This window comes from Bombina bombina, chromosome 5 (assembly GCF_027579735.1).
Source record: "Bombina bombina isolate aBomBom1 chromosome 5, aBomBom1.pri, whole genome shotgun sequence".
NCBI lineage: Eukaryota > Metazoa > Chordata > Amphibia > Anura > Bombinatoridae > Bombina > Bombina bombina.
The window spans coordinates 119310341-119454519 of record NC_069503.1 but is presented as its reverse complement, the minus strand read 5'-3'; the positions used below and the strand labels follow the sequence as shown (position 1 = coordinate 119454519).

Below are 144179 nucleotides of genomic sequence, written 5' to 3'. Positions count from 1 at the left end.
GTATACAGAGGCAGATTACAACTAATGATAAACTACTGGAACCACTGCTTCAAATTACACTAGTCAGGTCATGTTATTGACTAAGGTCACCTTAATTATACACACTATGCAATTCACTGTGCTAGAGAAGGATTAATACACACTGTACTAGTGTAGAGTTAATACACACCGTGCTGCTCTCTGTGCTAGTGAAGAGGCTAATACACACTGTACTAGTGTAGAGTTAATACACACTGTGCTGCTCTCTGTACTAGTGTAGAGTTAATACACACTGTGCTGCTCTCTGTACTAGTGTAGAGTTAATACACACTGTGCTGCTCTCTGTACTAGTGTAGAGTTAATACACACTGTGCTGCTCTCTGTACTAGTGAAGAGGCTAATACACACTGTACTGCTCTCTGCGCTAGTAAAGGGCTAATACACACTGTACTAGTGTAGAGTTAATACACACCGTGCTGCTCTCGTGAAGAGGCTAATACACACTGTGCTGCTCTCTGTGCTATGGAAGGGTTAAAGGGACAGTCTACACCAGAATTTTTATTGTTTTAAAAGATAGATAATCCCTTTATTACCCATTTCCCAGTTTTGCATAACTAACACATTTATAATAATATACTTTTAACCTCTGTGATTATCTTGTATCTAAGCCTCTGCAAACTGCCCCTTTTTTCAGTTCTTTTGACAGACTTGCAGTCTAGCCAATCAGTGCCTGCTCCCAGATAACTTCTCGTGCACGAGCACAGTGTTATCTATATGAAATACGTGAACTAACACCCTCTAGTGGTGAAAAACTGTTAAAATGCAATCTGAAAGAGGTGGGCTTCAAGGTCTAAGAAATTATGAACCTCCTAGGTTAAGCTTTCAACTAAGAATACCAAGAGAACAAAGCAAAATTGGTGATAAAAGTAAATTGGAAAATTGTTTAAAATGACATGCTCTATCTGAATCATGAAAGTTTATTTTGGCCTAGACTGTCCCTTTAATAATACACACTGTGCAGTACTCTGTGCTAGTGAAGAGGTTAATACACACTGTGCAGCTCTCTGTGCTAATGAAGGGTTAATACACATACTGTGCTGCTCCCTGTGTTAGTGAATGGTTAATACACATTGTGCTGCTCTCTGTGCTAGTGAATGGTTAATACACACTGTGCTGCTCTCTGTGCTAGTGAAGGGTTAATACTCACTGTGCAGTTCTCTGTGCTATTAAAGGGGTTAATAAACACTGTGCAGCTCCCTGTGCTAGTGAAGAGGTTATACACACTGCAGCTCTCTGTGTTAGTGAAGGATTAATACACACTGTGCTAGTGAAGGGGTTAATAAACATTGTACAGCTCTCTGTACTAGTGAAGGGGTTAATACACACTGTGCTACTCTCTGAGCTAGTGAAGGGGTTAATACACACTGCAGCTTTCTGTGCTAGTAAAAGTTTAATACACACTATGCAGCTCTCTGTGCTAGGGAAGTGTTAATAAGCATTATGCTGCTCTCTAAGCTAGTGAACGGGCTAATACAGAACGGGCTAATAATGGCAGAGTTCTTCAAAATCTTTGAAGAACTTAGCCTCTCTAAAATAATAAGATGTTTGTTTAAGGCGAAGACGATCAATCTCAGGGTGCAGGGTCATATTGAAATCACCCGCCACTATCATGTATTTCTCCTAGATAATTGGCTAATTTTTTTTTTAGTCTGTTCCAGAACTCTGCATCAAAGATATTTGGCCCATACATGTTACAAAGAGTCCAGACCTTCTTGTTAATTTCTATTTGTACAATTATATATCTACTGAATGGGTCTAATTCTTGTTTCATAATAGTGAATACCAATCTGTTTATTAAAGAGTATCACAACTCCACATTTACGCTTTCTGGAGGGAGTAGCTATAACCTCTGTAAGCCAGTTTGTTTTTAATTTGGGTATCTCAGAGTCCTTTAGATGTAATTTCTGCAAAAAGACCACATCAGGAAAATATTTTTTCACTTCATCAGCGAGGTTATCCCCCCACATTCCATGAAACTAGATTAAGAGATAAATCAATATTATTATTATAATTATTAAATTATGATTCTTACCAATAGAGACCATCATACTATTGAATACAAACCATAATTCTCAAGAGAGGTGGAGAGAAGGGGAAGGGAGAGAAAAAAAAAACAAAGAAAAGAACCCCCCCCCCCAAAAAAAAAAAACCCCTGCAATGATATAGTTTTATAATTATACTTGGCAATAAGCCTGCCCAGAGGGCAGTATATTTAAAAAAAACTACAACCCCCAAAGCTAAAGTTATAAAAAATCTAAAATTACAGAAAAAAATAAACAAAGCTATCCAAAATAAAAAATGTTAACCTAAACTAATACCCCAATAAAAAATCCCCCCAAAATAAAAACATCCCCTAATCTTATACTAAACTACCAATCGCCTTTAAAAGGGCTTTTGTTGGTCATGGCAGCTAGAGACAGCTCTTTTACCTAAACAAATGACCAATTAGCCCCTAACAGTAAAAAAACCCCATACAACAAACCCCCAAAATGAAAAATAACTAACACTAAAAAATAACTAAACTACCCATTGCCCCTAATGGGCTCCGGATGAAGATAGAAGATGATGGAGCCGCCTGCAAAAAGACCGTCTCCGCTGGACTTCAGGAACACTGAGTACCTATTTGGGGCTTAGTGTTAGGATTTTTTTTATTTATTTTTTTATTATTTTTTTTAAGATTAGGGATTTGGGCGCTGTTAAATAGCTGAATGCCCCTTTAAGGGCAATGCCTATACAAATGCCCCTTTAGGACCCTATGGATAAGAAATTAGAGGGTCTCCTTAAGAAGCTTTATGTTCATCAGGGGTTGCTTTTACAACCGGCAGCCTGCATTATCACGGTTACGACTGCGGCTGCTTATTGGTTTGATGCCCTGGAAGAATCTCTTAGGACTGAGACTTATTTGGAAGAGATACAGGACAGAATTAAGCTCTTAAATTGGTTAATTCCTTTGTTACGGATGCTTCTCTGCAGATTACCAAATTGGCGGCTAAGAGTTCAGGATTTTACATCTTAGCGCCCAGAGCCTTATGGTTGAAATCTTGGTCTGCGGATGTGTCATCTAAATCTAAGCTTTTGGCTATTCCTTACAAAGGGAAGACCCTGTTTGGGCCTGACCTGAAGATTATTTCTGACATCACGGGAGGTAATGGTCATTCCCTCCCTCAGGATAAAAGATCCAAACAGAGAGGTCGACAGAGTAATTTTCGTGCCTTTCGAAACTTTAAGGGAACCCCCCTTCCTCTTCTTCTAAACAGGAAGGTATCTATTCGCCAGCCAAATCTACCTGGAGACTAAACCAATCTTGGAACAAGGGTAAACAATTCAATAAGCCTGCTGCTGCTCCCAAGTCAGCATGAAGGGTTGGCCCCCGATCTGGGACCGGATCTAGTAGGGGGCAGACTGTCTTTCTTCATCCAGGCTTGGATAAGAGATGTTCCGGATCCCTGGGCATTAGAGATAGTGTCTCGGGATACAAGCTGGAATTCAGAAATTCTTCCCCCAGAGGAAGGTTTCTTCTTTCTTGATTGTCTGTAGACCAGCTAAAGAGAGAGGCGTTCTTACGCTGTGTAAGAGACCTATCATTCATGGGAGTGATTTGTCCCGTTCCAATTTCGGGAATCAGGGACAGGGGTTTTATTCAAATCTGTTTGTAGTTCCCAAAATAGAGGGAACTTTCAGACCTATCTTAGATCTCAAGAGCCTAAACAAGTTTCTCAGAGTTCCATCTTTCAAGATGGAAACTATTCGTACCATTCTTCCATTGATCCAGGAGGGTCAATTTATGACTACCGTGGATCTAAAGGATGCATATCTTCATGTTCCTATCCACAGAGATCATCACAAGTTCCTGAGGTTTGCCTTTCTGGACAAACATTTTCAGTTCGTGGCTCTTCCTTTCAGGCCTGGCCATGGCACCCAGAATTTTCACAAAGGTTCTAGGGTCTCTGCTGGCAGTTCTAAGACCGCGGGGAATTGCAGTGGCGCCTTATCTGGATGATATTCTGATCCAGGAGTCGTCTTATCAACTAGCAAAGTCTCATACCGTCATTGTTCTATCCTTCCTGAGGACTCATGGGTGGAAGGTAAATCTGGAAAAGAGTTCGCTAGTTCCACAAACAAGGGTTCCTTTCTTGGGAACTCTAATTGACTCTCTATCCATGAATTTTTTTTTGATGGAGGTCAGAAAATTAAAGATTCTGAACACATGCCGAGCTCTTCAGACAAATCCTCGGCCGTCAGTGGCTCAGTGCATGGAGGTAATTGGTTTGATGGTAGCGGCAATGGACATCATTCAGTTTGCTCGGTTTCATCTCAGACCATGCTCCGACAGTGGAATGGAGATTATACAAATTTGTCTCCTCAAATAAATCTAGACCAGAGGACAAGGGACTCTCTTCTATGGTGGTTGTCGCTGGATCATCTATCCCAGGGGACATGCTTCCGCAGACCCTCATGGGTGATAGTGACAACGGATGCCAGCCTGATCGGATGGGGTGCAGTCTGGAACTCCCTGAGGGCTCAGGGTGTATGGACTCGAACGGAGTCTCTACTTCCCATCAATATCCTAGAATTGAGAGCAATATTCAATGCGCTTCTGGCTTGGCCTCAGTTGGCTTCGGCCAAGTTCATCAGGTTCCAGTCGGACAACATTGCGACGGTAGCTTACATCAATCATCAGGGAGGAACAAGGAGTTCCTTAGCGATGACAGAAGTAACCAAGATAATTCAGTGGGCGGAGGCTCACTCTTGTTATCTGTCGGCGATCCACATCCCAGGTGTGGAAAACTGGGAAGCGGATTTTCTAAGCAGACAGACATTTAATCCGGGAGAATGGGAACTTCATCCGGAGGTATTTGCCAACCTGATTCTCAGATGGGGCAGGCCGGAGTTGGATCTTATGGCATCTTGTCAGAATGCCAAGCTTCCGAGATACGGGTCCAGGTCCAGGGATCCCCAGGCCGAGCTAATAGATGCCTTGGCAGTACCTTGGTCTTTCAGCCTAGCTTATGTGTTCCCTCCATTTGCTCTACTTCCCCGGGTGATTGCTCGAGTCAAACAGGAAGGGGCTTCGGTGATCCTCATTGCTCCTGCGTGGCCTCGCAGGACTTGGTATGCTGATCTGGTGGACATGTAATCTCAGCCACCATGGAAGCTTCCATTGAGGAAAGACCTTCTCATTCAGGGACCCTTCCATCATCCGAATCTAGTTTCTCTGCAGCTAACTGCTTGGAGATTGAACGCTTAATTTTATCTAAGCGAGGGTTTTCTGATTTGGTCATAGATACCTTGATTCAGGCACGTAAGCCTGTTACTAGAAACATTTACCATAAGATATGGTGTAAATATCTTTATTGGTGCGAATCCAAGTACTCATGGAGTAGGGTTAGGATTCCCAGGATTTTGTCTTTTCTCCAAGATGGATTGGAGAAAGGGTTGTCAGCAAGTTCCTTAAAGGGACAGATTTCTGCTTTGTCTATTTTGTTACACAAGCATCTGGCAGATGTTCCAGATGTTCAATCTTTCTGTCAGGCTCTGACTAGAATCAGGCCTGTGTTTTGACCAATTGCTCCTCCTTAGAGTTTGAATTTAGTTCTTACAGTTCTTCAAGGGGTTCCGTTTGAACCTATGCATTCCATAGATATTTAGTTACTGTCTTTGAAAGTTTTATTTTTGGTTGCTATTTCTTCTGCTCGCAGAGTATCTGAGCTTTCAGCATTATAATGTGATTCTCCTTATCTTATTTTTCATTTGGATAAGGTGGTGTTACGTACCAAACCTGTTTTTCTTCCTAAGGTTATTTCAAATAAAAATATTAATCAGGAAATTGTTGTTCCTTCCTTGTGTCCTAATCCTTCTTCTAAGAAGGAGCGGCTGTTACATAATTTGGACGTGGTCCGTGCTTTGAAGTTTTACTTACAGGCAACTAAGGATTTTCGTCAATCGTCTTCCCTGTTTGTTGTGTTTTCTGGGAAGCATAAGAGTCAGAAAGCTACGGCTACTTCTCTCTCATTTTGGCTGAAGAGTATCATCCGTTTTGCATACGAGACTGCTGGACAGCAGCCTCCTGATCGAATTACGGCTCATTCCACTAGGGCTGTGGCTTCCTCATGGGCGTTCAAAAATGATGCTTCTGTTGAACAGATTTGCAAAGCTACAGCTTGGTCTTCTCTTCACACTTTTTCCAAATTTGATACTTTTGCCTCGTCTGAGGCTGTTTTTGGGAGAAAAGTTCTTCAAGCAGTGGTGCCTTCTGTTTAGGTTCCCTGTCTTGTCCCTCCCTTTTCATCCGTGTACTATAGCTTTGGTATTATATCCCACAAGTAAGGATGAAATCCGTGGACTAATCGTATCTTGTAAAAGAAAAGGAAATTTATTCTTACCTGATAAATTTGTTTCTTTTACGATACGATGAGTCCACGGCCCACCCTGTTTTTATGATAGGTCTTTAATTTTGTTAAACTTCAGTCACCTCTGCACCTTGGCTTTTCCTTTCTCTTCCTAACTTTGGTCGAATGACTGGAGTGGGAGGGAAGGGAGGAGCTATATATACAGCTCTGCTGTGGTGCTCTTTGCCTCCTCCTGCTGACCAGGAGGCGATATCCCACAAGTAAGGATGAAATCCGTGGACTCATCATATCGTAAAAGAAACAAATTTATCAGGTAAGAATAAATTTCCTTTTTATAGAGATGCTAGTTCACTGCATCTTTTGAAGCTTTGCAGTTAAGAAGACCCTTTCTGGTAAATAAACCTCTCAACCCAGGAGCTTTAGTTGGATCATATAGTAAAAAACACTTTAATTTTTTTTCTGATCCCACAGTCAAACGCACAATACTTGCGTTTATTGTGAGCCAAGACACATATACTTGCAGTAATGATGTCTGTCTACTTCTCCCTCTATTTCCTCCAGACGCTGTTCTGCTTGGGACACCTCTCACGGGTCTCTGCATCCACTCTCTCAGGAAACATATTCAGGGTCTTTGTAGAAGATTGTGTGTTTGTGGATCAGATTCTCCAAAGCGACCGGGGTGTAGTCCTTCTCTACGCAGGAGCTTGCTCCAACTTTTAGTATGCTCCAAGTATCTCCACATGCATAGGTCTGGTGTATCAGGAGCTGTGATTGTGCTTGCAGCCTGTGCTTCACTTCCACAAGGATCCTCTTGTGGCCTCTGATCCTCACCTAGCAGCGGTACTACCTCCGCACTGGTTCAGCTCTTCTGAGGCAGCCGAGGTGTGATCCTTCCCAGTGCAGGAACTGCCACCGGCACTGCGCTGTACTCCAGGTATCTCTGTCTACCAGGTCTGATGCAGCTGGGGATACAGATGTGGTTGCGGCCTAGGCAATCATGGCCCCCGATAACCAGTTGTGGCCTCCGATCCGCACTTTGGCAGCAGTGTTCTCGCCAGGCTGAGTTTGCGATTTCCCCGCCAACAAGAGTTAAGTGCAGTGGGTTGGTTTACAGGTGCTCTTTCTCACTGAGCACAGCTAGTTAAGGGTTAATACACACTGTGCTGCTCTCTGTGCTAGTGAAGGGTTAATACACATTATGCTGCTCTCTGAGCAAGTGAACAGTTAATATGCAGTGTGCTGCTTTCTGTGTTAGTGAAGGGTTAATGCACACTGTGCTCCTCTCTGTGCTAGTGAAGGGTTAATACACACAGTGCAGCTCTCTGTGCTAGTCAAGGGTTAATACACACAGTGCAGCTCTCTGTGCCTGTGAAGGGTTAATACACACTATGCTGCTCTCTGTGCTAGTGAAGGGTTAATACACACTGTGCTGCTCTCTGTGATAGTGAAGGGTTAATACACACTGTGCTGTTCTCTGTAATAGTGAAGGGTTAATAAACACTGCACAGCTCTCTGTGCTAGTGAAGGGTTAATACACACTGTGCAGATATCTGTGCTAGTGAAGGGTTTAATACACACTTTCCTCTCTGGGCTAGTGAAGGGTTAATACACACTGTGTAGTTCTCTTGGCTAGTGAAGGGGTTAATACACATTATGCTGCTCTCTGTGCTAGGGAAGTATTAATACGCATTATGCTACTCTCTGAGCTATTGGAGGGTTAATATACACTGTGCTGCTTTCTGTAGTAGTGAAGGGTTAATACACACTGTGTTGCTCTCTGTGCTAGTAAAGGGTTAATACACACTGTGCAGCTCTCTGTGCTAGAGTAGGAGTTAATACACACTGATTATCTCTGTGCTAGTGAAGGGGTTAACACACTGTGCCGCTCTCTGTTCTAGTGCGGGCGGTTAATACACACTGCAGCTCTCTATGCTAGTGAAGAGTTAATACACACTGTGTGGCTCTCTGTGCTAGTGAAGGGGTTAATACGCATTGTCCTTCTCCCTGGGCTAGTGAAGGGTTAATACACACTGTAACAACAAATTGTGAATAAAGAAATATCCACTGACAGAATGCTCAAAGCACTCTATGCCCAGACTTGCAACTATGTGTACTGTGCGTGCTGCTCTCTGTGCTACTGAGGGATTAATACACACTGTGTAGCTCTCTGGGCTAGTGGAGGGGTTAATACACACTGCAGACCTCTGTGCTAGTGAAGGGTTAATACACACTGTGCAGCTCTCTGTGCTAATGAAATGTTAATACACACTGTGCAGCTCTCTGTGCTACTGAGGGGTTAATACACACTGTGTAGCTCTCTGGGCTAGTGGAGGGGTTAATACACATTATGCTGCTCTCTGTGCTAGTGAAGGGTTAATACACATTATGCTGCTGTCTGTGCTAGTGAAGGGTTAATACACTCAGTGCAGTTATCTGTGCTAGTGAAGGGTTAATACACATTATGTGGCTCTCTGAGCAAGTGAGCAGTTATGTATGATGCTGCTCTCTGAGCTACTGAAGGGTTAATACACACTTTGCTGCTCTGTAACCTAGTGAAGGGTTAATACACACTGTGCTGTTCTCTGTGATATTAAATGGTTAATACACTTACACTGTGCTGATCTCTGTGCTAGTGAAGGGTTAATACACACTGTGCTGCTCTCTGGGCTAGTGAGGTTTTAATGCACACTGTGCTGCTCTCTGTGCTAGTGAAGGGTTAATATACATTGTGCTACTCTCTGTGCTAGTGAAGGGTTAATACACACTGTGCTGCTCTCTGTGCTAGTGAAGGGTTAATACACACTGCTGTTCTCTGTGCTAGTGAAGGGTTAATACACACTGTGCTGCTCTCTGTGCTAGTGAAGGGTTAATACACACTGCTGTTCTCTGTGCTAGTGAAGGGTTAATACACACTGTGCTGCTCTCTGTGCTAGTGAAGGGTTAATACACACTGCTGTTCTCTGTGCTAGTGAAGGGTTAATACACACTGTGCAGCTCTCTGTGCTAGTGAAGGGTTAATACACACTGTGCTGCTCTCTGTGCTAGTGAATGGTTAATACACACTGTGCTGCTCTCTGTGCTAGTGAAGGGTTAATACACATTGTGCTGCTCTCTGTGCTAGAGAGGTATTAATGCACACTGCAGCTAACTGCATAGTTGCCAACATTTGAAAAAAAATTCCAGTGACACTTTCCAGCTACCAATAACCTGTATGAAAATGTTTACCACACCCCTGCCCTAAGGTCCTGCCCACTTTGCCAAACCCACATAATTAGCTTAGCATAGTTTAGCCCCGCCTATTTATTATAGTGCAGATTTTATATTTATTTATATATATATATATATAAATATGAAACTAAAATGTATAGAACAAATGAGGGAATATGCACTATAGCCATATTTTTAGTGCTACTTAGTAGATCACTATTATAGTTGTTGCTGATCAAAAGATTAATTTCTCTACTAACAGAAAGTAGTTTAGATTTTGAGATTTTTACCATTATCTTTACATACACCTGATTTATTCTTTTGCAAAAGATCATTATCACCCAGATCTGTACTGTGTATTAACCCTTCACTAGCAGCAGCTCATTGTCACCCAGATCTGTACAGTGTGTATTAACCCTTCACTAGCAGCACATCATTATCACCCAGATCTCTACAGTGTGTAGTAACTCTACAATAGCAGCAGCTCATTGTCACCCAGATCTGTACAGTGTGTATTAACCCTTCACTAGCAGCAGCTCATTGTCACCCAGATCTGTACAGTGTGTATTATTAACCATTGACTAGCAGCAGCTCATTATCACCTAGAAATGTACAGTGTGTATTAACCCTTCACTAGCAGCAGCTCATTGTCACCCAGATCTGTACAATGTGTATTATTAACCCTTCACTAGCAGCAGCTCATTGTCACCCAGATCTGTACAATGTGTATTATTAACCCTTCACTAGCAGCAGCTCATTGTCACCCAGATCTGTACAATGTGTATTATTAACCCTTCACTAGCAGCAGCTCATTGTCACCCAGATCTGTACAATGTGTATTATTAACCCTTCACTAGCAGTAGCTCACTGTCAGCCAGAGCAAAGTGCTAACTATTGAAATGTCACACCGTTTGCAGCACTCAGCTGTGATTAAAGAACAGTGATAAAAGCAGTGTGCAGTACATAATAGTGCAATACTGATAAACCCCCCAAAGCTTACCTATCTATCTGTCCTCTAAACTAACTGAGTTCAACCATAACAGTTATTCACTCACCTCACTACAGCTGATAAATATCTGTACCCTGCTCAAACAGATCCTAGCACCAATTTCACATTATTTTTCCATAGTGATTGATAAATGATCCATAGATCATCAGCAAGAACGTCTGTAGACAAGCAGCTAGAAATTCAGTTTCCTGCTATGCTTCACTTTGACAGTGACACCTGCTGGCGGAACTCGGAATGGCAGCAAAACCATTTTGTTTTTTTAAAATAACACGAGGTAGAGTGCAGGGACAATCCGGGACATTTAAATGGCAGGGACAGGGTCCCAAATTCCGGGACTGTCCCAGGAAAAATTGGACTGTTGGCAACTATGAAACTGTGCTAGTGAATCATTTAATACACACTGTGCATATATCTGTGCTAGTTAAGGGTTAATACACACTGTGCAGCTCTTTTTGCTAGTGGAGGGTTAATACACACTGTGCTGCTCTGTGCTAATGAATGGTTGATATATATCTATTGTGCTGCTCTCTGTGCTAGTTAAGGGTTAATATACTCTGCTGCTCTCTGTGCTAGTAAAGGGTTACTACACACTATGCAGCTATCTGTGCTAGTGAAGGGGTTAATACACACTGTGCTGTTCTCTGTGCTAGTGAAGGGTTAATACACACTGCTGTTCTCTGTGCTAGTGAAGGGTTACTACACACTGTGCTGCTCTTTGTGCTAGTGAAGAATTAATACACACTGTTCAGATCTCTGTGCTAGTGAAGGGTTAATAGAGACTGCAGCTCTCTGTGCTAGTGAAGGGGTTAATACCCATTGTGCTGCTCTCTGTGTTAGTGAAGGGTTTCTACACACTGTGCTGCTCTCTGTGCTAGTGAAGGGTTAATACACACTGCAGCTATCTGTTCTAGTTGAGGGTTAATACACACTATGCTTCTCTCTGTACTAGTGAAGGGTTAATACACACGGTGCAGTTCTCTGTGCTAGTGAAGGATTAATACACATTATGCTACTGAGTGGTTAATACACACTGTGTAGCTCTCTGGGCTAGTTGAGGGGTTAATACACACTGTGCTACTCTCTGTGCTAGTGAATGGTTAATACACACTGTGCTGCTCTCTGTGCTAGTGAAGTGTTAATACACACTGTGTGTTCTCTGTGCTAGTGAAGGGTTAAAACACTGCTGCTCTATGTGCTAGTGAAGGGTTAAGACATACTGTGCTGCTCTTTGTGCTAGTGAAGAGTTATTACACACTATGCCGATCCCTGTGCTAGTGAAGGTTTAATATACACTGTGCAGCTCTCTGTGCTAGTGAAGGGGTTAATACACATTGTGCTGCTCTCTATGCTAGTGAAGGGTTAATACAGCTCCCTGTGCTACTAAAGGGGTTAATACACTGTGCTGCTCTCTGTGCTACTGAGTGGTTAATACACACTGTGTAGCTCTCTGGGCTAGTTGAGGGGTTAATACACACTGTGCTACTCTCTGTGCTAGTGAATGGTTAATACACACTGTGCTGCTCTCTTGCTGCTCTCTGTGCTAGTGAAGTGTTAATACACACTGTGTGTTCTCTGTGCTAGTGAAGGGTTAAAACACTGCTGCTCTATGTGCTAGTGAAGGGTTAAGACATACTGTGCTGCTCTTTGTGCTAGTGAAGAGTTATTACACACTATGCCGATCCCTGTGCTAGTGAAGGTTTAATATACACTGTGCAGCTCTATGTGCTAGTGAAGGGTTGATGCATACTGTACTGCTCTCTGTGCTAGTGAAGGGTTAATACACATTATGCTTCTCTCTGTACTAGTGAAGGGTTAATACACACGGTGCAGTTCTCTGTGCTAGTGAAGGATTAATACACATTATGCTGCTCTCTGAGCAAGTGAACAGTTAATATGCAATGTTCTGCTCTCTGTGTTAGTGAAGGGCTAATACACACTATGCTCCTCTCTGTGCTAGTAAAGGGTTAATACACACTGTGCTGCTCTCTGTGCTAGTGAAGGGTTAATACACACTGCAGCTATCTGTGCTAGTGAAGGGTTAATACAAACTGTGCAGATCTCTGTGCTAGTTAAGGGCTAATACACACTGTGCAGCTCCCTGTGCTAGTTGAGGGTTAATACACACTGTGCTGCTCTCTGTGCTAGTGAAGGGTTAATACACACTGTGCTGCTCTATGTGCTAGTGAAGGGTTACTACACACTGTGATGCTCTCTGTGCTAGTGAAGGGTTAATACACACTGTGCTGCTCTATGTGCTAGTGAAGGGTTAATACACACTGTGATGCTCTCTGTGCAAGTAAGGGGTTACTACACACTGTGCAGCTCTCTGTGCTAGTGAAGGGGTTAATACACATTGTGCTGCTCTCTATGCTAGTCAATGGTTAATACAGCTCCCTGTGCTACTGAAGGGTTTAATACACACTGTGTAGCTCTCTTGGCTAGTTGAGGGTTTAATACACACTGTGCTGCTCTCTGTGCTAGTGAAGGGTTAATACACATGATGCTGCTCTCTGTCCTAGTGAAGGGTTAATACACACGTTGCAGTTCTCTGTGCTAGTGAAAGTTTAATACACACTGTGCTGCTCTCTGTGCTAGTGAAGGGTTAATACACATTATGCTGCTCTCTGAGCAAGTGAACAGTTAATATGCAATGTTCTGCTCTCTGTGTTAGTGAAGGGTTAATACACACTATGCTCCTCTCTGTGCTAGTAAAGGGTTAATACACACTGTGCTGCTCTCTGTGCTAGTGAAGGGTTAATACACACTGTGCTGCTCTTTGTGCTAGTGAAGGAGTGGGGCGCGATCCGATATAGATCGTAGTTTGCGGCGCAAGCGAGGGAACCCGCGTCGCCCGCAGTTTCAGCTCGCAACTCGAGCTATCCCATATATGTCGCCGTCAGATGCTAAAGTGCCGTAAGTCAGATAAACCAGCGATGTCCAGAAATCTGCGCAAGTACAAATTTCTGGCGTCGCCAGTGACTTTCTGCACGTTAGAAACTGCCGGCGCCTACAAAACCTGACTAAAGTCTAAATCACCAGCACTGTCTAACACGCCTCCCTAACATAGCCCGACACGTCTAACCCTCTATCCACTATCCCCCCTCACTATCCTAACAATAAAATATGTATTAACCCCTAAACCGCCCGCCGCTACCTAATAAAGTTATTAACCCCTAAACCGCCGCCAGCTATATTAAATCTATAACCCCCTAAAGTGAGCCCCTAACACCGCCGCCATCTACCTTACATACCCCCTAAAGTGAGCCCCTACCCCGCCGCTATCTATTTTAAAATTATTAACCCCTAATCTAATCCCCCTACCCCGCCGCCATCTATATTAAATTATTTAACCCCTAAAATACTAAACTATCCCTACCACTAAACCTAAGTCTAAACCTACAAATAGCCCTGAAAAGGGCTTTTTGCGTGGCATTGCCCCAAAGTAACAGCTCTTTTGCCAGCCCTTAAAAGGGCTTTTGGCGGGGCTTTGTCACAAAGTAAACTGCTCTTTTGCCTACAATCTACATCCCCCTACACCGCGGCCACCTATAATAAATGTATTAAACCCTAATCTAATCCCCCTACACCGCCGCCAGCTATATTAACCCTAATTATATTAGGGTTAATATAGTTAATATAGTTATTATATTATATATATTAACTATATTAACCCTAATTATATTAGGGTTAATATAGTTAATATCGTTATTATATTATATATATATTAAGTATAATAACCCTATCTAACTCTAACATCCTAACTAAACTCTTATTAAAATAAATCTAATATTAATATTATTATTTAAAATATTCCTATTTAAATCTAAATACTTACCTATAAAATAAACCCTAAGATAGCTACAATGTAATTAATAATTACATTATAGCTATGTTAGGGTTTATATTTATTTTACAGGTAAATTGTTAATTATTTTAACTAGGTATAATAGCTATTAAATAGTTATGAACTATTTAAGAGCTACCTAGTTAAAATAATTACCCAATTACCTGTAAAATAAATCCTAACCTAAGTTACAAATACACCTACACTATCAATAAATTAAAGAAACTACAAATATGTATCTAAAAATACAATTAAATAAACTAAACTAAATTACAAAAAAAAACAAACACTAAATTACAAAAAATAAAAAAAAGATTACAAGATTTTTAAGCTAATTACACCTATTCTAAGCCCCCTAATAAAATAATAAACCCCCAAAATAAAAAAAATTCCCTACCCTATTCTAAATTAAAAAAAGTTCAAAGCTCTTTTACCTTACCAGCCCTTAAAAGTGCCTTTTGTGGGGGCATGCCCCAAAGAAAACTGCTCTTTTGCCAATCGGATTTTACTTGAATCTGATTGGCTGATTCAATCAGCCAATCAGATTTTTCTACCTTAATTCCGATTGGCTGATAGAATCCTATCAGCCAATCGGAATTCGGTGGACGCCATCTTGGATGACGTCATTTAAAGGAACCTCATTCGTCGGGAAGTCGTCGTGCCAGACGGATGCTCCGCGGCGGAGGAGGGAAGTAAGAAGATTGAAGATGCCGATTTGCTTGAAGACGTCGCCGATGGAAGAAGACTCTCTGCCGCTTGCTTCAAGACATCGCCCGGATGGAAGAAGACTTCACTGCCGCTTGCTGGAACACATCGGCCGGATCGGATGAGGAGTTCTGCCCGGCGGGGTGAATACAAGGTAGGGAGATCTTCAGGGGGGGTAGTGTTAGGTTTATTTAAGGGGGGTTTGGGTTAGATTAGGGGTATGTGGGTGGTGGGTTGTAATGTTGGGGGGTGGTATTGTGTTTTTTTTTGCAGGCAAAAGAGCAGTTTTCTTTGGGGCATGCCCCCACAAAAGGCCCTTTTAAGGGCTGGTAAGGTAAAAGAGCTTTGAACTTTTTTTAATTTAGAATAGGGTAGGGAATTTTTTTTATTTTGGGGGTTTATTATTTTATTAGGGGGCTTAGAATAGGTGTAATTAGCTTAAAAATCTTGTAATCTTTTTTTTATTTTTTGTAATTTAGTGTTTTTTTTTTTTTTGTAATTTAGTTTAGTTTATTTAATTGTATTTTTAGATAGATATTTGTAGTTTCTTTAATTTATTGATAGTGTAGGTGTATTTGTAACTTAGGTTAGGATTTATTTTACAGGTAATTGGGTAACTATTTTAACTAGGTAGCTCTTAAATAGTTCATAACTATTTAATAGCTATTATACCTAGTTAAAATAATTAACAATTTACCTGTAAAATAAATATAAACCCTAACATAGCTATAATGTAATTATTAATTATATTGTAGCTATCTTAGGGTTTATTTTATAGGTAAGTATTTAGATTTAAATAGGAATATTTTAGTTTATAATATGAATTAGATTTATTTAATAAGAATTTAGTTAGGGGTGTTAGGGTTAGATAGAGTTAATATAGTTAATATAAATACTATAGTAACTATATTAACTATATTAACCCTAATATAATTAGGGTTAATATAGTTAATATATATAATGTAATAACTATATTAACTATAATATACTTAGGGTTAATATAGATAATATAGCTGGCGGCGGGGTAGGTAGATTAAATTAGGGGTTAATAATTTTAATATAGATGGCGGCGGTGTAAGGGGTTCACATTAGGGGATAGATCAGTTAGATGGTGGCGGTTTTAGGGGCTCACAGTAGGGGGTTAGTTTATGTAGATGGCGGCGGTTTAGGGGTTAAATACTTTATTAGGTATTGCGGCGGGGGATCGCGTTTGACAGGGAGATAGACATTGCGCATGCGTTAGGTTTATTTTAGAAGATCGCGGTTGACAGGGAGATAGACATTGCGCATGCGTTAGGTGTTAGGTTTATTTTAGCAGCCAGTTTAGGGAGTTACGGGGCTCCAATAGTCAGCGTAAGGATTCTTACGGCTGCTTTTTGTGGCGAGGTGAAAATGGAGTAAGATTTCTCCATTTTCGCCACGTAAGTCCTTACGCTGTATATTGGATACCAAATTGCGCGGGTTTGGTATACCTGCCTATGGCCCAAAAAACTACGGGCGACGGCAGAAATATATGCGCGTAACTTCTAGGTTACGCCGTATATAGGATACCAAACCAGCGCAAATATTGGCATCGCCGACTTTTGCGGGCGACGATTTTTATCGGATCGACCCCTTGATACATACTGTGCTGCTCTCTGTGCTAGTGAAGGGGTTAATACCCATTGTGCTGCTCTCTGTGCTAGTGAAGTGTTAATAACACTACTACTCTCTGTGCTAGTGAAGGGTTAATACACACTGTGTGCTCTCTGTGCTAGTGAAGGGTTGATACATACTGTGCTGCTCTCTGTGCTAGTGAAGGGGTTAATACCCATTGTGCTGCTCTCTGTGCTAGTGAAGTGTTAATAACACTACTACTCTCTGTGCTAGTGAAGGGTTAATACACACTGTGTGCTCTCTGTGCTAGTGAAGGGTTAATACACACTGTGTGCTCTCTGTGCTAGTGAAGGGTTAATACACACTGTGCAGCTGTATGTGCTAGTGAAGGGTTATTACACACTACTGCTCTCTGTGCTAGTGAAGGGTTTATACACACTGTGCTGCTCTCTGTGCTAGTGAAGGGTTAATACACACTGTGCTGCTCTCTGTGCTAGTGAAGGGTTAATACACATTATGCTGCTCTCTGAGCAAGTGAACAGTTAATATGCAATGTTCTGCTCTCTGTGTTAGTGAAGGGTTAATACACACTGTGCTGCTCTCTGTGCTAGTAAAGGTTTAATACACACTGTGCTGCTCTCTGTGCTAGTGAAGGGTTAATACACACTGCAGCTATCTGTGCTAGTGAAGGGTTAATACAAACTGTGCAGATCTCTGTGCTAGTGAAGGGTTAATACACACTGTGCTGCTCTCTGTGCTAGTGAAGGGTTAATACACACTGTGCTGCTCTCTGTGCTAGTGAAGGGTTAATACAAATTGTGCAGATCTCTGTGCTAGTTGAGGGTTAATGCACACTGTGCTGCTCTATGTGCTAGTGAAGGGTTAATATAGCTCCCTGTGCTAGTGAAGGGGTTAATACACTGTGTAGCTCTCTGGGCTACTGAGGGGTTATTACACACTGTGTAGCTCTCTGTGCTAGTGAAGGGTTAATACACATGGTGCAGTTCTCTGTGCTTGTGAAGGGTTAATACAGATTATGCGGCTCTCTGAGCAAGTGAACAGTTAATAAGCAGTGTGCTGCTCTCTGTGTTAGTGAAGGGTTAATACACACAGCACTGCTCTCTGTGCAAGTGAAGGATTAATACACACTGTGCAGCTCTCTGTGCTAGTAAAGGGTTAATACACACTGTGCAGCTCTCTGTGCTAGTAAAGGGTTAATACACTTACAATGTGCTGCTCTCTGTGTTAGTGAAGGGTTAATACACACAGTGCAGCTCTCTGTGCAAGTGAAGGATTAATACACACTGTGCAGCTCTCTGTGCTAGTAAAGGGTTAATACACACTGTGCAGCTCTCTGTGCTAGTAAAGGGTTAATACACTTACAATGTGCTGCTCTCTGTGCTAGTGAAGGGTTATGAAGGGTTTAATACACACTGCAGCTAACTGTGCTAGTGAAGGGTTGATACATATGGTGCTGCTCTCTGTGCTAGTGAAGGGGTTAATGCACATTGTGCTGCTCTCTGTGCTAGTGAAGGATTAATATACACTGTGCTGCTCTATGTGCTAGTGAAGGGTTGATACATATGGTGTTGCTCTCTGTGCTAGTTAAGTAAGGGTTAATACACTCTGCTGCTCTTTGTGCTAATAAAGGGTTACTACACACTGTGCAGCTCTCTGTGCAAGTGAAGGGGTTAATACACACTGTGCTGCTCTCTGTGCTAGTGAAGGGTTAATACACACTACTGCTCTCTGTGCTAGTTAAGGGTTACTACACACTGTGCTGCTATTTGTGCTAGTGAAGGTTTACTACACACTGTGCTGCTATTTGTGTTAGTGAAGGGTTAATACACACTACTGCTCTCTGTGCCAGTGAAGGGTTAATACACACTGTGCTGATCTCTGTGCTAGTGAAGGGTTAATACACCCTGTGCTGCTCTCTGTGCTAGTGAAGGGTTAATACACACTGTGCTGCTCTCTGTGCTAGTGAAGGGTTAATACACACTGTGCTGCTCTCTGTACTAGTGAAGGGTTAATAGTTACACACTGTGCTGCTCTGTGCTAGTTGAGTGGTTAATACACACTGATGCTCTCTGTGCTTAAGGGTAAAACTTTCTATATCTTACCTGCTATGTGATGCAATACCCTTAACCCAATAAGCCCAATAAACACACGGACACCAGTTATGGGAGAAAAAAAACCTTCCCCGTCCGGGGACAAGGGTTGCATTTATTAAAGAATAACTTAATACTTAAACTTAAATAACTTAGTAATAATAACTTAGCGTTGGCCGGCAAGAAACATCCCTGTCCTACAACTCCTAAGAAAGGGGTGAGACCGCCCTAAAGCAATGGGGGATACCCCCCATTCTGACAGCCTGGAGGGCTTTTTTAGGAGGGATCGTGCAGGGAGCCACCGAGCATAAGCCCTTGCGGCTGACGTTGAATGTGCTCGCCTGTCCCCCTCCTCTTTTCACCGCCAGGCTGTCCCAACTGGAAATTTGTCACACCCCTGCTGCCGCCACCCAAAGAGGACACGGAACTCTTGCCGCCACTAAACACAAAGGGAAGCCAGGGAACGCCTAATATTGTGCAAAAACAAATCGGTACCCGTGTCAGACAGATGTACCTCATCCCTGCGGAAGAGACCGGGGGAATTAATCCTGATGTTGTCATGGGTGATAACCTTACCCCCTGCAGCTAACACTGCCTTACCTACATCCCTAATAAGCTTTCTCTTCACCCTAAAACCTGCCTTACGGGAACTCATGTGCCTCCAGACGTTTCTAGAAATAATTTGCGACCAAACAATCTTGACCCCAGGAAACTGAGCCACCAACCACCTAATATCCGCAAGCATGATACTAGCCAAATCCCCCATGGGCATAGTCCCAACATCATTGCCGCCTAAGTGTAATACAATCACGTGGGGACGCCCCCACCGCCTTCTGGCCTCTGCCACTTGAGTCGGCAAATCCGACCACATCATTCCACGCTTTTCCAGCCAACGAATGCCCATCCTCCGCGACAGCAACCCCAACTGCAAGCCTCCTGCTCTTGCTGCTGCACGCAAAGCTGCCCAATGGACATACGAATGTCCCAAGATCCACACTCTTTTGCACGGCAGCCCCTCACCTGTAATAACAAAGAAATAAAACAAACCTGGCTTCCCACACCTAAACAACAACAGAACAAACCTGATCTACATGAAAAAATACTAAACAACATCCTGCTTCAGCGGCCGTATATATTTTTTTAATTTGGCTGAAGCCCACCTACCTAAGACCTTAATTTCACTCTCAGAAGACCCAGCCAAGGTTGCGTCTGTAGCGGCACCAATCCTAAAAGAATGTGGGGCCACCACAGAGGGATTCCACCCTAAACTTAAAACCAATTTCTTCATGACTACTCGAAATTGAAACCCAGACAAGAATGACCCATTTTCGTTAACCAGGAACACCCCTTCAACCCCTAGCCTAATTTCCAAGAACCTTTTGCACAACCTAACTGTGCAAATTGATGGCTCTACCTGCAAAAGCAAATTGAGCCATCTACCCTTACCCGTCTGATCAGTCTTGGAACATGCCACGAAAACAAAAATAGCTTCCCCTTCAATCCTAACATGATCCCTAAGCAGCGCTGACCCTGATGAAACCTTAGATGGAGCTACCAACTCACTAATACGCAGCGCAGCGAAGTATGCAAGGGAAAATGCTGCAGCAAAGAGGACGACTTCGTACTCAGAGCTGCAGTTTGTCGGGAGGACCTGAATCATGGTACCTAGCCCCCCCCTAGTGATTGGTTCCCTAATGTCCCGATATACCCCTTTCAATCTATGTGCTCCCTTAATAGCAGCCCTAGCTAGGAAAGATTTAGAAACATCTGGGACTCCATACAATTTGGAGAAGAAAGAAATGGCTGCATCCCGGCTGGCAATGGCGCCTGGCGCCAGGCCCTTCTCATGCAAACATGCAACCCACTGTAAAAAACTGTGTGTGTCCTGCATTCTCCAAGATAACTCCTGTCTGAACAAAAAATCCTCCCAATTTCCCCAATACCTGCGGTACGATTGCCAGGTTTTTGTCGCCAGCGACCCTTGTAGTAACCTTAGCGCAGTTCCCCAGAACTCACCACCTGCCAGAGATAAGCAGGACAGTCATCACCCTGAGTTAAAGCAGCAGGCGCTACTACCCTAAACCTATCCCACTGACCCCTGGACAGAGCATCCGCGATGACATTGCGTGTCCCGGGAACATGCCTCGCCGTGAATGAGATGTTATGCCGCAAACAGAGCAAAACTAATTGACGCAAGAGGTTAACTACCAGAGGGGAAGAAGCAGACAGCCTATTGATGGCGTGAACTACGCTCAAATTGTCACATCAAAAATTGACGGCCCGGTTCTGTAATCACCCGTACCATAACTCCACAGCCACTAAAATGGGGAAGAGCTCAAGTAACGTCAAGTTTTTTAACCACCCTGTGCCGCTCCATTCGGCCGGCCAGGTGGCTGCGCACCAAGATCCCTCAAAATAAGCCCCCAACCCATGACTCCCTGCTGAATCGGGAGTTGCTTTGGGCAACCAGATCCTCACGCCATTGAATTCGCGCAAGAACAAAAACTGTCAGATCCTTCTGAATATCTAGGGAAATCCTCACCGGAGCCCTAAGTAACCTAAGCCCCCTAGTTGCGGCTTCCATCCTCCTGTTAAATATCCTACCCATGGGAATCACCCTGGATGCGAAGTTCAATAGGCCTAGCAAAGATTGAAAGTCCCGAAGCGTGGACCTACCAGCCTCCCTGATAGCCTGGATAGCTGACAAGGCAGAGTCAACTTTTGATCCTGGCAGTCAGGGCCGCCACTAGAAATTTTGGGCCCCCCTTTTTTTTTTTTTTAGTTCTTGCCTCATGGGGCCCCCCTGTCCCATTGGGCCCCTGACAGGAGTCACCCCTGTCACCCCCTGATGGCGGCCCTGCTGGCAGTCTGCGTTCTCCATCTACGGTATCAATTTCTATGCCTAAGAATACAATGCGCGTGCACGGACATTCTGTCTTCTCGGCTGCAAGCTGAATGCCTAATCGCGAGGACAATTGTTTTATGATAGCGGGAAGCCTAGCGCAATCCCCAGATCCCGCCCTTCCCAAGAAAAGGAAATCATCTAGATAATGAGCTACCTGTCCCAGCCCGGACTCGTGAACCACCGCCCAATGCAGAAAAGAACTAAACAGTTCAAAATACGCGCACAATATTGCGCAACCCATTGCCAAGCAGCAATCCACATAATACCGATCCTGGAACATGCACCCCATCAGATAGAAGCTCTCCGGGTGAATGGGGAGGAGGCGAAAGGCTGATTCGATGTCTATCTTTGCCATCTCTGCCTTCAGACCAAGCCCTTGAATGACCGCTAGGGCAGACTCGAAGGACTGATATGATACTGAAGTGTCTCCTTCGTCGAGAGCGTCGTTCACAGACGCTCCCTCCGGGTGAGACAAATGCTGAATCAGCCTAAACTTCCCTGGCTCCTTCTTGGGCACTATTCCGAGTGGGGAGATAACTAAGTTCTCTAAGGGGGCACATGAATAAGGACCAGCCATACGTCCTAAATCTACTTCCTTCGCTAATTTTTCTGCAACGGCCTGGGGGTGTTGAACAGCTGATTTAAGGTTATGAACCGCAGGAGAGGGGAAAACGGGACGCCTAACTGGAATGCGAAAACCAAATGATAAACCTGATCTGAGGAAGCCTGCCGCCTGGTCCGGATAAGCCCTAAGCAGGCTACAAATTTCCCCTAGATTCAGGGGTGTATGGGCCTTTTCCCGCAGGAGCCGATCTAAATGGATCCCTCCCCCCACCTGACTCACAACGCCTGGGGCAGTCTGTCCCTGCGTGGGGCCCACCGCAATAGATGCAGATGTGCAGAAAAAGACAGTGTAAACCATTGTCACACTGCTTTTCCTGAAACCGCCAACACTCTCTCCCTCCGCGCCTCCGGAACTGTCTATTCGGTATATTTGACACTGCTGGGTCTTGCTGGTGCCATGACTACACTGTCTGATAATTCTAGACCTGAAAACAGATCCATCTCCTTCATCCCAAAGTTAAGTATAGGATTGGACTCTAACCTACGCCTGAATTCGGCGTCATATTGACGCCATGCCATCCCTCTTCCTCTGGTATGAATGTAATCTATGACTTCCATACATTTGAGTATATTGAGGTTATGCTGAGGGTTAGCCTCCAAGTAGCAGGAAGCCAACACGTGGAAGCAGCGCATCCACTCCTCATAAGTCTCAGGCCTCTTAACTTTTTTTATCTCTTGTCCCTTCTTCGACCCTTTCCTTCAAATCTTGCGCCAACCTAGAAAGCTCAAATATCTTAACGTACCTCCCCTCCTTAATGTGCCTGGCTATACGCGGTTTAAGATGAGAATGCAGCGAATGCACTATACAAGGATGTGCTCGCCACAAGTGACTTGGAGGAACTTGCTTGGCTACTTGACAGAGAACTAGCGCCTGTTATTCCCTGAGCCCCCGCTGACGCTCCTAAATTAACGGATCCCACTGCGCTTGCCCCTTTTGTATCCGCTATCTTCCTAATGTATCTAAATAGCTTGCGCTGACCCTTATCCTTAAACCCTGAAGAACTGTCAGAGTCTCCCATGGAGTAACTATCCTCCCCCCTAAAGTGTGGTGCAGTTAAGGGCTCACCAGCTCCCGCCGTCGCCTCAGCTCCAGAAGACGCAGGAACGGATATCAACGGTGTAGGCCGGGGAATCTGTCTCACAGCTGGAGTCACAGATGCCGCTGACGTCCCAGCCTGCATCTGCGTTGCCGCAGCAGCTTTGCCGACAGATACTGCAGTAGCCGATAACGCCATTGAAACCTGTAAAACAAGAGGGCAAGTGGGGGTATCACTGGAGTCAACGATGAGGCCCCCTGCACCCTGTTCCTATGTCTGTAGTCCACCCACACCCTGTAAACTGCATGGCCCCCTAGCTAGCAGCCTCTTTTTAAGGCTTGACAAAATATTCATGTAACCTCCTGTATTTTTATGCCTTTCCCAGTAGGGGTTAATTCAACTAATTTATGCCCTTCTCTAACTTTTTCCCTCCTATTGCGTGCAGCCATTTTAACCCCTTGTACTTTTTCATGGGCTCTTTTCCCTTCCTACCGCCACACTGCCCTTTTTTAACTGCTGCTTCTCCCCCCAGGCAGTCACCGCCAACTCCGGATGCCCCACTTACCTTAGTGGGGATCCGTGTGGACGATGGCTGCTTCCTTGTTGGGTCTCCCTGCTGCCTCCGGTCTCTGTGCACTTAAAATTGTGGAACAAGATGGCACAGAGACCCGGAGTGACGTAGCGGGGGGCGGAGCTTGTGACATCACACACGCACAAGGCCCAGGAGCTGAAGAGGCCGACCGCATGGCTCCAAAAACATGCAACGGTACAGGCCCCTGATTCGCCTCGCCTCCACTGACCTCCCTCTGTCCTGGAGTCAGAGGGGGAGAGGCGGATCCATCAGACACAGCCGTGTCTTCTAAGAGGAGGGGGGACATGGGCTCAACGAATTGCCCAGGGGCTTGAGTAAGCTGAAGGGGGGCAGGACCGGGGGCGGGGGGGGGGGGAGACCAGGGGCCAGGGGGGCAAGTTCGGAGGAAAGGGGGGCAATTCCGGAGGCAAGGGGGGCTACAAAGGAAGGGGGGAAGGCCAAAGAAGGGCCAGCAGGGGGAAAAGAAAATATGGAAGGGGTAGAGGAGAAAATAGGGACAGACAGGGAAGAAGAAAAAGACACAGCAGGGACAGCTGAAGGTGAAGAAAAAACCAGAGAAGGCAGAACAGAGGTAGAGGGGAGAGATATAGAATAGGCAGGAAGAAAAGAAGGGGCGGCAACAGCTGCAGAAGAGGACAAGAGGGAATATGTAGCATGGGGAAAAGGCATAGCAGAGGGCACAGAAGGAGAGGGAGAGATAACATCACCCATTGTAGAGACTGATGCTTTCTTCCTCTTTTCAGGTGTCTCCTGTTCATCACCAAACCGCCTTGGAGCCCTGGAAGAGCGACGAGGCTTCACCATTGTTCCACCTGCAAGACAAGAAACAGGTTAGTGACCCTACTTCCTGCCTGCAGACACTAATATAGGCTCTGCAACATCTCCCTCTAGCTGTCAGACCAGCTAAGACACCTAGACAGCAATACAAGCAATCAAGACAAAAGTAACCCTTAAGTTGCTATGCGTTTAAACAGCTCTCCACTTTCCATTGAAGGAGTTAACATACACTGCAGCTCTCAGTGTTATAAATGGTTAATACACAACTATCTGTTGAACAGTAAGAGTTACAACACATTCACAATGAGCAATTTTGTTATAGTAAAGGAGTTTATACAGTTTTTTTTTTTTTACGTTACTAATGTAAAGTAACAGTTGTAAATAAAGCTGTGTGAATCTAAACACCACTTTTCCCATTTCTAAATGGCTGCTGCATAACATGTGACTTATTTCATGGTTTCTGGGAATTGAAGTTCTGCACTTGTTTGACTGTTTTTTTCCCTCCCCTTGTTTTAAATGTCACTTCCTGTTCATCTGCGTCTCTCTCGGTGAGTGTATGAGCATCAGGTATTGTGAGACACAAGCTGTGTTTAGTCTGTAGATGTATTTATAGGGGGAAAGGGCAGCTGTTCAAAGGGGGAGGGGTCTCTGATACATCTCTTTACACTGTGGGTCTGGTCTCTGTACAGCATCAGTTATATATGTTACACTGTATTGTAGATGGTTGTACAGGATATACTGTATTTATTAGTACAGTTCATGTGTTATACTGTAGTGTATATGGTTGTACAGGTTATACTAATATATTCACTAGTACAGCTCATGTGTAAATGTGTTATACTGTAGTGTATATGGTTGTACAGGTTATACTAATATATTCACTAGTACAGCTCATGTGTAAATGTGTTATACTGTAGTGTATATGGTTGTACAGGTTATACTAATATATTCACTAGTACAGATCATGTGTACATGTGTTATACTGTAGTGTATATGGTTGTACAGGTTATACTAATATATTCACTAGTACAGATCATGTGTACATGTGTTATACTGTAGTGTAGATGGTTGTACAGGTTATACTAATATATTCACTAGTACAGATCATGTGTAAATGTGTTATACTGTAGTGTATATGGTTGTACAGGTTATACTAATATATTCACTAGTACAGCTTATGTGTAAATGTGTTATACTGTAGTGTATATGGTTGTACAGGTTATACTAATATATTCACTAGTACAGATCATGTGTACATGTGTTATACTGTAGTGTAGATGGTTGTACAGGTTATACTAATATATTCACTAGTACAGATCATGTGTACATGTGTTATACTGTAGTGTAGATGGTTGTACAGGTTATACTAATATATTCACTAGTGCAGCGCATGTGTAAATGTTTTATACTGTAGTGTAGATGGTTGTACAGGTTATACTAATATATTCACTAGTGCAGCTCATGTGTAAATGTATTATACTGTAGTGTATATGGTTGTACATGATATACTGTATTCATTAGTACAGTTCATGTGTAAATGTGTTATACTGTAGTGTATATGGTTGTACAGGTTATACTAATATATTCACTAGTACAGCTCATGTGTAAATGTGTTATACTGTAGTGTATATGGTTGTACAGGTTATACTAATATATTCACTAGTAGAGCTTATGTGTAAATGTGTTATACTGTAGTGTATATGGTTGTACAGGTTATACTAATATATTCACTAGTACAGCTCATGTGTAAATGTGTTATACTGTAGTATATATGGTTGTACAGGTTATACTAATATATTCACTAGTGCAGCTCATGTGTATATGTGTTATACTGTAGTGTATATGGCTGTACAGGTTATACTAATGTATTCACTAGTGCAGCTCATGTGTAAATGTATTATACTGTAGTGTATAGGGTTGTACAGGTTATACTAATGTATTCACTAGTGCAGCTCATGTGTAAATGTATTATACTGTAATGTAGATAGTTGTACAGGTTATACTAATGTATTCACTAGTGCAGCTCATGTGTAAATGTGTTATACTGAAGTGTAGATGGTTGTACAGGTTTTATGTATTCACTAGTGCAGCTCATGTGTATATGTGTTATACTGTAGTGACTGTAGATGGTTGTACAGGTTATACTAATGTATTCACTAGTGCAGCTCATGTGTAAATGTGTTATACTGAAGTGTATATGGTTGTACTAATGTATTCACTAGTGCAGCTCATGTGTAAATGTGTTATACTGTAGTGTATATGGTTGTACTAATGTATTCACTAGTGCAGCTCATGTGTAAATGTGTTATACTGTAGTGTATATGGTTGTACAGGTTATACTAATGTATTCACTAGTGCAGCTCATGTGTAAATGTGTTATACTGAAGTGTATATGTTTGTACTAATGTATTCACTAGTGCAGCTCATGTGTAAATGTGTTATACTGTAGTGTATATGGTTGTACTAATGTATTCACTAGTGCAGCTCATGTGTAAATGTGTTATACTGTAGTGTATATGGTTGTACTAATGTATTCACTAGTGCAGCTCATGTGTAAATGTGTTATACTGTAGTGTATATGGTTGTACAGGTTATACTAATGTATTCACTAGTGCAGCTCATGTGTAAATGTGTTATACTGAAGTGTATATGTTTGTACTAATGTATTCACTAGTGCAGCTCATGTGTAAATGTATTATACTGTAGTGTAGATGGTTGTACTAATGTATTCACTAGTGCATCTCATGTGTAAATGTGTTATACTGAAGTGTAGATGGTTGTACAGGTTTTATGTATTCACTAGTGCAGCTCATGTGTAAATGTGTTATACTGAAGTGTAGATGGTTGTACAGGTTTTATGTATTCACTAGTGCAGCTCATGTGTAAATGTGTTATACTGAAGTGTATATGGTTGTACTAATGTATTCACTAGTGCAGCTCATGTGTAAATGTGTTATACTGTAGTGTAGATGGTTGTACTGGTTATACCAATATATTCACTAGTGCAGCTCATGTGTAAATGTGTTATACTGTAGTGTAGATGGTTGTACTGGTTATACCAATATATTCACTAGTGCAGCTCATGTGTAAATGTGTTATACTGTAGTGTAGATGGTTGTACTGGTTATACCAATATATTCACTAGTGCAGCTCATGTGTAAATGTGTTATACTGTAGTGTAGATGGTTGTACTGGTTATATCAATATATTCACTAGTGCAGCTCATGTGTAAAGGCTGTGACACACTGCAAGTGGAGTGGCGTGCAGCATGTAGATGTGGCTGTGAGCGCTCAGTGTGTCCTGCTTTTTCATCTCTGAGCACTCTGCTGCGTCAGGTCACGTAGCTGAGCGATCAGAGATGAAATATTTGAACGTCAGGAGCAATTCTGGACAGATAGCTCAGCATGCTAAGCACTGTGGCTGAGCTCTGTAGCAACCCAAGGGTTGCAGGTTCGATCCCCGGCGAGGTTCACTCAGCCTTTCATCCTTCCGAGGTAGATAAAATGAGCAGCGCCTTGAGACACTTACGGGTGATTAGCCGCGCTTTACAAGTACCCAATACATACATACAATGCGACACGGTGCGAAACAGCTGCTTCACCTTGCGCCGCATCGCTTGTGGTGTGTCACAGCCTTTAATGTTTCCTAAATCTGTAACAGTCACAGTATAAAATGAGTTACAGATGTGCATAGTGATGTGCAAGGGCTGTTGGGAAATAGCATTATACACATCTAATTGTCTAATTACAGACACAAGCCATTTCTAGCAGATACATTATATTGGGTGAAAAGTGATGAGCTGTGTCTCATTAAAACATTTTCCTACTTCTCTTTGTTTTTTTTTGTTTTTTTTAAGTTTTCAAAAATATATGTGGCTGACCATGTAATATACTGCTTGGCTCTTGAACTCCTTAAGTTATCAAGAAGAGGTGCATGCGTGTGCATGTATATGTGTGTGTGTGCATATGTGTGTGCGTGCATATTTGTGTGGGCATATGAGTTTGTGTGTGTGCGCGTGTGCATATGAGTTTGTGTTTGTGTGTGCATATGAGTTTGTGTGTGTGTGTACATATGAGTTTGTGTGTGCATATGAGTTTGTGTGTGCGTGTGCATATGAGTTTGTGTTTGTGTGTGTGTGTGTACGCGTGCATATGTGTGTGTGCATGTGTATGTGCATATATATATGTGTCTATATGTGCATTCCTGTGTGCGTATGTGTAATATCTGAAGAAGGGAATTTGTATGTTTTTGATTCCAAATCTTACTAATGTGACACAATTTGTACTTTATGATTTATAAACTCTGTCTTTAGCAGACATACACCTAGATTTAGAGTTTTGCGTTAGAAGGCGTGCGTTAGCTATGCGTGTTTTTTTTCCCCCCGCACCTTTTAAACAACGCTGGTATTGAGAGTTCTCTGAAGGGCTGCGTTAGGCTCCAAAAAGGGAGCGTACAGGCATATTTACCGCCACTTCAACTCTCAATACCAGCGTTGCTTAAGGACGCGGCCAGCTTCAAAAACGTGCTTGTGCACGATTCCCCCATAGGAAACAATGGGGCTGTTTGAGCTGAAAAAAAAACCTAACACCTGCAAAAAAGCAGCGTTCAGCTCCTAACGCAGCCCCATTGTTTCCTATGGGGAAACACTTCCTAAGTCTGCACCTAACACCCTAACATGAACCCCGAGTCTAAACACCCCTAACCTTACACTTATTAACCCCTAATCTGTCGCCCCCGCTATCGCTGACCCCTGCATTTTATTATTAACCCCTTATCTAAATACTTACCTGTAAAATAAACCCTAAAATAGCTACAATATAACTAATAATTATATTGTAGCTATTTTAGGATTTATATTTATTTTACAGGCAACTTTGTATTTATTTTAACTAGGTACAATAGCTATTAAATAGTTAATAACTATTTAATAGCTACCTAGTTAACATAATTACAAAATTACCTGTAAAATAAATCCTAACCTAAGTTACAATTAAACCTAACACTACACTATCAATAAATTAATTAAATAAACTACCTACAATTATCTACAATTAAATCAACTAAACTAAATTACAAAAAAAAACAAACACTAAATTACAAAAAATAAAAAAAGATTACAAGAATTTTAAACTAATTACACCTACTCTAAGCCCCCTAAAAAAATAACAAAGCCCCCAAAATAAAAAAATGCCCTACCCTATTCTAAAATAAAAAGTTTACAGCTCTTTTACCTTACCAGCCCTTAAAAGGGCCTTTTGCAGGGCATGCTCCAAAGAATTCTGCTCTTTTGCCTGTAAAAAAAACATACAATACCCTCCCCCCCCCAACATTACAACCCACCACCCACATACCCCTAATCTAACCCAAACCCCCCTTAAAAAACCTAACACTAAGCCCCTGAAGATCTCCCTACCTTATCTTCACCACGCCGGGTATCACCGATCCGTCCAGAAGAGGCTCCGAAGTCTTCATCCTATCCGGCAAGAAGAGGTCCAGAAGAGGCTCCGAAGTCTTCCTCCTATCCTGCAAGAAGAGGACATCCGGACCGGCAAACATCTTCATCCATGCGGCATCTTCTATCTTCATCCATCCGACGAGGAGCGGCTCCACCTTCAAGACCTCCGGCGCGGAACATCCTCTTCTTCCGACGACTAGACGACGAATGAAGGTTCCTTTAAGGGACGTCATCCAAGATTTTTCAGATTTTTCCTACCTTAATTCCAATTGGCTGATAGAATCCTATCAGCCAATCGGAATTCGAGGGACGCCATCTTGGATGACGTCCCTTAAAGGAACCTTCATTCGTCGTCTAGTCGTCGGGAGAAGAGGATGTTCTGCGCCGGAGGTCTTGAAGATGGAGCCACTCCTCGTCGGATGGATGAAGATAGAAGATGCCGCTTGGATGAAGATGTTTGCCGGTCTGGATGTCCTCTTCTTGCCGTATAGGAGGAAGACTTCGGAGCCTCTTCTGGACCTCTTCTTGCCGGATAGGATGAAGACTTTGGAGCCTCTTCTGGACGGATCGGTGATACCCGGCGTGGTGAAGATAAGGTAGGGACTAGGGAGATCTTCAGGGGCTTAGTGTTAGGTTTTTTAAGGGGGGTTTGGGTTAGATTAGGGGTATGTGGGTGGTGGGTTGTAATGTTGGGGGGGTATTGTATGTTTTTTTTACAGGCAAAAGAGCAGAATTCTTTGGGGCATGCCCCGCAAAAGGCCCTTTTAAGGGCTGGTAAGGTAAAAGAGCTGTAAACTTTTTATTTTAGAATAGGGTAGGGCATTTTTTTATTTTGGAGGGCTTTGTTATTTTTTTAGGGGGCTTAGAGTAGGTGTAATTAGTTTAAAATTCTTGTAATCTTTTTTTATTTTTTTTTAATTTAGTGGGGTTTTTTTTTGTAATTTAGTTTAGTTGATTTAATTGTAGATAATTGTAGGTAGTTTAGTTTATTAACTTATTGATAGTGTAGTGTTAGGTTTAATTGTAACTTAGGTTAGGATTTATTTTACAGGTAATTATTTTAACTAGGTAGCTATTAAATAGTTATTAACTATTTAATAGCTATTGTACCTAGTTAAAATAAATACAAAGTTGCCTGTAAAATAAATATAAATCCTAAAATAGCTACAATGTAATTATTATTTATATTGTAGCTATATTAGGGTTTATTTTACAGGTAAGTATTTAGCTTTAAATAGGAATAATTTATTTAATAAGAGTTAATTTATTTCGTTAGATTTAAATTATATTTAACTTAGGGGGGTATTAGGGTTAGGGTTAGACTTAGCTTTAGGGGTTAATACATTTATTATAGTAGCGGCGAGGTCCGGTCGGAAGATTAGGGGTTAATACTTGAAGTTAGATGTCAGCGATGTTAGGGAGGGCAGATTAGGGGTCAATACTATTTATTATAGGGTTTTTGAGGCGGGAGTGAGGCGGTTTAGGGATTAATACATTTATTATAGTGGCGGCGAGGTCCGGCAGATTAGGGGTTAATAAGTGTAGGTAGGTAGCGGCGACGTTGGGGGGCAGATTAGTGGGTAATAAATATAATATAGGGGTCGGCGATGTTAGGGGCAGCAGATTAGGGGTACATAGGGATAATGTAGGTTGCGGCGGTGTGCGATCGGCAGATTAGGGGTTAAAAAATGTTATTAGAGTGGCGGCGATGTGGGGGGACCTCGGTTTAGGGGTATATAGGTAGTTTATGGGTGTTAGTGTACTTTAGAGCACAGTAGTTAAGAGCTTTATGAACCGGCGTTAGCCCAGAAAGCTCTTAACTCCTGGCTTTTTTCTGCGGCTGGAGTCTTGTCGTTAGAGTTCTAACGCTCACTTCAGCCAAGACTCAAAATACCGGCGTTAGAAAGATCCCATTGAAAAGATAGGATACGCAATTGACATAAGGGGATCTGCGGTATGGAAAAGTCGCGGCTGGAAAGTGAGCGTTAGACCCTTTCCTGACTGACTCTAAATTCCAGCGGGCGGCCAAAACCAGCGTTAGGACCCCCTAACGCTGGTTTGGACGGCTAACGCAGAACTCTAAATCTAGGCGATAGTTTCTAGTTATCAGTTGCATCAATAACACAATAAATATTGCCTTTAGAGTTTAGATAATGCATTACTTGTTTGCCATACGTTATGATTGTTTCGTTTTGTTGCACTAGAGCATATACACAGGATCACATTCTACCGGTTGTGCAGCTTGTGTTAATAGGGGGGACAAAAAACACAGGCAACTTTTATACTAGCCTGGAAGTGGCACATTGTGTTTGTATGAATATATTAAACACATTAAATTGAGGGTTAACTCTCCCCTGTGTATAAACAGATCCTGAATGTTAGTGATACGTTTAATTCATCAGTTGTAAAGAAGATGCAATTTACTTTTTAATGTAGCCCTGGAATTCAAATACCCCACACTCCGGCTGCCCACTTCAAAAGCAATTTTTTTGTTGTGAGCTAACGGTTTCAACTGTTTTCCGCCCTGCACTCTAGCTACATAAAAATAAAGTACAAATTGTGTAAGTGCAGTACGGCTATAGCACTGATTGGAGAACTGTTCAAACCCTTAGCTCAAAAGTTGCTTTTGAAGTGGGGGGGCCGGAGCACGGAATTTTAGAATTTCAGCACTACATCAAAAGTAAGTTGTGACAGAACCTATCCTGCTCTGAGACTGCAGGGGCAGAGGGACACCCAGAGACCTGTGGAGTTGTATATGCCATACATAATGTGGATATCCCTGTGCCCACAGGGTGCAGGGGAGGAATGCCATATGGGGAGCAACAATGATGCCATGAACCCAGTTGGCATAAATAATTTATATTTGATGTTTTAATGGTTTTTAATAAGAAATGTTTTATTGTTTTCTTGTAAGAGATGTTACTTGTCCTTCCTGTGTAGCCATGGTAATCAGATTGTCTTAGCAAACTTTCTCCCCTGAGTTAATTAAAAGATAATCTGATTCAACCTATAAATAGACCATTGTTAGAAGGGTGAGTCATTATGCATGTCACAATACCCTGTTATGGACACCTTCAGATTGCCAGCCAATCCCCTTTGACCTGATTTGAAGTCCCCATTTCCCTAAAGGCCCAGTGGGCCTAATGGAGAACTCGGGTGTAACTATTTCACGGACCAATGAGAATTGTGTATACATTGGGTGGGGTGTGTTTGTTGCTGTATAAATATCTGTGCTTTTGGGCTAATAAAGTGTGTTGCTGTATACCTACCTACAGCCTGGTCTGGTGTTCAGGTACATGTCCATTTCTTACACTTCGGTGGGGATATGACGCATTCGAAAGCCTGCTATATTAAACTACTGATTCGCATCTCACACTGCAGTGAAGATAAAATCCCTACACATGGTATTGAATTGATCGTGAAAGTTATGGATTCAGTTAGGAGGTCTTAAAGGGCCAGTAAACCTATAAAATAATGTTATGTAATTCTGCACATAGTGTAGAATTATATAACATTATATTAGCTCTAGCTTTATGCAATCTAATATTGCCTGTGAATTTTTTTTTAAAAAGACTGTTTTTCAGACCCGCTCTCTGTGCTCTTCTGAGCGGGTCTGTTTTTATCACAGAGCGCATCTGGCCAGCTGTCTAGTCACAGCCCGGCCCGACCGCGCCATTACACTCAGTGCAGCTCGCTCCCGCTGTCAGACAGAGCAGGAGCGAGCTGCACTGAGTGTAATGGCGCAGTCGGGCCGGGCTGTGACTAGACAACTGGCCAGATGCGCTCTGTGATAAAAACAGACCCGCTCAGAAGAGCACAGACAGCGGGTCTGAAAAACAGTCTTTTTTAATAAAAATTTACAGGCAATATTAGATTGCATAAAGCTAGCGCTAATATAATGTTATATAATTCTGCACTATGTGCAGAATTATATAACATTATTTTATAGGTTTACTGGCCCTTTAAAGTGGTTCAGAGTGGCTCGAGAGCAATGGACGACAAGAGAGGGTCTTGTCACATAAGTTAAAGTGTATCTTCATTACAGCTGACAAACTAAAGTTATAGCTCATCTTCATATACAAGTGATGAATTAAAGTTATAGTGCATCTTCATTACAGCTGATAAAATAAAGTTATAGTGCATCTTCATTACAGCTGATAAAATAAAGTTATAGCACATCTTCATTACAACTGATGAAATAAAGTTATAGCGCATCTTCATTACAGCTGATGAACTAAAGTTATAGCGCATCTTAATTACAACTGACGAACTAAAGTTATAGCGCATCTTAATTACAGCTGACGAACTAAAGTTATAGCGCATCTACATGTCCGTTTCTTACACTTCGTGGGGATATGACGCATTCTAAAGCCTGCTATATTCAACTACTGATTTGCATCTTACACTGCGGTGAAGATAGAATCCCTACGCATGGTATCAAATAGATCGGGAAAGTTACGGATTCAGTTAGGAGGTCTCAAAGTGGTCGGGAGTGTCTCGAGAGCAATGGACGACGAGAGGGGGTCTCATCACATAAGTTAAAGTGTATCTTCATTACAGTTGAAAAACTAAAGTTATAGCGCATCTTCATTACAAGTGATGAATTAAAATTATAGCAAATCTTCATTACAACTGGCGAACTAAAGTTATAGCGCATCTTCATTACAGCTGATGAAATAAAGTTATAGCGCATCTTCATTACACTGATTAATTAAACTCCCTCAAAAATATCACTAACATTCTGGATCGGTCTATACTAATGGGGAAGTTTACCATAACTTTAAAAGGGAAGTGTCAGGGTTTTTTCCCTGTTTTGTTTGCCATGTGCTGCTGGCAGCCATTTTACTCACCTCTCTTGCTGACTATGGTGCATTGTGGGGGATGCTGCTCATTTCCTGCACTTCCTCTTATGGCCAGACTGGTGTGCATCATCCGTGTGAGACAGGATGCAGTCTCAGAATTGTGATGTCATCATTTATTATTTAAAGGGCCTCTGTTCAGTATGCTTTGCCTTTGCGTTGTCTCAGACCTGTTTGTGAGAGTTCCTGTGTATTACCTGGCTGCCTGACGTCCTTCCTGGTTCCTGATCTCTGGCTTGTTCCTGACTCTGCTGTTTTCCTTGTTCCTGATTCTGGCTCGTCTGACTATTCACTTTGGCTCCTGACTCGGCTCGTCTGACTACCAGCTCTGGTTTTGACTCCTGGCTTGTTATTTGACTTGTGGACTTTTTATTATTTTTTGCTATTTATAAAGGTGTGATTATTTTTTCACTTCTCGTCTCAATCTGATTCCTGGCACCCTGACAGGAAGCCTATGAGCCTAACTGTGTGTTTAAATTACGCAGTCTGTCTAAACTGTGGAACCATGTTTTTTGTATGTCCCTTGTGCACTAAGCAACCACTGTGCAGTTTGTAGCTAGAGCATGCAAGTTGCAGCATGTTTAAAGGGAGCAATAAAAAACTAATGCTCTATTATAAAACATATTTGTATTATTGCTTGGATGGAACTGTTCTCAACTCCCCTTGTTAAAAACACAAAGTCAGTTGTGGGTCAGCAGAGCATCATTGGGTCTGAGCTAAAGACAGCTGGTGATTGGTAGCTATACACACATGACTCCCTCATTGGCTCAGTTCTGGACCAATAGTGTTATTTATGTCCCTTTAAGTACATGGATTGTCTCTCCCAAACCTTATATGTCTTTCCCAATCCTTATGTGTCTCTCCCAATCCTTATGTGTCTCTCCCAATCCTTATGTGTCTCTCCCAATCCTTATGTGTCTCTCCCAATCCTTATGTGTCTCTCCCAAACCTTATATGTCTCTCCCAAACCTTATGTGTCTCTCCCAAACCTTATGTGTCTCTCCCAAACCTTATGTGTCTCTCCCAGACCTTAGGTTTGGGAGAGACACATAAGGTTTGGGAGAGACACATACGCCCCAAGGCAGAACACTGTGCGATCTGCGTTGTTATTGCAGTAACTGAAGGGTCTCTGCAGAAAGAAAGGCAGTGGCAGTTAAAATAAAAAATTTTGCCTGCACTTTTAATTTCTACCTACAGGTGTCACTGTTCCATTCTATCTCAATGTAAATATTTGCTATGTTCCTTTTTTTTTCAATTTTTTCCAACTTCCTGAACTCCAGTGCGGTACAGGGTAACAGCACATTGCAGAAAAGATAAGTCAGGGCTTAGCAAACGTATTCTAGAAGTCTAGGAGCCAAACAAAATACTTAGCAGACAGATTTTTTTTTAATATGTGTGTGTGTATATGTTGTGTGTGTGTATATGGGGTGTGTGTATATGTTGTGTATGTGTGTATATGTTGTGTATGTTGTGTGTGTGTGTGTATATATATGTTGTTTGTGTGTATATGTTGTGTATGTATGTGTGTCTGTTATGTGTGTGTATATATGTTGTGTGTGTGTTTATATATATATATATGTTGTGTGTGTATATGGTGTGTGTGTGTGTGTGTGTGTATATATATATATATATATATATATATATATATATATATATATATATATATATATATATATATATATATATATATATATACAGGGAGTGCAGAATTATTAGGCAAGTTGTATTTTTGAGGATTAATTTTATTATTGAACAACAACCATGTTCTCAATGAACCCAAAAAACTCATTAATATCAAAGCTGAATATTTTTGGAAGTAGTTTTTAGTTTGTTTTTAGTTTTAGCTATTTTAGGGGGATATCTGTGTGTGCAGGTGACTATTACTGTGCATAATTATTAGGCAACTTAACAAAAAACAAATATATACCCATTTCAATTATTTATTTTTACCAGTGAAACCAATATAACATCTCAACATTCACAAATATACATTTCTGACATTCAAAAACAAAACAAAAACAAATCAGTGACCAATATAGCCACCTTTCTTTGCAAGGACACTCAAAAGCCTGCCATTCATGGATTCTGTCAGTGTTTTGATCTGTTCACCATCAACATTGCGTGCAGCAGCAACCACAGCCTCCCAGACACTGTTCAGAGAGGTGTACTGTTTTCCCTCCTTGTAAATCTCACATTTGATGATGGACCACAGGTTCTCAATGGGGTTCAGATCAGGTGAACAAGGAGGCCATGTCATTAGATTTTCTTCTTTTATACCCTTTCTTGCCAGCCACGCTGACGAGTACTTGGACGCGTGTGATGGAGCATTGTCCTGCATGAAAATCATGTTTTTCTTGAAGGATGCAGACTTCTTCCTGTACCACTGCTTGAAGAAGGTGTCTTCCAGAAACTGGCAGTAGGACTGGGAGTTGAGCTTGGCTCCATCCTCAACCCGAAAAGGCCCCACAAGCTCATCTTTGATGATACCAGCCCAAACCAGTACTCCACCTCCACCTTGCTGGCGTCTGAGTCGGACTGGAGCTCTCTGCCCTTTACCAATCCAGCCACGGGCCCATCCATCTGGCCCATCAAGACTCACTCTCATTTCATCAGTCCATAAAACCTTAGAAAAATCAGTCTTGAGATATTTCTTGGCCCAGTCTTGACGTTTCAGCTTGTGTGTCTTGTTCAGTGGTGGTCGTCTTTCAGCCTTTCTTACCTTGGCCATGTCTCTGAGTATTGCACACCTTGTGCTTTTGGGCACTCCAGTGATGTTGCAGCTCTGAAATATGGCCAAACTGGTGGCAAGTGGCATCTTGGCAGCTGCACGCTTGACTTTTCTCAGTTCATGGGCAGTTATTTTGCGCCTTGGTTTTTCCACACGCTTCTTGCGACCCTGTTGACTATTTTGAATGAAATGCTTGATTGTTCGATGATCACGCTTCAGAAGCTTTGCAATTTTAAGAGTGCTGCATCCCTCTGCAAGATATCTCACTATTTTTGACTTTTCTGAGCCTGTCAAGTCCTTCTTTTGACCCATTTTGCCAAACGAAAGGAAGTTGCCTAATAATTATGCACACCTAATTTCTAAGTGCCATCCTTTAGGAAGCATATAGTATACATCAGCACTATAAGCATGGAGCAGCAGCCCCTCTGAAATAAGCATATAGACCCCAGCAGTACAGTAGACCAGGCAGACTGACACTGTGGGAACAGCAGACATCAGCGAGGCTGTACATGAACCTGTCCTCATGCATACTGAGTAAGGGCACCAAACACAGCAACACTGACTCTTTAGAGACACTGTAGAAATGTTTTCACTAAAAAATTCTCATCGCAGAAAATGAAAAAAAGTTCTGCCTCTGGGCACATACGGTTTGGGAGAGACCTTATATGTCTCCCCCAGACCTTATGTCTCCCCCAGACCTTATATATCTCTCCCAAACTTTAAGTCTCTCAGGAGCAGCAATTCCCTACTGGGAACTAGCTGGTTACTGGTAGCTCCTTTTTTATTGAATTACATGAAAGAGAGAGACTGTATAGAATATATATTATACACACTATGAAAATGATTCCTCATATTCAAGAGCTTGTCCTATGATTGGTACACTGTCTACTAAATTTAGAAAGTTTCCCAGGCTCATTAAAAGAAAAAAAAAATTAAAAGTATTTGTCTCTGATAAACCGACACATGTATTCTATTCATTTGTTAGTTTCTGGGTATATGCGGTTTCATCTTTTAAAGTTTTTGCTGCTATTCCACAGCAATATATAATATACAGGTGGCCCTCGGTTTACGCCGGTTCAATTTGCGCCGTTTCAGAATAACAACCTTTTTTTTCAGTCATGTGACTGCTATTGAAAAGCTTTTGGAAAGCAATGCACTAATTAAAATAGCCAGTAGGTGGAGCTGTCCGCTTGTTTTGCAGCAAAGTTATGCAACTTAACAGCCTTAAATTGATCTGTGTACACAGATCAGACCAGATCTATCGAGCAAAATTTAGCAGGCACTTCCCTATTCTCTTCCTGTCCAGCAGCTTGAGGAGAGGGCTCCTAACTGCTTATTAATCACTCCAGATTGAAATGCACAGAATAGGTGCAGACCCAATATTATCTAACTTGGTAACAATGCAGAGAACTGATTGCAGAAAAATGCAAGTAAAAAAACGTTTTTGTTCATTAAACTTAGTTTGATGATGATGCAGTCTGTTGTGTAATTATTTAATTAGGCGCTGTTAGCAAATGTTTTTGTTCATTAAACTTAATTTGATGATGATACAATCTATATTATTAGTTTTATAATGCTGTTTAGCATTTAAAGTCTTCATTTCAAAGCTTTAAAAATAATGTATTAGGTGTTACTTATAACAATTTTGAGAGGGGCCTGGAACCTAACTCCCTCACTTCCCATTGACTTACATTATAAACTGGGTTTCAATTTACAACGGTTTCGATTTGCAACCATTCCTCCTGGAACCTAACCCTGGCGTAAACTGAAGGCTACCTGTATATATACATTTTCCTAATGGAAGAAGTTGATACTTTTACTGACCCTATATATAATACAATTGAGATACCTTTAAAAGCACATTTCTCTTGTAAAGGTGTATCCAGTCCACGGGTTCATCCATTACTTGTGGGATATTCTCCTTCCCAACAGGAAGCTGCAAGAGGACACCCACAGCAGAGCTGTCTATATAGCTCCTCCCCTAACTGCCACCCCCAGTCATTCTCTTGCAGCTTTCGACAAGAAAAGAAGTATCAAGAGAGATGTGGTGACTTAGTGTAGTTTTTACCTTCAATCAAAAGTTTGTTATTTTTAAACGGTACCGGCGTTGTACTGTTTTTACTCTCAGGCAGAAATTGGAAGAAGACTTCTGCCTGGAGGTTTGATGATCTTAGCGGTTTGTAACTAAGGTCCATTGCTGTTCTCACACATAACTGAAGTGTATGGAAAGAAAACTTCAGTTGGGGGGACGGTCTGCAGATTGCCTGCTTTGAGGTATGTTCAGTATATTTTTTTCTAGAGAGATGATAAGGTCTAGAAAATGCTGACAGTGCCTGGTATATTTAAGGTAAGCCTGATACAGTGATTTAACAACAACTGGGATCATGCTTGCAAAAAGGGATAATATTCATGTTAAAAGCTATACTACTTAGTGTAAAAACGTTTGCATGATTTATAAATAAAAACGTTTTTTCTCTGAGGGTGATAAATCTTTATTTGGGGATTAATTTCCACATGGCTTGTTAGATTACTCCTAGGAGTACTTTTTTAAGGCCCTCTGACTTTGAGTGCATGGTGGGAGGGGCCTATTTTCGTTTTCAGTCTGAGACATCCAGCTTCCCTGAAGGAGTCCTCTGGCTTATAGGACCTCTATAGAGGGTTTTGTTCCTGCAGGGCTGTGGCAGTGTGTTTGACTGTTTGTTAACAGATTTTAAGTTTTTCTAATTTGTTTTTGGACCTGAGGGGTTAATCATCCATTTGCAAGTGGGTGCAATGCTGCTTTAGTCCCTTATACACACTGTAAAAATTTCGTAGAGTTTACTACTATTTTTCACTGTTTTGCAGTTTATGTGGTAGTTTTTTTTCTCTTAAAGGCACAGTACCGTTTTTTATTATTGCTTTTTTCACATTTATTAAAGTGTTTTCCAAGCTTGCTGGTCTGATTACTAGTCTGTTAAACATGTCTGACATAGAGGAAACTCCTTGTCCATTATGTTTAGAAGCCATTGTGGAACCCCCTCTTAGAATGTGTACCAAATGCACTGACCTTTCTATATTATGTCTTTTAAAGATTTATCACCTGAGAGTTATGCCATCTAGCTCTCCCTACGTGTCAGAACCTATAACTCCCGCTCAAGGGACGCCAAGTACAGCTAGCGCGTCCAATGCGTTTACTTTACAAGACATGGCGGCAGTTATGAATCATACCCTCACTGAGGTATTGTCCAAACTGCCAGGGTTACAAGGAAAGCGAGACAGCTCTGGGGCTAGAACAAATACAGAGCTCTCTGACGCTTTAGTAGCTATGTCTGATATACCCTCACAATGTGCAGAAGTTGAAGCAGGAGAGCTTCTATCTGTGGGTGACTTCTCTGATTCAGGGAAGGCGTTACTTCAGTCTGACTCTGAAATGACAGTATTTAAATTTAAGCTTGAACACCTCCGCGTGTTGCTCAGGGAGGTTTTAGCGACTCTGGATGACTGTGACACCATTGTAGTCCCAGAGAAATTGTGTAAAATGGACAAATACTTTGCAGTGCCTGTTTACACTGATGTTTTTCCAATCCCTAAGAGGTTTTCAGAAATTATTACTAAGGAATGGGATAGACCAGGTGTGCCGTTCTCTCCCCCTCCTGCTTTTAAGAAAATGTTTCCTATAGATGCTGCTACACGGGACTTGTGGCAGACGGTCCCTAAGGTGGAGGGAGCAGTCTCTACCCTAGCTAAGCATACAACTATTCCTGTCGAGGACAGTTGTGCTTTCCTAGATCCTATGGATAAGAAATTAGAGGGTTTCCTTAAGAAAATCTTTATACAACAAGGTTTTATTCTCCAGCCTCTTGCATACATTGCCCCAGTCACTGCTGCAGCGGATTTCTGGTTCGAGTCTCTGGAGGAGGCTTTACAGGTAGAGACCCCGTTGGATGATATCCTTGACAGACTTAAAGCTCTTAAGTTAGCCAATTCATTTATTTCTGACACCGTTTTTCATTTAACCAAGCTAACTGCTAAAAATTCAGGTTTTGCCATTCAGGCACGTAGGGCGCTATGGCTTAAATCCTGGTCAGCTGATGTCACTTCAAAGTCTAAACTTCTCAATATCCCCTTCAAAGGGCAGACCCTATTTGGGCCTGGACTGAAGGAGATCATTTCTGATATTACTGGAGGAAAAGGCCACGCCCTTCCCCAGGATAGGTCCAACAAGTTAAGGACCAAACAGACAAATTTTCGTTCCTTTCGAAACTTCAAGAGTGGGGCAGCTTCATCTTCCTCTTCTACAAAACAAGAGGGAAATTTTGCCCAGTCCAAGCTAGTCTGGAGACCTAACCAGGCTTGGAACAAGGGGAAACAGGCCAAAAAGCCTGCTGCTGCCTCTAAGACAGCATGAAGGAGTAGCCCCCGATCCGGGACCGGATCTAGTGGAAGGCAGACTTTCTCTCTTCACCCAGGCTTGCGCAAGAGACGTCCAGGATCCCTGGGCTCTGGAGATTGTTTCCCAGGGATATCTTCTGGATTTCAAAGCTTCATCTCCAAAGGGGAGATTTCATCTCTCACAATTATCTGCAAACCAGATAAAGAGAGAGGCATTCTTACATTGCGTTCAAGACCTACTAGTTATGGGAGTGATCCACCCAGTTCCAAAGGAGGAACAGGGGCAGGGCTTCTATTCAAATCTGTTTATAGTTCCCAAGAAAGAGGGAACTTTCAGACCAATCTTGGATCTCAAGATCCTAAACAAATTTCTCAGGGTCCCATCCTTCAAGATGGAGACTATTCGAACCATCCTACCTATGATCCAGGAGGGTCAATATATGACTACCGTGGATTTAAAGGATGCTTATCTACATATTCCGATACACAGGGATCATCATCAGTTTCTCAGGTTCGCCTTCCTAGACAGGCATTACCAGTTTGTGGCTCTTCCCTTTGGGTTAGCCACGGCACCAAGAATCTTTACGAAGGTTCTAGGGTCCCTTCTGGCGGTTCTAAGACCGTGGGGTATAGCAGTAGCCCCTTACCTAGACGACATCCTGATACAGGCGTCAACTTTTCAAATCGCCAGGTCCCATACGGACATTGTTCTGGCATTCCTAAGGTCTCACGGGTGGAAGGTGAACGAAGGAAAGAGTTCTCTCTCACCTCTCACAAGAGTTTCCTTCCTAGGAACTCTGATAGATTCAGTAGAAATGAAGATTTATCTGACAGAGGTCAGGTTGTCAAAACTTCTAACTTCCTGCCGTGCTCTTTATTCCATTTCTTGTCCGTCAGTGGCTCAGTGTATGGAGGTAATCGGATTAATGGTAGCGGCAATGGACATTGTTCTGTTTGCCTGCCTACATCTCAGACCACTGCAACTTTGCATGCTCAATCAGTGGAATGGGGATTACACAGATTTGTCCCCTCTACTAAATCTGGATCAAGAGACCAGGGATTCTCTTCTCTGGTGGCTATCTCGGGTCCATCTGTCCAAGGGAATGAGTTTCCGCAGGCCAGAATGGACTATAGTAACGACAGATGCCAGCCTTCTGGGCTGGGGTGCAGTCTGGAACTCCCTGAAGGCTCAGGGTTCGTGGACTCATTAGGAGGCCCTCCTTCCGATAAACATTCTGGAACTAAGAGCGATATTCAATGCTCTTCAGGCTTGGCCTCAGCTAGCTGCGGTCAGGTTCATCAGATTTCAGTCGGACAACATCACGACTGTAGCCTATATTAACCATCAGGGGGGAACAAGGAGCCCCCTTGCAATGTTGGAGGTTTCAAAGATAATTCTATGGGCAGAGGTTCACTCTTGCCATCTCTCAGCTATCCATATCCCAGGAGTAGAGAACTGGGAGGCGGATTTTCTAAGTCGGCAGACTTTTCATCCGGGGGAGTGGGAGCTCCATCCGGAGGTATTTGCCCAGTTGATCCAACTTTGGGGCAAACCAGAACTGGATCTCATGGCGTCTCGTCAGAACGCCAAGCTTCCTTGTTACGGGTCCAGGTCCAGGGTTCCCAAGGCAGCGCTGATAGATGCTCTAGCAGCGCCCTGGTCCTTCAGCCTGGCTTATGTGTTTCCACCGTTTCCTCTGCTCCCTCGTCTGATTGCCAAGATCAAGCAGGAGAGAGCTTCGGTGATCTTGATAGCCCCTGCGTGGCCACGCAGGACTTGGTATGCAGATCTGGTGGACATGTCATCCTTTCCACCATGGACTCTGCCGCTAAGGCAGGACCTTCTACTTCAAGGTCCCTTCAAACATCCAAATCTAATTTCTCTGCGTCTGACTGCTTGGAGATTGAACGTTTGATTCTATCAAAGCGTGTTTTTCCGAATCGGTCATTGATACCTTAATTCAGGCTCGAAAGCCTGTCACCAGGAAAATCTATCATAAGATATGGTGTAAATATCTTCATTGGTGTGAATCCAAGGGTTACTCATGGAGTAAGGTCAGGATTCCTAGGATATTATCTTTTCTCCAAGAAGAATTGGAGAAGGGTTTGTCAGCTAGTTCCTTAAAGGGACAGATTTCTGCTCTGTCTATTCTTTTGCACAAACGTCTGGCTGAGGTTCCAGACGTTCAGGCGTTTTGTCAGGCTTTAGTTAGAATCAAGCCTGTGTTTAAACCTGTTGCTCCGCCATGGAGTTTAAATTTAGTTCTTAAAGTTCTTCAAGGCGTTCCGTTTGAACCTTTGCATTCCATAGATATTAAGCTTTTATCTTGGAAAGTTCTGTTTTTAGTAGCTACCTCCTCGGCTCGAAGAGTTTCGGAGTTATCTGCTTTACAATGTGATTCCCCTTATCTGATTTTCCATGCAGATAAGGTAGTGTTACGTACCAAACCTGGGTTTCTTCCTAAGGTGGTATCTAATAAGAATATGAATCAGGAGATTGTTGTTCCTTCACTATGTCCTAATCCTTCTTCAAAGAAGGAACGTCTATTACACAATCTTGATGTGGTTCGTGCTTTAAAGTTTTTTTTACAAGCTACGAAGGATTTTCGTCAAAACATCTGCTTTGTTTGTTGTCTACTCTGGACAGAGGAGAGGCCAAAAGGCTTCGGCAACTTCTCTTTCTTTTTGGCTAAGAAGTATAATACGCTTAGCTTATGAGACTGCTGGCCAGCAGCCTCCTGAAAGAATTACAGCTCATTCTACTAGAGCAGTAGCTTCCACATGGGCTTTTAAACATGAGGCCTCTGTTGAACAGATTTGTAAGGCGGCGACTTGGTCTTCGCTTCATACCTTTTCTAAATTCTATAAATTTGATACTTTTGCTTCTTCGGAGGCTATTTTTGGGAGAAAGGTCTTACAGGCAGTGGTGCCTTCTGTTTAAGTTCCTGCCTTGTCCCTCCCTTCATCCGTGTCATAAAGCTTTGGTATTGGTATCCCACAAGTAATGGATGAACCCGTGGACTGGATACACCTTTTACAAGAGAAAACAAAATTTATGCTTACCTGATAAATTTATTTCTCTTGTGGTGTATCCAGTCCACGGCCCGCCACTGCACCCTATAGTTTCTCCTTTTTTTCTTGCTTGTCTTCGGTCGAATGACTGGGGGTGGCAGTTAGGGGATTAGCTATATAGACAGCTCTGCTGTGGGTGTCCTCTTGCAGCTTCCTGTTGGGAAGGAGAATATCCCACAAGTTATGGATGAACCCGTGGACTGGATACACCACAAGAGAAATAAATTTATCAGGTAAGCATAAATTTTGTTTTTGATCACTTCTTCTAGAAAACCTTTTGTTCTCTTTTGTTTCCTTTTAGAGACAATCTGTATAATTGGATCATCATCATATTTCATACAGATAACCAGGGGTCAAGTCGAGTGGGAACGCATGGGAACGGAGTTCCTGCACTATTTTTGCAGGTGGAAGTAATTTCCCCCTGGAAAGAGAACAGAGACGCTTCAGTTAACACTGCTGCTGTTGGTGAGAGGAGCTGTAGCATAGTCTGGTTAGAGGGATAGTGAGATCCTCTAGTAATGGGCAGTAACACTTCCTTTACACTAAATGCAAGCCTGTCAGCGGTTCTGCTGTGTGATCAGACCGCACTGTGTGGAGCATATGGTGCTTACATTTCTTTGTGGCTTGCTTGGGGTTATTTAGCTCCCCTCAGCAGAAATAGGACTATTACACGTTAAGTGGGTGAGACTCTGTGACAGAGGAGTCGTCTCAGGCCTAAAGGCAACCATTCAACCCTTTATTGGATTTGATTTGCTTTCATTAACCAAAGTGTATAGATTATATACATACAAATATATAGTGTGTGTGTATATAAAACAATATTAATTGTGAGTTGGTGGAAGTCTTAGTGAGTTCCCATACTTTTTTTTTTTTTTTTGTAGGACTTGACCCCTGCAGATAACGTGGATAAAAAGCCTTTTATTTCAGTTGAATTTGAGAGCATGGCCAATTGCTAGAATGGATCAACACCTGTGTGAGTAGAACAAATTACATAGTTTAAGGTACTTTATAGTGCTCAGGGTCCGCAGAGCACTGCTGGTCCAGAGCAAAAACTGCTGCTAATCCAATCAACAGCGCTAGTTACACAGCTGGGTTGTGCGATGCTGATTTGATCAGTAGCAATTTCTGCTCAGGACCAACACTGCTCTATAGCTCTGGAGTGGTACTTATACTATAGGCTAGATTACGAGTTTTGCTTTATGAGTGAAAAAGCAGCGTTAAGCCTCATAACGCTGCTTTTTCACTACCCCTGGTATTACCTACCCCTTGCAGGTTTAGGGGCACCGCACACTTTTTTGGCCTTAACGCAAATTAACTTACGCAATTTGCGTAAAATCTTTTTTCAATGGGACTTCCATAGCGCCGGTATTGCGAGTCTGCCTGGGAGGCCAAAAAGTGAGCGGTAACACTATACCGCCAAGATTCGTAACGCATTCTAAAGTCAGTAGTTAAAGAGTTTTATGTTACAACGCCGTAACATAAAACTCACAACTAAAGTGCTAAAAAGTACACTAACACCCATAAACTACCTATTAACCCCTAAACCGAGGCCCTCCCGCATCGCAAACATTAAAATAAAATTATTAACCCCTAATCTGCCGCTCCGGACATCGCCGCCACAAGAATAAACATATTAACCCCTAAATCGCCACACTCCCACCTCGCAAACACTAGTTAAATATTATTAACCCCTAATCTTACACTTAACACCTAATCTGCCGCCCCCAACATCGCCGACACCTACTTAATGTTATTAACCCCTAATCTGCCGCTTCGGACTTCGCCGCCACTAGAATAAACATATTAGCCCCTAAACCGCCGCACACCTGCCTCGCAAACACTAGTTAAATATTATTAACCCCTAATCTGCCATCCCTAACATCGCCGCCACCTACCTACATTTATTAACCCCTAATCTGCCACCCCAACGTTGCCGACACTATACTATATTAACCCCTAAACCCAAGTCTAACCCTAACACCCCTAACTTAAATATAATTAAAATACATCTAAATGAAACCTACTATTAATAACTAAATAATTCCTATTTAAAACTAAATACTTACCTGTAAAATAAACCCTAAGCTAGCTACAATATAACTAATAGTTACATTGTAGATAGCTTAGGGTTTATTTTTATTTTACTGGCAAGTTTGTATTTATTTTAACTAGGTAGAATAGTTACCAAATAGTTATTAACTACTTAATAACTACCTAGCTAAAATAAATACAAATTTACCTGTAAAATAAAACCTAACCTGTCTTACACTAACACCTAACCTTACACTAAAATTAAATAAATTACCTACATTAAATACAATTAACTAAATTAAATACAATTACCTAAATTACAAAAACAAACACTAAATTACACAAAATAAAAAACAAATTACAAGATATTTAAACTAATTACACCTAATCTATTGGCCCTATCAATATAAAAAAGCCCCCCCAAATAAAAAGAAAACCCTAGCCTAAACTAAACTACCAATAGCCCTTTAAAGGGCCTTTTGTGGGGCATTGCCCCAAAGAAATCAGCTCTTTTACCTGTAAAAAAAAAAAATACAAACAACCCCCCAACAGTAAAACCCCCCACCCACACAACCAACCCCCCCAAATAAAACTCTAACTAAAAAAACCTAAGCTCCCCATTGCCCTGAAAAGGGCATTTGGATGGGCATTGCCCTTAAAAGGGCATTTAGCTCTTTTGCAGCCCAAAGCCCTACCAATAAACCCTTAAAAAATACTAACACTAACCCCCGAAGATCCACTTACAGTTTTGAAGACCGGACATCCATCGTGAACGAAGCCGGGAGAAGTCCTCAACGAAGCGGCAAGAAGTCCTCAACGAAGCCGGGAGAAGTCTTCATCCAAGCCGGGAGAAGTGGTCCTCTAGACGGGCAGAAGTCTTAATCCAGACGGCATCTTCTATCTTCATCCATCCGGCGCGGAGCGGGTCCATCTTCAAGACATCCGGCGTGGAGCATCCTCTTCTTATGATGACTCCCGACGAATGAAGGTTCCTTTAAGTGATGTCATCCAAGATGGCATCCCTTAGATTCCGATTGGCTGATAGAATTCTATCAGCCAATCGGAATTAAGGTTGAAAAAATCCTATTGGCTGATCCAATCAGCCAATAGGATTGAGCTCGCATTCTATTGACTGATTGGAACAGCCAATAGAATGAGAGCTCAATCCTATTGGCTGATTGCATCAGCCAATAGGATTTTTTCAACCTTAATTCCGATTGGCTGATAGAATTCTATCAGCCATTTGGAATCTAAGGGATGCCATCTTGGATGACGTCACTTAAAGGAACCTTCATTCGTCGGAAGTCGTCGGAAGAAGAGGATGCTCCGCGCCGGATGTCTTGAAGATGGACCCGCTCCGCGCCGGATGGATGAAGATAGAAGATGCCGTCTGGATTAACACTTCTGCCTGTCTGGAGGACCACTTCTCCCGGCTTGGATGAAGACTTCTTGCCGCTTTGTTGAGGACTTTTCCCGGCTTCGTTGAGGATGGATGTCTCCCGGCTTCGTTGAGGATGGGTGTCCGGTCTTCAAAACTGTAAGTGGATCTTCAGGGGTTAGTGTTAGGTTTTTTTAAGGGTTTATTGGGTGGGTTTTATTTTTAGGTTAGGGCTTTGGGCTGCAAAAGAGCTAAATGCCCTTTTAAGGGCAATGCCTATCCAAATGCCCTTTTCAGGGCAATGGGGAGCTTAGGTTTTTTTAGTTAGGGTTTTATTTGGGGGGTTGTTTGTGTGGGTGGTGGGTTTCACTGTTGGGGGGTTATTTGTATTGTTTTTTACAGGTAAAAGAGCTGATTCCTTAGGGGCAATGCCCCGCAAAAGGCCCTTTTAAGGGCTATTGGTAGTTTAGTTTAGGCTAGGGTTTTTTTTTATTTTGGGGGTGCTTTTTTATTTTGATAGGGCTATTAGATTAGGTGTAATTAGTTTAAATATCTTGTAATTTGTTTTTATTTTGTGTAATTTAGTGTTTGTTTTTTGTAATTTAGGTAATTGTATTTAATTTAGTTAATTGTATTTAATTTAGGTAATTTATTTAACTGTAGTGTAAGGTTAGGTGTTAGTGTAAGACAGGTTAGGTTTTATTTTACAGGTAAATTTGTATTTATTTTAGCTAGGTAGTTATTAAATAGTTAATAACTATTTGGTAACTATTCTACCTAGTTAAAATAAATACAAACTTGCCTGTAAAATGAAAATAAACCCTAAGCTATCTACAATGTAACTATTAGTTATATTGTAGCTAGCTTAGGGTTTATTTTACAGGTAAGTATATAGTTTTAAATAGGAATTATTTAGTTATTAATAGTAGGTTTTCTTTAGATTTCTTTTAATTATATTTAAGTTAGTGGGTGTTAGTGTTAGGGTTAGACTTAGGTTTAGGGGTTAACAACTTTAGTATAGTGGCAGCGACGTTGGGGGCGGCAGATTAGGGGTTAATAAATGTAAATAGGTGGCGGCAGATTAGGGGTTAATAAGTATAATGTAGGTGTCGGCGATGTCGGGGGCGGCAGATTAGGGGTTAATAAGTGTAATGTAGGTGTCGGGGGCGGCAGATTAGGGAGTTAATAAGTGTAATGTAGGTGTCGGCGATGTCGGGGGAAGCAGATTAGGGGTTAATAAGTGTAATGTAGGTGTTGGCGATGTCGGGGGCGGCAGATTAGGGGTTAATAAGTATAATGTAGGTGTCGGCGATGTCGGGGGTGGCCGATTAGGGGTTAATAAGTGTAATGTAGGTGTTGGCGATGTCGGGGGCGGCAGATAGGGGGTTAATAAGTGTAATGTAGGTGTCGGGGACGGCACATTAGGGGTTAATAAGTGTAATGTAGGTGTCGGCGATGCCGGGGGCGGCAGATTAGGGGTTAATAAGTGTAATGTAGGTGTCGGCGATGTCGGGGGCGGCAGATTAGGGGTTAAAAAGTGTAATGTAGGTGTCGGCGATGTCGGGGGCAGCACATTAGGGGTTAATAAGTGTAATGTAGGTGGCGGCGATGTCGGGGGCGGCAGATTAGGGGTTAATAAGTGTAATATTAGGGGTGTTTAGACTCGGGAATTATGTTAGGGTGTTAGGTGTAAACATAAATTTTGTTTCCCCATAGGAATCAATGGGGCTGTGTTAATGAGCTTTACGCTGCTTTATTGCAGGTGACTTTTTTTCAGATGGCTCTCCCCATTGATGTCTATGGGGAAATTGTGCACGAGCACGTATAACCAGCTCACCGCTGACTTAAGCAGCACTGGTATTGGAGTGTGGTATGGAGCACAATTTTGCTCTATGCTCACTTCTTGCCTGATAATGTCTGGTTTATGAAAACCTGTAATACCAGCGCTGTCGGTAAGTGAGCACTGCAAATAACTTTGAAGTTAGCACCGCACCCCTCATAACGCAAAACTCGTAATCTAGCTCTATGTTTTTAACCTCTTTGCAGGGGTTAAGCACATAGAGGTGCAGGTTAACTAGCCTTAAAATTGAGTTCTCTAATTAATTTGAGAATGTAAATTTTTGACTAAAATGACCCTTTAACATACTCAAAGTACTAAAGTATGTTTATACAGAGTATACTAGGTATTTAAAACTTGCAAAATGCAGGCTCATTTTGTTTAAATTTTTTATTGGGTTTGCTAAATATTTATGAACTAGTCCTAAAGCCTGTGTACATGGGCTAATTTTGTTTAAATACAGCGGTTCCAACCCTTGCTCCCTCTTTCTCCCCCCTCTCTTTTGCGCTCTCTCTCTCTCCCTCTTTTGCTCTCTCCCCCCTCTTTTGCTCTCTCCCCCCTCTTTTGCTCTCTCCCCCCTCTTTTGCTCTCTCCCCCTCTTTTGCTCTCTTTCTCTTCCCCCCTCTTTTGCTTTCTCTCTCCTCCTCTTTTGCTCTCTCTCCCCCCTCTTTTGCTCTCTCCCCCCTCTTTTGCTCTCTTTCTCTCCCCCCCCCTCTTTTGCTTTCTCTCTCCTCCTCTTTTGCTCTCTCTCTCTCCCCCCTCTTTTGCTCTCTCTCCCCCCCTTTTTTTGCTCCCCCCCTCTTTTGCTCTCCCCCCCTCTATTGCTCTCAATCTCCCCCTCCCTCTCTCTCTCTCTCCCCCCCCCTCTTTTGCTCTCTTTATCTTTTCCCCCTCCTTTGCTCTCTCTCCCCCTCTCTTTTGCTCCCTCTCCCCCCTTTCTTTTGCGCTCTCTCCCCCATCTCTTTTGCACTCTCTCTCTCTCCCCCTTCTCTTTTGCGCTCTCTCTCCCCCTTCTCTTTTGCGCTCTCTGTCCCCATCTTTTGTGCTCTCTCTCTCCCCCCTCTTTTAAACCCTCTCTCTCCCCCTCTTTTGCGCTCTCTCTCCCCCTCTTGCACTCTCTCTCTCTCCACCTCTTTTGCGCTCTCTCTCTCCCCCTCTTTTGCGCTCCCTCTCTCCCCCTCTTTTGCGCTCTCTCTCTCCCCCTCTTTTGCGCTCTCTCTCTCCCCCTCTTTTGCGCTCTCTCTCCCCCTCTTTTGCGCTCTCTCTCTCCCCCTCTTTTGCGCTCTCTCTCTCCTCCTCTTTTGTGCTCTCTTTCTCCCCCTCTTTTGTGCTCTCCCCCCTCTATTGCTCTCAATCTCCCCCTCCCTCTCTCTCTCTCTCTCTCCCCTCCCTCTTTTGCTCTCTTTATCTTTTCCCCCTCTTTTGCTCTCTCTCCCCCTCTCTTTTGCTCCCTCTCCCCCCTTTCTTTTGCGCTCTCTCCCCCATCTCTTTTGCACTTTCTCTCTCCCCCTTCTCTTTTGTGCTCTCTCTCCCCCTTCTCTTTTGCGCTCTCTCTCCCCCTTCTCTTTTGCGCTCTCTGTCCCCCATCTTTTGCGCTCTCTCTCTCCCCCCTCTTTTGTGCTCTCTCTCCCCCTCTTTTGCACTCTCTCTCTCCCCCTCTTTTGCACGCTCTCTTTCCCCCTCTTTTGCGCTCTCTCTCTCCCCCCTTTTGTGCTCTCTCTCTCTCTCCTCCTCTTTTGCGCTCTTTCTCCCCCTCTTTTGTGCTCTCTTTCTCCCCCTCTTTTGTTCTCTCTTTCTCCCCCTCTTTTGTGCTCTTTCTCCCCCTCTTTTGTGCTCTTTCTCCCCCTCTTTTGTGCTCTCTCTCCCCCTCTTTTGCTCTCTCCCCCTCTTTTGCTCTCTCCCCCTCTTTTGCTCTCTCCCCCTCTTTTGTTCTCTCCCCCTCTTTTGCGCTCTCTCTCTCCCCCTCTTTTGCGTTCTCTCTCCCCCTCTTTTGCGTTCTCTCTCCCCCTCTTTTGTGCTTTCTCTCCCCCTCTTTTGCGCTTTCTCTCCCCCTCTTTTGCGCTTTCTCTCCCCCTCTTTTGCTCTCTCCCCCTCTTTTGCGCTCTCTCTCTCCCCCTCTTTTGCATTCTCTCTCCCCCTCTTTTGCGTTCCCTCTCCCCCTCTTTTGCTCCCTCTCCCCCTCTTTTGCTCCCTCTCCCCCTCTTTTGCTCTCTCTCTCCCCCTCTTTTGCTCCCTCTCCCCCTCTTTTGCTCTCTCTCTCCCCCTCTTTTGCTCTCTCTCTCCCCCTCTTTTGCTCTCTCTCTCCCTCTCTTTTGCACTCTCTCTCCCCCTCTCTTTTGCACTCTCTCTCCCCTCTCTTTTGCTATCTCTCTACCCCCCTCTTTTGCTCTATCCCCCTCTTTTGCTCGCTCTCTCTTTCTCTCCCCCCTCTTTTGCTCTCTCTCTCTCTCTCGCTCTCTCTTTCCCCCACTCTTTTGCTCTCTCTCCTCCTCTTTTGCTCTCTCTCTCCCTCTCTTTTGCTTCCCCCTACTCTCTTTTGCTCTCTCTCCCCTCTGTTTCTCCCCTCTCTTTTGCTCGCTTTCTCTCATTCCTCCCTCTCTTTTGCTCTTTCCTTCCTCTCTTTTGGTCTCTCCTCTCTCTATCCCCCTCTTTTGCGCTCTCTCTCTCTCCCCCTCTTTTGCGCACTCTCTCCCCCTCTTTTGTGCTATCTTTCTCCCCCTCTTTTGTGCTATCTTTCTCCCCCTCTTTTGTGCTATCTTTCTCCCCCTCTTTTGTGCTCTCTTTCTCCCCCTTTTTTGTGCTCTCTTTCTCCCCCTCTTTTGTGCTCTCTTTCTCCCCCTCTTTTGTGCTCTCTTTCTCCCCCTCTTTTGTGCTCTCTTTCTCCCCCTCTTTTGTGCTCTCTTTCTCCCCCTCTTTTGTGCTCTCTTTCTCCCCCTCTTTTGCGCTCTCTTTCTCCCCCTCTTTTGCGCTCTCTCTCCCCCTCTTTTGCGCCCCCTCTCTCCCCCTCTTTTGCGCTCTCTCTCCCCCTCTTTTGCGCTCTCTCCCCCTCTTTTGCGCTCTTTCTCCCCCTCTTTTGTGCTCTCTTTCTCCCCCTCTTTTGTGCTCTCTTTCTCCCCCTCTTTTGTGCTCTCTTTCTCCCCCTCTTTTGTGCTCTCTTTCTCCCCCTCTTTTGTGCTCTCTTTCTCCCCCTCTTTTGTGCTCTCTTTCTCCCCCTCTTTTGTGCTCTCTTTCTCCCCCTCTTGTGCTCTCTCTCCCCCTTTTGCATTCTCTCTCTCCCCCTCTTTTGCTTTCTCTCTCCCCCTCTTTTGCGTTTTCTCTCCCCCTCTTTTGCTTTCTCTCTCCCCCTCTTTTGCTCCCTCTCCCCCTCTTTTGCTCTCTCTCTCCCCCTCTTGCTCTCTCTCTCCCTCTCTTTTGCACTCTCTCTCCCCCTCTCTTTTGCGCTCTCTCTCCCCTCTCTTTTGCTATCTCTCTACCCCCCTCTTTTGCTCTATCCCCCCTCTTTTGCTCGCTCTCTCTCTCTTTCTCTCCCCCCTCTTTTGCTCTCTCTCTCTCTCGCTCTCTCTTTCCCCCACTCTTTTGCTCTCTCTCCTCCTCTTTTGCTCTCTCTCCTCCTCTTTTGCTCTCTCTCCCCTCTGTTTCCCTCCTCTCTTTTGCTCGCTTTCTCTCATTCCTCCCTCTCTTTTGCTCTTTCCTTCCTCTCTTTTGGTCTCTCCTCTCTCTCTCCTCCTCTTTTGCGCTCTCTCTCTCTCCCCCTCTTTTGCGCTCTCTCTCCCCCTCTTTTGCACTCTCTCTCTCTCCCCCTCTTTTGCGCTCTCTCTCCCCCTCTTTTGCACTCTCTCTCCCCCTCTTTTGCGCTCTCTCTCTCCCCCTCTTTTGTGCTCTCTTTCTCCCCCTCTTTTGTGCTCTCTTTCTACCCCTCTTTTGTGCTCTCTTTCTCCCCCTCTTTTGTGCTCTCCCCCCCTCTATTGCTCTCAATCTCCCCCTCCCTCTCTCTCTCTCTCTCTCTCTCTCTCTCTCCCCTCCCTCTTTTGCTCTCTTTATCTTTTCCCCCTCTTTTGCTCTCTCTCCCCTCTCTTTTGCTCCCTCTCCCCCTTTCTTTTGCGCTCTCTCCCCCATCTCTTTTGCACTCTCTCTCTCCCCCTTCTCTTTTGCGCTCTCTCTCCCCCTTCTCTTTTGCGCTCTCTGTCCCCCATTTTTTGCTCTCTCTCTCTCCCCCCTCTTTTAAACTCTCTCTCTCCCCCTCTTTTGCACTCTCTCTCTCCCCCTCTTTTGCACTCTCTCTTTCCCCCTCTTTTGCACTCTCTCTTTCCCCCTCTTTTGCGCTCTCTCTCTCCCCCTCTTTTGCGCTCTCTCTCTCCCCCTCTTTTGCGCTCTCTCTCTCCCCCTCTTTTGCACTCTCTCTCTCCCCCTCTTTTGTGCGCTCTTTCTCCCCCTCTTTTGTGCGCTCTTTCTCCCCCTCTTTTGTGCTCTCTTTCTCCCCCTCTTTTGTGCTCTCTTTCTCCCCCTCTTTTGTGCTCTCTTTCTCCCCCTCTTTTGTGCTCTCTTTCTCCCCCTCTTTTGTGCTCTCTTTCTCCCCCTCTTTTGTGCTCTCTTTCTCCCCCTCTTTTGTGCTCTCTTTCTCCCCCTCTTGTGCTCTCTCTCCCCCTTTTGCATTCTCTCTCTCCCCCTCTTTTGCATTCTCTCTCCCCCTCTTTTGCATTCTCTCTCCCCCTCTTTTGTGCTTTCTCTCCCCCTCTTTTGCGCTTTCTCTCCCCCTCTTTTACGCTTTCTCTCCCCCTCTCTTTTGCACTCTCTCTCTCCCCCTTTCTTTTGCGCTCTCTCTCCCCCTCTTTTGCTCTCTCTCTCCCCCTCTTTTGCTCTCTCTCTCCCCCTCTTTTGCTCTCTCCCTCTTTTGCAATCTCTCTCCCCCTCTTTTGCGCTCTCTCTCTCTCCCCCTTTCTTTTGTGCTCTCTCTCCCCCTCTTTTGCTCTCTCTCTCCCCCTCTTTTGCTCTCCCCCTCTTTTGTGCTTTCTCTCCCCCTCTTTTGTGCTTTCTCTCCCCCTCTTTTGCGCTTTCTCTCCCTTTCTTTTGCGCTTTCTCTCCCCCTCTTTTACGCTTTCTCTCCCCCTCTCTTTTGCACTCTCTCTCTCCCCCTCTCTTTTGCGCTCTCTCTCTCCCCCTTTTTTTTGTGCTCTCTCTCCCCCTCTTTTGCTCCCTCTCCCCCTCTTTTGCTCTCTCTCTCCCCCTCTTGCTCTCTCCCTCTCTTTTGCGCTCTCTCTACCCCCCTCTTTTGCTCTATCCCCCCTCTTTTGCTCGCTCTCTCTCTCTCTTTCTCTCCCCCCTCTTTTGCTCTCTCTCTCTCTCTCTCTCTCTCGCTCTCTCTTTCCCCCACTCTTTTGCTCTCTCTCCTCCTCTTTTGCTCTCTCTCCTCCTCTTTTGCTCTCTCTCTCCCTCTCTTTTGCTTCCCCCTACTCTCTTTTGCTCTCTCTCCCCTCTGTTTCCCTCCTCTCTTTTGCTCGCTTTCTCTCATTCCTCCCTCTCTTTTGCTCTTTCCTTCCTCTCTTTTGGTCTCTCCTCTCCCTCTCCTCCTCTTTTGCGCTCTCTCTCTCTCCCCCTCTTTTGCGCTCTCTCTCTCCCCCTCTTTTGCACTCTCTCTCCCCCTCTTTTGCGCTCTCTTTCTCCCCCTCTTTTGTGCTCTCTTTCTCCCCCTCTTTTGTGCTCTCTTTCTACCCCTCTTTTGTGCTCTCTTTCTCCCCCTCTTTTGTGCTCTCCCCCCCTCTATTGCTCTCAATCTCCCCCTCCCCCCCCCCCCCCCCCCTCTCTCTCTCTCTCTCTCTCTCTCTCTCCCCTCCCTCTTTTGCTCTCTTTATCTTTTCCCCCTCTTTTGCTCTCTCTCCCCCTCTCTTTTGCTCCCTCTCCCCCTTTCTTTTGCGCTCTCTCCCCCATCTCTTTTGCACTCTCTCTCTCCCCCTTCTCTTTTGCGCTCTCTCTCCCCCTTCTCTTTTGCGCTCTGTCCCCCATTTTTTGCTCTCTCTCTCTCTCCCCCCTCTTTTAAACTCTCTCTCTCCCCCTCTTTTGTACTCTCTCTTTCCCCCTCTTTTGCACTCTCTCTTTCCCCCTCTTTTGCGCTCTCTCTCCCCCTCTTTTGCGCTCTCTCTCTCCCCCTCTTTTGCGCTCTCTCTCCCCCTCTTTTGCGCTCTCTCTCTCCCCCTCTTTTGCGCTCTCTCTCTCCCCCTCTTTTGCGCTCTTTCTCCCCCTCTTTTGTGCTCTCTTTCTCCCCCTCTTTTGTGCTCTCTTTCTCCCCCTATTTTGTGCTCTCTTTCTCCCCCTCTTTTGTGCTCTCTTTCTCCCCCTCTTTTGTGCTCTCTTTCTCCCCCTCTTTTGTGCTCTCTTTCTCCCCCTCTTTTGTGCTCTCTCCCCCTCTTTTGCATTCTCTCACCCTCTTTTGCATTTTCTCTCCCCCTCTTTTGTGCTTTCTCTCCCCCTCTTTTGCGCTTTCTCTCCCCCTCTTTTACGCTTTCTCTCCCCCTCTCTTTTACGCTCTCTCTCTCCCCCTCTCTTTTGCGCTCTCTCTCTCCCCCTTTCTTTTGTGCTCCCTCTCCCCCTCTTTTGCTCTCTCTCTCCCCCTCTTTTGCTCTCCCCCTCTTTTGCAATCTCTCTCCCCCTCTTTTGCTCCCTCTCCCCCTCTTTTTTGCTCTCTCTCTCCCCCTCTTTTGCTCTCCCCCTCTTTTGTGCTTTCTCTCCCCCTCTTTTGTGCTTTCTCTCCCCCTCTTTTGTGCTTTCTCTCCCCCTCTTTTGTGCTTTCTCTCCCCCTCTTTTGTGCTTTCTCTCCCCCTCTTTTGCGCTTTCTCTCCCCCTCTTTTGCGCTTTCTCTCCCCCTCTTTTGCGCTTTCTCTCCCCCTCTTTTACGCTTTCTCTCTCCCCCTCTCTTTTGTGCTCCCTCTCCCCCTCTTTCTTTTGTGCTCCCTCTCCCCCTCTTTTGCTCCCTCTCCCCCTCTTTTGCTCCCTCTCCCCCTCTTTTGCTCCCTCTCCCCCTCTTTTGCTCTCTCTCTCCCCCTCTTTTGCTCTCTCTCTCCCTCTCTTTTGCGCTCTCTCTCCGCTCTCTTTTGCTATCTCTCTACCCCCCTCTTTTGCTCTCTCCCCCCTCTTTTGCTCGCTCTCGCTCTCTCTCCCCCACTCTTTTGCTCTCTCTCCTCCTCTTTTGCTCTCCCTCCTCCTCTTTTGCTCTCTCTCTCCCTCTCTTTTGCTTCCCCCTACTCTCTTTTGCTCTCTCTCCCCTCTGTTTCCCCCCTCTCTTTTGCTCGCTTTCTCTCATTCCTCCCTCTCTTTTGCTCTTTCCTTCCTCTCTTTTGGTCTCTTCTCTCTCTCTCTCTCTCTCTCTCTCTCTCTCTCTCTCTCTCTCTCTCTCTCTCTCTCTCTCTCTCTCTTTGTTTTTCTCTCTCTTTTTTTCTCTCTCTTTTTTCTCCCCCTCTTTTGTGCTCTCTTTCTCCCCCTCTTGTGCTCTCTCTCCCCCTTTTGCATTCTCTCTCTCTCCCCCTCTTTTGCATTTTCTCTCCCCCTCTTTTGTGCTTTCTCTCCCCCTCTTTTGTGCTTTCTCTCCCCCTCTTTTGCGCTTTCTCTCCCCCTCTTTTGCGCTTTCTCTCCCCCTCTTTTACGCTTTCTCTCCCCCTCTCTTTTACGCTCTCTCTCTCCCCCTCTGTTTTGCGCTCTCTCTCTCCCCCTTTATTTTGTGCTCCCTCTCCCCCTCTTTTGCTCCCTCTCCCCCTCTTTTGCTCTCTCTCTCCCCCTCTTTTGCTCTCTCTCTCCCCCTCTTTTGCTCTCCCCCTCTTTTGCAATCTCTCTCCCCCTCTTTTGCTCCCTCTCCCCCTCTTTTTTGCTCTCTCTCTCCCCCTCTTTTGCTCTCCCCCTCTTTTGCGTTCTCTCTCCCCCTCTTTTGTGCTTTCTCTCCCCCTCTTTTGTGCTTTCTCTCCCCCTCTTTTGTGCTTTCTCTCCCCCTCTTTTGCGCTTTCTCTCCCCCTCTTTTGCGCTTTCTCTCCCCCTCTTTTGCGCTTTCTCTCCCCCTCTTTTGCGCTTTCTCTCCCCCTCTTTTACGCTCTCTCTCTCCCCCTCTCTTTTGCGCTCTCTCTCTCCCCCTCTCTTTTGCGCTCTCTCTCCCCCTCTTTTGCTCCCTCTCCCCCTCTTTTGCTCCCTCTCCCCCTCTTTTGCTCCCTCTCCCCCTCTTTTGCTCCCTCTCCCCCTCTTTTGCTCTCTCTCTCCCCCTCTTTTGCTCTCCCCCTCTTTTGCTCTCTCTCTCTCCCTCTCTTTTGCGCTCTCTCTCCGCTCTCTTTTGCTATCTCTCTACCCCCCTCTTTTGCTCTCTCCCCCCTCTTTTGCTCGCTCTCGCTCTCTCTCCCCCACTCTTTTGCTCTCTCTCCTCCTCTTTTGCTCTCCCTCCTCCTCTTTTGCTCTCTCTCTCCCTCTCTTTTGCTTCCCCCTACTCTCTTTTGCTCTCTCTCCCCTCTGTTTCCCCCCTCTCTTTTGCTCGCTTTCTCTCATTCCTCCCTCTCTTTTGCTCTTTCCTTCCTCTCTTTTGGTCTCTTCTCTCTCTCTCTCTCTCTCTCTCTCTCTCTCTCTCTCTCTCTCTCTCTCTCTCTCTCTCTCTCTCTCTCTCTCTCTCTCTCTCTCTCTCTCTCTCTCTTTCTTTTTCTCTCTTTCTTTTTCTCTCTCTTTTTTTCTCTCTCTTTTTTTCTCTCTTTCTCTCTCTTTCTCTCTTTCTTTCTCTCTCTCTCCCCCTTTTCTCTCTCTTTCTCTCTCTCTCTCTCTCTCTCTCTCTCTCTCTCTCTCTCCCCCTTCTCTCTCCCCTCTGTTTTGCTCTCCCCTCTGTTTTTCTCTCACGCTTGACCATGCAGCTGACACCAATGTCTGCTCCCTTCAGCCACGCCCCATCATGACATGCCCTGCCACGCCCTATCACAACACGCCCGGCCACGCCCCCACCAGGCAGCTTCCACAGTGCGCACTCCTCTGCTGTTCAAGGCCCAGGTATGTTTCTCCTCATGCAGTATCTACTGCGCATGACTGCATCTGACAAACATACCTGGCCTTTTATTATATAGGATTGTATTATATGCATAATGTTTTGAAAGCACATAAAGCACATGAAGTTTAGTTAGTGTTTCATGCTAAATATGTTAAAGGGATATGAAAAACCCAATTTTTTTACTTTCATGATTCAGATAGAGCAGCAATTTAAAGCAACGTTCTAATTTACTCCTATTATCAATTTTCTTCATAAATGGAAAGAGTCCACAGCTGCATTCATTACTTTTGGGAATTCAGAACCTGGCCACCAGGAGGAGGCAAAGAAACCCCCGCCAAAGACTTAAATACCCCTCCCACTCCCCTCATCCCCCAGTCATTCTTTGCCTTTCGTCCCAGGAGGTTGGCAGAGAAGTGTCAGAAGTTTTCGATAGTCTCTTATGGAGGGTAGTACTCTTCGGCATAGGACTGGAGTTTTAAGTAGTCCTGTCAGCCTCTCAGTGAGAGCATGGGTGAAAGTTAGAGTCCGGAGATGCAGGGAGAGTCTTTCTGCAAAACCATCCCGACTTATACTAACAGCTCCACAAGCAATCAGCATTGACGAGTTTTGCTGCCTGCTTTTTTTCTCTCAAGTCCATGGCAGAAGCAACGCTACTATCTGTCACACTTGAAGGACAGTGTTTCCTGTTACACGGCGTAGATTCCGGTAAGATCGTTTAATTTTACTTTCATCATGGATGTATTATAATTAAAACTGTTTATCCGAGAGGGGCTACTACAACCTTTCTGGGATAACTTTAACATAGGGTCTCAGTCAGGCTCCTTTTTGTATCTAGGAATCAAGGGTTAATATCTACTGAGGGGGGTATTGAACAGGGGGGTTTATAATCATGTTTGTTGTTTCGGCTCATGGCTTTTTTGGATCATAACGGCCTATGTCTAGTGACTTGGTCTTTACGGTCGGGTGTGCTTTTGCATGGACTGCACGGTTTACCTTGTGACTCCATTTCCACATTCCTGGCCATGTGTAGATTTTTCTTATTGGTCCAGTTTTTATTCAGTGTCCCAGTTATGGAGGATTTTGATTTTTTTGAGACGGATGTCTCTGATTCAGACTCTACTTCTTGCAAAGAATATGAATTGGCCCGGGTGATACATGCCCATCAGTTATGTTTCAAATGTCGTTTTAGAGTGCTCTGTTCCTCGGGATCGGGGAATCAGGTGCACACTGAGCCATCCGCCTCTGGGGATTCTATTTCCCACGAGACGAGTTCCCTACCACCAACTATTACCACCAACTCTTAAACGCTACTTATCCTTTTATGGAGTGTGGCCTGTTCTCACTGGAGGTTACGACACGGTTCCGCATGGCCATATCTTTGGCGCTGTGCTTAAGATATTGTCCGTGTTCCATTAACCGGAACTCGTCGGGCGTGGGATTGCCTGGTCCAATTCAGCCTTCTATGGGGGAGCGACTGCCCCTGAGGCCTCAGGGGGTCAATCTTCGGGGCCGGCGTTTTCTTTTGTCCCGGCAGAGGTATGTTGCACCTTTCGTTATAGACTGGCGCACTTTCGTGTTCTACTAAGGTACGTTTTGGCGCTGCTGGATCCTACTCTTAATGGGTCTGGGGATTCTCAGTCTTATTCTTCGACTGGCTTGCATGCATAGACATAAGGGGATGAAGTAATCTTCTTATAGTCTTTGTTATATGTGTATCCTGTTCCAGTTCTGAGCTTGGAAGTCTTGGACCCCTGTTGGGCTGGTCCTGCGGGGCGTTCTGTTCTTCCTGGGCGATAACCTATGGGTTGCCTTATCTTTTATCTTCATCCGCTGAGGATGATTTTTATTTGGTCTAAAGTTCAGGTTGTGGTGTGATGTTTCCTTCCGGAACTTTCTTCTCTGGAATTGATACTGGCGATTTTGTGGTCGCACTGTTTACAAAGGTCTGTCTGACTGTTCTTTATCCCTCCACCTCGGGGGAGACTCTATGTGGCCTTGACAGTGCTGAGGCCCTTGGTTTCAGGCTGGTCCTGACTGGGTACAAATCCTTCTGTCTACGAGGTCTAGTTCAGACACGTGGCACCTTTTTATGTCCGGTTGGTCCGGTGAGGGCACCTAGTGATCACAATATGATTTTTATTTTACAAGCTGCAACTAGCATCCTGAGAGGCCTTGAGGGTCCGTGGTTGTTTAGGGGCATGGGAGATTGGTTCAGTCCTCATTCGCCTTTCAATCTAGTGGGCTGGGACTCCGTTGAGATCCGAGGCGACATGCTCAGTAGAGTGTTCCTTCCCATTGTGGGTTGGAGGCTTGGAGGATTTAGGTCCTTCATACCACCGTTCTTACGGTTTTGCCTTTCATGGTCTCTTTGGAAGTGTCCTTTTAGGACTTGTTCCTTTTAGAGGTTCTCTTCCTTTGGGTCGAGACTTTCTGGACTTCGTCTGTTTTTTCTGGCGGCTTTGGCCGCTTAATTAGGAAGTGAAGGCAGTGAAGCCCTGTCTTCCTTTGGGAGTTAGACGTCTCCATATCAGGGGCGATAGGAGGTGTTGTCTCTTTTTCCAAGCTTTTTTCTTGGGGATGTTTTTTTGCCTGGGTTCGGGATGCTTTGCATTCTTCTCCCTTGGGTGTGGTCCTCTGGAAAGTTAATCTGAAAGGATTATGGAGACTAGCCTTCTACTCTCTTTCGGTTGACTCACTCTGTTCTCATTCTTATTTCCCTTAGTGTTGCCCTTGGGGCATTTGGGCTCTAGAGAAATTGCGTGACTTTGTCGTGGCCTAGCACCTTGTTGGGGGGTGTTGACCTACGCTAAGGGTGTTCTCTTCCCTTTGGGCTGGGAATTACAAGTGCATCCTGTACCCGTTCTTCGGGTTTCCCGGTTCTCATCCCCTGTGAGGTCTGATTGCTTCAGACTGGGTATCTTGTGTTCCCTGGGGGTGTCGTTTGTTCTAGGACGATTCTGGGTCCCGGGTCCAGGGTTTTTGTCTTGGATCCTTCTTGGATGTCTGGAGACTTATGATCCTGTGGACTGGTTCGGGACGACCCAGTTTTTTTAGGGACCCTATGTTGCGACATAGGGACTAGCTCATTGGGCTTGCAAACAGGAAGGACAGAGTTCACATCTACCTTCGGGTACTGGTTATCAACTTTAAGGCCTGACTTATCCTTCTGACGGAGTGTGCTCCTCTTCAGGGGGAGTTTTTTCTCTGTTGGGTCAAAAGTGGTGTATGGATGATTTTTTCATTTGGTTTGTGTTTTAAACATATTATGGCTTCATGTCTTGTGGACATGTACGCTGTTCTTCAACAAAAGGCATAAGAATTAAGAAAGAATTCCCACTAAAGAATGTGATTACAGCACTCACAGCCCTGACTACTAGGATGAAAATAGCAAACAACTAAATTAAAACATAACTTTTAATAATATATTATAAAATGGGTGTAAAGTTTAAAACCATGGACGGAGTAGTTGAATAATAATGACCCTTATTATTAGTGATTCAATAGGCCTTTAAGGTAAGATAGCCTCTTATTATATAAGGGTTAAATGAAAAGTAGAGGTTGGTATGGGAGCAATAAATGTAGTGCCTGATAAATGTATTACAGATCCAGACCACTTTCCACTGTCACCATTACCAAGCCGGTCATTTATTGGAAGCATTCATATGTCAGTATTAATAACAGATACTTCTGCTTGAATGCATTTGTAATTTATTATATTCACAGAACAAGAGTATGATGTATCAAATCATTAAAAGTGATGACTAGCTCAATTAGTATTAATATTCAAGTATCAGATCAAACACTTTTAAGATTAGTCAATACCAATATGAGACAGGTTAGATATAGTTATGAGGACATTATATGCCTGTGTGTAGTGTAATGCTTAAACACGTGTGTCTAAGTGTTATAATCACAGATAACATTAGGTTATTTTTCAGCTTTGGGCATAGTCACATCAAATTGTATTGGGTTACTGCAGATACACAGTTATTCTGGTATATAAGTTCCAGTTATTAATCTTGAGTAAATGCAGAAATATTTTCTGCTCCACATCTGCAGCTTTATATGTATCGCTGTTATAATATCTTCTATCTACAAGTTTAGACAGAAAGTCAGTTTGGGCTGTTATAATCCCTTCTTATGTGCTGAGTACAGTTACAGCTCAGGTTACCAAGCGTAAAAGTTTTAGTTTTTTTTTTTAAAGCCCAGAGGGGTGAAACGCGTTAGGGATAACACTGAGAGCTTATGGGGGCTCTCTTTTAATTGGATAGAAGTAGTTTTTTCTGTAGTAGCGAAGCTGGTATTATGGACCGAGTTACCTCCTCAGTTGCTTTGTCATAATGTTGCCGGCAAACCTGGCATGATACTCAACACAATTTAGTATATAGTTGGGACACATTAACAAATCTGTAGCCTATTGATATTATTAGTATAATTTATATATTACATCAATATGTATTAATAATAACTAAATGACCGTATAGGCAGTGATTACTACTATCTAATAACAAAACTTAGACTGAACTTTGTCTGCGTATACGGCTAAATCCTCAATATTATAGAATACTTAATTGGGAATATGAACATAATCTCAGCTCTGTGGCATGGATAGTGGATACTTTATATAAATGATGTATCTATTATATACAACAAGGGGGCTACATATGTTAAAACCAAAACTCCAATAATTGAAATAAGTGTCATAATCGTAATTTTTGAGAGCTTGGTTGCAACAATCATTATTTGTATCCAACAACGAAGATTCTCCCAGCACTCCAAGGTAAGGACACACCCCGGACTCCAATGTTTAAAAGCAAAAGTGTGTTCTTTATTACATACATTACTTAAAAACAGCAGCAAAAAATCAAATCAGGAGGAAGTGGGAGTTTAGGTCAAACAAACATGTTTCGTCTAACAACGTAACTTCCTCAATGACTTACAAGGTAAGGTACTAACATACACGTTTTAATGGGGCAGAAAACACACCCCTTCTCTAATTGGTATCAGGTTTAAAAATTAACCCTTATGTGGACAAGATACCTGCCTTTGTGTATTATAGTTAACCTTATCTTGGTAATGGCTACTCATTAACTTATAAATAATATGTGCATACATATACATAGTTTATAATTCATAACACTGTTTCAGTATATCCAACTTGCTAATTTAATTAATTACAATTTGTTATTTAAAACAACATATGTATGCACTTCAAGGAGAACTATCTATTTTGCTTCAAATGTATGTATCTCTTTTCTATTAGAACCAAACAGAGTATGTAGGTATCCTAAATTGGAATAGACATTATTCATAATATATACATTATTTACATAGATTTCAATTTTAACATTTTTAGTCTTGAAAGTTTGAAACCCAAACAATGCCCAAACAGACTTATGCTTTAATCTACAAAAAGTTTAACATCCCATTCACTATTTAGGCCTATAGGGATTCTAGTGCCCAAAGTGAAAATCCAAAAGGCTTCTTGTTGTTTCAATGATCTAATCCTATTACCCCCTCTGGGATGTCTAGGTACATACTCAATACCCTGTACTTGTAATAAGGAGCTATTAGATACATGAAATTTGTGAAAATGTTGGGCTATGCGAGTAGTTGATTCTGGATCTTCAATTGCTCGTAGGTGTTCCAGAAATCTATCTTTGAGACTTCTAGTCGTGTGACCTACATACTTTTTTCCACAACCCCTGCATGTCAACAAATATATAACATATTTCTCCAACATAGGTGTGTCCGGTCCACGGCGTCATCCTTACTTGTGGGATATTCTCTTCCCCAACAGGAAATGGCAAAGAGCCCAGCAAAGCTGGTCACATGATCCCTCCTAGGCTCCGCCTACCCCAGTCATTCTCTTTGCCGTTGTACAGGCAACATCTCCACGGAGATGGCTTAGAGTTTTTTAGTGTTTAACTGTAGTTTTTCATTATTCAATCAAGAGTTTGTTATTTTCAAATAGTGCTGGTACGTACTATTTACTCAGAAACAGAAAAGAGATGAAGAATTCTGTTTGTATGAGGAAAATGATTTTAGCAACCGTAACTAAAATCCATGGCTGTTCCACACAGGACTGTTGAGAGCAATTAACTTCAGTTGGGGGAACAGTTTGCAGTCCTTTGCTGCTTGAGGTATGACACATTCTAACAAGACGATGTAATGCTGGAAGCTGTCATTTTCCCTATGGGATCCGGTAAGCCATGTTTATTACGATTGTAAATAAGGGCTTCACAAGGGCTTATTTAGACTGTAGACATTTGTTGGGCTAAATCGATTGATATTAACACTTATTTAGCCTTGAGGAATCATTTATTCTGGGTATTTTGATATAATAATATCGGCAGGCACTGTTTTAGACACCTTATTCTTTAGGGGCTTTCCCAAAGCATAGGCAGAGTCTCATTTTCGCGCCGGTGTTGCGCACTTGTTTTTGAGAGGCATGGCATGCAGTCGCATGTGAGAGGAGCTCTGATACTTATAAAAGACTTCTGAAGGCGTCATTTGGTATCGTATTCCCCTTTGGGTTTGGTTGGGTCTCAGCAAAGCAGATACCAGGGACTGTAAAGGGGTTAAAGCTTAAAACGGCTCCGGTTCCGTTATTTTAAGGGTTAAAGCTTCCAAAATTGGTGTGCAATATTTTCAAGGCTTTAAGACACTGTGGTGAAAGTTTGGTGAATTTTGAACAATTCCTTCATGTTTTTTCGCAATTGCAGTAATAAAGTGTGTTCAGTTTAAAATTTAAAGTGACAGTAACGGTTTTATTTCAAAACGTTTTTTGTACTTTCTTATCAAGTTTATGCCTGTTTAACATGTCTGAACTACCAGATAGACTGTGTTCTGAATGTGGGGAAGCCAGAATTCCTATTCATTTAAATAAATGTGATTTATGTGATAATGACAATGATGCCCAAGATGATTCCTCAAGTGAGGGGAGTAAGCATGGTACTGCATCATTCCCTCCTTCGTCTACACGAGTCTTGCCCACTCAGGAGGCCCCTAGTACATCTAGCGCGCCAATACTCCTTACTATGCAACAATTAACGGCTGTAATGGATAATTCTGTCAAAAACATTTTAGCCAAAATGAACCCTTGTCAGCGTAAGCGTGGATGCTCTGTTTTAGTTACTGAAGAGCATGACGACGCTGATATTAATATCTCTGAAGGGCCCCTAACCCAATCTGAGGGGGCCAGGGAGGTTTTGTCTGAGGGAGAAATTACTGATTTAGGGAACATTTCTCAGCAGGCTGAATCTGATGTGATTACTTTTAAATTTAAATTGGAACATCTCCGCATTTTGCTTAAGGAGGTATTATCCACTCTGGATGATTGTGAAAATTTGGTCATCCCAGAGAAACTATGTAAAATGGACAAGTTCCTAGAGGTGCCGGGGCTCCCAGAAGCTTTTCCTATACCCAAGCGGGTGGCGGACATTGTTAATAAAGAATGGGAAAGGCCCGGTATTCCTTTCGTCCCTCCCCCCATATTTAAAAAATTGTTTCCTATGGTCGACCCCAGAAAGGACTTATGGCAGTCAGTCCCCAAGGTCGAGGGAGCGGTTTCTACTTTAAACAAACGCACCACTATTCCCATAGAGGATAGTTGTGCTTTCAAAGATCCTATGGATAAAAAATTAGAAGGTTTGCTTAAAAAGATGTTTGTTCAGCAGGGTTACCTTCTACAACCCATTTCATGCATTGTCCCTGTCACTACAGCCGCATATTTCTGGTTTGATGAACTGATTAAGGTGCTCGATAGTGACTCTCCTCCTTATGAGGAGATTATGGACAGAGTCAATGCTCTCAAATTGGCTAATTCTTTCACTCTAGACGCCTCTTTGCAATTGGCTAAGTTAGCGGCTAAGAATTCTGGGTTTGCTATTGTGGCGCGCAGAGCGCTTTGGTTGAAATCTTGGTCGGCTGATGCGTCTTCCAAGAACAAGCTACTAAACATTCCTTTCAAGGGGAAAACGCTGTTTGGTCCTGACTTGAAAGAGATTATCTCTGATATCACTGGGGGTAAGGGCCATGCCCTTCCTCAGGATCGGCCTTTCAAGGCAAAAAATAGACCTAATTTTCGTCCCTTTCGTAAAAACGGACCAGCCCAAGGTGCTACGTCCTCTAAGCAAGAGGGTAATACTTCTCAGGCCAAGCCAGCTTGGAGACCAATGCAAGGCTGGAACAAGGGAAAGCAGGCCAAGAAACCTGCCACTGCTACCAAGACAGCATGAAATATCGGCCCCCGATCCGGGACCGGATCTGGTGGGGGGCAGACTCTCTCTCTTCGCTCAGGCTTGGGCAAGAGATGTTCTGGATCCTTGGGCGCTAGAAATAGTCTCCCAGGGTTATCTTCTGGAATTCAAGGGACTTCCCCCAAGGGGGAGGTTCCACAGGTCTCAGTTGTCTTCAGACCACATAAAAAGACAGGCGTTCTTACATTGTGTAGAAGACCTGTTAAAAATGGGAGTGATTCATCCTGTTCCATTGAGAGAACAAGGGATGGGGTTCTACTCCAATCTGTTCATAGTTCCCAAAAAAGAGGGAACGTTCAGACCAATCCTAGATCTCAAGATCTTAAACAAATTTCTCAAGGTCCCATCGTTCAAGATGGAAACCATTCGAACTATCCTTCCTTCCATCCAGGAAGGTCAATTCATGACCACGGTGGATTTAAAGGATGCGTATCTACATATTCCTATCCACAAGGAACATCATCGGTTCCTAAGGTTTGCATTCCTGGACAAACATTACCAGTTCGTGGCGCTTCCTTTCGGATTAGCCACTGCTCCAAGGATTTTCACAAAGGTACTAGGGTCCCTTCTAGCTGTGCTAAGACCAAGGGGCATTGCAGTAGTACCTTACCTGGACGACATTCTGATTCAAGCGTCGTCCCTCCCTCGAGCAAAGGCTCACACGGACATCGTCCTGGCCTTTCTCAGATCGCACGGCTGGAAAGTGAACGTGGAAAAGAGTTCTCTATCCCCGTCAACAAGGGTTCCCTTCTTGGGAACAATTATAGACTCCTCAGAAATGAGGATTTTTCTAACAGAGGCCAGAAAGACAAAACTTCTGGACTCTTGTCGAATACTTCATTCCGTTCCTCTTCCTTCCGTAGCTCAGTGCATGGAAGTGATCGGGTTGATGGTAGCGGCAATGGACATAGTTCCTTTTGCGCGCATTCATCTAAGACCATTACAACTGTGCATGCTCAGTCAGTGGAATGGGGACTATACAGACTTGTCTCCAAAGATACAAGTAAATCAGAGGACCAGAGACTCACTCCGTTGGTGGCTGTCCCTGGACAACCTGTCACGAGGGATGACATTCCGCAGACCAGAGTGGGTCATTGTCACGACCGACGCCAGTCTGATGGGCTGGGGCGCGGTCTGGGGATCCCTGAAAGCTCAGGGTCTTTGGTCTCGGGAAGAATCTCTTCTACCGATAAATATTCTGGAACTGAGAGCGATATTCAATGCTCTCAAGGCTTGGCCTCAGCTAGCGAGGACCAAGTTCATACGGTTTCAATCAGACAACATGACGACTGTTGCGTACATCAACCATCAGGGGGGAACAAGGAGTTCCCTAGCGATGGAAGAAGTGACCAAGATTATTCTATGGGCGGAGTCTCACTCCTGCCACCTGTCTGCTATCCACATCCCGGGAGTGGAAAATTGGGAAGCGGATTTTCTGAGTCGTCAGACATTGCATCCGGGGGAGTGGGAACTCCATCCGGAAATCTTTGCCCAAGTCACTCAACTATGGGGCATTCCAGACATGGATCTGATGGCCTCTCGTCAGAACTTCAAAGTTCCTTGCTACGGGTCCAGATCCAGGGATCCCAAGGCGGCTCTAGTGGATGCACTAGTAGCACCTTGGACCTTCAAACTAGCTTATGTGTTCCCGCCGTTTCCTCTCATCCCCAGGCTGGTAGCCAGGATCAATCAGGAGAGGGCGTCGGTGATCTTGATAGCTCCTGCGTGGCCACGCAGGACTTGGTATGCAGATCTGGTGAATATGTCATCGGCTCCACCTTGGAAGCTACCTTTGAGACGAGACCTTCTTGTTCAGGGTCCGTTCGAACATCCGAATCTGGTTTCACTCCAGCTGACTGCTTGGAGATTGAACGCTTGATTTTATCGAAGCGAGGTTTCTCAGATTCTGTTATCGATACTCTTGTTCAGGCCAGAAAGCCTGTAACTAGAAAGATTTACCACAAAATTTGGAAAAAATATATCTGTTGGTGTGAATCTAAAGGATTCCCTTGGGACAAGGTTAAGATTCCTAGGATTCTATCCTTCCTTCAAGAAGGATTGGAAAAAGGATTATCGGCAAGTTCCCTGAAGGGACAGATTTCTGCCTTGTCGGTGTTACTTCACAAAAAACTGGCAGCTGTGCCAGATGTTCAAGCCTTTGTTCAGGCTCTGGTTAGAATCAAGCCTGTTTACAAACCTTTGACTCCTCCTTGGAGTCTCAATTTAGTTCTTTCAGTTCTTCAGGGGGTTCCGTTTGAACCCTTACATTCCGTTGATATTAAGTTATTATCTTGGAAAGTTTTGTTTTTAGTTGCAATTTCTTCTGCTAGAAGAGTTTCAGAATTATCTGCTCTGCAGTGTTCTCCTCCTTATCTGGTGTTCCATGCAGATAAGGTGGTTTTACGTACTAAACCTGGTTTTCTTCCAAAAGTTGTTTCTAACAAAAACATTAACCAGGAGATTATCGTACCTTCTCTGTGTCCGAAACCAGTTTCAAAGAAGGAACGCTTGTTGCACAATCTGGATGTTGTTCGCGCTCTAAAATTCTATTTAGATGCTACAAAGGATTTTAGACAAACATCTTCCTTGTTTGTTGTTTATTCAGGTAAAAGGAGAGGTCAAAAAGCAACTTCTACCTCTCTCTCTTTTTGGATTAAAAGCATCATCAGATTGGCTTACGAGACTGCCGGACGGCAGCCTCCCGAAAGAATCACAGCTCATTCCACTAGGGCTGTGGCTTCCACATGGGCCTTCAAGAACGAGGCTTCTGTTGATCAGATATGTAGGGCAGCGACTTGGTCTTCACTGCACACTTTTACCAAATTTTACAAGTTTGATACTTTTGCTTCTTCTGAGGCTATTTTTGGGAGAAAGGTTTTGCAAGCCGTGGTGCCTTCCATTTAGGTGACCTGATTTGCTCCCTCCCTTCATCCGTGTCCTAAAGCTTTGGTATTGGTTCCCACAAGTAAGGATGACGCCGTGGACCGGACACACCTATGTTGGAGAAAACAGAATTTATGTTTACCTGATAAATTTCTTTCTCCAACGGTGTGTCCGGTCCACGGCCCGCCCTGGTTTTTTAATCAGGTCTGATAATTTATTTTCTTTAACTACAGTCACCACGGTACCATATGGTTTCTCCTATGCTATTATTCCTCCTTAACGTCGGTCGAATGACTGGGGTAGGCGGAGCCTAGGAGGGATCATGTGACCAGCTTTGCTGGGCTCTTTGCCATTTCCTGTTGGGGAAGAGAATATCCCACAAGTAAGGATGACGCCGTGGACCGGACACACCGTTGGAGAAAGAAATTTATCAGGTAAACATAAATTCTGTTTTCAGTACTGCAGTTAATATACTGTTTAATATTATACACCTTAGATTCATCCTGGGATCTAAATTTATCTCCAAGTATAATGTAGGAGCAGGTTTTACATCTCCCACTACCACACCTATGAAATCCTGTTTTTTTACTCAACCAATTTATTTTACTTTCTGTGGGTAGCATAGAAGGAGATAACATATTCCCTAATGTTCTTGACTTTCTACTTACATAATTAAGACCTGAGTCTATAATTTCACTCATGATGTTGTCTGTTCTTAAAATGGGTAATGCATTCCTAATTATATTACAAATTTGACTGTACTCTTAACTATAGGTAGTAATAAAAAAAAGGTTTTCTATAATACTTTTTAGTTGTTTTCTTATTGTTCTTTTTGTATTTCAATATGGAACTCCTGGCCATATTATTAACCTGTTTCTTTGCACTTTCTAACTGTGCTGCATTGTATCCTCTTTTAAGAAACATCTGTGTAATTTCATCAGAGTTTCTATTATAGTCATCTATTGAGGTGCAATTTCTCTTTACCCTCATATATTGACTTTTAGGTATAGCCTTTATGGTATGGCCTGGATGACAAGACCTCGCATTGAGAATATTATTACCCGCTGTTGGTTTTCTATATAAACTCACTGTAATATCAGTATTTGATTCATTGGTTTTAAGCATCACATCATCACATCCAAATATGAAATGGATGATCTTGAAAACTCCATGGTAAAATCCAAATTCATATTAGTGTATTTGATATATTTCAAAAATTCTTGCAAATCATTAAGGTCATCAGATTCCCACACGAACAGCAGGTCATCTATATATCTGCCGTAGTAGCGTATATTGTCCCTGAAGGGGTTTCCATCTCCAAAGACGTGGAACAGCTCCCACCAGCCTAAATATAGGTTGGCATATGTAGGAGCGAATTTCGCTCCCATGGCTGTTCCACGCCTTTGGAGATAGAACTCACCCTCGAACAAAAAGAAATTATGAATCAAAAGGTACTCTATAGATCTCATGATAAACTCTTTAACATTGTTCTCATAACCTGAATATCTCTCCAGAAAGAAACTAATAGCCTGTAGTCCCTGCTGGTGTGGAATAGAGGTGTATAAAGACACCACATCCACTGTGAGAAAACAATAGGAATGTTGCCAACCAACCTTTTCCACCTGGGTAATTAAATCCGTAGTGTCACTTATGTAACTTTTGAGATTTTTAACCAATGGCTGTAGATATGTATCCACTATTTCACTCAAAGGTTCATTTAAAGAATCAATGCCCACAATTATGGGACGTCCTGGAGGTGAAATAAGATCTTTGTGAACCTTTGGTAAATAGTGGAATATAGCCGCTACAGGGTGATCCACTCTAAGGTATTCTGCATTCTTATCTGTAATTACTCCATTGTTAACTGCGCTATCCACTATCAGGGGACGCCCCATAATAGTTACAGGTAATGGTCAATGTGCAATATAACAAGACCAGGCTATATGTGATTGGTTACAAATTCTTCAGTGAGGGGACGCCCCATAATAGTTACAGGTAATGGTCAATGTGCAATATAACAAGACCAGGCTATATGTGATTGGTTACAAATTCTTCAGTGAGGGGACGCCCCATAATAGTTACAGGTAATGGTCATTGTGCAATATAACAAGACCAGGCTATATGTGATTGGTTACAAATTCTTCAGTGAGGGGACGCCCCATAATAGTTACAGGTAATGGTCATTGTGCAATATAACAAGACCAGGCTATATGTGATTGGTTACAAATTCTTCAGTGAGGGAACGCCCCATAATAGTTACAGGTAATGGTCATTGTGCAATATAAAAAGACCAGGCTATATGTGATTGGTTACAAGTTCTTCAGTGAGGGAACGCCCCATAATAGTTACAGGTAATGGTCATTGTGCAATATAACTAGACCAGGCTATATGTGATTGGTTACAAATTCTTCAGTGAGGGGACGCCCCATAATAGTTACAGGTAATGGTCAATGTGCAATATAACAAGACCAGGCTATATGTGATTGGTTACAAATTCTTCAGTGAGGGGACGCCCCATAATAGTTACAGGTAATGGTCAATGTGCAATATAACAAGACCAGGCTATATGTGATTGGTTACAAATTCTTCAGTGAGGGAACGCCCCATAATAGTTACAGGTAATGGTCATTGTGCAATATAACAAGACCAGGCTATATGTGATTGGTTACAAGTTCTTCAGTGAGGGAACGCCCCATAATAGTTACAGGTAATGGTCAATGTGCAATATAACAAGACCAGGCTATATGTGATTGGTTACAAGTTCTTCAGTGAGGGAACGCCCCATAATAGTTACAGGTAATGGTCATTGTGCAATATAACAAGACCAGGCTATATGTGATTGGTTACGATTTCTTGTTCTCAGGTTTTCCAGTGGTTGTACCGGAGGAGTTAGAGATTAAGACAGAAGAGTCTGACATGGAGTATAATGCGACCACTATAAAGCGTGAAACTGGTACATTTACTGCTGATGGTGAGAGACTTCTAATCTCAATTTTAGATTCAGATGTGACTGGAATATACTTGTTCTTTTTTTCTGATATCGTGTAAAAATAGAAGAAGTAAACCGTTTTTTGTGGTATTTTGTGCCTCAGCATTATTATAACGCTGTCAAATCCAAGTGAGTTTCCCCTTTAATGAATAAAATCTTAAAGTGATAGTAAATTATACATTATTGCAAAACGTCATTAAAACTAACTATAATAAATAGACCTTGAGATCACTGTTTTGGATTCCAAGGAAGTAGCCAAAAGCTTTTTACTAAATAAAGTAAAAATCCACCCTTAAAGGGACATATTACCCATATGCTCAATTATGTAACTTTAAAAAGCTGACAAGAAAATCAGCTGAACATCTTTATGTAAAAAAGGAAGGTATTTAACTTCAAAATTTCTTTGGGCTTACAATAGTAAGTGCTCTGTGAACAGTTAACCTTCAGCTATTGTCAGCTGCAACTTGAAAAGAAAAAAAAAAACAGCCAATCAGATTTATCAGTACTGATGCTACACTTTGCTTTACTGTGATCTCATGAGATTTCACAAAAATATTGCGAGATTTTGTAGTAAACTTCCTTAAACCTAGAAGGGAAATAACATGACTGGAACTAGCATCCTGATTGGCTGCGTAAAGTCACTTTACAATTGTTGCTACTGAAGAACGTTTACCCATGATTCAAACCTATTGAAGGTTTTATAAACCATATTATGGCTCATCATTACATAATTTAAACCCACAAAACATGCAGAAAGCATCTAATATAACAGTTGATCTTTCTTTACTAGTTAGAGTTCTTGGTTCAACTCGCGCGTATTAGCTTTACTTTTATTTTTTATAGGTGTTTAAAAAACTCATTGGAATGTGTCCTCACATGGTTAGAATTATCCTTATGAGAACGGTAAAGTGACATTACAGTAGATTTAAGTGTAGTAAAAGTACACACCTGTTGAGGGAGCTCTTCACTTGAGAAGTCTCAGCTAGTGCTGGGATATCATTTAAATATACGACTTTTCTAAGTGGATATAATATGAATCACTTCTCACACTTAAAGGGACAGTAAACACTCTGAGATGGTAATGATAAATCATACATATAAAAAAACTACAGTATACTTTCATTATTTATTTTGTCCCCTTTTCCTTTAATTCCATTCTGAAATTGTGAGCTTTTCAGTTCCTGTTAGAAATGCAAGTGCAGAACATGGTTCTATTCCACACAGCGATTGGCTGCAAACTTGAGTGACCTATTTATAACTGTCCCTAATTGGCCACAGCAGAGAAGGTAACCTAAGTTACAAGATGGCAGCTCCCATTGTTTTATAGACACTAAAACTTTACACTTATTTTGTCACTATTTAAACAGCTAATGAAACTTTAAACAATACATCTACATGTTATTCTCAGACTAATCTTTTCTTTTAATGCATCTTTCTATCTAGCATTTATTTAGTGTTTACTGTCCCTTTAACATAATGAGTTTTCATCCCTTTTTTTACAGGTTTTTCACTGATTGCACCAGAGAACGTAAATGTGAAGTCAGAGAAGGAGGAGTCAGATACTAAGGCTTCTATTTAACAAGGTCTGGCGGACCTGATCCGACAATGGGGATCAGGTCCGCCAGACCTCGCTGAATACGGAGAGCAATACGCTCTCCGTATTCAGCATTGCACCAGCAGCTCACAAGAGCTGCTGGTGCAACGCCGCCCCCTGCAGACTTAAACACTTGAGGTCCAGAATCGGGCGGAACGTGCCCTCCTTCTTTGGAACCACAAAAAGATTTGAATAGTACCCTAGACCCTTTTCTGCTAGGAGTACTGGTACGATAACGAGAGAGGAGAGAAGTGCTGAAGATCGGAGTAGTCTCTTATGGAGGGTACGGGAGGTAAGGGAGCTTTCCTACCACAGGATAAGAAGGCTAAGCGATCTACTTTTTGTAGAGGCCCAGCACCAGCAGCCCGCCGCAAAAGTGGACCAGTCCAAGGGAACTTGGAAGCCGACTCATTCTTGGAACAAGTCTAAGCAGAGCAAGAAGCCCCGCCGAGACAAAATCGGGATGAAGGGGCGGCCCCCATGACCGGTCTCCGGACCAAGTAGGGGGCAGATTATCTCTCTTCTCAGATGCCTGGTTACAGGACTTTCAGGACCCTTGGGTTCTGGAGGTTGTTGTCCAGGATTACAGGATAGGGTTCAGATCCCATCCGCCCAGGGGCAGATTCCTCCTGTCCAACCTGTCTTCAAGACCAGAGAAGAGAGAGGCCTTTCTAGAGTGTGTGAGGGATCTCTCCTCTCTCGTTATCGTACCAGTACTCCTAGCAGAAAAGGGTCTAGGGTACTATTCAAATCTTTTTGTGGTTCCAAAGAAGGAGGGCACATTCCGCCCGATTCTGGACCTCAAGTGTTTAAACAAGTTTCTGAGTGTTCCATCATTCAAAATGGAAATGATCAGATCTATAAAGCCCCTAGTTCAAGAGGGACAGTTCATGACAACTATAGAATTGAAGGACGCTTACCTTCATGTGCCAATCCACAGGGACCACTTCAAGTTCCTAAGATTTGTGTTTCTGGACCAACACTTCCAGTTTGTGGCCCTCCCCTTTGGTCTGGTGACGGCCCCAAGAGTCTTCACAAAGCTTCTGGGGGTGCTACTTGCGGTGGCCAGAGCCAGAGGCATTGCTGTGGCGCCCTACCTGGATCACATCCTAGTCCAGGCGCCGTTGCTCAGTCTCGCAGACGATCATTTGAGGACCCGTCTTCTTTTGCTCTGGTCTCACAACTGGAAGATCAACTCAGGAAAGAGTTCAAAGCAACAGGGTGGAGTTCCTAGGCACGATAATAGACTCTATGTCCATGAAAATATTTCTCACAGACCTTCGACGCAGGAAGATTGCGTCCTATTGTCTTGCCCTTCAGTCATCCGCAAGCCCCTCGGTGGCTCAGTGTATGGAGGTGATCGGACTCATGGTTTCCAGCATAGACGTCATTCCATTCACCAGGTTCCTTTCTCAGACCTCTTCAATTGTGCATGTTGAGACAATGGAACGGTGATCATTCAGATCTATCACAGCGGATATCCATGGATGTGCGGACTCGGATCTCCTTCTCTTGGTGGATCTACCCGGAGCAACTGTCCATGGGGACATCCTTCTTGAGACCGTCCTGGGAGATTGTGACCACGGACATGAGTCTGGCAGGATGGGGAGCTGTTTAGGGTCCCGGGAGGAGTCTCTTCTTCCGATAAATATTCTGGAACTCTACAATGCTCTGAAGGCATGGCCTCCTCTGGGGTTGTTCAGCTTTATCAGATTCCAGACCGACAACATTACCTCGGTGGCTTACATCAACCATCAGGGGGGTAAGAGGAGCTCCCTAGCCATGAGGGAGGTGTCTCGGATTTTGTAGTGGGCAGAGTCCCACAGCTGCTTGCTCTTAGCGATTCACATTCCAGGTGTGGACAACTGGGAAGCAGACTTTCTCAGCAGGCAATCCTTTCATCCCGGGAAATGGTCTCTTCATCCCAAATTGTTTGCGAAGATTTGTCTCAGGTGGGGAACACCGGAGATCAATTTAATGGCGTCCAGACTCTATTGCAAGCTACCCCGATACAGGTCAAGGTCCATGGATCCCCAGGCAGAGCTGATAGATGCATTAGCTTACATTTTTCACCGTTACCACTTCTACCTCGTGTAGTGGCACGCATCAAACAGGAGCGAGCTTCGGCCATTCTGATAGCTCCATCGTGGCCGCGGAGGACGTGGTTTGCAGATCTGGTGGGGATCTCAAAATCAAAATCTCGATTCTCTGAGTCTGACTGCGTGCAGATTGAACGCCTAGTCTTGGCCAAGAGAGGCTTTTCAGAAAGTGTGATTGATATTCTAATTCAGGCAAGGAAGCCAATCACTTGTTGCATCTACCATAAGGTGTGGAGGACTTACTTGTCCTGGTGTGAGAAGCATGGATATCCTTGGCATAAGGTGAAGGTATCGAGGATCCAGGATTCTGTCCTTTCTCCAAGACGGTTTGGAGAAGGGTCTTGCCGCAAGTTCCTTAAAGGGACAGATTTTGGCATTATCAGCCTTGTTGCATAGGAGACTCGCTGAGCTCCCTGACATCCAATCTTTTATTCATGCTCTGTCTAGAATCAGGCCTGTCTTTAGACATTCCGCTTCCCAATGGAGCTTAAACTTGGTCCTTAAGGTATTACAGAGGGTTTTCGTTTGAGCCTATGCATTCCGTTGACATTAAGATTCTGTCCTGGAAGGTTCTCTTCCTGTTGGCCATTGCGTCGGCACGCAGAGTATCTGAACTGGCTGCCTTGCAATATGAGCCTCCTTATCTGGTTTTTCATACGGATAAGGCTGTGCTTTGCACTGGTTTGGGGTTTCTTCCCAAGGTGGTGTCTAACCGTAACATCAATCAGGAAATAGTTGTTCCTTCTTTGTGTCCTAACCCTTCTTCTTCTAAGGAGAGGTTGCTTCATAACCTGGATGTGGTTCATGCCTTAAAGTTCTATCTTCAGACTACAAAGGATTTCAGACAGTCTACATCTCTTTTTGTGGTGTATTCAGGGAAGCGCAAGGGGCAGAAGGCCTCTTCTACTTCTTTGTCCTTTTGGTTGAGGAGCTTGATTCGCTTGGCCTATGAGACAGAGGGACATAAGCCTCCTCAGGCCTTTAAGAATGAGGCCTCTATGGAGCAAACTTGTAAGGCGGCTACCTGGTCCTCCACATTGACATTTTTACTTCTGCAGAAGCTGTTTTTGGGAGAAAGGTTTTGCAGGCTGTGGTGCCCTCAGATTAGGGTGCGCCTTTTACCCTCCCGGTTTCATTCAGTGTCCTCTAGAGCTTGGGTATATGTTCCCAACAGTAATGAATGAAGCCGTGGACTCTCCTCCCCTTTAGATGGAAAACATAAATTATGCTTACCTGATAATTTCATTTCCATTGAGGGGAGGAGAGTCCACAGCTCCCGCCCGTATCTCCGATGGGCGGACCTAAATTTAATTCATCTTCTGGCACCATTTATAACCTGATATTTCTCCTACGGTTCCTTGTTTCCTCGGCAGAATGACTGGGGGATGAGGAAAGTGGGGGAGGTATTTAAGTCTTTGGCTGGGGTGTCTTTGCCTCCTCCTGGTGGCCAGGTTCTTAATTCCCAACAGCAACTTTCTAATTTACTCCTTTTATCAATTTTTCTTCATTCTCTTGCTATTTTTTATTTGAAAAAGCAGGAATCTAAGCTAAGGAGCCAGCCCATTTTTGATTAAGCCACCAATCAGCAAGCGCAACTCAGGTGGTGAACCAAAAATGGGCCAGCTCCTAAGCTTATCATTCTTGCTTTTAAAATAAAGATAGCAAGAGAATGAAGAAAAATTGATAATAGGAGTAAATTAGAAAGTTCTAAATCATGAAAGAAAACATTTGGGTGTGTTATAATCATTGACCAGCAGGAATTGGGGGTTTGGAGACCAGATTTATAGTAGTTCCATATTTCAGCAATGATGATATATTTATCTCTGGTATCTCGCTTAAAGGGATAGAATGGTAAAAAAATGAAATGTGCTTGGGTACATTTCAATCTGAAATATAAGCATTACATATGTGTGTCTTACTGTTCTTCAGTGGCATACACACATATCCTGTGAGGGCCGTGCACTAGTATTCAAACACCATGCTGGCTCAGTGAGTCAGCAATGGCTTGTATGACACAAATTATGTTTTTAGAAGCAATATACATTACATTCAGCTCTCTGAGCAGGCATGGACTTTGATTATTGGTGCACAGGCCCTCACAGCATATGTGCGTATGCGGCAGAAAAACTGTAGTAACTTTTACTAGAAGCATTTTTGCTAATGGAAGTTTATTGCACAAATGCTTCTATTTACAATTGCATTTTTGAGCTTTCTATCCCTTTTAATGCAGTGTTTCCCAACCTCGGTCCTCAAGTACCCCCAACAGGCCTGGTTTTCATTATAGCTGAACCAGAGTACAGGTGAAGAAATCAGCTGATCAGTAACCAACCTGCTCTCATCCATCAGCTGATTAGTTCACCTGTGCTCTGGTTCAGCTATAATGAAAACCAGGACTGTGGGGGGTAATTGAGGACCGCAGTTGGGAAACAACATATTCCTCATAAATTAGCAGGTCAGAGACTCCTTCACCGCATGTCAGCAGTAGGACTTGGCTTTTGAGGAGCTGACAAACCAGCTGGACTTTTATTTGGTAGCGATATCGCTGGATCTGAGGGGGTAGTAGTTTCTAATATTTATTTAAATCTAAACATTAGCCCAAAAGTTATAGGCCACAGTGCAGGTCCAACTCATGATAAACACTGCTGTGGTCAGCACCAGATCTCCAATGCCTCATACTAGATTTTTTCTTTCTTTTGATCAGTACAAAATAAAACACACATCAGCAGGAGCGGAGCTTGAGCTCATTGTGTCTAACTCTCTATTAATGAAAATGAACTGACTTAAAGGGACATTATACACTAGATTTTTCTTTGCATAAATGTTTTGTAGATGTGTAGATGATCTATTTATATAGCCCATACAGTTTTGTTTTAAAAATGTATAGTATAGTATAGTTTTGCTTATTTTTAAATAACATTGCTCTGATTTTCAGACTCCTAACCAAGCCCTAAAGTTTTAGGATAATACCGACGTATACCTACTCCAGCTTGCTCCTGGTTGGGTAAAGAGTCTTTTCATATGCAGAGGGAGGGGAGTGTCTGCTTTTTCACACTTGCAGTGGGTGTTCCAGCTATCTGTTTAATAGAGCTAAACTGGAAGCTTCTTAGTAAGTTTTTAAACGGTTTTATACTGGATATTTAAATCAGTATCTGTGCATATGACTCTTTATAGTGTCTAGTTATATGAAAATTGGTGTATACTGTCCCTTTAAGCAGGAAGGGGATTTTTACCAACTCCAGAGGTCAGAGGTCTTCTACCGATCATATGGTTCTACAGTGGTGTGAAAAAAACATATTTAAAATCATAATTAAATCTTCCAAGCTCACAAAACATCTGTAAATTTAAGTTCTCGTTCTGACTTACAAAGTGGGATATACGTTTTTGGTTGGGAATAATCATGTACCAGTGATGCAGCATAGCTGTATAAAGCTGACAAGAAAATATCACCTGAACATCTCTATGTAAAAAAGGAAGATATTTTACCTCAAAATGTCCTAAGTATTCACATCCCACTGTAAAGAGACTTTAAGCAGCCAGTCAGGATGTTTGTCCAAGGACCTGCTAGGGAGTGTGCATCTGGCATGTGCAGGCACAGTCATGTTATTTACCTATTCAGTTGAACTAAGTTCTGTGAAATCTCATGAGATCACACCAGCTGAAGTATAACTGTTTACACAGCACTTACTCTTGTGAGCTGAAGAAATTGTGAGGTAAAGATGTTCAGGTGATATTTTCTTGTCAGCTTTTTACAGTTATGCTGCATCAGTTTCAAGTTATTTAGCATATGAGTATTATGTCCCTTTAATGACGTTTTTGCCTTTGAATTACATTGAGTATTTACAATTACAATTGGGATATATTAATGTGAGTATCTGTTGTCATTTATATGTGAGTTTTTTATTTTCTTATTTATAGGTTTTCCACTGGTCCCACCTCAGAGTACAACGGTGAAGTCGGACGAAGAGGAGCCAGACACTGAGGTTTATGTTACCACAATAAAGACTGAAAACGTAACCTCCACAACTAACGGTGAGAAACATTTGATATTATTGTGTGACTATAATGTTCTTAGCAATGATTGTAAAATTGTGTGTCCAGATTATTTACCGAAAAAATACTATATACTCCATGACAGGGGCGTATTAAGGCATAGGTCAACAAGGGCGGTGCCTAGGTCGGCAACTTTTGGGGGCGGCACTTGCCCCGGCCACTGCACTGACTGTGTAGCTATTTTACTTTAAATTTCAATAAAATGTTAGTTGGGCTGCGGCATTGTAAACACACTGCTTTGTAGCCTCATAATTTATTTTGCTCATGTTTCTAGTCTAGTAATTTACATGTGCACATTTTCTCACACAGACTCAGAGACATCACCCCCGGTGAGTAATAGAAACGTGTATGTCCCCTCCCACCGGCTCATTGTGAGTGCAGGAAACTCCAGTGAACTCTGTGGAGAGCAGATCCCAAAGTCTCCCTGCAGTGCCTGCACAGCCCCTGCGCACTCTGCAAAAGATCTGTTTCTTTCTGTAACAGTGCTGGAACCAGCCCCCAACAGCAGCCTGCTGAGCTCCTGTAGCTACACGATGACCGGGTGAACTCTCCTGTCAGTTCAATCTCCCCCTCCTCCTCTCTTCCTGAGTGCGGCACTAACAGCCTCTCTACACTGGTCTGGCAAAAAGACAGTAAATCACAGTGAGATGGACATGGGGGCTGCTGACTTAATATATGTATGCTGTTAATGGCAGATGTTTATTTGATGTGTGCTGCTGTGCAGCCTGGGCCAAGTGCTCCCAGCCTTCCTCCCTTGTTTATTTAAGTTGCTCATCACATCTGATTTTATTGTGATGTGTGTGTGCCCTTTAAAGATATAAAAGAATAAATGTTTAGGAAGCTCTATTCAAAAGTATGACAGGAGAGGGAAAGAATATCTCACTGTGCAATTTTCATCTCTCTCAAAATAAATACAAAGAAAGAAAAAAAAAAAATATATATATACCAGTATTTTAGGATACTATTGCAGGTGACTAATATTCCATAGCCACATTAATGTCAATGATAGAAGGACATATGTTTATAAAAAGAAAAATTAATATATGTACCTGTCAAGCAGATATAATAAGTATTTAAAAAGCATAACAAATCATTTCATAGACTAAATAGATCAATGCAGATTTTATCTGAATAAAAGAAATTAGGTGGGTGCAAAAAGTCCTCAGTCCAAACGTTAGTAGTAGGTGCCAGAGACAAGGGTTCCACACCCAATCAGAGGTGCACTTACTTGATGTACCCTCAATCAATATGAGGTAAGTAGATAGTATCAGTCAGGCGCACCCAGAGTATGGATCAAAGTGTCTGTAGGTCACGGAATCTTCAAGTGCCACTGCTTGTGAAGACAGAAACTTCCAATTTGGCCCTCAATAAACTCTCCCTCCGTCCGTAAACAGGCCGTTAAGTTCACAGATATGGAGAAAAAACACAAGCCAGAAGAGGCTAATAGTGTTATACCGTTTATTATAGCCAAAATACAGATAGTTATTCAACTCACAATGTTTGACCTCAATACTATGAGGTATCTATATAGCGTAGAAAAAATGTTTCTCCTAATGAGGATCACAAAATTCACAAGCCAGCAATATTCCAGTATATCAGTGGTGTACAATGAAATAGAAATTTAAAAACATCCGAACCAAAAATGTGACAACTTAAAACGATCCCTATCAAGGGGAGGCCTTCAGCCTCTTAACTTTTAATAACATAAACCTATGTGTGTGTGTGTGTGTGTGTGTATATATATATATATATATATATATATATATATATATATATATATAGTATATATATATATATATATATATATATATATATATATAGGGCTGGTCTGTATGGATGTGTGTGTGTATGCATATCTGTTTGTTTGTGTGTTTTAGTGTGTCTATCAACCCCCCTGAGTGAATGCAAGCCCTGGTGAAAAAGACATAAAAAATTAAAATGTTACACCCTGTCCAGTGTATATAGGAGTCTCTGATTCGCTCATGGTTATCACATGATACAGAGGGTAGAGAATGCTACGGTGAGGACAGGAGGGGGAGTGAGATCCGTGCCCAGTGTAAACAGTGAGGGAGAAACGGACTAGGGCAGGTGAGGGGATTGTAATTGAACTGCATTATCAATTACACAGACAGCTCCAGCATGGGGGCTGGCTATAAGCACACTAGTTAGGGAGTGTAGGAAAAAGCCTTGCTTTGTAGCTATTCGGTTCTACAAACGTATTCATATGCAGTCAGAGGACTAGAAACTTTAAAATCATTTTTAGGGGCTTTAGCAGCAAAATTGATAATAGATCTCAATTGCAAACTTTATCTTTTTGGAATACTTTATTTAAATAGCCCATATTTCTTTGAGTGTATAATGGCCCTTTAATGGTGATTGTTCTACACAAAGCCCTTCTCATACTCACCCTTTCTGGTAATAATTAGTACTGATGTGTATGACAGGTAACTGTTTGGTCTAGGTAAATTGTATTGATATTGTTTTTGGAGCATTGTTGTGTTTCTTTAGCTGATAAATAATTAGTCCCATTCCGAGCCACACTATAGTGCAAACTAGCATTATACGTTATCATACAAAATACTTTGCTGCCGCTAGTAATGTAATACTTCCTAGTCAGCCAGATACAAGCGCCCATAGTCTATTAACATAAAAAAATATCAATTTACATAGCTTGATGCATATAGCAGAATAAACTAGGGGAATATCTTGTTTGTCTATAAATCAGTCTCCTATTAGGTGACTCACAAGCATCTTACTCAAGTGTAACTCTGACTGGCAGATTAATAAAGGGATATGAAACCCCAAACCTTTCTTTTTTGATTTAGACAGAGCAAACCATTTGTAAAAAGTCTCCACTTTGTTTTGTTCCAATGATAGTCTATGCTGAAGAGATACCTAGGTAGGCAATAGTGCTTCCATCTAGTGCTGATTCGATCCACCAGTATAGCCTCTGTATCTGGGCAATCTAATATTCCAGTGTTGCCTCCCGCACTGTGGTAGCAAGGGATTCGAAGCTATTATCTAATTTACTTTCTAAGCCTTGCAATAGAGCTTGCAAGAGATTATAGGGCTACTCCACGGTAAGCTTAGTGTTGAATATTTGGTAGGATCTTTTTAATAGTGGTGTATAGTAAAGGCAGTCAGAATCCCCTCTAAGGCACTGTATAGGCAGTATGTCTTGCATATCAAAAGTGTACAAAAACAGCAGCACCACCTCTTCACAGTAAAGTTATGTATTTATTTGGGACATAACCAACAGAGTACAACAACGTTTCGGTCTACAAAACCTTAATCATGCAACATGATTAAGGTCTTATAGACCTAAGAGGTAGTGCTGCTGTTTATTGTACACTGATTGCATTTGGGTGAATACAGGACCCTGCAGCTTGCACCTGATTTGGCAGATTGGTGCTGGACACTTTGTTTGCTGTGATTACATATCAGAAGCTTATTGCTAGTTGTATATTTTGTATTCCGTTTAGCACGTAAGGTGAACGGGGTCTGTGTCTCTCCCCAGCTGCTCACTGAGTATCAGATACGGCTAGGTATATTTGCTGTAAAGAAAACCAAATCTCCCTCCTGTCATGTATGTCACAGGTTATGTTTCCAAGAAAGGGCCGTGACCAGATGGGCTGGCAAATATTGGCATCTCACTTACTGTTGCTGTTCTGCGCCGTGTTCAATTTCTGTTTCAGTCCCTCATAATATGTGGCATGGGATTCCGACTCACTGCTCTATATTGAGTTACCTGGTAATCAGAACATCACTAGTATGGAAGCGACCTGGTGCCACAATGTAGGCCGTCAAATCGGGCCTTATGGCGCAGGTGTTTTGCAGCACGTCCTATTCTGAGCCGCGAGCCATGATCGGCTGTTCAGTGAGGTTGGTGTCGGTAGTTTTAGCTCACATAAGTTTGGGCTGCAGATTAGGGGCGATTGCGATGATTATTCACCATTCTTTTAGGAATGATGCTTGGAGCTCCTGATTCAAGCATCCATCTTAGTGCTCGGTGTAACTACGCCCCCGGTGTTCCACTTTTTATTAAAGGGACAGTCAAGTCCCAAAACTTTCATGATTCAGATGGGGCATGTAATTTTAAACAACATTCCAATTTACTTTTATCACCAATTTGCTTTGTTCTCTTGGTATTCTTTGTTGAAAGCTAAACCTAGGAGGTTCATATGCTAATTTCTTAGACCTTGAAGGACACCTCTAATCTAAATGCATTTTGATAGTTTTTAACCACTAGAGGGCATTAGTTCATGTGTTTCATATAGATAACATTTAGCTCATGCATGTGAATTTACCATGGAGACAGCTGTCAAAAGAACTGAAATAAGGGGGCAGTCTGCTGAGACTTAGAAACAAAGTAATTACAGAGGTAAAATGTGTATAATAATAACTGTTGGTTATGCAAAACTGGGGAATTGGTAATTAAGGGGTTATCTATCTGTTTAAACAACAAAAATTCTGGTGTTGACTGTCCCATTAATATAAAATATTGCAACATTACAAAGGTAAATCACAAATGCATGGTCTTGTTTTCTGATAACACCATCCTTGTTTTTGTTTTTTATGCAACAACGTGTCATTCAGCACCACTTCTTTGTTATATCTATAAATAAATGTTCCAGCCCACATGACCAGAGAGAAGCGGAACATAATTAGCTGGAACTCTTTGGGAATTGTATTTACTACACCAATATTATAGGATAATACTAGACAGCACCACTACCAGCTGTACATGATGGGTTTGCTGTTCCTTGTTCGCAGGTTCACTCAAAATGTTAGCGGTTAAGACAGAGAAAGAAGTTCTGGACATTGAGAATCCTGTGACAGTGATAAAGATTGAAAATGTTACATCCACAGCGGACGGTGAGAATGTGATGTTACTTTGTAAAATAAAAACACTGGTGACGATGTGCCCCAAGGCAGAACATAGAGTGATCTGAGATGTCATCGCAGAAAATGCAGCATGTCTGCAGAAAGAACAGGAACTGTTAGCACTTTAACTTTTCAGCCCTGCTCCACATTAGGCTGTTCCTTTTTAAACAGAGCTGTTCTCTGGCTGCATTGTATATATTTTTCCTTAACACAGTGCATCCAGAGCAAAGTGCTGTTTGAAGACAACAGTCAAATATGCAGTAGTGCTGCAAAGCAGCAGTGCATTGATTGTTGTCTGGCTCTGAGATTTTTGCAAATTTACAATTACTTTTTTTGTCTGCAGCTCATTTGCAATGCAATTTTCAACTACTGCACTAGATTATACAACTTTAAATATTGCTTTATTCTCCAGTTAACCAACACATTGCAATTGATCTGGTGCTTTAGTGTAACTGACAAATTTACAATTTTATTTTATTTTAAAAATGACCTGCAGAAATTTTTTTACTAAACAAATCTCATCGCAGAAAGTGAAAAAAAGTTCTGTCCCTGGGACGATGTGTTTACGGTTAAAAAAATATACTTCAGTGGCATGAAATATATTGCAAGGACTTTATTAGAGCGTAGAACTCAAAGCACATGGTTGCTGGGCTGAAAGACGTGAGCAGAAATAAAATACAGTAGCACATCTTAATCACAAACATTCTAGCTGCCTCCTATAAGAGGAAATACATTTACCTTGTGCACAGACCATTGTCTCAGGTAGCACTCACGCTCCTTATAATGCAAACCTGTTATGTAAGTGTTCTCCCTCTCTATCCCTTCTTTGTTCTCTCCCTTTGTTTTCCTTCTTTCTCTTTTTCCTTTGTTTACTGATCTATCTATATTTTATCTATCATCTGTCTATCATCATATCTATCTATCTGCCTATATTTCTATTAATCTATCTATCATCTGTTATCTGTCTATCTCAGTGCTCGATTGTACCATGGCACCTTAAAAACGGAGCTTGGCCCCTCCGATTTCTGAGTTCAGATAGTACCACCATCCTACCAAATAGTCAGTGCTACTTTTGCTCCACAGAACAGCTCTATGCCATCAGGAGAGCAGATCCTGCTCTGCTTCTTCTCCCCTCTATATGGAGGGACCAGGCTCTTGTCTCCCCCAATAAGTGCATGTGAGAAAAATGACATTTACTCCCCCCACTGTGAGTGCACAGGAGAAGTAAGGTTTTGATTAGCCTCTCCCAACCGTGCGTCCTTGTCTTCCCCTCTGACTGTACGTGTGATGTACCTGATCTAACAAGACCTGGTGCTGCTTGTCTTCCCCTCTGACTGTACGTGTGATGTACCTGATCTAACAAGACCTGGTGCTGCTTGTCTTCCCCTCTGACTGTACGTGTGATGTACCTGATCTAACAAGAGCTAGTGCTGCTTGTCTTCCCCTCTGACTGTACTTGTGATGTACCTGATCTAACAAGACGTAGTGCCACTTGTCTTCCCCTTTTACTGTACGTGTGATGTACCTGATCTAACAAGACCTGGTGCTGCTTGTCTTCCTTTCTGACTGTACGTGTGATGTACCTGATCTAACAAGACCTGGTGCTGCTTGTCTTCCCCTCTGACTGTACGTGTGATGTACCTGATCTAACAAGACGTAGTGCCACTTGTCTTCCCCTTTTACTGTACGTGTGATGTACCTGATCTAACAAGACCTGGTGCTGCTTGTCTTCCTTTCTGACTGTACGTGTGATGTACCTGATCTAACAAGACCTGGTGCTGCTTGTCTTCCCCTCTGACTGTACGTGTGATGTACCTGATCTAACAAGACGTAGTGCCACTTGTCTTCCCCTTTTACTGTACGTGTGATGTACCTGATCTAACAAGACCTGGTGCTGCTTGTCTTCCCCTCTGACTGTACGTGTGATGTACCTGATCTAACAAGACATAGTGCCACTTGTCTTCCCCTTTTACTGTACGTGTGATGTACCTGATCTAACAAGACCTGGTGCTGTTTGTCTTCCTCTCTGACTGTACGTGTGATGTACCTGATCTAACAAGACCTGGTGCTGTTTGTCTTCCTCTCTGACTGTACGTGTGATGTACCTGATCTAACAAGACGTAGTGCCACTTGTCTTCCCCTTTTACTGTACGTGTGATGTACCTGATCTAACAAGACCTGGTGCTGCTTGTCTTCCCCTCTGAATGTACGTGTGATGTACCTGATCTAACAAGACCTGGTGCTGCTTGTCTTTCTCTCTGACTGTACGTGTGATGTACCTGATCTAACAAGACCTGGTGCTGCTTGTCTTTCTCTCTGACTGTACGTGTGATGTACCTGATCTAACAAGATCTGGTGCTGCTTGTCTTCCTCTCTGACTGTACGTGTGATGTACCTGATCTAACAAGATCTGGTGCTGCTTGTCTTCCTCTCTGACTGTACGTGTGATGTATCTGATCTAACATGATCTGGTGCTGCTTGTCTTCCCTTCTGACTGTACGTGTGATGTACCTGATCTAACAAGATCTGGTGCTGCTTGTCTTCCTCTCTGACTGTACGTGTGATGTACCTGATCTAACATGACCTGGTACTGTTTGTCTTCCTCTCTGACTGTACGTGTGATGTACCTGATCTTACGAGACCTGGTGCTGTTTGTCTTCCTCTCTGACTGTACGTGTGATGTACCTGATCTAACAAGACCTGGTGCTGTTTGTCTTCCCCTTTGACTGTACGTGTGATGTACCTGATCTAACAAGAGCTAGTGCTGTTTGTCTTCCCTTCTGACTGTACATGTGATGTACCTGATCTAACAAGAGCTAGTGCTGTTTGTCTTCCCTTCTGACTGTACGTGTGATGTACCAGATCTAACAAGATCTGGTGCTACTTGCCTTCCTCTCTGACTGTACGTGTGATGTACCTGATCTAACAAGATCTGGTGCTGCTTGTCTTTCTCTCTGACTGTACGTGTGATGTACCTGATCTAACAAGACCTGTTGCTGCTGCTTGTCTTCCCCTTTGACTGTTCGTGTGATGTACCTGATCTAACAACAGCTGGTGCTGCTTGTCTTTCTCTCTGACTGTACGTGTGATGTACCTGATCTAACAAGACCTGTTGCTGTTGCTTGTCTTCCCCTTTGACTGTACGTGTGATGTACATGATCTAACAAGACCTGGTGCTGCTTGTGTTCCCCTCTGACTGTACGTGTGATGTACCTGATCTAACGAGACCTGGTGCTGTTTGTGTTCCCCTCTGACTGTACGTGTGATGTACCTGATCTAACGAGACCTGGTGCTGTTTGTCTTCCCTTCTGACTGTACGTGTGATGTACCTGATCTAACATGATCTGGTGCTGTTTGTCTTCCTCTCTGACTGTAGGTGTGATGTACCTGATCTAACAAGACCTGGTGCTGCTTGTCTTCCTCTCTGACTGTACGTGTGATACCTGATCTAACATGATCTGGTGCTGTTTGTCTTCCTCTCTGACTGTACGTGTTGATGTACCTGATCTAACAAGACCTGGTGCTGCTTGTGTTCCCCTCTGACTGTACGTGTGATACCTGATCTAACAAGACCTGGTGCTGTTTGTCTTCCTCTCTGACTGTATGTGTGATGTACCTGATCTAACAAGACCTGGTGCTGTTTGTCTTCCTCTCTGACTGTACGTGTGATGTACCTGATCTAAAAAGACCTGGTGCTGTTTGCCTTCCCCTTTGACTGTATGTTTGATGTATCTGATCTAACAACAACTGGTGCTGTTTGTCTAGCCTACTGACTGCACGTGTGATGTTCCTGATCTAACAAGACCTGGTGCTGCTTGTCTTCTCCTCTGACTGTACGTGTGATGAACCTGATCTAACAAGACCTGGTGCTGCTTGTCTTCCCCTTTGACTGTACGTGTGATGTACCTGATCTATCAAGACTTGGTGCTGCTTGTCTTCCTCTCTGACTGTAAGTGTGATGTACCTGATCCAACAAGACCTGGTGCTGCTTGTTTTCCTCTCTGACTGTACGTGTGATGTACTTGATCTAACAAGACTTGGTGCTGTTTGTCTTCCTCTCTGACTGTACGTGTGATGTACTTGATCTAACAAGACTTGGTGCTGTTTGTCTTCCTCTCTGACTGCACGTGTAATGTACATGATCTAACAAGACCTGGAGCTACTTGTCTTCCCCTCTGACTGTAAGTGTGATGTACCTGATCTAACAAGATCTGGTGCTGCTTCTCTTCCTGTCTGACTGTACGTGTGATGTTCCTGATCTAACCAGACCTAGTGCTGCTTGTGTTCCTCTCTGACTGTACGTGTGATGTACCTGATCTAAAAAGACTTAGTGCGGTTTGTCTTCCTCTCTAAATGTACGTGTGATATACCTGATCTAACAAGACCTGGTGCTGCTCGTCTTCTTCTCTCTGACTGTATGTGTGATACCTGATCTGACAAGACCTGGTGCTGCTTGTCTTCCCCTCTGACTGTACGTGTGATGTACCTGATCTAACAACAGCTGGTGCTGCTTGTCTTCCTCTCTGACTGTACGTGTGCTGTACATGATCTAACAAGACCTGGTTCTGCTTGTCTTCTTCTCTGACTGTACGTGTGATGTACCTGATCTATCAAGACTTGGCGCTGCTTGTCTTCCTCTCTGACTGTAAGTGTAATGTACCTGATCTAACAAGACCTGGTGCTGCTTGTGTTCCCCTCTGACTGTACGTGTGATGTACCTGATCTAACAAGACCTGGTGCTGCTTGTCTTCCTCTCTGACTGTACGTGTTATGTACCTGATCTAACAAGACCTGGTGCTGCTTGTCTTCCTCTCTGACTGTACGTGTTATGTACCTGATCTAACAAGACCTAGTGCTGTTTGTCTTCCTCTCTGACTGTAAGTGTGATGTACCTGATCTGACAAGACCTGGTGCTGCTTGTGTTCTCCTCTGACTGTACTTGTGATGTACCTGATCTAACAAGAGCTAGTGCTGCTTGTCTTCCTCTCTGACTGTAAGTGTGATGTACCTGATCTAACAAGACCTGGTGCTGCTTGTCTTTCTCTCTGACTGTACGTGTGATGTACCTGATCTATCAAGACTTGGTGCTATTTGTCTTCCACCCTAACTGTACGTGTGATGTACCTGATCTAACAAGACCTGGTGCTGCTTGTGTTCCCCTCTGACTGTACGTGTTATGTACCTGATCTAACAAGACCTGGTGCTACTTGTCTTCCTCTCTGACTGTACGTGTGATGTACCTGATCTAACAAGACCTGGTGCTACTTGTCTTCCCCTTTGACTGTACGTGTGATGTACCTGATCTAACAACAGCTGGTGCTGCTTGTCTTCCTCTCTGACTGTACGTGTGATGTACCTAATCTAACAAGACCTGGTGCTACTTGTCTTCCCCTTTGACTGCTCGTGTGATGTACCTGATCTAACAACAGCTGGTGCTGCTTGTCTTCCTCTCTTACTGTTCGTGTGATGTACCTGATCTAACAAGACCTGGTGCTGCTTGTGTTCCCCTCTGACTGAACGTGTGATGTACCTGATCTAACGAGACCTGGTGCTGCTTGTGTTCCCCTCTGACTGTACGTGTGATGTACCTGATCTAACATGATCTGGTGCTGCTTGTCTTCCTCTCTGACTGTACGTGTGATGTACCTGATCTAACAAGACCTGGTGCTGCTTGTGTTCCCCTCTGACTGTACGTGTGATGTACCTGATCTAACAAGACCTGGTGCTGCTTGTCTTCCTCTCTGACTGTACGTGTGATGTACCTGATCTAACAAGACCTGGTGCTGTTTGTCTTCCTCTCTGACTGTATGTGTGATGTACCTGATCTAACAAGACCTGGTGCTGTTTGTCTTCCTCTCTGACTGTACGTGTGATGTACCTGATCTAACAAGACCTGGTGCTGTTTGCCTTCCCCTTTGACTGTATGTTTGATGTATCTGATCTAACAACAACTGGTGCTGTTTGTCTTGCCTATTGACTGCACGTGTGATGTACCTGATCTAACAAGACCTGGTGCTGCTTGTCTTCCCCTCTGACTGTACGTGTGATGTACCTGATCTAACAAGACCTGGTGCTACTTGTCTTCCCCTCTGACTGTACGTGTGATGTACCTGATCTAACAAGACCTGGTGCTGCTTGTCTTCCTCTCTGACTGTACGTGTTATGTACCTGATCTAACAAGACCTGGTGCTGCTTTTCTTCCTCTCTGACTGTAAGTGTGATGTACCTGATCTAACAAGACCTGGTGCTGCTTGTCTTCCTCTCTGACTGTACGTGTGATGTACCTGATCTATCAAGACTTGGTGCTGCTTTTCTTCCTCTCTGACTGTAAGTGTGATGTACCTGATCTAACAAGACCTGGTGCTGCTTGTCTTCCTCTCTGACTGTACGTGTGATGTACTTGATCTAACAAGACTTGGTGCTGTTTGTCTTCCTCTCTGACTGCACGTGTAACGTACATGATCTAACAAGACCTGGAGCTACTTGTCTTCCCCTCTGACTGTAAGTGTGATGTACCTGATCTAACAAGATCTGGTGCTGCTTGTCTTCCTGTCTGACTGTACGTGTGATGTACCTGATCTAACCAGACCTAGTGCTGTTTGTCTTCCTCTCTGACTGTACGTGTGATGTACCTGATCTAACAAGGCTTAGTGCTGTTTGTTTTCCTCTCTGAATGTACGTGTGATGTACCTGATCTAACAAGGCTTAGTGCTGTTTGTCTTCCTCTCTGAATGTACGTGTGATGTACCTGATCTAACAAGACCTGGTGCTGCTTGTCTTCCTGTCTGACTGTACGTGTGATGTACCTGATCTAACCAGACCTAGTGCTGCTTGTTTTCCTCTCTGACTGTACGTGTGATGTACCTGATCTAACCAGACCTAGTGCTGCTTGTTTTCCTCTCTGACTGTACGTGTGATGTACCTGATCTAACAAGACCTGGTGCTGCTTGTCTTCCTGTCTGACTGTACGTGTGATGTACCTGATCTAACCAGACCTAGTGCTGCTTGTCTTCCTCTCTGACTGTACGTGTGATGTACTTGATCTAACCAGACCTAGTGCTGCTTGTTTTCCTCTCTGACTGTATGTATGATGTGCCTGATCTAACCAGACCTAGTGCTGTTTGTCTTCCTCTCTGAATGTACGTGTGATGTACCTGATCTAACAAGACCTGGTGCTGCTTGTCTTCCTCTCTGACTGTACGTGTGATGTACCTGATCTAACAAGAGCTAGTGCTGCTTGTCTTTCTCTTTTACTGTACGTGTGATGTACCTGATCTAACAAGACCTGGTGCTGCTTGTCTTCCTCTCTGACTGTACGTGTGATGTACCTGATCTAACAAGACCTGGTGCGGTTTGTTTTCCTCTTTGACTGTATGTGTGATGTACCTGATCATACAAGACCTGGTACTACTTGTCTTCCCCTTTGACTGTACATGTGATGTACCTGATCTAACAACAGCTGGTGCTGCTTGTCTTCCTCTCTTACTGTACGTGTGATGTACCTGATCTAACAAGACCTAGTGCTACTTGTCTTCCTCTCTGACTGTACGTGTGATGTACCTGATGTAACAAGACCTAGTGCTACTTGTCTTCCCCTCTAACTGTACGTGTGATGTACCTGATCTAACAAGACCTGGTGCTACTTGTCTTCCCTTTTGACTGTACGTGTGATGTACCTGATCTAACAACAGCTGGTGCTGCTTGTCTTCCTCTCTGACTGTACGTGTGATGTACCTGATCTAACGAGACCTGGTGCTGCTTGTCTTCCTCTCTGACTGTACGTGTGATGTACCTGATCTAACTAGACCTGGTGCTACTTGTCTTCCCTTTTGACTGTACGTGTGATGTACCTGATCTAACAACAGCTGGTGCTGCTTGTCTTCCTCTCTGACTGTACGTGTGATGTACCTGATCTAACGAGACCTGGTGCTGCTTGTCTTCCTCTCTGACTGTAAGTGTAATGTACCTGATCTAACAAGACCTGGTGCTGCTTGTGTTCCCCTCTGACTGTACGTGTGATGTACCTGATCTAACAAGACCTGGTGCTGCTTGTCTTCCTCTCTGACTGTACGTGTTATGTACCTGATCTAACAAGACCTGGTGCTGCTTGTCTTCCTCTCTGACTGTACGTGTTATGTACCTGATCTAACAAGACCTAGTGCTGTTTGTCTTCCTCTCTGACTGTAAGTATGATGTACCTGATCTAACAAGACCTGGTGCTGCTTGTCTTCCTCTCTGACTGTAAGTGTGATGTACCTGATCTGACAAGACCTGGTGCTGCTTGTGTTCTCCTCTGACTGTACTTGTGATGTACCTGATCTAACAAGAGCTAGTGCTGCTTGTCTTCCTCTCTGACTGTAAGTGTGATGTACCTGATCTAACAAGACCTGGTGCTGCTTGTCTTTCTCTCTGACTGTACGTGTGATGTACCTGATCTATCAAGACTTGGTGCTATTTGTCTTCCACCCTAACTGTACGTGTGATGTACCTGATCTAACAAGACCTGGTGCTGTTTGTGTTCCCCTCTGACTGTACGTGTTATGTACCTGATCTAACAAGACCTGGTGCTACTTGTCTTCCTCTCTGACTGTACGTGTGATGTACCTGATCTAACAAGACCTGGTGCTACTTGTCTTCCCCTTTGACTGTACGTGTGATGTACCTGATCTAACAACAGCTGGTGCTGCTTGTCTTCCTCTCTGACTGTACGTGTGATATACCTAATCTAACAAGACCTGGTGCTACTTGTCTTCCCCTTTGACTGCTCGTGTGATGTACCTGATCTAACAACAGCTGGTGCTGCTTGTCTTCCTCTCTTACTGTTCGTGTGATGTACCTGATCTAACAAGACCTGGTGCTGCTTGTGTTCCCCTCTGACTGAACGTGTGATGTACCTGATCTAACGAGACCTGGTGCTGCTTGTGTTCCCCTCTGACTGTACGTGTGATGTACCTGATCTAACATGATCTGGTGCTGCTTGTCTTCCTCTCTGACTGTACGTGTGATGTACCTGATCTAACAAGACCTGGTGCTGCTTGTGTTCCCCTCTGACTGTGCGTGTGATGTACCTGATCTAACAAGACCTGGTGCTGCTTGTCTTCCTCTCTGACTGTACGTGTGATGTACCTGATCTAACAAGACCTGGTGCTGTTTGTCTTCCTCTCTGACTGTATGTGTGATGTACCTGATCTAACAAGACCTGGTGCTGTTTGTCTTCCTCTCTGACTGTACGTGTGATGTACCTGATCTAACAAGACCTGGTGCTGTTTGCCTTCCCCTTTGACTGTATGTTTGATGTATCTGATCTAACAACAACTGGTGCTGTTTGTCTTGCCTATTGACTGCATGTGTGATGTACCTGATCTAACAAGACCTGGTGCTGCTTGTCTTCCCCTCTGACTGTACGTGTGATGTACCTGATCTAACAAGACCTGGTGCTACTTGTCTTCCCCTCTGACTGTACGTGTGATGTACCTGATCTAACAAGACCTGGTGCTGCTTGTCTTCCTCTCTGACTGTACGTGTTATGTACCTGATCTAACAAGACCTGGTGCTGCTTGTCTTCCTCTCTGACTGTAAGTGTGATGTACCTGATCTAACAAGACCTGGTGCTGCTTGTCTTCCTCTCTGACTGTACGTGTGATGTACCTGATCTATCAAGACTTGGTGCTGCTTTTCTTCCTCTCTGACTGTAAGTGTGATGTACCTGATCTAACAAGACCTGGTGCTGCTTGTCTTCCTCTCTGACTGTACGTGTGATGTACTTGATCTAACAAGACTTGGTGCTGTTTGTCTTCCTCTCTGACTGCACGTGTAACGTACATGATCTAACAAGACCTGGAGCTACTTGTCTTCCCCTCTGACTGTAAGTGTGATGTACCTGATCTAACAAGATCTGGTGCTGCTTGTCTTCCTGTCTGACTGTACGTGTGATGTACCGGATCTAACCAGACCTAGTGCTGCTTGTTTTCCTCTCTGACTGTACGTGTGATGTACCTGATCTAACAAGGCTTAGTGCTGTTTGTTTTCCTCTCTGAATGTACGTGTGATGTACCTGATCTAACAAGGCTTAGTGCTGTTTGTCTTCCTCTCTGAATGTACGTGTGATGTACCTGATCTAACAAGACCTGGTGCTGCTTGTCTTCCTGTCTGACTGTACGTGTGATGTACCTGATCTAACCAGACCTAGTGCTGCATGTTTTCCTCTCTGACTGTACGTATGATGTACCTGATCTAACAAGACCTGGTGCTGCTTGTCTTCCTCTCTGACTGTACGTGTGATGTACCTGATCTAACAAGACCTGGTGCTGCTTGTCTTCCTGTCTGACTGTACGTGTGATGTACCTGATCTAACCAGACCTAGTGCTGCTTGTTTTCCTCTCTGACTGTACGTGTGATGTACTTGATCTAACCAGACCTAGTGCTGCTTGTTTTCCTCTCTGACTGTATGTATGATGTGCCTGATCTAACCAGACCTAGTGCTGTTTGTCTTCCTCTCTGAATGTACGTGTGATGTACCTGATCTAACAAGACCTGGTGCTGCTCGTCTTCCTCTCTGACTGTACGTGTGATGTACCTGATCTAACAAGAGCTAGTGCTGCTTGTCTTTCTCTTTTACTGTACGTGTGATGTACCTGATCTAACAAGACCTGGTGCTGCTTGTCTTCCTCTCTGACTGTACGTGTGATGTACCTGATCTAACAAGACCTGGTGCGGTTTGTTTTCCTCTTTGACTGTATGTGTGATGTACCTGATCATACAAGACCTGGTACTACTTGTCTTCCCCTTTGACTGTACATGTGATGTACCTGATCTAACAACAGCTGGTGCTGCTTGTCTTCCTCTCTTACTGTACGTGTGATGTACCTGATCTAACAAGACCTAGTGCTACTTGTCTTCCTCTCTGACTGTACGTGTGATGTACCTGATGTAACAAGACCTAGTGCTACTTGTCTTCCCCTCTAACTGTACGTGTGATGTACCTGATCTAACAAGACCTGGTGCTACTTGTCTTCCCTTTTAACTGTACGTGTGATGTACCTGATCTAACAACAGCTGGTGCTGCTTGTCTTCCTCTCTGACTGTACGTGTGATGTACCTGATCTAACGAGACCTGGTGCTGCTTGTCTTCCTCTCTGACTGTACGTGTGATGTACCTGATCTAACTAGACCTGGTGCTGTTTGTCTTCCCCTCTGACTGTACGTGTGATGTAACTGATCTAACTAGACCTGGTGCTGCTTGTCTTCCTCTCTCTGACTGTACGTGTGATGTACCTGATCTAACAAGACCTCGTGCTACTTGTCGTCCCCTCTGACTGTAGTGTGATGTACCTGATCTAACAAGACCTGGTGCTGCTTGTCTTCCTCTCTGTCTGTACGTGTGATGTACCTGATCTAACAAGACCTGGTGCTGTTTGTCTTCCTCTCTGAATGTACGTGTGATGTACCTGATCTAACAAGACCTGGTGCTGCTTGTCTTCCTGTCTGACTGTACGTGTGATGTTCCTGATCTAACCAGACCTAGTGCTGCTTGTGTTCCTCTCTGACTGTACGTGTGATGTACCTGATCTAAAAAGACTTAGTGCGGTTTGTCTTCCTCTCTAAATGTACGTGTGATATACCTGATCTAACAAGACCTGGTGCTGCTCGTCTTCTTCTCTCTGACTGTATGTGTGATACCTGATCTGACAAGACCTGGTGCTGCTTGTCTTCCCCTCTGACTGTACGTGTGATGTACCTGATCTAACAACAGCTGGTGCTGCTTGTCTTCCTCTCTGACTGTACGTGTGCTGTACATGATCTAACAAGACCTGGTTCTGCTTGTCTTCTTCTCTGACTGTACGTGTGATGTACCTGATCTATCAAGACTTGGCGCTGCTTGTCTTCCTCTCTGACTGTAAGTGTAATGTACCTGATCTAACAAGACCTGGTGCTGCTTGTGTTCCCCTCTGACTGTACGTGTGATGTACCTGATCTAACAAGACCTGGTGCTGCTTGTCTTCCTCTCTGACTGTACGTGTTATGTACCTGATCTAACAAGACCTGGTGCTGCTTGTCTTCCTCTCTGACTGTACGTGTTATGTACCTGATCTAACAAGACCTAGTGCTGTTTGTCTTCCTCTCTGACTGTAAGTATGATGTACCTGATCTAACAAGACCTGGTGCTGCTTGTCTTCCTCTCTGACTGTAAGTGTGATGTACCTGATCTGACAAGACCTGGTGCTGCTTGTGTTCTCCTCTGACTGTACTTGTGATGTACCTGATCTAACAAGAGCTAGTGCTGCTTGTCTTCCTCTCTGACTGTAAGTGTGATGTACCTGATCTAACAAGACCTGGTGCTGCTTGTCTTTCTCTCTGACTGTACGTGTGATGTACCTGATCTATCAAGACTTGGTGCTATTTGTCTTCCACCCTAACTGTACGTGTGATGTACCTGATCTAACAAGACCTGGTGCTACTTGTCTTCCTCTCTGACTGTACGTGTGATGTACCTGATCTAACAAGACCTGGTGCTACTTGTCTTCCCCTTTGACTGTACGTGTGATGTACCTGATCTAACAACAGCTGGTGCTGCTTGTCTTCCTCTCTGACTGTACGTGTGATATACCTAATCTAACAAGACCTGGTGCTACTTGTCTTCCCCTTTGACTGCTCGTGTGATGTACCTGATCTAACAACAGCTGGTGCTGCTTGTCTTCCTCTCTTACTGTTCGTGTGATGTACCTGATCTAACAAGACCTGGTGCTGCTTGTGTTCCCCTCTGACTGAACGTGTGATGTACCTGATCTAACGAGACCTGGTGCTGCTTGTGTTCCCCTCTGACTGTACGTGTGATGTACCTGATCTAACATGATCTGGTGCTGCTTGTCTTCCTCTCTGACTGTACGTGTGATGTACCTGATCTAACAAGACCTGGTGCTGCTTGTGTTCCCCTCTGACTGTGCGTGTGATGTACCTGATCTAACAAGACCTGGTGCTGCTTGTCTTCCTCTCTGACTGTACGTGTGATGTACCTGATCTAACAAGACCTGGTGCTGTTTGTCTTCCTCTCTGACTGTACGTGTGATGTACCTGATCTAACAAGACCTGGTGCTGTTTGTCTTCCTCTCTGACTGTACGTGTGATGTACCTGATCTAACAAGACCTGGTGCTGTTTGCCTTCCCCTTTGACTGTATGTTTGATGTATCTGATCTAACAACAACTGGTGCTGTTTGTCTTGCCTATTGACTGCACGTGTGATGTACCTGATCTAACAAGACCTGGTGCTGCTTGTCTTCCCCTCTGACTGTACGTGTGATGTACCTGATCTAACAAGACCTGGTGCTACTTGTCTTCCCCTCTGACTGTACGTGTGATGTACCTGATCTAACAAGACCTGGTGCTGCTTGTCTTCCTCTCTGACTGTACGTGTGATGTACCTGATCTAACAAGACTTGGTGCTGCTTGTCTTCCTCTCTGACTGTAAGTGTGATGTACCTGATCTAACAAGACCTGGTGCTGCTTGTCTTCCTCTCTGACTGTACGTGTGATGTACCTGATCTAACAAGACTTGGTGCTGCTTTTCTTCCTCTCTGACTGTACGTGTGATGTACCTGATCTAACAAGACCTGGTGCTGCTTGTCTTCCTCTCTGACTGTACGTGTGATGTACTTGATCTAACAAGACTTGGTGCTGTTTGTCTTCCTCTCTGACTGCACGTGTAACGTACATGATCTAACAAGACCTGGAGCTACTTGTCTTCCCCTCTGACTGTAAGTGTGATGTACCTGATCTAACAAGATCTGGTGCTGCTTGTCTTCCTGTCTGACTGTACGTGTGATGTACCGGATCTAACCAGACCTAGTGCTGCTTGTTTTCCTCTCTGACTGTACGTGTGATGTACCTGATCTAACAAGGCTTAGTGCTGTTTGTTTTCCTCTCTGAATGTACGTGTGATGTACCTGATCTAACAAGGCTTAGTGCTGTTTGTCTTCCTCTCTGAATGTACGTGTGATGTACCTGATCTAACAAGACCTGGTGCTGCTTGTCTTCCTGTCTGACTGTACGTGTGATGTACCTGATCTAACCAGACCTAGTGCTGCATGTTTTCCTCTCTGACTGTACGTATGATGTACCTGATCTAACCAGACCTAGTGCTGCTTGTTTTCCTCTCTGACTGTACGTGTGATGTACCTGATCTAACAAGACCTGGTGCTGCTTGTCTTCCTGTCTGACTGTACGTGTGATGTACCTGATCTAACCAGACCTAGTGCTGCTTGTTTTCCTCTCTGACTGTACGTGTGATGTACTTGATCTAACCAGACCTAGTGCTGCTTGTTTTCCTCTCTGACTGTATGTATGATGTGCCTGATCTAACCAGACCTAGTGCTGTTTGTCTTCCTCTCTGAATGTACGTGTGATGTACCTGATCTAACAAGACCTGGTGCTGCTCGTCTTCCTCTCTGACTGTACGTGTGATGTACCTGATCTAACAAGAGCTAGTGCTGCTTGTCTTTCTCTTTTACTGTATGTGTGATGTACCTGATCATACAAGACCTGGTACTACTTGTCTTCCCCTTTGACTGTACATGTGATGTACCTGATCTAACAACAGCTGGTGCTGCTTGTCTTCCTCTCTTACTGTACGTGTGATGTACCTGATCTAACAAGACCTAGTGCTACTTGTCTTCCTCTCTGACTGTACGTGTGATGTACCTGATGTAACAAGACCTAGTGCTACTTGTCTTCCCCTCTAACTGTACGTGTGATGTACCTGATCTAACAAGACCTGGTGCTACTTGTCTTCCCTTTTGACTGTACGTGTGATGTACCTGATCTAACAACAGCTGGTGCTGCTTGTCTTCCTCTCTGACTGTACGTGTGATGTACCTGATCTAACGAGACCTGGTGCTGCTTGTCTTCCTCTCTGACTGTACGTGTGATGTACCTGATCTAACTAGACCTGGTGCTGTTTGTCTTCCCCTCTGACTGTACGTGTGATGTAACTGATCTAACTAGACCTGGTGCTGCTTGTCTTCCTCTCTCTGACTGTACGTGTGATGTACCTGATCTAACAAGACCTCGTGCTACTTGTCGTCCCCTCTGACTGTAGTGTGATGTACCTGATCTAACAAGACCTGGTGCTGCTTGTCTTCCTCTCTGTCTGTACGTGTGATGTACCTGATCTAACAAGACCTGGTGCTGTTTGTCTTCCTCTCTGAATGTACGTGTGATGTACCTGATCTAACAAGACCTGGTGCTGCTCGTCTTCCTCTCTGACTGTACGTGTGATGTACCTGATCTAACAAGAGCTAGTGCTGCTTGTCTTTCTCTTTTACTGTACGTGTGATGTACCTGATCTAACAAGACCTGGTGCTGCTTGTCTTCCTCTCTGACTGTACGTGTGATGTACCTGATCTAACAAGACCTGGTGCGGTTTGTTTTCCTCTTTGACTGTATGTGTGATGTACCTGATCATACAAGACCTGGTACTACTTGTCTTCCCCTTTGACTGTACGTGTGATGTACCTGATCTAACAACAGCTGGTGCTGCTTGTCTTCCTCTCTTACTGTACGTGTGATGTACCTGATCTAACAAGACCTAGTGCTACTTGTCTTCCTCTCTGACTGTACGTGTGATGTACCTGATGTAACAAGACCTAGTGCTACTTGTCTTCCCCTCTAACTGTACGTGTGATGTACCTGATCTAACAAGACCTGGTGCTACTTGTCTTCCCTTTTGACTGTACGTGTGATGTACCTGATCTAACAACAGCTGGTGCTGCTTGTCTTCCTCTCTGACTGTACGTGTGATGTACCTGATCTAACGAGACCTGGTGCTGCTTGTCTTCCTCTCTGACTGTACGTGTGATGTACCTGATCTAACTAGACCTGGTGCTGTTTGTCTTCCCCTCTGACTGTACGTGTGATGTAACTGATCTAACTAGACCTGGTGCTGCTTGTCTTCCTCTCTCTGACTGTACGTGTGATGTACCTGATCTAACAAGACCTCGTGCTACTTGTCGTCCCCTCTGACTGTAGTGTGATGTACCTGATCTAACAAGACCTGGTGCTGTTTGTCTTCCCCTCTGACTGTACGTGTGATGTAACTGATCTAACTAGACCTGGTGCTGCTTGTCTTCCTCTCTGTCTGTACGTGTGATGTACCTGATCTAACAAGACCTGGTGCAGCTTGTGTTCCCTCTGACTGTACGTGTGATGTACCTGATCTAACGAGACCTGGTGCTGCTTGTCTTCCTCTCTGACTGTACGTGTGATGTACCTGATCTAACAAGACCTAGTGCTACTTGTCTTCCCCTCTAACTGTACGTGTGATGTACCTGATCTAACAAGACCTGGTGCTACTTGTCTTCCCCTTTGACTGTAAGTGTGATGTACCTGATCTAACAACAGCTGGTGCTGCTTGTCTTCCTCTCTGACTGTACGCGTGATATACCTGATCTAACAAGACCTTGTGCTGCTTGTCTTCCTCTCTGATTGTACGTATGATGTACCTGATCTAACAAGACCTGGTGCTGCTTGTCTTCCTCTCTGACTGTACGTGTGATGTATCTGATCTAACAAGACCTGGTGCTGTTTGTGTTCCCCTCTGACTGTATGTGTGATGTACCTGATCTAACATGACTTGGTGCTGCTTGTGTTCCCCTCTGACTGTACGTGTGATGTAACTAATCTAACTAGACCTGGTGCTGCTTGTCTTCCTCTCTCTGACTGTACATGTGATGTACCTGATCTAACAAGACCTGGTGCTACTTGTCGTCCCCTCTGACTGTAGTGTGATGTACCTGATCTAACAAGACCTGGTGCTGCTTGTCTTCCTCTCTGACTGTACGTGTGATGTACCTGATCTAACAAGACCTGGTGCAGCTTGTGTTCCCTCTGACTGTACGTGTGATGTACCTGATCTAACGAGACCTGGTGCTGCTTGTCTTCCTCTATGACTGTACGTGTGATGTACCTGATCTAACAAGACCTAGTGCTACTTGTCTTCCCCTCTAACTGTACGTGTGATGTACCTGATCTAACGAGACCTGGTGCTGCTTGTCTTCCTCTCTGACTGTACGTGTGATGTACCTGATCTAACTAGACCTGGTGCAGCTTGTGTTCCCTCTGACTGTATGTGTGATGTACCTGATCTAACGAGACCTGGTGCTGCTTGTGTTCCCCTCTGACTGTACGTGTGATGTACCTGATCTAACGAGACCTGGTGCTGCTTGTGTTCCCCTCTGACTGTACGTGTGATGTAACTGATCTAACAAGACTTGGTGCTGCTTGTCTTCCTCTCTGACTGTACGTGTGATGTAATTGATCTAACCAGACCTAGTGCTGCTTGTTTTCCTCTTTGACTGTATGTATGATGTACCTGATCTAACCAGACCTAGTGCTGTTTGTCTTCCTCTCTGAATGTACGTGTGATGTACCTGATCTAACAAGACCTGGTGCTGCTCGTCTTCCTCTCTGACTGTACGTGGGATGTACCTGATCTAACAAGACCTGGTGCTGCTTGTCTTCCCCTTAGACTGTACGTGTTATGTACCTGATTGTGACAGACCCTTCTGTCAGGACTGAAGGAGTTAATTGTGTTTAGCTAAGAAACTAATTTCTAAAGACAGAGTTGTTGGCTCCAGCTATAATCTAATTAGTGCTAAGCATTCTATTGTTTGATCACCTCCAGAGAGAAAACGCCTAAGTGATAAGAAGGGCCAAGAGTGTCTTGTGGTTGAAGTGTTTAAGTAATATAATTCTATTGTATCATGTCAAAGGGCTTGTTCCCTCCATGTAATGTACAGCAGTCTTTCAACCCCCATCTGGGGGGGGGGGGGGTCAAACCTGTATAAATACTAGGCATCTAGCCTTTAATAAATGTCATTCTGTTTTAAACCTGAAAACTGGCTTGGTTGTGAATTGCTGATTCCCTATGCAGGACATTGTTCATCTGGTATTAACCCTTGGTACACTGTTGGTACCGTAACAATTGGTGGCAGCGACGGAATGAACCTTATCGCCCAGAAGAGCAACTACACAAGCCAGTAACCTCAGGAAGAGGGGGATTATTACAATACTGACTAAGATGGAAAAGAGAAAAGTAAATTTTGCAGCTTTTAAAAACTTCCTGGAAACAGAAGGAGAGATTGATGGGTACCTTGCGGATTTTGAGAGGCAATGTGCACTACACAAGGTACCCGCAGAGGACTGGGTCACGATATTATCTGGAAAATTATCCGGCCGGGCCAGAGAGGCTTTTCGGGCCATTCCAGATGAGGAAGTCCGGGATTATAATACGGTTAAAGAGGCTCTGCTCTCCAGGTATGCGGTTACACCGGAGGCATACCGGAGGCGGTTCAGAGACACTGTTAAATTAGCTGGAGATTCCTACCTTGAGTGGGCATGTAAGGTGCACCGCACAGCAGCTCACTGGATAGCGGGGTGCCAAGCCATATCTGGGGAAGAGGTGCTGCAGCTATTCCTGTTGGAACATTGCTTCGACAAGTTACCCGCAGGAGTTCGAGAGTGGGTTCGGGACCGTAAACCCTCCACCCTGCAGGAAGCAGCTCGCTTGGCAGATGAGTATACGGATGCCCGCAAACTGGACACTGCTACCACTAAGCCCCCTGCTAGAGTGGAGTACAGACCCCCAGTCACCCCAGCAGCTGCCAGTTACCAAACCCCGGCGCACCGCTATACCACACGGCCTCCGGCCACGAACTACCCTCAGAGAGCCCTGTTCAATTTGCGGGGCTACTCACAACCGATTCGATGCTTTGGATGTAAGCAACTAGGGCACAAAAGACCAGAGTGTCCCCTAAACGCAGCGAACCAAGCGCAGTCCTGGAGAAGACCTGCCGGCGGAATCCCACGTAATCCTCAGCCTGCGGCCCGCTACGTAGAGGCGCAAGAATGCTGGAGCATCCTACATGAGGCAGACCTTGTGCAAGCTGCCCACCGGAATAACCGACAACTGGTTAAAGTGAATGGGAAGAAGGTCAGTGGTCTACGGGATACTGGTGCTACCATGACCTTGCTTCAAAAGAATTTGGTGTCTGAGAAACAGTACACTGGAGACACTGTGGCTGTGAGGGTAGCAAGGGGCGATGTGTTCAGCCTACCTGTTGCCAGGGTACATTTGGATTGGGGAGTGGGCGCTAGACCTGTGAATGTGGGGGTCAAGAAGGACTTACCTGCTGATGTTCTTCTTGGAAATGACTTGGCCCCCCTTGTTTCTGCCTACGCTCCTATGGGTCCCGCTGATGTTAACTCTGTGACTACCCGTGCCCAGATCCGTGCAGCAGAGACTGACCCACCTGCTGCTAAACCCCAGGACGCTGAGCTCAGTAAATCTCTATCCGCTATTGATATGTGGAGGTCCCGTTACAATGCGCTGATGAAGGAGAAGAGGAGCGCAGAGGAAAAAGCACGTTTAGAACGTGAATCTCTGCTAGACAAGCTGCACCGACAGACTGCAGAAAACACCAGCTTGAGAGTGGGACATGAAACCTTAAAGACAAACTTAGCGACACTTGAGGAGAAGCTGACGCTGGCTCATAGTGAGGTGCAGCAACTCAAGGGCACCCTATGTCAGTATGAAGGGATTGTGGATACCTATAAAGAGCAGGTACAGAAAACTCGTAAAGAAGCTGATGGGATTTTGAAGGAATGTTTAGCCCTAGTCTGGGCACTGAGGAAGTTGAACCCTTCTTTGTATGGACAGGAATTCTCTCTCATAACGGGAATACAGATGGATTGTCCTGGCAAACTGACATGCCTACCACCTCCTAGTCCGGTCATCCCCAGGTTGACCCGCCAAAGGGTCAAGCCGGGTCTGCCGGAGTGTTCCACAACGGGGGAGATATGTGACAGACCCTTCTGTCAGGACTGAAGGAGTTAATTGTGTTTAGCTAAGAAACTAATTTCTAAAGACAGAGTTGTTGGCTCCAGCTATAATCTAATTAGTGCTAAGCATTCTATTGTTTGATCACCTCCAGAGAGAAAACGCCTAAGTGATAAGAAGGGCCAAGAGTGTCTTGTGGTTGAAGTGTTTAAGTAATATAATTCTATTGTATCATGTCAAAGGGCTTGTTCCCTCCATGTAATGTACAGCAGTCTTTCAACCCCCATCTGGGGGGGGGGGGGTCAAACCTGTATAAATACTAGGCATCTAGCCTTTAATAAATGTCATTCTGTTTTAAACCTGAAAACTGGCTTGGTTGTGAATTGCTGATTCCCTATGCAGGACATTGTTCATCTGGTATTAACCCTTGGTACACTGTTGGTACCGTAACACTTATCTAACAAGACTTGGTGCCACTTGTCTTCCTCTCTGACTGTACGTGGGATGTACCTGATCTAACAAGACCTGGTGCTACTTGTCTTCCCCTTTGACTGTACGTGTGATGTACCTGATCTAACAACAGCTGGTGCTGCTTGTCTTCCTCTCTGACTGTACGTGTGATATACCTGATCTTACAAGACCTGGTGCTACTTGTCTTCCACTTGGACTGTACGTGTGATGTACCTGATCTAACAAGAGCTAGTGCTGTTTGTCTTCCCTTCTGACTGTACGTGTAATGTACTTGATCTAACAAGAGCTAGTGCTGTTTGTCTTCCCTTCTGACTGTACGTGTGATGTACCTGATCTAACAAGAGCTAGTGCTGTTTGTCTTCCCTTCTGACTGTACGTGTAATGTACCTGATCTAACAAGAGCTAGTGCTGTTTGTCTTCCCTTCTGACTGTACGTGTGATGTACCTGATCTAACAAGATCTGATGCTGCTTGTCTTTCTCTCCGACTGTACGTGTGATGTACCTGATCTAAAATGATCTGGTGCTGCTTGTGTTCCCCTCTGACTGTACGTGTGATGTACCTGATCTAACGAGACCTGGTGCTGCTTGTGTTCCCCTCTGTCTGTACGTGTGATGTACCTGATCTAACATGATCTGGTGCTGCTTGTCTTCCTCTCTGACTGTACGTGTGATGTACCTGATCTAACAAGACCTGGTGCTGCTTGTGTTCCCCTCTGACTGTACGTGTGATGTACCTGATCTAACAAGAACTGGTGCTGCTTGTCTTCCTCTCTGACTGTACGTGTGATACCTGATCTAACAAGACCTGGTGCTGTTTGTCTTCCTCTCTGACTGTATGTGTGATGTACCTGATCTTACAAGACCTGGTGCGGTTTGTTTTCCCCTCTGACTGTACGTGTGATGTACCTGATCTAACAAGACCTGGTGCTGTTTGCCTTCCCCTTTGACTGTATGTTTGATGTATCTGATCTAACAACAACTGGTGCTGTTTGTCTTGCCTATTGACTGCACGTGTGATGTACCTGATCTAACAAGACCTGGTGCTGCTTGTCTTTCCCTCTGACTGTACATGTGATGTACCTGATCTAACAAGACCTGGTGCTACTTGTCTTCCCCTCTGACTGTACGTGTGATGTACGGTAACTGATCTAACAAGACCTGGTGCTGCTCGTCTTCCTCTCTGACTGTACGTGTGATGTACCTGATCTAACAAGAGCTAGTGCTGCTTGTCTTTCTCTTTTACTGTACGTGTGATGTACCTGATCTAACAAGACCTGGTGCTGCTTGTCTTCCTCTCTGACTGTACGTGTGATGTACCTGATCTAACAAGACCTGGTGCGGTTTGTTTTCCTCTTTGACTGTATGTGTGATGTACCTGATCATACAAGACCTGGTACTACTTGTCTTCCCCTTTGACTGTACGTGTGATGTACCTGATCTAACAACAGCTGGTGCTGCTCGTCTTCCTCTCTTACTGTACGTGTGATGTACCTGATCTAACAAGACCTAGTGCTACTTGTCTTCCCCTCTGACTGTACGTGTGATGTACCTGATCTAACAAGACCTAGTGCTACTTGTCTTCCCCTCTAACTGTACGTGTGATGTACCTGATCTAACAAGACCTGGTGCTACTTGTTTTCCCTTTTGACTGTACGTGTGATGTACCTGATCTAACCAGACCTGGTGCTACTTGTTTTCCCTTTTGACTGTACGTGTGATGTACCTGATCTAACAACAGCTGGTGCTGCTTGTCTTCCTCTCTGACTGTACGCGTGATATACCTGCTCTAACAAGACCTGGTGCTGCTTGTCTTTCCCTCTGACTGTACATGTGATGTACCTGATCTAACAAGACCTGGTGCTACTTGTCTTCCCCTCTGACTGTACGTGTGATGTACCTGATCTAACAAGACCTGGTGCTGCTTGTCTTCCCCTTTGACTGTACGTGTGATGTACCTGATCTATCAAGACTTGGTGCTGCTTGTCTTCCTCTCTGACTGTAAGTGTGATGTACCTGATCTAACAAGACCTGGTGCTGCTTGTCTTCCCCTCTGACTGTACGTGTGATGTACCTGATCTAACAAGACCTGGTGCTGTTTGTCTTCCTCTCTGACTGCACGTGTAATGTACATGATCTAACAAGACCTGGAGCTACTTGTCTTCCCCTCTGACTGTAAGTGTGATGTACCTGATCTAACAAGATCTGGTGCTGCTTGTTTTCCTCTCTGACTGTACGTATGATGTACCTGATCTAACCAGACCTAGTGCTGCTTGTTTTCCTCTCTGACTGTACGTGTGATGTATCTGAACTAACAAGGCTTAGTGCTGTTTGTCTTCCTCTCTGAATGTACGTGTGATGTACCTGATCTAACAAGGCTTAGTGCTGTTTGTCTTCCTCTCTGAATGTACGTGTGATGTACCTGATCTAACAAGACCTGGTGCTGCTTGTCTTCCTGTCTGACTGTACGTGTGATGTACCTGATCTAACAAGACCTAGTGCTACTTGTCTTCCCCTCTAACTGTACGTGTGATGTACCTGATCTAACAAGACCTGGTGCTACTTGTCTTCCCTTTTGACTGTACGTGTGATGTACCTGATCTAACCAGACCTGGTGCTACTTGTCTTCCCTTTTGACTGTACGTGTGATGTACCTGATCTAACAACAGCTGATGCTGCTTGTCTTCCTCTCTGACTGTACGCGTGATGTACCTGATCTAACAAGACCTGGTGCAGCTTGTGTTCCCTCTGACTGTACGTGTGATGTACCTGATCTAACGAGACCTGGTGCTGCTTGTCTTCCTCTCTGACTGTACGTGTGATGTACCTGATCTAACAAAACCTAGTGCTACTTGTCTTCCCCTCTAACTGTACGTGTGATGTACCTGATCTAACAAGACCTGGTGCTGCTCGTCTTCCCCTTTGACTGTACGTGTGATGTACCTGATCTAACAACAGCTGGTGCTGCTTGTCTTCCTCTCTGACTGTACGCGTGATATACCTGATCTAACAAGACCTGGTGCTGCTTGTCTTCCTCTCTGATTATACGTATGATGTACCTGATCTAACAAGACCTGGTGCGGTTTGTTTTCCCCTCTGACTGTACGTGTGATGTACCTGATCTAACGAGACCTGGTGCTGTTTGTCTTCACCTCTGACGGTATGTGTGATGTACCTGATCTAACATGACTTGGTGCTGCTTGTGTTCCCCTCTGACTGTACGTGTGATGTAACTGATCTAACTAGACCTGGTGCTGCTTGTCATCCTCTCTTTGACTGTACGTGTGATGTACCTGATCTAACAAGACCTGGTGCTACTTGTCGTCCCCTCTGACTGTAGTGTGATGTACCGGATCTAACCAGACCTAGTGCTGCTTGTTTTCCTCTCTGACTGTACGTATGATGTACCTGATCTAACCAGACCTAGTGCTGCTTGTTTTCCTCTCTGACTGTACGTGTGATGTACCTGATCTAACAAGGCTTAGTGCTGTTTGTCTTCCTCTCTGAATGTACGTGTGATGTACCTGATCTAACAAGGCTTAGTGCTGTTTGTCTTCCTCTCTGAATGTACGTGTGATGTACCTGATCTAACAAGACCTGGTGCTGCTTGTCTTCCTGTCTGACTGTACGTGTGATGTACCTGATCTAACCAGACCTAGTGCTGCATGTTTTCCTCTCTGACTGTACGTATGATGTACCTGATCTAACCAGACCTAGTGCTGCTTGTTTTCCTCTCTGACTGTACGTGTGATGTACCTGATCTAACAAGACCTGGTGCTGCTTGTCTTCCTCTCTGACTGTACGTGTGATGTACCTGATCTAACCAGACCTAGTGCTGCTTGTTTTCCTCTCTGACTGTATGTATGATGTACCTGATCTAACCAGACCTAGTGCTGTTTGTCTTCCTCTCTGAATGTACGTGTGATGTACCTGATCTAACCAGACCTAGTGCTGCTTGTTTTCCTCTCTGACTGTACGTGTGATGTACCTGATCTAACAAGACCTGGTGCTGCTTGTCTTCCTGTCTGACTGTACGTGTTATGTACCTGATCTAACCAGACCTAGTGCTGCTTGTTTTCCTCTCTGACTGTATGTATGATGTACCTGATCTAACCAGACCTAGTGCTGTTTGTCTTCCTCTCTGAATGTACGTGTGATGTACCTGATCTAACCAGACCTAGTGCTGCTTGTTTTCCTCTCTGACTGTATGTATGATGTACCTGATCTAACCAGACCTAGTGCTGTTTGTCTTCCTCTCTGAATGTACGTGTGATGTACCTGATCTAACAAGACCTGGTGCTGCTCGTCTTCCTCTCTGACTGTACGTGTGATGTACCTGATCTAACAAGAGCTAGTGCTGCTTGTCTTTCTCTTTTACTGTACGTGGAGATGTACCTGATCTAACAAGACCTGGTGCTGCTTGTCTTCCTCTCTGACTGTACGTGTGATGTACCTGATCTAACAAGACCTGGTGCGGTTTGTTTTCCTCTTTGACTGTATGTGTGATGTACCTGATCATACAAGACCTGGTACTACTTGTCTTCCCCTTTGACTGTACGTGTGATGTACCTGATCTAACAACAGCTGGTGCTGCTCGTCTTCCTCTCTTACTGTACGTGTGATGTACCTGATCTAACAAGACCTAGTGCTACTTGTCTTCCTCTCTGACTGTACGTGTGATGTACCTGATCTAACAAGACCTAGTGCTACTTGTCTTCCCCTCTGACTGTACGTGTGATGTACCTGATCTAACAAGACCTAGTGCTACTTGTCTTCCCCTCTAACTGTACGTGTGATGTACCTGATCTAACAAGACCTGGTGCTACTTGTTTTCCCTTTTGACTGTACGTGTGATGTACCTGATCTAACCAGACCTGGTGCTACTTGTCTTCCCTTTTGACTGTACGTGTGATGTACCTGATCTAACAACAGCTGGTGCTGCTTGTCTTCCTCTCTGACTGTACGCGGGATATACCTGCTCTAACAAGACCTGGTGCTGCTTGTCTTCCTCTCTGATTGTACGTATGATGTACCTGATCTAACAAGACCTGGTGCTGCTTGTCTTCCTCTCTGACTGTACGTGTGATACCTGATCTAACAAGACCTGGTGCTGTTTGTCTTCCTCTCTGACTGTATGTGTGATGTACCTGATCTTACAAGACCTGGTGCGGTTTGTTTTCCCCTCTGACTGTACGTGTGATGTACCTGATCTAACAAGACCTGGTGCTGTTTGCCTTCCCCTTTGACTGTATGTTTGATGTATCTGATCTAACAACAACTGGTGCTGTTTGTCTTGCCTATTGACTGCACGTGTGATGTACCTGATCTAACAAGACCTGGTGCTGCTTGTCTTTCCCTCTGACTGTACATGTGATGTACCTGATCTAACAAGACCTGGTGCTACTTGTCTTCCCCTCTGACTGTACGTGTGATGTACGGTAACTGATCTAACAAGACCTGGTGCTGCTCGTCTTCCTCTCTGACTGTACGTGTGATGTACCTGATCTAACAAGAGCTAGTGCTGCTTGTCTTTCTCTTTTACTGTACGTGTGATGTACCTGATCTAACAAGACCTGGTGCTGCTTGTCTTCCTCTCTGACTGTACGTGTGATGTACCTGATCTAACAAGACCTGGTGCGGTTTGTTTTCCTCTTTGACTGTATGTGTGATGTACCTGATCATACAAGACCTGGTACTACTTGTCTTCCCCTTTGACTGTACGTGTGATGTACCTGATCTAACAACAGCTGGTGCTGCTCGTCTTCCTCTCTTACTGTACGTGTGATGTACCTGATCTAACAAGACCTAGTGCTACTTGTCTTCCCCTCTGACTGTACGTGTGATGTACCTGATCTAACAAGACCTAGTGCTACTTGTCTTCCCCTCTAACTGTACGTGTGATGTACCTGATCTAACAAGACCTGGTGCTACTTGTTTTCCCTTTTGACTGTACGTGTGATGTACCTGATCTAACCAGACCTGGTGCTACTTGTTTTCCCTTTTGACTGTACGTGTGATGTACCTGATCTAACAACAGCTGGTGCTGCTTGTCTTCCTCTCTGACTGTACGCGTGATATACCTGCTCTAACAAGACCTGGTGCTGCTTGTCTTTCCCTCTGACTGTACGTGTGATGTACCTGATCTAACAAGACCTGGTGCTACTTGTCTTCCCCTCTGACTGTACGTGTGATGTACCTGATCTAACAAGACCTGGTGCTGCTTGTCTTCCCCTTTGACTGTACGTGTGATGTACCTGATCTATCAAGACTTGGTGCTGCTTGTCTTCCTCTCTGACTGTAAGTGTGATGTACCTGATCTAACAAGACCTGGTGCTGCTTGTCTTCCCCTCTGACTGTACGTGTGATGTACCTGATCTAACAAGACCTGGTGCTGTTTGTCTTCCTCTCTGACTGCACGTGTAATGTACATGATCTAACAAGACCTGGAGCTACTTGTCTTCCCCTCTGACTGTAAGTGTGATGTACCTGATCTAACAAGATCTGGTGCTGCTTGTTTTCCTCTCTGACTGTACGTATGATGTACCTGATCTAACCAGACCTAGTGCTGCTTGTTTTCCTCTCTGACTGTACGTGTGATGTATCTGAACTAACAAGGCTTAGTGCTGTTTGTCTTCCTCTCTGAATGTACGTGTGATGTACCTGATCTAACAAGGCTTAGTGCTGTTTGTCTTCCTCTCTGAATGTACGTGTGATGTACCTGATCTAACAAGACCTGGTGCTGCTTGTCTTCCTGTCTGACTGTACGTGTGATGTACCTGATCTAACAAGACCTAGTGCTACTTGTCTTCCCCTCTAACTGTACGTGTGATGTACCTGATCTAACAAGACCTGGTGCTACTTGTCTTCCCTTTTGACTGTACGTGTGATGTACCTGATCTAACCAGACCTGGTGCTACTTGTCTTCCCTTTTGACTGTACGTGTGATGTACCTGATCTAACAACAGCTGATGCTGCTTGTCTTCCTCTCTGACTGTACGCGTGATGTACCTGATCTAACAAGACCTGGTGCAGCTTGTGTTCCCTCTGACTGTACGTGTGATGTACCTGATCTAACGAGACCTGGTGCTGCTTGTCTTCCTCTCTGACTGTACGTGTGATGTACCTGATCTAACAAAACCTAGTGCTACTTGTCTTCCCCTCTAACTGTACGTGTGATGTACCTGATCTAACAAGACCTGGTGCTGCTCGTCTTCCCCTTTGACTGTACGTGTGATGTACCTGATCTAACAACAGCTGGTGCTGCTTGTCTTCCTCTCTGACTGTACGCGTGATATACCTGATCTAACAAGACCTGGTGCTGCTTGTCTTCCTCTCTGATTATACGTATGATGTACCTGATCTAACAAGACCTGGTGCGGTTTGTTTTCCCCTCTGACTGTACGTGTGATGTACCTGATCTAACGAGACCTGGTGCTGTTTGTCTTCACCTCTGACGGTATGTGTGATGTACCTGATCTAACATGACTTGGTGCTGCTTGTGTTCCCCTCTGACTGTACGTGTGATGTAACTGATCTAACTAGACCTGGTGCTGCTTGTCATCCTCTCTTTGACTGTACGTGTGATGTACCTGATCTAACAAGACCTGGTGCTACTTGTCGTCCCCTCTGACTGTAGTGTGATGTACCGGATCTAACCAGACCTAGTGCTGCTTGTTTTCCTCTCTGACTGTACGTATGATGTACCTGATCTAACCAGACCTAGTGCTGCTTGTTTTCCTCTCTGACTGTACGTGTGATGTACCTGATCTAACAAGGCTTAGTGCTGTTTGTCTTCCTCTCTGAATGTACGTGTGATGTACCTGATCTAACAAGGCTTAGTGCTGTTTGTCTTCCTCTCTGAATGTACGTGTGATGTACCTGATCTAACAAGACCTGGTGCTGCTTGTCTTCCTCTCTGACTGTACGTGTGATGTACCTGATCTAACCAGACCTAGTGCTGCATGTTTTCCTCTCTGACTGTACGTATGATGTACCTGATCTAACCAGACCTAGTGCTGCTTGTTTTCCTCTCTGACTGTACGTGTGATGTACCTGATCTAACAAGACCTGGTGCTGCTTGTCTTCCTGTCTGACTGTACGTGTTATGTACCTGATCTAACCAGACCTAGTGCTGCTTGTTTTCCTCTCTGACTGTATGTATGATGTACCTGATCTAACCAGACCTAGTGCTGTTTGTCTTCCTCTCTGAATGTACGTGTGATGTACCTGATCTAACCAGACCTAGTGCTGCTTGTTTTCCTCTCTGACTGTACGTGTGATGTACCTGATCTAACAAGACCTGGTGCTGCTTGTCTTCCTGTCTGACTGTACGTGTTATGTACCTGATCTAACCAGACCTAGTGCTGCTTGTTTTCCTCTCTGACTGTATGTATGATGTACCTGATCTAACCAGACCTAGTGCTGTTTGTCTTCCTCTCTGAATGTACGTGTGATGTACCTGATCTAACCAGACCTAGTGCTGCTTGTTTTCCTCTCTGACTGTATGTATGATGTACCTGATCTAACCAGACCTAGTGCTGTTTGTCTTCCTCTCTGAATGTACGTGTGATGTACCTGATCTAACAAGACCTGGTGCTGCTCGTCTTCCTCTCTGACTGTACGTGTGATGTACCTGATCTAACAAGAGCTAGTGCTGCTTGTCTTTCTCTTTTACTGTACGTGGAGATGTACCTGATCTAACAAGACCTGGTGCTGCTTGTCTTCCTCTCTGACTGTACGTGTGATGTACCTGATCTAACAAGACCTGGTGCGGTTTGTTTTCCTCTTTGACTGTATGTGTGATGTACCTGATCATACAAGACCTGGTACTACTTGTCTTCCCCTTTGACTGTACGTGTGATGTACCTGATCTAACAACAGCTGGTGCTGCTCGTCTTCCTCTCTTACTGTACGTGTGATGTACCTGATCTAACAAGACCTAGTGCTACTTGTCTTCCTCTCTGACTGTACGTGTGATGTACCTGATCTAACAAGACCTAGTGCTACTTGTCTTCCCCTCTGACTGTACGTGTGATGTACCTGATCTAACAAGACCTAGTGCTACTTGTCTTCCCCTCTAACTGTACGTGTGATGTACCTGATCTAACAAGACCTGGTGCTACTTGTTTTCCCTTTTGACTGTACGTGTGATGTACCTGATCTAACCAGACCTGGTGCTACTTGTCTTCCCTTTTGACTGTACGTGTGATGTACCTGATCTAACAACAGCTGGTGCTGCTTGTCTTCCTCTCTGACTGTACGCGGGATATACCTGCTCTAACAAGACCTGGTGCTGCTTGTCTTCCTCTCTGATTGTACGTATGATGTACCTGATCTAACAAGACCTGGTGCTGCTTGTCTTCCTCTCTGACTGTACGTGTGATGTATCTGATCTAACAAGACCTGGTGCTGTTTGTTTTCCCCTCTGACTGTACGTGTTATGTACCTGATCTAACATGACTTGGTGCTGCTTGTGTTCCCCTCTGACTGTACGTGTGATGTAACTGATCTAACTAGACCTGGTGCTGCTTGTCTTCCTCTCTCTGACTGTACGTGTGATGTACCTGATCTAACAAGACCTCGTGCTACTTGTCTTCCTCTCTGACTGTAGTGTGATGTACCTGATCTAACAAGACCTGGTGCAGCTTGTGTTCCCTCTGACTGTACGTGTGATGTACCTGATCTAACGAGACCTGGCGCTGCTTGTCTTCCTCTCTGACTGTACGTGTGATGTACCTGATCTAACAAGACCTAGTGCTACTTGTCTTCCCCTCTAACTGTACGTGTGATGTACCTGATCTAACAAGACCTGGTGCTACTTGTCTTCCCCTTTGACTGTACGTGTGATGTACCTGATCTAACAACAGCTGGTGCTGCTTGTCTTCCTCTCTGACTGTACGCGTGATATACCTGCTCTAACAAGACCTGGTGCTGCTTGTCTTCCTCTCTGATTGTACGTATGATGTACCTGATCTAACAAGACCTGGTGCTGCTTGTCTTCCTCTCTGACTGTACGTGTGATGTATCTGAAGTAACAAGACCTGGTGCGGTTTGTTTTCCCCTCTGACTGTACGTGTGATGTACCTGATCTAACGAGACCTGGTGCTGCTTGTCTTCCTCTCTGACTGTGCGTGTGATGTACCTGATCTAACAAGACCTGGTGCTGTTTGTCTTCCCCTCTGACTGTATGTGTGATGTACCTGATCTAACATGACTTGGTGCTGCTTGTGTTCCCCTCTGACTGTACGTGTGATGTAACTGATCTAACTAGACCTGGTGCTGCCTGTCTTCCTCTCTGATTGTACGTATGATGTACTTGATCTAACAAGACTTGGTGCTTCTTGTCTTCCTCTCTGACTGTACGTGTGATGTACCTGATCTAACAAGACCTGGTGCAGCTTGTGTTCCCTCTGACTGTACGTGTGATGTACCTGATCTAACGAGACCTGGTGCTGCTTGTCTTCCTCTCTGACTGTACGTGTGATGTACCTGATCTAACTAGACCTGGTGCTGCTTGTCTTCCTCTCTGACTCTACGTGTGATGTACCTGATCTAACTAGACCTGGTGCTGCTTGTGTTCCCCTCTGACTGTACGTGTGATGTAACTGATCTAACTAGACCTGGTGCTGCCTGTCTTCCTCTCTGATTGTACGTATGATGTACTTGATCTAACAAGACTTGGTGCTTCTTGTCTTCCTCTCTGACTGTACGTGTGATGTACCTGATCTAACTAGACCTGGTGCTGCTTGTGTTCCCCTCTGACTGTACGTGTGATGTAACTGATCTAACTAGACCTGGTGCTGCCTGTCTTCCTCTCTGATTGTACGTATGATGTACTTGATCTAACAAGACTTGCTGCTTCTTGTCTTCCTCTCTGACTGTACGTGTGATGTACCTGATCTAACAAGATCTGGTGCTGCTTGTCTTACTCTCTAACTGTACGTGTGATGTACCTGATCTAACAAGACCTGGTGCTGCTTGTCTTCCTCTCTGACTGTACGTGTGATGTACTTGATCTAACCAGACCTAGTGCTGCTTGTTTTCCTCTCTGACTGTATGTATGATGTACCTGATCTAACCAGACCTAGTGCTGTTTGTCTTCCTCTCTGAATGTACGTGTGATGTACCTGATCTAACAAGACCTGGTGCTGCTCGTCTTCCTCTCTGACTGTACGTGTGATGTACCTGATCTAACAAGAGCTAGTGCTGCTTGTCTTTCTCTTTTACTGTACGTGTGATGTACCTGATCTAACAAGACCTGGTGCTGCTTGTCTTCCTCTCTGACTGTACGTGTGATGTACCTGATCTAACAAGACCTGGTGCGGTTTGTTTTCCTCTTTGACTGTATGTGTGATGTACCTGATCTAACAAGACCTAGTGCTACTTGTCTTCCTCTCTGACTGTACGTGTGATGTACCTGATCTAACAAGACCTAGTGCTACTTGTCTTCCTCTCTGACTGTACGTGTGATGTACCTGATCTAACAAGACCTAGTGCTACTTGTCTTCCCCTCTGACTGTACGTGTGATGTACCTGATCTAACAAGACCTAGTGCTACTTGTCTTCCCCTCTAACTGTACGTGTGATGTACCTGATCTAACAAGACCTGGTGCTACTTGTCTTCCCTTTTGACTGTACGTGTGATGTACCTGATCTAACCAGACCTGGTGCTACTTGTCTTCCCTTTTGACTGGACGTGTGATGTACCTGATCTAACAGCTGGTGCTGCTTGTCTTCCTCTCTGACTGTACGCGTGATATACCTGCTCTAACAAGACCTGGTGCTGCTTGTCTTCCTCTCTGATTGTACGTATGATGTACCTGATCTAACAAGACCTGGTGCTGCTTGTCTTCCTCTCTGACTGTACGTGTGATGTATCTGATCTAACAAGACCTGGTGCTGTTTGTTTTCCCCTCTGACTGTACGTGTGATGTACCTGATCTAACATGACTTGGTGCTGCTTGTGTTCCCCTCTGACTGTACGTGTGATGTAACTGATCTAACTAGACCTGGTGCTGCTTGTCTTCCTCTCTCTGACTGTACGTGTTATGTACCTGATCTAACAAGACCTCGTGCTACTTGTCGTCCCCTCTGACTGTAGTGTGATGTACCTGATCTAACAAGACCTGGTGCTGCTTGTCTTCCTCTCTGACTGTACGTGTGATGTACCTGATCTAACAAGACCTGGTGCAGCTTGTGTTCCCTCTGACTGTACGTGTGATGTACCTGATCTAACGAGACCTGGTGCTGCTTGTCTTCCTCTATGACTGTACGTGTGATGTACCTGATCTAACAAGACCTAGTGCTACTTGTCTTCCCCTCTAACTGTACGTGTGATGTACCTGATCTAACAAGACCTGGTGCTACTTGTCTTCCCCTTTGACTGTACGTGTGATGTACCTGATCTAACAACAGCTGGTGCTGCTTGTCTTCCTCTCTGACTGTACGCGTGATATACCTGATCTAACAAGACCTGGTGCTGCTTGTCTTCCTCTCTGATTGTACGTATGATGTACCTGATCTAACAAGACCTGGTGCTGCTTGTCTTCCTCTCTGACTGTACGTGTGATGTATCTGAAATAACAAGACCTGGTGCGGTTTGTTTTCCCCTCTGACTGTACGTGTGATGTACCTGATCTAACGAGACCTGGTGCTGCTTGTCTTCCTCTCTGACTGTGCGTGTGATGTACCTGATCTAACAAGACCTGGTGCTGTTTGTCTTCCCCTCTGACTGTATGTGTGATGTACCTGATCTAACATGACTTGGTGCTGCTTGTGTTCCCCTCTGACTGTACGTGTGATGTAACTGATCTAACAAGACCTGGTGCTACTTGTCGTCCCCTCTGACTGTAGTGTGATGTACCTGATCTAACAAGACCTGGTGCTGCTTGTCTTCCTCTCTGACTGTACGTGTGATGTACCTGATCTAACAAGACCTGGTGCAGCTTGTGTTCCCTCTGACTGTACGTGTGATGTACCTGATCTAACAAGACCTGGTGCTGCCTGTCTTCCTCTCTGACTGTACGTGTGATGTACCTGATCTAACTAGACCTGGTGCTGCTTGTCTTCCTCTCTGACTCTACGTGTGATGTAACTGATCTAACTAGACCTGGTGCTGCCTGTCTTCCTCTCTGATTGTACGTATGATGTACTTGATCTAACAAGACTTGGTGCTTCTTGTCTTCCTCTCTGACTGTACGTGTGATATACCTGATCTAACAAGACCTGGTGCTGCTTGTCTTCCTCTCTGACTGTACGTGTGATGTACCTGATCTAACAAGACCTGGTGCTGCTTGTCTTCCTCTCTGACTGTACGTGTGATGTACCTGATCTAACAAGACCTGGTGCAGCTTGTGTTCCCCTCTGACTGTACGTGTGATGTACCTGATCTAACAAGACCTGGTGCTGCTTGTCTTACTCTCTGACTGTACGTGTGATGTACCTGATCTAACAAGAACTGGTGCTGCTTGTCTTCCTCTCTGACTGTACGTGTGATGTACCTGATCTAAGAAGACCTGGTGCAGCTTGTGTTCCCCTCTGACTGTACGTGTGATGTACCTGATCTAACAAGACCTGGTGCTGCTTGTGTTCCCCTCTGACTGTACGTGTGATGTACCTGATCTAACAAGACCTGGTGCTGCTTGTCTTACTCTCTGACTGTACGTGTGATGTACCTGATCTAACAAGACCTGGTGCAGCTTGTGTTTCCCTCTGACTGTACGTGTGATGTACCTGATCTAACAAGACCTGGTGCTGCTTGTCTTCCTCTCTGACTGTACGTGTGATGTACCTGATCTAACAAGGCCTGGTGCAGCTTGTGTTCCCCTCTGACTGTACGTGTGATGTACCTGATCTATCAAGACTTGGTGCTACTTGTCTTCCTCTCTGACTGTACGTGTGATGTACCTGATCTAACAAGACCTGGTGCTCCTATTCTTCCTCTCTGACTGTACGTGTGATACCTGATCTAACAAGACCTGGTGCTGTTTGTCTTCCTCCTTGTCTTGAATGCAGTGTGGTGATAGAGTAGAAATATTTATTTATTTTTAAAGTGGTTAAACTTAGGGAAGTTAACCATATAGTATAGTATACTAACTGTATTATTATATCTTAAGCTGTCATGGTGCCCTCAATTATTCTTTTTTTACCAAGGTAACCATATAATAGATAGAAATTAGTAGTTAAAGTGGAACTATATATGTGGTTTAACAATCCCTATCTGCTCACATTAGTCTTTTACTTACAGGAGTATTGTCACTATCTTGCTTTAAAGGGACACTCTAATCAAAATTAAACTTTCATGATTCAGATAGGGAATGCAATTTAAACAACTTTTCAATTCACTTTTATCATCAGGTTTGCTTTGTTCTTTTGGTATTTTTTGTTGAAAGCCAAACCTAGGTAGGCTCATATGCTAAATTCTAAAATTTTGAAGGCTGCCCCTTATTTCAATGCATTTGGCAGTTTTTCACAGCTAGAGGGCGTAAGTTCATGTGTGACATACAAATAACATTGTGACCACGCCCATTTATTTACAAGTGAGAGGGCACTGATTTGCTAAATGCAAGTCTGTCAAAAGAACTGAAATAAGGGGGCAGTCTGCAAAGTCTTAGATACAAGGTCATCACAGAGGTAAAAAGTATATTAATATAACTGTGTTGGTTATGCAAAACAGGGGAATCTGTAATAAAGGTATTATCTATCTTTTAAAACAATAACAATTCTGGAGTAGACTGTCCCTTTAAGTTGAGTTGCCATCAAACTAAATGTAGCTCTCTCCCACTCTGGTCTGGTAGCGGGAGCGAGCTACATTTAGTTAAATGGGGCGATCTGGCCGGCTGTGACTAGACAAGTGTGCCCGATGAGCTTAGGAAGAAAACAGACCCGCTCAGTAGAGCAAGGAGCGGCGGTCTGTAAAAATAATCTTCTAGGCAAATATCTCTTCTTTCCTTTGCTTTAGAAAGCTGGCACTAGGAAAATGTTTTATAACTCTGTACTATGTGCAGAATTATATAACATTATTTGGTGGGTTTACTGGCCCTTTAAAACCTGAAGGGCCCTTACTGCTATCTATATATTATGTATTTGCTACTTCTTGTTGACAGGTCTTCCTGTGGTCATAGTGGAAAATCTACAGGTAAAGGCGGAGCAAGAGGATCATGTGACCAGCATTAAGCGGGAAACAGATATGTTTCCTACACATGGTGAGAATCACTTAATCTTATGTTGTTTTTTAAAAATAACAACAAAAAAGAATAAAGATAAAAAGTAGAAAAAAAACACATATTTATATGATATTGTTAGGTTTTTTTAAAGAGACACTGTTCTGTAAGTGCTTCCCCTTAAAGGGGCATGCAAATCGAAATGAAACTTTCATGATTCAGAAGAACAAATTACCACTTTGCTTTCATTATCGTGTGCACTTTATACAATATACTGTTCAATAAATAATACCTCGAGTGCAAAGTACATTAGTTAATGGGCACATTTGTATTATATATTATTTTACTTGTATGTTCCTTTTTAAATGAAGAGTAAAGACCCCAAACATTCCTAGTGGAAAAAAAACACTCATTGGATGTAGAGATTGCCGACTAACATTTGTTGCCAATCTTGCAATAGATAAACAATAGATAAATCAGCAGAGTCTGAACGTTTTCCAAACACATTAACACCTTGTTTGCCGCAATAGTTTTTCTGTGGTCAAACTCCAACCCACCATTTTCCTTAGTTAGAGGCGATAATCCGGACTAGGCGGGGCTAGCTACTTCTTTCTGCAAAATCCGGGGACAGATATGTAGCAGGGTTAGGTTTGTGCAGCCTGGCATATGCACTTTCAGTTATGATAACTGTAAAATCTACAGTCATTTTAAGACCTTAAATACAGGTGAGGAGGTCAGAATTAAAGGGACAGTAAAGCTAAAATTAAACTTTCATCATTCAGATAGAGCATGCAATGTGAAACAACTTTTCAATGTACTTGCATTATCACATTTGCTTTGTTCTGTTGGCATCCTTTGTTGAAAAGCATATGTACATATGTTCAGCAACAGCAATGCTACGGCTGGTTGGTGGATACACACATTTGTCTCGTTATTAGCTCATCAGATGTTTTCAGCTATCTCCTAGCAGTGCACTACTTCGTCTTCAACAAAGGATTCCAAGAGAATGAAAGAAATTTGATATCAGAAGTATTTTGGAAATTTGTTTAAAACTGTTTGCTCTATCTGAATCATGAAATATACATTTTGAGTTTTATGTCCCTTTAATAATACAAGTATATTGCAAAGCTGTTTTACTGCACATAATGATGGGGTTTTTTTTATTTCTGTCCTTTTAAAGGGACACAAAACACAACATTTTTGTTTTGTGGGTCGGATAGACCAGCGGTCGCCAATCAGTGGTCCGTGATAAGATGTTGGTGGGCCATGACACCATCAAGCAGGAATTAATCTCCTCTGATGATGTCACCCCCGTCGCAATTCCTGGCCGGACATCAGTGAAAACCGATGGAGGAGGAGTTAATTCACAATCTGAATAGGGAAATAAGATGAGAGTGCACGTAAACTCACCCCTTTGGCTGTCCAGGGACAGACATACTGGTATGCTGCTTAGAAGTCCTTTACAATGGGAGGTGGCTACTGAGGAACTTTTGAGGTAAAACATCTTTCTATTTTACATAGAGATGTTCAGGTGATATTTTCTAGTCAGCTTTTTACAGCTATGCTGCATCACTTTCAAGTGTTTAAAGGGACATAATACTCATATGCTAAATCACGTGAAACTGATGCAGTATAACTGTAAAAAGCTGACAGGAAAATATCACCTGAGCATCTCTATGTAAAAAAGGAAAATATTTTACCTCACAATCTCCTCAGCTCAGCAGAGTAAGTTCTGTGTAAAAAGTTATACTCAGCTGCTCCCAGCTGCAGGTACAAAAAAATGAAGAAATGAACAGCAGCCAATCAGCATCAGCAGTGCTGAGGTCATGAACTCTTTTACTGTGATCTCATGAGATTTCACTTAAGTCTCATGAGATTTCATAGCAAACTTCCTTTAAACTGAATAGGGAAATAAGATGAGAGTGCACGTAAACTCGCCCCTTTGGCTGTCCAGGGACAGACATACTGATATGCTTCTTAGAAGTCCTTTACAATGGGATGTGGCTACTGAGAAACTTTTGAGGTAAAACATCTTTCTATTTTAGTATGTATGGAGAGAGTGGTGTGTACTCAGTGGACACACCACGCCCTTAGGGGGCGCTTCCTCAGTTCCAATATAATAGATGATATGTTAGTGCTTGTAATGTCTCGACAAAAAACCAGGCCTAAATCTAGAAATATGATAATAGCAACAATTATAAAACTATAAATGAAACCCTAAAAAATCTAAAATGTGGACATAAGTAAGTAACCACAATGCTGAAAATTATAATAGTAAAAAACTATATATATATATAAGAATATATATATATATATATATATATATATATATATTACTAGAATATAAACATAGATTGGAAAAAATAATGAAATCAATTCCAAACCAAATAATGATAATGTGAAAGTCTATGAGTCCAGGGTAATGACAATTTCCAGATGTTTGAGGCTGCACTCTGTCAAAGGATGGCTATCCTGTAGTATGGAATCTAAAAAAGAATAAAAAACAGAGGCGCCACCATGGCCTAATATCGCCAGTACAGGTAAAATAAGCAGCAATATGAGAATGTGAATACTCACAAACATAAAGCACCCCACTGGTGCTAGTAGAGCAGACTGACACTTCTCAGTGGTTCAGCACACTGTATCCAAAGCGCAGAGACAGTCAGGAATCCTCTGACACTCCAATGTATATGTGCTTTTATTTCAGACATCACACTGAGGCAGGCCAGACTTGGTTGTTGTTACCACATCAAAGCCTATCCAATCGGCCCACATCTGGTGAAGTCTGTCTTTAAATGGCTTGTTTAGAAAAATGTAGAGTGGTTGAAGTTGTGATGTCAATCCACCAAGAAGCCAACGAGGAAATAGCTACCAAAGGAGAAAATTCTTCAAAGGAACAACTTATTGTTGGTGTTCCCATCCGTAAAAAGATCGGAAAGCCTTATTTGAAGTGATTCATTTTTTTTTTTTTTATCCTTTATCAGAAAGTTCTTCAGGGAGGCTGTTTTTTGAACAGCCTCCCTGAAGAACTTTCTGATAAAGGATAAAAAAAAATGAATCACTTCAAATAAGGCTTTCCGATCTTTAAAGGGACATAATACTCATATGCTAAATCACGTGAAACTGATGTAGTATAACTGTAAAAAGCTGACAGGAAAATATCACCTGAGCATCTCTATGTAAAAAAGGAAGATATTTTACCTCACAATCTCCTCAGCTCAGCAGAGTAAGTTCTGTGTAAAAACTTATACTCAGCTGCTCCCAGCTGCAGGTAAAAAAAAATAAAAAAAAAAGAAGAAATTAACAGCAACCAATCAGCATCAGCAGTGCTGAGGTCATGAACTCTTTTACTGTGATCTCATGAGATTTCACTTAACTCTCATGAGATTTCATAGTAAACTTCCTTTAAACTGAATAGGGAAATAAGATGAGAGTGCACGAGGCGCATCCCTTCGGCTGTCCCAGGACAGACATACTAATATGCTGCTTAGAAATCCTTTACAATGGGATGTGGCTATTGAGGAACTTTTGAGGTAAAATATCTTTCTTTTTTACATAGAGATGTTCATGTAATATAGTCAGCTTTTTACAGTTATGCTGCATCACTTTCAAGTGTTTAAACATTTGGGTATTATGGCCCTTTAAACATTTGGGTATTATGGCCCTTTAATTTATTTTCTCCCCTTTACCTGTCTCTTTGTAGTAGTTTTTCTAATTCCTTCAGATGGACTTACACCACTGTTTGTCTTCCTCCCCTCCATCTTCTTTTTTTTATTAAATATTAATTATTTTTCATTCTTATAATTTTCCCGCGCACAAAGCCATTACACCTGAATTCCAGTAATTGCCATCCAGCAGATCAGCCATATCCCACCAGTATTATAGTAATTGCCAGTAACATCAGTCGGGGTTAGCTCACATCCATATTGAGAGCTTTCTGATATAAATTTAATTTATGACTCCAATGTCTGTCCATAATCATAAGTAGTTTTGAATAATTCCTAACTGGGGAGGTGACTTGGAAGTTTTGTGGTCTTTTTTAACATAATTATTTTTTTCCCACTTTCTGCCCCTCTGTTTCCAGCTCAAAAGTTGGCACTCACCCTTCATCTGTCATTTGGAAGTATTCTCTCAGTCCTGTCATTTAGTTAGTTAATTCCAAAAAAAAATTCGTAAAAATGTGTAAATATATATATAATGTAAACTTAGCTATGGTTATACTAGTTGTGTACAGTATATATGTGTGTGTGTGTATATATACATAATGTAAACTTAGCTATGGTTATACTAGTTGTGTACAGTATATGTGTGTGTATATATACATAATGTAAACTTAGCTATGGTTATACTAGTTATGTACAGTATATGTGTGTGTATATATACATAATGTAAACTTAGCTATGGTTATACTAGTTGTGTACAGTATATGTGTGTGTATATATACATAATGTAAACTTAGCTATGGTTATACTAGTTATGTACAGTATATTTGTGTGTATATATACATAATGTAAACTTAGCTATGTTATACTAGTTATGTGCAATATATGTGTGTGTGTATATATACATAATGTAAACTTAGCTATGGTTATACTAGTTGTGTACAGTATATGTGTGTGTATATATACATAATGTAAACTTAGCTATGGTTATACTAGTTGTGTACAGTATATGTGTGTGTATATATACATAATGTAAACTTAGCTATGGTTATACTAGTTATGTACAGTATATGTGTGTGTATATATACATAATGTAAACTTAGCTAAGTTATACTAGTTATGTACAATATATGTGTGTGTATATATATATACATAATGTAAACTTAGCTATGGTTATACTAGTTGTGTACAGTATATGTGTGTGTATATATACATAATGTAAACTTAGCTATGGTTATACTAGTTGTGTACAGTATATATGTGTGTGTGTGTATATATACATAATGTAAACTTAGCTATGGTTATACAAGTTGTGTACAGTATATGTGTGTGTATATATACATAATGTAAACTTAGCTATGGTTATACTAGTTATGTACAGTATATGTGTGTGTGTGTATATATACATAATGTAAACTTAGCTATGGTTATACTAGTTGTGTACAGTATATGTGTATGTATATATACATAATGTAAACTTAGCTATGGTTATACTAGTTATGTACAGTATATGTGTGTGTATATATACATAATGTAAACTTAGCTATGGTTATACTAGTTGTGTACAGTATATGTGTGTGTATATATACATAATGTAAACTTAGCTATGTTATACTAGTTATGTACAATATATGTGTGTGTATATATACATAATGTAAACTTAGCTATGGTTATACTAGTTATGTACAATATATGTGTGTGTATATATACATAATGTAAACTTAGCTATGGTTATACTAGTTGTGTACAGTATATGTGTGTGTATATATACATAATGTAAACTTAGCTATGGTTATACTAGTTGTGTACAGTATATGTGTGTGTATATATACATAATGTAAACTTAGCTATGTTATACTAGTTATGTACAGTATATGTGTGTGTATATATACATAATGTAAACTTAGCTATGTTATACTAGTTGTGTACAATATATGTGTGTGTATATATACATAATGTAAACTTAGCTATAGTTATACTAGTTGTGTACAGTATATGTGTGTGTATATATACATAATGTAAACTTAGCTATGTTATACTAGTTATGTACAGTAAGTGTGTGTGTATATATACATAATGTAAACTTAGCTATGTTATACTAGTTATGTACAGTAAGTGTGTGTGTATATATACATAATGTAAACTTAGCTATAGTTATACTAGTTGTGTACAGTATATGTGTGTGTATATATACATAATGTAAACTTAGCTATAGTTATACTAGTTGTGTACAGTATATGTGTGTGTATATATACATAATGTAAACTTAGCTATGTTATACTAGTTATGTACAGTAAGTGTGTGTGTATATATACATAATGTAAACTTAGCTATGTTATACTAGTTATGTACAGTAAGTGTGTGTGTATATATATCACATGACCTTTTATGTATTTGTTGACTTGCATTTTAGCCAATTATAGCAGTGTCAGCCACAACAATGACTGATTATATTGGCATAGCAGAATTGCTCCTTTAGGTTTATTCCTCTCATTGAAATAGTTTTGCTAATTGCAACCATCACCTTTAATGAAAATGTCAGTGCCTTTGTGTGACTAGTAAGCCACAAGAGAATGAAAGGGACACAACATTTTTATGATTCAGACAGAGCATGTGATTTAAAAAAAAAAAGTTTCCAATTTACTTTTATTATTAGATATCTCCTATTGCTGAAGAGATACCTAGGTAGGTAACGCACAAGTGTGGTGCACTACATGGCAGGAAACAGTGCTCCCATCTAGTGCTCTTTTGCAAATGGATAACATTCTTGCAAAACTGATGACATATAGTGCTCCAGACACGTGCATGCTCCTGATCTTACGCCGCCCCTTTCAACAAAGGATACCTAAAGAACAAAGAAAATGTGATAATAGAAGTAAATTAAAAAGTTGTTTAAAATCACTGCTTTATCTGTATCCTGAAGAAAACATTTTGGGTTTCATGTCCCTTTAACTTAACCTAAAGCTACAATCAGTAAATGATGGTCTTTCTAGGGGTGGGGTTCTGATACCGTATTGTAGGTGTACAGTTAGCTGATCCCTTTATATAAATAAATACCATCAGCAGGTTAATGCAATGCTTTCTTTCCTAAGATAGGGATAGTCCGCGGCTTAATTCCTTACTGTTGGGAAATACAACACCTGACCACCAGGAGGAGGCAAAGACACCCGAGCCAAAGGCTTAAATATCCCTCCCACTTCCTCATGACTCCAGTCATTCTTTGCCTTTCGTCACATTAGGAGGTGGCAGAGAAGTGTCAGAAGATTTGGAGAGTCCTGAAAAAGGATATCTGCCCTTCGAGATAAGACTGGAGTTTTAAGTAGTCATGTCAACCTCTCAGTGAAAGTATTGATGAAAGTTAGAGTCTGGAGATGCAAGGAAAGTTTTTCTGCAAAACCATCCAGACTACTGCTAACAGCTCCTAAGCAATCAGTGTTGACGAGTTTCACTGCCTGCTTTCTCTCACTCAAGTCCATGTCAGGAGCGCTGCTATAAGACTGTCACACTTGAGAGGCTGTGTTCTATTCCACAGCATGGATCATGGAGGTAAGATTGTTTCCATTTTTACACATAAAACAATATAACAGGGTCACAGTGTGGCTCCTTTATACCTTGATAGGATCCAGGGTTAATATCCTCTGAAGTGGGGTTATTGAACATTTGGGGTTAATTAATCAGTGTATAAATTATTTACATGCTGCTTTGTGTGATTTTATTCCTGGGCTGATAGACTGTGTGTTTTTGGCTGGAACAAACAAGTTTCACTTTCGTTTTTGAAAGTGTTGCACAGCTCCTAGTACTTACTATACTTGTAATAACAGGGGAAGTACTGTCTTGCACTCCATGAGACAGAGTGTGGTCTATGTTCATTTCCTCCATTTCGGCTAAGACTTGAACCTGAGGAGAGCATTTTCTCGGTTAACTGTCTGGGTCTAGGAGGTGGTGAGTGCCCTAGCCATTGGAAGTATAAAGGTGCAGTTTTCTATAATAAAAAATGTTTTTATTTGTGTCCTTCTGTGGGTGTAACCTGAGCTAGGGAGGACTCTGACATGTTAGAAGGTACTCCTGTATTAAATCATACCAGTTGATATTGTGAGGAGGCCGTGGTTTTCCCGCCCACTCAATTATGTTCCACATGCCTTAACACCGTTATAAAGTCTAAGAAGGGAGAAAAGCCTGCTAAGGCTCTTAGTCCCTCTGAGCCATCTACCTCTTTACTACCCTTGCTACATTATCCACTCCACATGCAGTTCCCCATAGCACATCTAATCCTCCATCCGGAGGGGGCCTTCTTCCTGCAGACTTTGCTGCTCAGTTACAAACGGCGGTGTCTGCGGCCCTCAGTGCATTACCTCGCTCTAACAACCTCAAGAGAAAGGTTAACCATAGCTCTCCTTACCCATAGTCATCTAAATATTTATCGGATTTAGCTATTATGTCCCAGTTATCCGATGATAAGTTAACCTCTGTAGCTTCAGATGGTAAACTTCTGGGTCGGAGTAATGGATGTCTAAGCCTCCTGCTGTAGAGGAACAGTTTTTTAGACTTAAAATTGAGCACTTGCATTTTTTATTAAAGGAGTTTCTGTCTTTGTTAGAGGTTCCAGAGGCCACGCTGCCTGAAGAACCTATGATGCCTAAAACGTCAGACATCAGGTGATGTGGTAGATATGACCAATCTCAGCAGCAGGATTAATTACCGTAATCAGTATCCAGGAGCAGTAACTCGGGTGAATACAGTATCAAACCAAACTACCGTATTCACCCAAGTTACTGCTCCTGGATACCGATTGCCGTCATTAATCCCGCTGCTGAGATTGGTCGTATCTACCACGTCACCTGACGTTCTGGCGTGTGTCTCGAGTCTCTCGGGCGACTCTTGGTCCCGTTCCACTCTGTCAGGCACTCCGGTTGTGCCGCTGCTTCTGTGAGTAGCCATCTGCAGGGGGGTTCTCTCTGTGTATCGTTTGTCCTCTGTACAGACAATATTATCCTATGTGGCGCCTCTTTCTTCTGTTTTCAACAGGATTTCTCTCAAGACAGAATTAAAGCTCTGAGAATTGCTAATTATTTTATCTATGATGTGAAAATGCTAATTATTCGGCTAAATGCAAAGGCCTCTGGCTTTGCGGTCCTAGCCCGCTGGGCACTCTGGCTGAAGTCTTGGTCTGCGGATGAGACTTTTAAGTCCAGACTCCTTCTCTTCCCTTCAAGGGAAAGATTTTATTTGGTCCAGGCCTGGACTCCATTATTTCTACGGTTACCGGAGGCAAGAGTGCCTTCCTACCGCAAGATAAGAAGAACAAGTCTAAGGGACGACAATCTTCTAGCTTTCATTCCTTTCATTCTGACAAATCCCAACAACAACAATCCTCCTCCAAGCCCGAGCAACCCAAAAGTACTCGGAAGCCGGCTCAATCCTGGAATAAATCCAAGCAAAATAAGAAGCCCCCCCCAAAACAAGTCTGAATGAAGGGATGGCCCACCAATCCGGGATCAGATTGTGTAAGGGGAAGACTGTCTCTATTTTCAGATGCCTGGTTCAAGGACGTACAGGATCCGTGGGTCCTGGAGGTGATATCTCAGGGATACAAGATATGCTTCAAATCTCATCCACCAAGGGGCAGATTCCTTCTCTCGAATCTGTCTACCAGAGCAGAAAAGAGGGATGCCTTTCTGTGGTGCGTTCGGGATCTATTCTCCTTAGGAGTTGTTGTCCCGGTGCCTATCGAAGAAAGAGGTTTGGGGTTTTATTCAAACCTTATAGTGGTCCCAAAGAAGGAGGAACTCTCCGCCCAATTCTGGACCTAAAGTGCTTAATCAAATTTCTCAATGTCCCTTCCTTCAAGATGGAGACAATAAGGTCCATCCTGCCTTTGATTCAGGAAGGCCAGTTTATGACCACTATAGATCTAAAGGACGCTTACCTTCATGTTCCAATCCACAGGGAACTCTTTCAGTTCCTCAGGTTTGCATTCCTGGACCAGCACTTTCAGTTCATTGCCCTTCCATTTGGCCTAGCTACTGCTCCAAGAATCTTTATGAAAGGTTGTGGGGGCTCTTCTAGCCATTACCAGAACTCAGGGTATTGCAGTAGCCCCATACTTGGACGATATTCTGGTGCAAGCATCATCCTTTCGTCTTGGGGAAGAATTCTTGGAGTCCCTTCTCAGTCTTCTTTGATCACATGGATGGAAGATAAACTTGGAAAAGAGTTCTCTTATCCTAAGTACCAGAGACCAGATACAGTGCAAGCTAACTTCGGCATGTCTTACCCTCCAGACCTCCTTGAGTCCCTCAGTGGGTCAGTGTATGGAGGCGATTGGTCTCATGGTGTCCTGCATGGACATCATTCCTTTTGCCAGGTTCCATCTCAGACCTTAACAACTGTGCATTCAGAGGCAGTGGAATGGCGATCATTCAGATCTGCCTCAACAGATTGCATTAGACAGTCGGTCGAGAGAATCGCTCTCTTGGTGGCTCTGTCCAGATAATCTGTCCCGAGGGACATGCTTCTTAAGACCATCCTGGGAGATTGTGACTACGGATGCAAGCCTATCTGGATGGGGAGTGGGTTTTCTCAGCAGCCAATCCTTCCATCCAGTGGAATGGTCTCTCCATCCTGAGGTGTTTGCAGAGATATGCAGCAAGTGGGGGACGTCAGAGATAGATCTCATGGTGTCCCGTCTCAATACCAAGCTACCCAGGTACGGGTCGAGGTCAAGGGATCCACAAGCGGATGTTATAGATGCACTAGCAGTGCCCTGGAGGTTCAGTCTTTTATCTCCATTACTGCTTCTTCCTCGAGTGGTGGCCCGCATAAACCAGGAACAGGTATCAGTAATCCTGATTGCTCCATCGTGGCCACAAAGGACGTGGTTCGAATCTAGTGGTGATGTCCTCATCTCCTCCGTGGAAGTTACCTTGTTGCAGAGACCTGATGATCAAGGTCCATTTGTTCATCAAAATCTAGATTCTCTGTGGCTGACTGTGGCTTAGCCAAGAGAATTTTCTCTGAGAGTGTCATTGATACTCTTATTCAAACTCGTAAACCAGTTACTCTGCGTATCTACCACAAGGTATGGAGGACCTACTTATCCTGGTTTGAAGAGCGTGATTTTTCCTGGCACAGAGTTAAGGTTGCCAGTATCTTATCTTTTCTCCAGGAGGGGCTGGAGAAGGGCCTTTCTGCTAGTTCCCTGAGGGGACAGATTTCGGTTCTGTCAGTTTTATTGCACAAGAGACTAGCTGAGCTTTCAGACGTGCAGTCCTTTGTTAAGGCTCTAATTAGGATCAGACCTGTGTAGATCTGGGGCTCATTCTTGGAGCCTAAATCTTGTTCTTTGGGTTTTACAAAAGGTTCCGTTTGAGCCTTTGCATTCCGTCGACATTAAATTGTTATCTTGGAAGGTTCTCTTTTTATTGGCTATTGCCTCTGTAGGCAGAGTTTCTGAGATCTCTGCTTTGGAATGTGAGCTCCCTTTTCTAATTTTTCATGCAGATAAGGCAGTTTTACGTACTAAATTAGGTTTTGTTCCTACGGTTGTGTCAGATCACAGCATTAATCAGGAGATTGTGGTTCCTTCCTTGTGTCCTAATCCTCCTTCATCAAAGGAACGCTTACTTCACAATTTGGAAGTGGTTTGCGCCTTGAAGTTCTATCTTCAGGCTACTAAGGAGTTTAGACAATCTTCCTCTTTGTTTGTTGTCTATTCGGGGAATCATAAGGGGCAGAAGGCTACTTCGACTTCCCTATATTTTTGGCTAAGGAGTGTCATCCGCATAGTTTATGAGACAACGGGACATCGTCCTCCTGAGATGATAACGGCTCATTCCACTAGAGTAGTGGCTTCCTCTTGGGCTTTTAAGAACAAGGCCTCTATGGATCAGATTTGTAAGGTGGATACCTGGTCCTCCTTACATACTTTTTCAAAATTTTACAAGTTTGATGTTTTTGCTTCAGCTTAAGCAGCTTTCAGGGAGAAAGATTTTGCAGGCTGTGGTGCCCTCTGAATAGTGTCCATCTCTTCCTTTTTGTTACCTCCCATTATTCATTCAGTGTCCTCTGGAGCTTGGGTATAGTTTTCCCAACAGTAAGGAATGAAGCCGTGGACTCTCCCTATTTTAGGAAGGAAAACATAATTTATGCTTACCAGATAAATTCCTTTCCTTCCGGATAGGGAGAGTCCACGGCCCCTGCTTGTTCTTTCTTGTCTGTGGGCGTTCCCCTATAATTTATTTTATTCTTCTGGCACCATTTACACCCTAATGTTTCTCCTACTTTTCCTTGTTCCCTCGGCAGAATGACTGGGGTAATGAGGAAGTGGGAGGGATATTTAAGCCTTTGGCTGGGGTGTCTTTGCCTCCTCCTGGTGGCCAGGTGTTGTATTTCCCAACAGTAAGGAATGTAGCAGTGGACTCTCCCTATCCAGAAGGAAAGGAATTTATCTGGTAAGCATAAATTATGTTTTGTCATGTATGTGACTGCTTGAATAATAAAAATGTCCGAGCTAACTTGATGTGGCCCTTATTGTATAGGCAAGAGCTGCTGTTTTATTTTGTGCTTAAGTGATGACCTCTAATTGCCTAAAATAGGTGGAATAAAACGCAGGAGCAAAGCAATGAACTAAAATTATTTATCGACAAAAATAGTTTACAGCAAATTTATACCAATATTCTAGGGCTATAACCAGACAACCCCGCTGTCATCTAGATGAGTCTCTATTCCTTGTTCACAGGTTTTCTAGTGGTCGAACCAGAAAACATAAAGGTCAAGACCGAACAAGAGGAGCCGGATATTGAGGATCATGTGACCACCATCAATATGGGGAATTTTACCTACACCGTTAATGGTGAGACTCTCAGAATGTTATTTGTCGGCTCTAATGCTGTTTTTTTTTAGCTGGTCTTTTTATCTATACTGTTGTCTTATGTCACTACGCTACTTGTCTTTGCATATTAAAGTGGTGAAAAACGCTATTTACTCTGCTCCGATTTATTACAGATTTATTAATTATAAGATTGAATGTCTGTCTGCCTAGTCATCACCAACCGCTATTTATATGCTCCAAGAAGCTGGTTGTTTCCTCATCTAAACCATTAATCAATAAAAACTTTCTCTTTATTATAATACATGTTTTATTCTTTTGCACCAGTTTCCCTCTAATGCCCAACTGTTTATTCCTTAAAGTGAAGGTCCATTTTGATGAATTAGTGCCCGGTTTTTAATAAACCTATTAAAAACAAGGGCACTTTAATTCATCAAAATTGACATTTCACTGTTTTCTTTAAAAACTTACCTTTTAATCCTGAATGCCGCTCCAGCGATTCCCCCGGCCGTCGGAAGCCTCTGCAGATGTCAGAAATGACGAATCAGGCTTCCTCCAATCACAGCCTCCCCTCCCCGGGGGAATCTTGGCCTGATGCAATGCTGTGATTGGAGGAAGCCGGATTCGTCATTTTTGACCCGCAAAGACGGCTTGCGACGGGCGGAGGAAGTGCTGGAGCAGCTGCCAGGATTAAAAGGTAAGTTTTTGAAGAAAACAGTGAAATGTCAACTTTGATGAATTAAAGTGCCCTTGTTTTTAATAGGTTTATTAAAAACCAGGCATTAATTCATCCAATTGGACCTTCACTTTAAAGTAACTGATGGTTGTAAACAAACACAATCTTAAAATATGTAGCTCTATATAAGCCATGCTCTAGTTCATATGTACTTCCCTCCTTTTCCTTCTTACTGACCAGAAGTTTCAGTAATATAGTATTTTCATTCCTGCTTGACACACGTGTATGTACCTTCCTCCTTGTTAGTTTACCTTGCACATCCATGCTATAGATACACAGATTTTGAAACATGTAACTGTGAAAGTAGTAGAAAAAATACACTTTAAAATAATTTACTTTTTTCCTTTGTAGATAATAGGTTGAATAGCTTATATCCATACTGGAAAACAGCAAAAATCAGGCCAACACACAATAATATGGAACTAGCAGACGTAGGAAATCGCTCAGAGCGTAAGAAAGACTTAAAGCGCAAGAAATCTACTTTGTCTCAGAAACGAGTTCCTATGGGTGAGAAGGTCTATACGTGTGATGAGTGTGGGAAAATTTTTAAACAAAAGAGGAGTTTTCTGTCTCACCAGATGATTCACACGGAGAAGTCTTTAACGTGTAAGGAATGTGGTAAAAGCTTTACTCGAAAGGAAGGTCTGCGAGCCCACCATCGGACTCACACTGGGGAGAAACCATTCAAATGTTTAGAATGTGGAAAATGCTTTAAAGTAAAGAAAACTCTAAAAGCTCACCATTGGTGTCACAGAGATGAGAAACCATTCAAGTGTATTGAGTGCGGGAAAAGCTTTTTAAAAAAGAAACTTCTTGAAACTCACCAACGAATTCACACTGGAGAGAGACCATTTACATGTATTGAATGTGGAAAAAGTTATAAACAGAAAAAAGATGTCCAGATACACTATCGGATTCATACTGGAGAAAAACCATACGCATGTAAAGAGTGCGGTAAAAGCTTTATACGAAAAGAGGGTCTCTTGGAGCACAGTCGTGTTCATACAGGGGAGAAACCATTCACTTGTAAAGAATGTGGGAAATGCTTTTCTCAAAGGAAAGGTCTCAAAAATCACTACTGGATTCATACAGGTGAGAGGCCGTTTCCTTGTACAGAGTGTAACAAAAGCTTTCGAAATAAAAAAATTCTCCAAACTCACCAATCAATTCACACGGGGGAGAAACCGTTCACATGTACAGAATGTGGAAAAAGCTATAGACAAAAGAAAGATTTACAAATTCATCATTTGTTTCACACAGGGGAGAAGCCATTCACTTGTTCAGATTGTGGAAAAAGCTTTAGACGAAAAGGTGAGCTCAAAGCTCACTCTAAGGTTCATTCTGTTAAAATCGTCAACGTATAGAATGAAGATAAAAATTTATAAATGAAAAAAAAAACTAAATTACCACTGGATTCATCCAGGGGAGAAACATTTTACTTGTGCAGAAGATGGGGAAAAAATTATTAAAAGGGGAATCTCCTTAACCGACCAATGGATTAAGAAAAGGACACAAAAAACATGCACATAAAAAAGGGGTTAATGTTTTCAAAAAAAACTGTAAAGTAGATTTGCTGTGAGTCAAACCCATTCTTCTGTATATTATGTGGCACATAAACATAAAGGAGAGAGAAAAAATCAAATCCCAACTGGATTCACACTCTAATACAGTGTGTAAGAGTTTATTCTTCAGTGTCTTACCCATGGAAATATGCTTTTTTTCTATAAGGACTTAATTGCATGCTACTGGAATTACTTAAGTGAAAAGCAATTTGTTGTGCATATTACACGATACAAGAAATTGATACAAAGGATTTAACAACTTTAAAGTGACTAAAGCCAGCCACAGAAAAAAATCAGCTATGTGTATTAATGACTGTAGAACTTGAATATTTATCAGTGTATAACATTTTGACATCATCTCACTTTATTCTGTTTTTTCCTCTATGAGCGAAATAAGATATATATATATATATATATATATATATATATATATATATATATATATATATATACTGTATGTGTGTGAGTACATATGCATTTATGTATTTATGAGTATATATGTATTTACAGACATATATGCACATATAAATACATATGTATATATATATATATGTGTATTGAAGCCCTTTGCAGTTAAGTAGATGAAAACATGTAAAACATATTTATGCAATATTCATATTTAATAAAGGTTAAAGGGACATTCCCGCCAAAATAGGAATCCACATGGATGCATTTCAGTTTTAAATAGAAGCATTTTTGTAATAAACATGTATTATCAAAAATGCTTCTAATAAAAGCTATAGCTGTTTCAAAAGTGTATTTAACCCCTTAATGACCGCAGCACTTTTCCATTTTCTGTCCGTTTGGGACCAAGGCTATTTTTACATTTTTGCAGTGTTTGTGTTTAGCTGTAATTTTCCTCTTACTCATTTACTGTACCCACACATATTATATACCGTTTTTCTCGCCATTAAATGGACTTTCTAAAGATACCATTATTTTCATCATATCTTATAATTTACTATAAAAAAAATTATAAAATATGAGGAAAAATTGAAAAAAAATACACTTTTTCTAACTTTGACCCCCAAAATCTGTTACATATCTACAACCACCAAAAAACACCTATGCTAAATAGTTTCTAAATTTTGTCCTGAGTTTAGAAATACCCAATGTTTACATGTTCTTTACTTTTTTTGCAAGTTATAGGGCCATAAATACAAGTAGCACTTTGCTATTTCCAAACCCCTTTTTTTCAAAATTAGCGCTAGTTACATTAGAACCCTGATATCTTTCAGGAATCTCTGAATATCCATTGACATGTATATATTTTTTTTTAGTAGACAACCCAAAGTATTGATCTAGGCCCATTTTGGTATATTTCATGCCACCATTTCACCGCCAAATGCGTTAAAACAAAAAAAATTGTTCACTTTTTCACAAATTTTTTCACAAACTTTAGGTTTCTCACTGAAATTATTTACAAACAGCTTGTGCAATTATGGCATAAATGGTTGTAAATTCTTCTCTGGGATCCCCTTTGTTCAGAAATAGCAGACTTATATGGCTTTGGTGTTGCTTTTTGGTAATTAGAATGCCACTAAATGCCACTGCGCACCACACGTGTATTATGCCCAGCAGTGAAGGGGTTAATTAGGGAGCATGTAGGGAGCTTTTTGGGGTAATTTTAGCTTTAGTGTAGTGTAGTAGACAACCCCAAGTATTGATCTAGGCCCATTTTGGTATATTTCATGCCACCATTTCACCGCCAAATGCGATCAAATTAAAAAAAACGTTAAATTTTTCACAATTTTAGGTTTCTCACTGAAATCATTTACAAACAGCTTGTGCAGTTATGGCACAAATGGTTGTAAATGCTTCTCTGGGATCCCCTTTGTTCAGAAATAGCAGACATATATGGCTTTGGCGTTGCTTTTTGGTATTTAGAAGGCCGCTAAATGCCGCTGCGCATCACACGTGTATTATGGCTAGCAGTGAAGGGGTTAATTAGGTAGCTTGTAGGGAGCTTGCAGGGTTAATATCACATTTAGTGTAGAGCTCAGCCTCCCACCTGAAACATCAGACCCCCTGATCCCTCCCAAACAGCTCTCTTCCCTCCCCCACTCCACAATTGTCCCCGCCATCTTAAGTACTGGCAGAAAGTCTGCCAGTACTAAAATAAAAGCTATGTTTTTTTTTTTTTGTTTTTTTTTAAAAAGCATATTTACATATGCTGCTGTGTACTATCCCCCCCTTAGCCCCCAACCTCACTGATCCCCCCCAAACAGCTCTATAACCCTCCCACTCTAACTTAATCTGCGCCATTTTGGGTACTGGCAGCTGTCTGCCAGTACCCAGTTTAGCAGAAAAAATGTTTTTTTTTTTAGTTTTTATTAAATTTTTCTGCAGTGTAGCTTCCCCCCACACAAAACCAACCCCCCACCCCTCCATGATCTCTTTTTGTGCTTTTGCACAAACAAGATTTGGCCATTTGTTACCAAAAATTTTTTCCATAGTGTAGCGGTTCCCACCCGCTCCCGCCCCGTGCACGCGCCCCGCCCGCCACCCTCCGTGCACGCGCGCGCGCCCGTGCGCGCCCCCTAACGGCCCGCCCCCGATCCCGCCCCCCTTGACGACACAGGGAACACCGATGGCCGCCCACCCGCCTCCCAAGTCGGCTCCCACCCACCAACGATACCGGCCATCGATGTCCGGTGCAGAGAGGGCCACAGAGTGGCTCTCTCTGCATCGGATGGCCGTGTAAGGTTATTGCAGGATGCCTCCATATCGAGGCATCACTGCAATAACCGGAAAGCAGCTGGAAGCGAGCAAGATCGCTTCCAGCTGCTTTCCACACCGAGGACGTGCAGGGTACGTCCTCAGGCATTAACTGCCTTTTTTTTGAGGACGTACCCTGCACGTCCTCGGTCATTAAGGGGTTAAAGAGACATGAAACCCAAAATTTTTCTTTCATGATTCAGATAGAGAATACAATTTTAAACAACTTTCTAATTTACTTCTATTATTTAATTTTCTTCCTTCTCTTGTTATCCTTTGCTGAAAAGTTTATCTAGGCAAGCTCATGAGCATCAACGAACCTTGGTTCTAGCTACTGATTGGTCACTGCATATAAATACCGATTTTCATTGGCTCACCCATGTGTTCAGTAAAAAAATCAGTAGTGCTTTTCTGCTCCTTCAACAAATGATACCAAGAGAATAAAGCAATTTAGATAATAGAAGTAAATTAGAAAGTTGTTTAAAATTGTATTCTCTATCTGAATCATGAAATAATTTTTTGGAGTGTCATGTCCCTTTAAGTTTTCATCGTGCATCAACATTTTACATACAGAACTTGCTCATAGAGCCTGAGGTGCTTGTACCATTTGGTAATGACTCAATTTGTTAATTGCTGACATGATACAAACCCCACTTGCACTCTGAGCGGCTGCATTATTTAAAATGCTGGTGCACAGAGAATATATAGCTATGCTTCACATGCACATGCAGAGAAAAATAAAACAGTGATAACTTTTACTATAAGCAATTCACCTATATGTATTTAAATTTTGACCGGGATGTCCCTTTAACGCTTGAGCGGCAGTGTTAATTAGCTCTCCACTTGTTTGGCCCATTATATCTTATTTTATTTATTTTTTTATACACATTTGTGGTTTAACATCACTAATTAATTTATTATGATTTGCCTGCAGCTTCCACTATTCACACAAAATATTTTTAAGCGTAGGTTTATGAACGCTGACTATTATTATGAGTTATTTGTAGAGCGCTAACAGATTCCGCAGCGCTAGCTCTAATCAAGAACCTTTCTTCTCTGTCTGAAAATGTTTTCGCCAATTATTTTCAAGAAGTTGAGTGCGAGTGTCGGACCAGGTCTTCTCCCATCTTATAGGTATTAGACTCAGGTCACAGTGTATATGGTTTCCAGATAGTTTACAATCAGTAATACATACACAGGGTATGAAAACATTATTATAGTCTGTTACTGTAGATAGAGAATAGTGGGCATTATAATATGTTATTAGAGAATATTAAACAGTGCAATTCAAAATCAGTGTTGGAAAAGAATGGAGATTGACATGGAATGTATAAATGTTATTGCAACATATTTACTAAGTTGTAAGGGACATTAGTATGATTCGCATAAGCAAGAACAATAGCTCATAGCATTTTATCCATGGCTCCAAACTGTTTATAAATTATTATTTTTATTATTATTATTATAATTGTATGCAAAAACCCTTGAGTGGCTCCTGAGAGATGAGGCTTGTTCCTCAGTTTTTTTGGCTGGTACCTGGATTCGATATCCGTTTGTTGGCCCTTGCTCATATGTTGTCCTAAATAAGTACGTTACGTCATCCCTAATAAAGCATCGCACAGTTGCAGAACTCTGGTGTCTGGGGTGGTCTTGTAGTTGATTAAGATATATTTTATAAATATATATATTATTTGATTGCTAATGCATATTATACATAGTGTCTTAAAGGGGCAGTAAACCTACATAATAATGTTATATATTCTGCACATAGTGCATAATTATATACAATTATTTTTGCACCAACTTTATACTTCAAAGTATTTCGAAGATTTTTTTATCCCAAAGTAGAATTTTGTAGAACGCCGTTCCTAGCTCTACTGAGCGGGTCTGTTATTTTCCGAAGCGCATCGTGGCTCGATGTCTAGTCACAGCCCGGCTCAATCACACCATTAAACTCAATGTAGCTTGCTCCGATCTGGTCTGGTAGCGGGAGCGAGCTACATTGAGTTTAATGGCGCGATCGGCACGACTGTGACTAGACAGCATGCTGAAAATAAGAGACCCGCTCAGTAGAGCCAGGAGCGGCGTTCTACAAAATTCTACTTTGGGATAAAAAATATCTTTGAAGTATAAAGTTGGCGCTAAAATAATGGTATATAATTCTGCACTATGTTCAGAATTATATAACATTATTATGTAGGTTAACTGCCCCTTTAAGAAGACATTGGATTTATATGCAAATGCATGTTTTTATGAAAAAACAATAATTAAATAAAAACATTGAAATAAGCCAATATAGGTCAACTTCAAGTTGGGGGTTATATGTCAGCATGTTTTAGTATTATTATTATTATTATTGGATGTTTTTTTTTACAAGCCTTTTTTCATAATAAAATCTAAAATTTATATTTCTTGGTGGATAGATTTTATTTCTAGAAAGCGACAACCATGTCCTTTGAGTTAAGCATTTACATCAGTCAGGTAAGGAAAGCTAAAAGCAACTCTGCGCTGACACCAAGACACGGCGGTAGAGTGACAGGTAACTACATAGGGATTCAAATTTGGTTACTTTCCAGTGTTTGCAATGTGAGGGGATATCTGTTAGACACATTAGTTTGTATGTGTAAAATGAATTAATACAGGATTTAAATATATATATATATCTCATTCATCAGATGGTGAGAGTCCACGAGCCTTTCCTGACCACCAGGACAAAAGACACCCTTACACACCAGATCTTTAAATCCCATCCATTTCACGTGATCAACAGTCATTTTCTTTTGCCTCCTTGTTGAGGAGTAAGGTGAAAGTGAAGTACAAAATCAACTCATTGTTTAAAAGGGGATCCTCTAACTGATCTGAGGCCCAAATCCTCCTCACAGTAACCTGTTGGTCAGAGGGACAGACAAGGAGTTATGAGCCAGGCAGTGAAAGGTCTTTTCTCAGTGAAGAAATTTTGTATACCTCCCAGGTGAAATACAGTGAGCTGTTTCTTGTGGATCCATAGCCTTCCCCGGTGAAGTGTGCACTTGTCCACCAATCCCCTGGGTTGTAGATGTTGTTACTAATTCAGATCCTTGGCACTGTGCGCCACTGCTTAGGATGATCTCATCTGCTGGAATTAAGTTGCTGCAGCTGAGGTAAGAACAGTTGATGGAGGTGCTGAGTGGTAAGTACCTGCACCTTACAATGCCATCGGCTATTAGTATGAACATGTACACATGATTCACATAATCTGTGGACAATTAGTATACGCCATACACCTTATACTAGCAGTATTTAGCTCCTTTAGGCACTTTTTAAAAAAGTTTGGTTTTTTAAAGTTACTGTTGTTTTAATTTTAGCAAAGTCAGCTACGTGCAGTGTTTTTTATTTCACCTGCACTAAATTTTTGTTTGTTACCTTCAGGTTTTAACGGTCAATGGTAGTACAGGTGAGCTAAGGGTTATCGGTTTTAGCTCACTTTATAGCACTTCTGTTCTGTGTTACAATCCTTTCCTTTTTCTTTGCTGCTTTAACATTCGTAGCATGTAAGAAGGATCTCAGGAAGTCTCAAATATGTCTCCTCTGCTTAGAGTTCTGGCTACTCTAAATCATCCTGGAAGTTTAACTCTTCTTGGTCCAAAAACAAACAGTCCAAGAAGTCTACCCCAGCTCTCAAGATTGCATAAAGATGCGGCTCCCATACCAGACCAGTTTCTTTTGGGTGGGGGTGGGAGGGCAGAATTAGTCTTTTTCAGGAGGCTTTATAGAATTCCTGAAAGTTCCTACTTTTAAGATGGAGACGATTCACACTTTGGTTCCTTTAGTGCAGGAGTGTCAGTTTATGTCTACCTTAGACTTAATAGATGCTTATTTGCATATCCCTATTCACAGGGATTATGTCAAGTTCCAGAGATTTGCTTTCCTAGACATGCATTATCAGTTCATGGCCCTCCCATTTGGTTTGGCCCCAAAGCTCCCAAAGTTTTTACAAAAGTATTGGGAGCTCCTTTTTCTGTAGTTTGAACTCAAGGAATTTCTGTAGTTCTGTTACTTGGACAACATTCTAGTTTAGGTTCCTTCTTATAATCTGGCTTTGTCTCATATGCAGATGGTTCTTCTATTGCTTCAATTAGAAAATAAATATTTCAAAGAGTTCATTAACACCTCAGACTTGTGTGTTTTTTCTGGGGTTCATAATCAATTCAGTGACAATGTCCTTATCTATGACAGATCAGCTCTGCAGCTGAATCCTCTCCCTTCCATACCTCAGTGCATGGAAGTTCTCATGGTGGCTGCATCAGATGCAGTTCCATTTGCCAGGTTTCCTCTACAGGTCCTTCAGTTGCAGTATCTGTCTCAGAGGATTCTGTTAGATCACAGGACAAGGCAGTCCTTGAATTGGTGTCAGGCTCACCAGTCCCTGGTTCAGGGAGCCACTTTTCCTTGTCCAGTGTGGGTTGTAATTCCACAGATGCCAGCCTGCTAGGTTGAGTTGCAGTCTGGGGGTGTCTGAGAGTGTGTTTGGTCTCCTCAGGATGCTAGGTTACCAAGAAATGTTCCCTACAGACTTGGCCCGACCTCAGACACAATTCTTTTCTGAGATTCCAGTCAGACAATGCCACGGCAGTGGCTTATGTCAATCATCAGGGAGGAACTTACAGTTCATTAACGATTAAGGAAGTATCCCGCTTCATTAGTTGGGCAGAATGCTATCATTGCAGAATTACTGCCATCCATATTCCAGGCGTGGTCAATTGGGAGGCAGACTTTATAAGTCACGAGTCTCAACTCCCAGGGGATGGTCTCTGAATCAGGGAATTTTAGACCAAATTATGAGGTGTTGTGATAGATCTCATGGCCTCCCATTTAAAACACAAACTACATCAATATTGTGCCACATCTTGGCACCCTGGGGCAAGTCTAATAGATACAGAGGAGCAAGGAA

General features: G+C 43.1%; 2 protein-coding genes across 2 annotated transcripts; one reads left to right on the top strand and one right to left on the bottom strand.

Moving 5' to 3' along the window:
- Positions 1 to 18945: 18945 nt before the first annotated feature.
- LOC128659240 (uncharacterized) lies at positions 18946 to 24219 on the bottom strand. The gene is made up of 2 exons (XM_053712916.1): positions 23457 to 24219; positions 18946 to 19881 (listed from the first exon to the last, which is right to left on the bottom strand). The coding sequence occupies exons 1-2, from the start codon at positions 23623 to 23625 to the stop codon at positions 19301 to 19303; spliced, it is 750 nt and encodes a 249-aa protein (XP_053568891.1). The 5' UTR covers positions 23626 to 24219; the 3' UTR covers positions 18946 to 19300.
- A 21368-nt stretch (positions 24220 to 45587) lies between these two features.
- LOC128660054 (gastrula zinc finger protein XlCGF26.1) lies at positions 45588 to 136819 on the top strand. The gene is made up of 8 exons (XM_053713652.1): positions 45588 to 45746; positions 46163 to 46254; positions 73533 to 73640; positions 81267 to 81380; positions 86175 to 86276; positions 121688 to 121786; positions 134144 to 134257; positions 135321 to 136819. Exons 2-8 carry the CDS (start codon positions 46239 to 46241, stop codon positions 136331 to 136333), a joined length of 1566 nt encoding a protein of 521 aa, XP_053569627.1. The 5' UTR covers positions 45588 to 45746; positions 46163 to 46238; the 3' UTR covers positions 136334 to 136819.
- The last annotated feature ends 7360 nt before the right edge of the window (positions 136820 to 144179 follow it).

What these genes read in the sequence shown, in the direction of transcription:
- LOC128659240 (XM_053712916.1), bottom strand. Translation starts at nt 23,625, where the DNA reads ATGGCGTTATCGGCTACTGCAGTATCTGTCGGCAAAGCTGCTGCGGCA. An exon ending in TGAGGCGACGGCGGGAGCTG is followed by an intron (nt 19,882 to 23,456) that starts GTGAGCCCTTAA and finishes TTGTTATTACAG; the next exon opens with GTGAGGGGCTGCCGTGCAAA.
- LOC128660054 (XM_053713652.1), top strand. An exon ending in AGATATGTTTCCTACACATG is followed by an intron (nt 121,787 to 134,143) that starts GTGAGAATCACT and finishes CCTTGTTCACAG; the next exon opens with GTTTTCTAGTGGTCGAACCA. An exon ending in TTTTACCTACACCGTTAATG is followed by an intron (nt 134,258 to 135,320) that starts GTGAGACTCTCA and finishes TTTCCTTTGTAG; the next exon opens with ATAATAGGTTGAATAGCTTA.